Raw genomic sequence first — 139,832 nt, 5'->3', positions numbered from 1 at the left:
GTCAGCTCCAGGTTCTGCTGCTGTCAGACCGCAGGGCAGGAAGGGTGAGTGTGGGAGTGTTTGCTGGCTGACTCACGGCCCTGCCTGGTTATTCACCAGCCGAATTGCACCAGTGACTTTGCGTACATCAGCCTTGCCCTGTTCGTGTGAGCTGCTCCCCTGGCTGCCTGGATGACAAGGGTTTCTGATCATCAGTGTGACTATGCTGGCCTTAAGACAGGAGTGAAGCAGCTGGGATGTGTCTTATCTGACTAGTATTTACATCTGTGTGACTCTGAATTACCTTTTCCTCAATTTCTCCACATGTGAAAAGTTTAACTTGTGCTGTATGCACTCGTGTCCTGTTGTCTGTCATCTAAGATTTTATTCTTTTCTCTTCCTATGTCTGGGCAGTTAGGATGGGTGGAGGTGGAGCAGTGCTGACTGGACTGCAGGCTTCATTTTCTGCGGTGCTGTTGGCAGAGCAGCAAATGCTACAGGGGCAGGAAGGGTCGTGTCCCTTTCCCCGGGGAAAAGCAAGTGAAGCAGCTTGGCAAGCGCTTCATATGTTTTCATGGATCAGCTTAGCGGGGTGTAGAAGGTGGCGTGCCTGGCATTGCTTTTGGGGAACACTTAGAGCTGCCACACAGTAGTAGCCACAGCAGGAGAGCTGGGGTACTACACTGTCATCCCGATGCGGCAGCATTTTCATGTCCGTATTGAATTCTTGTGCCTGTAAGAAGGCCTTTTAAAGGAAATGTTTTGCTCAGCAAAGCTGATCAAGAACAAAATAACTCATGGTACAACGGTACCATGGTACCATAGCCCAAGACACCTGTTGTGAAGCATGTTGACCAGGAAGGGCCTTCAGTCCCTGCTGAGGATATGCAAAGATGTGGTTAACTCCTTGGAAAACTCATTTCCTGTCCTGAGTCGGAGACGGTGATGAGTTGGTGTGTGTTCACCTGGGCAGCTCATCTTGTGGCACAGACAAACCATGGTTCATAAGCTCCTCAGCAGCTCCCTGCCAGTCCTGTGCTCTCCCTCTTCCTCTACTCAGGAGCATTTACTTGTTTCGCTTGTTGTTCCAGGATTTTGTGCTCCTGCCCTCGCAAGAACCATCAGAACCAGCTGCACCTCAGAGAGGGAGCCAGAGTCACTGTGGGCTTGGAAAGGTCCTGGGTGCACAAAGAGCACAACAAACGGGAGATGGTGTCAGCTGCAGTGAGTGGGCAGATGTTCCAGGTAGACAGGGTTTCTTTGGAACCAATCTAGTGCTCTGCGATTAGAGTTATGCCCTTAGAAATAAAGTTTACTTGGGAGCTCATCAGTGGGGATCAGTGTGCCAGCAATGTTTGTCCTCTCCAGGTCTGCATTGCAATCTCAGCTTGTGTTCTCAGCACCTTCCCACTTTACCTGCCTGCCACCTGAGTGCTTGCTCAGGCTGGAACTATGGGAAATGGTAGTCAGTTCGGCAGAGTTTGGCTGGGAGAGGTGAACAGTGTGCCCCCCTGAGTTTCCTGTGCTCAGCATGTTTTCTCCCAGTAGTTTTGGAGCTGCTTTGCAGGCACCAGGTGCAAGGCTGGCCACAGGCAGGAGTTACAGAGAGAGCACAGCTCCTCTGAGCTAGAAACATGGCAACTGCTCATCAGCACTGTCGGTCCTTATCTGCAGGAAGTAAGGAATAACCCCCATAAATCCTGTCCCATAAATCAGACTCTACTGAGCTCTGCTCTCATGAGCCACGTCACAGGTCCTGGATGAGCAGCAGGGAAAGGTGCAGCTGAGTCACCAGCAGGGAGTCAGCACCTTGCTGCCTCAGGGGAACTGTTTGTACACACTAACATCAGCCTGCTCTGTCCTTGTCTTAGACACCCTGTACACACTTTTCCCTGTACACACTCCAGATGGCCTGGTAACATTAGTGCAAGGTGTGACACTGGATGTGCATGTTAGTAACATGTTTGAGTGAGAATGCTGAGTGGGGCTGGTGTTGTCTGAGGAATCAACAGGAACGTGGATCTGAGAGGTCCAAGTCCCCTAGAGATTGCTAGCCAGCATGGGCATGTGTTAGTAAGGCTGAGTGGTCACAGCCGTGGCACTGGTTCCTTGCAGCCAGGGCAGCAAACCCTGCGGATTAATACTCACTTTTCCAGTTTCACTTATACTGGAGTCTCCTGGTGCAGTCACTGGGGAAAAGGAGTGTGTGGGGGGAGGTGTGGAGTGTAATGCTACGTTCTGGCAGCACAGGGAAACTGAGTCTGCACAGCATCCCAAGTGTCTGGATACATCACCCAAGATAACCCTCACCTGTAACTGGAAGCCAGCGTAAAAATAATGGCAAGTTTCTCTGGGGCCTTGGCTTGGGTTCTTCCCCCTGTCCTGCCTTACAGAAATTTGTGCCATCTCTGCTGCTGTGTGGTGGGAGACAGTTCCCATCTTCGGGTGGAGATTTTAGGGGTGTGCAATAGAAAGGCTCAAATCTCTGTGCCTCATTTGTAAAGTTCCTAGGCATTCTGGAATAAGATGCATAACAAGAAACACCAAACAGAACGCTAAAAACACACACAAAAAAAAAAACCCAAGCAAAACAGGCAAAAAAAAAATCCCCAAACCAGTTTTTCAGCTGTTGTGCTGAGGGAATTTTCATTCAGCATCTTGTAGGAAGTGTTTCTTGTCTTGCAGAATGAAAGTCACTGAATGTAGCTCATCAAGGCAGAATGCTGTGATATAATTTAGAAGCTCATTAGAGATCATAATCACAGTGACAGATGTTGGTGGGAAGTAGGAACCATCATAAAGATAAATAGGGAGCTGTTTGTCATGAGGGTATTAGATCATACGGGGGCAACGTTTTCTGAGATATCTAAGGGGCCTGATTATCACTTGGAGGTTTCCAGCTAGGTTTTTTAGTGTATCAATCGCTTGGAAGATAAGACTGAGGCATTCAAATATTGAAGACTTTGCTTGTAAGAGCCATAAATTGACATTGTGTCTGCTAACCCATGTTGGAGCAGGACATGCCCTTCTCTGGGGTGAGCTATGCATACCACAGCATCTCTGAGTGTCAAATAGTGTGGGATGGGAGCTGTGCTGTGAGGTGGGAGAGCTGTGCCTGGGTAAGGAGCAATGCAAGCAGCTGGATTGTGCAGGTAGATGGAGCATGGGCTGGTGGCATGTGCTGCAGAGAAAAAGGTTTTTAAGGGCCACCAAAAGGTATTACTTGGCCTGTTACTGTGTTAAGTGTGAAATCATCACCGGATTTGGAGATGTGCGCTCTTCCTTTGTGCTACCCGCTTCCTCTGGGTTGCACCATGGAGATTGAGACGCAGATCCTGTGCACGATGAGTGACTTGGATGTGGATGCCAGCGTGAGAGGCTCGTGCGTGCATGGCTCCGTGGGGACGGAGCAGAAATCCTGGTCCGTCAGAAATCCTGGGTGGCAGGGATTGAGCTGGTTGAGCAGGGGTTGAGCTCCCATTGCTATTGCTCCTGTGTGATTTGGAAGTGCAGAGATGGCAAAGGGGCCGGTCGCCAGCCTTGGGAAGCGGGCAGAACTGCAGAGCCTCAGAAGTGGAAGTAGGTTAACAGAATCATCATTAGGCTGTGCTGGCATGTGGGCTCACTGGGGTGTGAAGTCACCTGATGGAAGCACTGCCCAATAACAGAAATTCCCTAGCAGAAAATGAGCTTTTGTTGCTGTAGTGCTGTTCTTCTGAGGTGTTCCATCTGCTTTACAAAGAGCGTCTGACTGAGCCCAGCAACGCTTCCATGAGAACAGCATCTCTAGTGACAGCTTGCAGCTGTCTAGCAGATGAGAGCACCCAGGTGTAATGGCAAACAGGGAGGGAATTACAACCATCCCATTTTGCTGAGGGAGGGATGCTCTTGCGAGACAAAAAGGGACCACCTAGTAGGTCTGTTTGACAGCTGAATGTCCTTAAGTAGGCGCTGAAAGTGTGGGTGTGGAGTGTGCTGTAAGTTCATACAAGCAAATATAAGAGAATAAATCCAAATAGTTGGATAAATTTTACCTTTGGAATGGTGGCTAAGCAATTGTAGACAGTTGCTCCAAATGATCTTTAAACTTTTGTGTTAAAAAGAGGAGAGCCCAGAAGGACCACCTTGCAGCTCAGCCTGGCGCAGCCGTTCCGGCTCTCGGTGGCCCTGGCAGGGCAGGAGGGGCTGCCATGTGCCACAGGGCACAGAACGCATTCAGAGCCCTGAGCTGGTGCTGTGGCACAGATGATCTCCATAAACTGTGATGACATTAATCTAATGTATGCATTCTCCTACGAATGTGAATACCAACAAATACAAATCCCATGCAAATCAGGCGCTCGCGCAGTATGTGCAAGTGGCTGAACATCTGAGGACTCAAATATTATATCAGAAGTTGTTCGCAGACGTGCCTGTTCCAAAATTTGCTGTTACACTGCCCTTCTGTGTTCCCATGGGAACTCTCAGGTAAGGGAGAGACACGCTCCAGCTAAAAGAAGTGTGTGAAGTAAAACCTGGCTTCCTTGCTGGATTCCTCCTCCTTCCCCGAGCCTGCAGCTCCTTCAGATGTCCGGCTGCATGGAAAGGCTCCCCCCAGCCTCTGTGGTTTCCCCTTGGGATGGGGGAAAGGTGGATGTTAAGTGTTCCTCAGAAAAGGAAGCGGTACCCTCTGCCAACTGGCAAAGAGCAAGTGCTGGCACTAACTGCGGGAGAGAGATTATTCACTCATTCTGCAGGAGAGCCTGTTGGGAATCCCTCTCCCAGTCCTTGCCTGGCTCTTCCAGCTGTGCCTGCTGCAGCCCAGGTGCTTGAAGGGGCATGGCGGTGTGTGTCCCAAAGGGGCTGGGAAGCTCCATGGGATGGTGTCTCTCGGGTGAGAAATCTTAGCATCTCTCAACTGAACGAAGAGGGAAGCAGAGGGCAGCTGAGAGCTTTGCAAGAGGCTGCAGGAAGGGAAGAGGGAGCGAATTAGCTGCCCCTGTGCCCTCAGCCAGCACCATGGGGAATTCAGTTTGCAACAGGAAAAGAAAGAGGTAGGAACAAGTGTGAAGTGTACAAGAACACCAAGTGTAAAACCCCATAATCCATGTTTTGGAGTTGTTTTTTTTTAGTTGCTGGGGAATGCTCAAGGGTTTCAAAATGGAGCTGGATCTTGTAAAACAAGAGTATGATGGATGCAGCAGGGTTCATAGAAACGTCCCAGGAAGAACAGGGGAAAAATAACCCAGCAGCTCATGTACAGGCAGTCAGAGAGGATGCGATCCATGTGGAGGGACTGGGGTGCAGAGACATGGACGTCAATGAAAACAAGTGATAGGAGAGGCAAAAGGATGTGTTGTTGTAAATATCAAACCCCTCAGGTTATTCTTTCCTCCTGAAACCACAGTTGCTTGTGCAATCAAGACAGGGGATTTAGGAGAGGGAGCAAGCCTGTGCAGGTGCTTATATCCCACATGAAGACTGTTCTCCCTTAAAAGTGGCCAGATTTTGTGGTGGCACAGGGAGACTGCAGATGGGAGCTGTGAATGGCCCTGGAGAGGGGCCTGTCCTGACAGTGGCAGTGGGTGCTTGCCTGACTCCAGAAAGGGGGTGCATCCAGAGCACAGGAGTACGGCTTAGAGGGGCTGTTGGGTTTTCTCTGCTTGTCTAGAGCTCACGGATATGACAAACAATGTACCACGAGACCCCTGCCAGCTTTCCCCTCACTATCCCCTCTGTGCCCTTGGCTGCTCAGAAGGTTCCAGGGGACTGCTGACTTCGGTGCTGAGAGAAAATAATCTGTTGTCTCTTAGGCAGTGGCAAATTGTGTGGGCTGAGATCACATTTACTCTTAGCCTAAGCCTGCAAGTATTCCATGCATAGCCCCCCTTAATGAAAAGCCTCAGCCGCTGCCAGCGGGTTAAGAGTTAGGGCCAGCAACCCCTGGCATGTCGATAAATCTTCGTCCTTAGCTCATCAAATCCCCAGCCTGCTCGTTCAAGAGGGATTCACAAGAGGTGATACAAGACTGACCTTTGCTCTGTCATAAATGCAGGTGCACGTGAACCAGCTCAATCAGCGGGCTCTTTTTTTGGCTCCCTTCGCTTGAGGTAGTTTATCTCACCCGGCGGCTGCAGGACCAGTGCAGCATCCTGGCAGTATGCTGTGACATGCTTGGCTTTCCCTCTCCCCACCTTTGTCAGCTCCTTCAGGTGGCTTTTCCCAAGCCTCCCCTTTTTGACCCTGTGGAACTGTTTTTCCCTCTCCCCATGACTCCCTATCTTTCAAAATACCTTGTAATTTTGACAATGTTGATTTTTACTGCGGTAAAGGAAAAACGTGGCTTTTTTTGACAGCCAGATTGCATGTTTGTTTGTTCTTTTATTTTTGGCTTCTTAGGAGCTTTTTGCCACTTCTCACTTTCTAATTGTCTCTTTTTCTAATCCAGGCACTTATGCTCAAAGCCAACATTTCTTATGGCAACTTTTTATCACCTGCTGGCTAGAACAGAATAGCAAAAAAAAATCAGATTCTGGCTGAAGGACCTACAAAAGTAGGAAAATATAAAGGCTTATTTTAAGGATAGAATAGAAAAAGCGTTTAGAGGTGAACGCCCTGGCTGCATGCAGAGACCTGGCTTAAGCTTTAGAACAGAGTACCTCTGTAACTGGAAAGGAGGAAAGCGGGATCCCGGTTTATGTTGCAGGGGAAAAAAACTACCAAAAAGGAATTTCTTGTGCACCCAGATGGTTTGCAGCTCAGGATAACGCACTGGGGACTGGCAGCAGACAGGAGGTAATGAGCAGGTCTGATGTGCAAGCGAAGTCAAGCAGAAGCAGCGGTGGGCACGGGACCCTGGTGGGGGAGGTTGTGCTTGCTGAAGTGGGATGATGCAGTGCAAGACTGGCAAAGAAAGGAGCAGCAGTCCTCGCTCTCTTGGGAAAAAGGCATCTGTGTGTCTTGAATAACGCTGTTCGTGTCTGGAGACGGCTGAATTTTTTCAGGACCCTGTAGGGTGACAGTATTTTGCTGAGACTATGTGCAGGGAGTCATGGGTTTGTTGTTTTTTTTAGCTACATAAGTTAAGCAATAGACTGGAAAAACCACGTGTTTCTTGGAGGCATTGGTATCTGTCCCCTCCTGCTGACGTTTGCCTGGTCCTCTGGTGTTGCCAGGGGCTGTGGTGTGCTGTGTGCCAGCTCGGGGGATGTACAGCAGCCCTGCTTCTGAGGCAGGAGCGAGCTGCAGAGTGACCTGTGAACAGACTTGATCCTGTGGATTCCTGTTTACCTGCTGGTGCTGGCTCTGGAAGGAGGGCTTGTGCCTTGGCTGGTGGGGTCTGAAGCCTTTAGTGATGCACAAGCGCTCCTTGTGAGCCCTGTGCACTGCCCCGACACCTCGGTGTCGGTGCTGCTAGCCCTTCTGGGAACAAGCCCCTGGCCACGGACCCTCCCCTTTGTCCGTGGCTGCTGGCCGAGCCCTGGCTCACCAGGACCGATCCCAGCCCAGGTCAGAGTTCGGCAGCCATCATCCGCCTTGGACCACATGTCTGAAGTCCTCAGTTTCCATCCCAGCTATTGTTTCCCAGGGCCTGTTCACAAAAGCTGTGTCCGCCTGCTTGCTTTGCAGTAGCCCGTGAGCGGGGCCAACCCACCTGTGTTCCCCGGGAGGTTATTCGTGGCTGAACAAGCTTGGCTCCACACAACTGATCTGCTTAAGTGCACTTCCCTTCCTTGCTTTCATTCCACTCGTCAGGCTGCAGAGATAACGTCTGTCTTTGTTCTGATGCGAGACCCTTGCGTAGGTACCCAATCTTCCCCATAGCGTATCCTTTAAAATAGATAAATTTGCCTTTTCTGAGTGGCAATTTAGATTGATTTTGATAGAGAGGATGGCGGAATCATATACAGAAGAAAAAAATCTTTTAAAATGAGAACGGAAGCAAATATAGTTTAGTAGTATACTCGTTACAGAATGAACAGCATATTGTATGTGCTGTGTTAGAGGTATGTTATGAATAACAAAAGCACTGGAGCATTTACATATTTGTTTTCAGAAATCCTGGCAGTTGGATTTCACCATTCTGCGCCTCTTTGCCAGAATCACTAAACAGTGGTACATATGGCTTCTGAAGTACCATATGTCGTGGAAAACGTTAGCTGATGCCTATACTGATGCGACACGCTATAGTCTTTATTTAGATTTTTTTGCAGTTTTGAACAAAGAATATTAGATCATGCAAAACATTGTGCAAGCAGTATGGAGTAGTACATACAGGAAAACATAATGCATTGTGCCCAGAGAAAAGCCAGCTAAGAAAAGGGAAAGAAAGGGTGGTGTCGGGAATTAGAATGTGCACGTGCCAAGAAATGCATCAAAGGGTGGGACATGGCTTTGTGCGGCCAAGGCAGGAGGTTTTCCAGTGCTTGAAGCAGAGTCAAGAGCCAGAGCTCCATGGATGTGCCGGTTTTGAATCAAGTCCTGTTTCTAAGAGATGCTTCCTTTTACAAAAAGTGGTACTCAGGCTTAAATCTAAGTACATGCTTGAAATCCTTGGAGAGCAAAGGAAACCACGTGCATGAGTGCTTTCCTACAGAGCCCTCCTTGTAGGAGCAGGGATAACTCTGCTCTCTCTCCCATATCATTGTCTGAAAATAATGACGATGAACACAATGAGTTTTATGAGAAGCATCTTGAAAACAAACCAAAATATAGTTTCCAACACGGCGACCGCAAAGCCCAACCTGGCATTAAAAAATGAATCCAGGATTTTGTTTTGACAAGTTTTTAAAGCACTTCCCCACCCCCCCACCCTGCCCGTCTCGCCTCATCTTCACTGCACTCACATCGCTGACGGTGGCAGCACCAAACACTGAGGGGAGCCTGGTGCTGGGGCTGTCGGGAGTAGCCGGAGGAGAAGGTGACCCTGAGGGGAAGGAGAGCAGGGAGGTGTTTCTTGCCTCCATGGCTCCCTGCTGGAGCAGTGCCCTGCTCTCCCCTTTCCCTTTTCTTCTGGCTGCTCTGTGTGCAGACCACTGCTCCGTGAACACTTAATAGGCTTAACTTTAAGCACCAGAGTAGATCCAATGGGATTACTCACATATTTAAACGAAGGTATAATGTTTGGAGAGGCGGGAGAAGCGTTGCATCTCTGTCTCTTGATTTGGCTCCTGCTCTTAAAGCCACCCAGTTCTAGTGTCTGAGGATGGGAGGTTATGGGATTCACACAGCCTCTGCCACAAGCGTGTTGGGGTGTGTGTGGTATAGTGTTGGGGAAGATGAAACAGGAAAGCCTTATAAATATGATTGCCTGACAAAAGATTTTGGGAATATGAAAACTACAGGCGACATCGAAATGAAAGCCACTTTTGAAATACCAAATCTTAGTTACTGAACAACTGGAAAACAATGGTATGGCCAACTGAAGGTAATCCCCTCTTGATTGAACAATACCCTCTGCTTGCAGGCAGGTCCAAGGGTCAGAGCAGACCCTACTAGCTCAGCAGAAGGGGTCCAAAGAGTAGTTTTTAGAAGTTAAGATGTAACACTCTATGGTAATAGAAGAACTCTTATAGGCTGTATGTAAATGCTATAGGATTTGTATCTTGTATTAGATTGGTCAGTGACAATTAGAATATTCAGTACAGAAGATGATTTATTGTATTGTAACCAGGACTTCACCTTTCCATTCCTCTCTTACTCTTCGCACACTCTTACGCTCTCTCTCTCTCTCTCTCTCTCCTTACTTACCCGCTTACTCTCTTGCTCTCTTGGGCCTGCTCAGAGCTGCCAGCTGCAGCCCTAAGCAGTGCCCCTATACCCACGCCCTTTGCAATAAACCACATGTTCCAAGATCTGACTATAGAGATCTCTCGTCACCGTCCGTCCCGACCGTCCGAACCCACACCCCAAGCTCCCACAGTATAGCGAATGTTAAACCACAAAAGGTAGGAATTTGGGGAAATCTCTTATAATGTGCAGACATTCCTTGGTTGAGGCCAACCAACTAACCAAAACAGAGACAAACCCAGCACAAAAACAGAAGGGTGAATAAGACTCAGTCCAGAATGCAGCCGGAGCAGAATGACTTCCTGGGGAGGTGGGAGCAGAAGGAAAGGGCTCACAGCTGAGCTGTGCCGCAGATGGCCAGGCAGGGGACGTCGGGGAAGCCGCTGCCTGTGGGAAGAGCACGTGTGGTGTCAGAGATGGGCTCCACCGTGGAACAGTTGTGCCGACCTGGGAGGGCTCTTGGTGTACGTGGGGGTTTAATAGCACAGGTAATTGCAGAGAGGCCAGCGCTGGGGGAGGAGCCTGTAATTCCCTGCCTGGCTGAAAGAAGCAGGGAAGGCAGTGCAAGCTGCCAGTGGTCTTTCATGGTGCAAGCAAAAGTAGTGGAACATTTAAGAAACTGAGGCTGTTTCACAGGAATTATCTGAGGCAAGAGCTGCGTGTGTGTGTGTGTGTAGGTAGCATCTCACACATTTTATGAACCACTACCTGAATGGATGTAAACAGAAATAGAAGTCAGAATGGAAGCTAAGGGAAAGCAGGGCTGAGGGGAGCTTTCACTGAGCACCTATTTGAGGTTGCCTCACAGGTTCCCTGGAAAGCACCTAGTGGCTCAAATTCAAGCTTCATTATGTGGTTGTAAATTTGTTAAATTCGTAAGAGGGGAAGATTAACATTCGTATGCCTATCTCTGACTGAGGTGTTTTAATTCCTTTGTCGGATCAAGTACCTTCCCAGAGCTTCCGGGCAGAGAAAAAGGGAGCCTCTCTTCCCAGAGAATGATGTTTGTAGCAGTGCCAAGCAGGTGCCCCTTCCTTCCACCTCTGATCTCCACATCTCTCATAGGGGAGGCCGGTGAGTGCCCAGCCTGCCCTGGGTGTGCAGCTGCCCCTCTGGGCTGTGAACCAAGCTGTCAGGGCCACCACTGAGCCCACTATGTCACAAGCAGGGTGGCTGTCCAGGCTGCAGCAGGTAGACCCCCACAGGGGAAGGACACCTGAGCCAGGCTGCCCACTGAGCGGGTCAGTGCATGGCCTGGGCCATTTTCCCGGCTGTCCTGGCATGGAGCTTCTTGCGTTGTTCTCTGTGTCCTCCATGAGCACAAGCAGGCCATTTGCTGCATTAGCCTCATTATGTTTCCTTTCCAAAAGGATCCACCAGTGTCTGCCCTGTGGTTTGGAAAGGGGTTAATGCTTTCCCCTCCCAAACCTCAGCTCACCAGCACATCTCCCTTGTGCTGCAATTATTAAATGACACTTCACAACTTCATCTCCTCTCCTGCTACATCTGCTTGCTGCTCCCATGTGCAACCCTGCTCACGTCCCAAACATCTAAATGCATTGTTTCCTCTGTTTCTCCTGCCAGCATGGAAAGGAGCCATCCCTGAAGCAGGATTGCCTTTGAGCTGGCAGCGACGAGTGATTGGCTTTGGGCAGCGCTGCTGAGACTCTGGCAGGCCGTTTAGCAGAGAACCTTGGCTAATGAATGTCATCCACACCTAGCAGATGTGCCACTGCCTGCCATGCCAGATTTTTGACATAATACAGGGATGCTGGACACGACAGTGCTTGGGAAAAGCCAGGGAGTGACTCGTGCCTTCAACGTGGCGTTCGGTCCCGCTTGTGCTCTGCAAGAGAAACGAAACCAGAGGGAGAGAGGGAGGGAAGTGCATCCGTGTCTCCCAGTCCTCGACCCCGGTTTTATCGGTGCAAAAATCGTATTTGTGTTGCTTTCACTCACGTGCCAGGGGATCTTGAAAGAAAAGCCCACCACCTTTTTTTTTTTTTTGGTCCCCTGTGCTTCCAGCCCCAGCTCCTGCTGGTCCCTCCAGCCTCCCGCCGGGTCCCAGGATGGGGAAACGAGCAGGGGGCTGAGTGCCCCCCGGGATCTGGGATGGCTGCGAGCAGGTGCCTGGCACCTGCATCTCGCCGCCGGCAGCATCCCGGGCTTCGTCTTTCCTCTCCTGCCCTCCATCGGAGGGAAGCAGCATTCGCCGGGCACAGCGGGGGGCCGGGGGGGACACCGACCCCCAGGCGCCCCGAGACCCTCCGAGCTTCGGGGACTCCCCCTCACCCCGCCCGGCGCGGGAGTGAGGACGGGGTTGCCTCCTAATCCGGGCGTAATCCCGGAGAGCGGCAGCAGAGCGGGCGGCCGCTAATCCCGGCCCGCCGCCGCTAATCCCGGCCCGTGTCCGTGGGTCTCTGCCCGTGTCCCCCGCGGGCTGGGGGCGATGTCCCCTCCCCAGAGCGTGCAGTGGGGTCCCGGGTGGAACCCCCGGCTCTCAGGGACGTAAATCTGTTCATGACCTAACTCGGTCATTAACCCGCTGTTTGCCCGGCGGGCGGCGGCGCAGCAAGGGGCGGGGGCCGCTCTCGGGTGGGCGCTGCCCGCCCGGTGCTCCTGCAGCCCCCCCAGGCTTCTGCACCTCCTCTTCGGTCCGACACTCTCCTTTTTGGGGTGACATCGTTGCCGGGTTTTTCTGTGCGCCCGGGAGCAGCTCGGCCGGGGGTGCAGCTCGGAGGGGTCCCCCCAAGCACCCTCCGGGGGCAGCCTGGAAGGCCGGGGCGGCTGCGGGACGTGTCCTACATTACGGGGAGCTCCGAGGGGGGAGCCTGGGGGTTGTTCCCTCCCAGCCGGCTGGAAGCCAAGTTCAGTGCGGCGTGGCCGAGCCGAGATGCAGCCGGGGAGAGTGCTTGGGGGGGTCGGTCCCGGGAATATCGTACCCCAATGAGTAATGCTCCGGCTCGCTGGCTGCGAGATTTCAGGCGCCGATGCACCGTGTAACGCAGGTCGCTTTGCCGCTCTCCCCGGTTTTTTTCCTCGGCCTCTTTATCTTTCAATTGCAAAGCAATTAAAGGTCTGCGAGCATCCCTCCCCGCGGGGCCCTCTGATGCCCGCTGTATTGCCCTTTAGATGCCTCTTCCTTTTTTTGTTTTACAATTGTTGTATCAATATAATGCTTCCTTTCTTCCTCTGTCTCTATAGATACAGATATACAAGGCAAACCAAAGGTTTCGGCTGCTATTCAGTGCCTCCTCATTTGTCCCGGAGCCGTAACAGTGGTGCCCTTTCTCTTCTGGCTGCTTTTCCCTGCTTCTGGAGCAGCAGTTATGGGAGAAGCAGATGGCTACTGATTGGGTGAGCTTTGTGGCTTTAATACTGAATACTTTATGGAAAAGGACTTTATCATGCTTGGTTGGTCAGAGGAACAACGGGATGAGATTTATGACTAGAGAAAATAAATCTTTTTAAGTTTCAAGCTCCTTCACACACCCCACGTCAAGTTGCTGTAGCAGAGCTGGAGCTGAAATGCTCAGCATCTTTATTTTTTCCCGCCCCCTGCCCCGTCTGTCTGTCCTTTCACTGCTCTCCCCACCCCCTCTGCGCCAGGCTTTAGCAAACCTTTGCTAACTTTAGGGACTGTCACTCACTGGAGAAGCCAAGGCCTTCAGAGCCCCCAGGCAGCACCAGGAAGGGAAAGGCCATCCCTGCGTGGGGATTATCCACCTGGCGGGAATATGCTGGGCAGTCAGCTCCTGCCAAGGCTTGGCCACACGTAGCTCAACGGCCACCCAGTGTCCGGTGGGGAGTTGTGAGTGACATCCTCATGGACACGACAGCAGGGAAGCCATGTGGCCACCAAAGAGATGTCCGGGCCACCGCTCTGAGCTCAGGTCTCCTGAGGAGATGGAGCCCAGCACTGCCTGACCCCATGCACCCCACACTGGGCAGCACTGGGCCGAGGGCTGTGGGACCGTCCCTCCAGGGCCTGTCCTCTGCGCTGTCCTTCAGCTGCAGCGTGGCTTCTGCCTGGCCTTACATGGAGGCATGGCCAGGGCCGTGCGGTGGGGTGGGCTCAGCCCCAGCATGGGACGCTGGTGGTGGCACACAGGGACAGAAAGGCCCGAGGGTGTACAGGAGGCAGAAGCAGATTTCAGTCCTGCAGGGGTTCCCCTTCTTCCATTTCTCTCCCTTTCCTGTCCTTCATAGCCAATCATGTCTTCTGTCAGTCTGTTAAACACTTAAAGGAAGGTGAAGCTAGGTGAAAGCTTTCCAGGTTTTAAACCTTGATGCTGCTGTCAGGCCAAGTAAGGAGGAGAAGCAGAAAGCCTGAGAAAAATAATTTTGGGATAGAAAGTCAGCAGTGATAGTGGGCTATGTATGAACCTTTTCACCAGCCACCTATATTGTGTTCAGTGGTCTAGGTTTTGGTCAGTAAAAAAATATATTTCTGCGACCCTTTGGTGAATATGCAAATTAATATTTCTAACTAGGCTCTGTGTTTGCTCGGAAGAAAGTAGAGGGGAAGTTTGGGCACCATCCGAGGTGAGGAAAGAGCCGAGGTGCCTATGGTGTGCTGAACCATGAGAAAGCAGGTGAGGAAGGTATGTCAGGCTCCGCTGGGGTTCCTGGGGAGCAGGAGCATTTGCTCCTTGGGGTGAACCACAGCTGAAGCTGGTGTCCGGCCTTTTTTAGGGATTAGCGGTTTTGTGGTGTGGCGGTGACCTGACCTGGGAGTCCAGCATTGGTGAGGTGAGGCTGAAGGGTCAGAGGGAATAGGAAGTGACAGGCACGCCCGGTGTGTTTGGGAGCTGAGCTGGAAACAGGACAGGACATTGCTGGTGTGCCTTGGCCCTGGCAAGGACCTGGAGCTAGGCAAACATTCATCTGGTTGTGGGTCTGAGGATTCCCAGTGGGATCCCCATGCTGCTCGGCAGAACTAGCAGTGGGAGAAACACCGTTCCTCCGTGCGCCGTGTCTGCAGTGTGCTGGTGATGTCTCTGGCACCCCCAGCACAGGGCTTCCCCAAGAAAGGCGCCATCCACGAGCCTGGTGACAAGCAGAAAGGACTGTTTGCCATTCAGCTGAGGCCCCGATTTATTTCCACTACAGAGCCTGTCTGTCTCCAGGGAAGGGAACCATTCTGGCTGCATTTCTCCAGGCACCAGGAAAGCTTGTGGCTCCGCGTTTCGTTTTCAGTGGATTTTCCATTCCACCTGGTGTGCACCTCCTGGGGACCACAGCTGACCCTGCCTCGGGCAGCAGCAGGCAGAGAGGGCAGCAAGGCAGTTTTGAGCATCCCTTCGTGCCCCTTCCCCACGGTGCCCTGGCACCGCAGGAGTGAGTGTGGCTGGGCTCGTGTGCTTCTGGGAACTCGTGTGTTCTCTCGGTGATTTTATTTTATGAGTGACTTTATTGCAGTCACCTGGGAGCTCACTCTCAGCTGTGTGTGCGTGTCCTCATAGGAGTAACCACACACCCGTAGGCCTGGCTCATGTCACAACTCAGGCAGTGTTTCCCAAAGGATGCAGGAGTGTCTCTGAGCGCAGGTTGAGCAGCCTTTCCTGGTCTCTCTGCTCTTCCCTTCCTGGGTGAAGCTCAGGGAGGAAAGAGAAGACTGACACCCCCGGGAGCAGGTTCTCCGTCCCTTGCAGCCATCCCCATGATAACGCAATGGTTATCACGGTGGTTAGTGATAACGATGTCCAAGCATCCGGGCATCCTCACTCTGCCAGCCCTTCGGCCCCTGCAGCCGCCTGAATCCAGGTCCCGGCCAGGGAGCAGCGGACCTTGGGCCACCCCTCCGGGGCTTGATGCCCGTGAGGGCTGGCCTGTCTGTGGGAATTTGGCTCGCCAGCCCAACCCCTTCTGAGCCCAGGTGCCGGGCTTGTCCGCTGCTCCTGGGGCGTTCCCTTGCCCGATAGTTGGTTGTGCCGTGCTGGTGCCGTCGAGAGGGGCTCGGCAGAGCAGGGGCTGTGCTTTTGGAGGGCGGGGAGTGGCGGGGGTTGCCGGCTGCGGGGTTCCCTGGGAAAACGGCCGGAGCTCCTCAGCCCGGGTTGTCCTTGGCTCTCCGCAGGAGGTTTTCTGGAAAAATAAGCGAATAGAAAATGCAGGTATCTACCGAGATAGGAGCGTGCGGCAGCCGGGAGGCGGCGGGGAGCGATCGCACGGCCCCGTAGGGTGACACCGCGCCCGCTGGCAGCGCGGCGGGAGCCGGATCGGGCCCACCGCACCTGCGCCGTGTCCCCCAAAAATCCCGGTGAGGCATTTCCAGGAGGCTGGGGGAGCGCCGCCGGCACGGGGCTCTGCGGGGCCCCGGGGTTTGCGGTGGGCGCTCCCGGCGGTGACACTCCCCCGGCAGAAACTTCGAAAGAAAGAGCCTGCGTCCATTCCAGTGTCCTTCTGCGGGTCGAAGGATGCTGTTCCCTGGGATCCCCTTTTAGAGTAGCATCAGAGGCTGGATAAAAGCTCAGAAATTCCGCCGCGGTCTTTTCCAGTCCCAGGGAATTTCGGTAGTTTAGATCATGCCGAAGCGATTTCGAGATCGTTTATGTGCCGTGGTGTCCCTTAAAATCCTCGCTAATAAAATTAGCGCGTAGGTTTGCTTTCCCCCCACTAATGACAGTCACTCGGACAATTTATATCGTACAGGGAAAGCTGCAGCACTGAAGGAAAAAAAGAAAAAAAAAAAAAAAAAAACCAACCAGGAATAGGAAAAAAACCCCACCACATTAGAAGCAGGAATTGACATCCAAATTTTTACAGACTCCCATATTTGTAATATTATGAGACTCTCCGTTTTAGGAGACACTGGGTTTTGTCGAATTAATAAGATAAATGTTGAAAGCATATTATATGCAGCCTTTAATCCTAATGCAAGGGAAATCGTAATTATGTGGAGAATAAGTGAATTTGAAAGCCAAACATCAGCCCACTCTCTGATTGCAAAGCCCGCTCCGTTCGCCCCTGGAAAACGCTTTGTCTCTCCTTTTGTTTAGTTTAAAGGGTTTCAAATTCTATTTTTAATTATTCTTTTTTTTAATCTGTTTTGTATCTGAAATGACGACGATCAGGGAGGGACCGATAAACACTTTTCCACGCGGTAAACCCCTTATTTCGGCACAGAAATGAGTGCCCGCGTGTCGGTGAATGCGGGAGCCCCGCGTGCACAGGGTGGAAGCCCGTGGCCGTTCCCCGCCCCGGAATGGCTGGGAATGGGCTGGGGGCTCCGGCCGGGGCTGCCCTCTGCCCCGCTCCTGCGGGAACCCGGCTCCGGCGGGGAGCGCGGGGCTGCCTGGTGCAGCTTCTCCTCACGCCGGGCCTCCGCCGGGCGCCGGCAGCGCAGGAGGGCCGCTCCGCGGAGCCGGGCGAGGGCATCCCCACTCGCCTCCGTCCCGTCGAGGAGGTTTTTTTCTGCGTGTCCGATTATCCCTACCTGGCAGGTGCGGGGACAGGGCGGGAAGGCGCCGCCGGGATCCCAGCGCCGGGCGGAGCGGCCGTCGGGCACCTCAGCTCCCCGCCCCGCACCCCCGCCGGGCCGAAGTCGCGGAGCCGCGGCCCCAAACACGCCCGCTGCCCCGGGAGAGGGTCGGTGGGGGGGCGCGCCCCGCATTTCCCACCCCATTGCCCGAAGGTGCCCGGTGGCGGCGGGTCCAGGTGAGGGGCGGGCGGGCCGCGAGCGGGCAGCCCTGAAGGGGTTAACGGGAGGGACGTGGGCTGTCACGCGTCATTGGGCAGATTATGTGCAGCAAACAAAAAGTGTGTGTCTGCGTGCCAGCCCCTCACTGCACCGGGTCCGTCTGCACCGCTCGCCTCCCGCTCCGCCGCCCGCACGGCCCGGTCCGGCATGGAGCGGCGCTGAGAGCCCGAGGCAGCCAGCCCGAAGCCGCCTTTGTGCCACTGTCGGGGCGAGGATTATCCCCACCGTCCCTGGTGAGTACCGGCGGAGGGGCCCCGCCACCCCCCGCCGCCCCGGAGCGGGAACAATGCCGGGGATGGCCGTGCTGCCGGCGGCCCTGCCCGGGCTGCGGAGACCGGCGGGGGAGCCTCCGGGAGCGGCCCCGGCGCCGCCCGGCCCGGACAAAGGGCGGCCGGGGGGAGGCAGCGCCGCGGGGCCGGGGGCGGCCCGGGGAGTCGGGGGGATGCGGCGCCGTGGGGAGCTGTACGGGGCCCGCCGCCGCCGGGGGGAAAGTTCGGCGGGGGTCGCTCGCTGCCGGTGGTTTCGTTTGCCGAAATCATTCCTTCGGGGAAGGGATGCGTCGGGCAGCGGCGGAACGGGGAGGGCGCCGGGGAGGCGGCCGGAGCGCCATCCCCCCGGTCTCTGTTCCCGGGGAGGGGCCGGGACCCCCGCCGCCGCTCCGGGGGTATGAAGTTCCCGGCGGTGCGGGGACCCGGTCGTACCCCGAAATCGGGGGGGAGCGGCGGCTCGGCGGAGCCGTGCCCGGTGCGAGCGGCGGCAGCCGTCAGCAGGCGCACCGGGAGGAGCACCGGTCTTTTCCCGAGCCAGCCCCAAATGACGGATTTCGATGGCAGATGGGGCGGGGGGAGGCAGCCGTGCGCTAATCTGGTCGGGAAGGGCGAGGGCACCGCAGCCGGGCGCGATGCTCCCTCCCCGGCCTCCGGCGCCGCCGGCCCCGCACCCTGCCCGCTGCCCGCGCCCCACCAGCTGCCCGCCGACCGCATCCCTCCCCTCGAAACGCGCGGCAGCCGGGGCTCACCCTGCTCCATAAATAAGCGTGTCGAGGTAAAAATAATTACCTCTGCTTGCTGCTTTTAATTAAAGTCTCGGAGGGAAAGTGCTGGATTATGATAATGAGCAGCCATACGTTCCCCTTGTCGCGCGGAGCGGGAGGTGAGCTGACACGCAATCGGCGACAATGACAAGCCACTGGAACCCACCCGCTCCCCCGGCATAGCCCGCAGCCCGGGCCGGCTCCGGGGGTTACCGGAGAGAGACCCGCCGCCGCTGGGTGCCCGGCGCCTGCTCGGGACAGCACTTGGCCGGTGGGATTCCCGGGTCCCTGCCCGGAGCTGGCTCCGCCGCGATCGCTAAAAAAATTGATCAGCGCGGCAGAGTCCCCGCACCTCGCCTCCGCTCGCAGCTCCTAGCCTGCTTTCAATTTTTTTCCACACCGGATAAACTGCTGGCCTGCCTTTTTTCTTTTATTTTCTTCTTCTTTTTTTTTTTTTTAATTTTAAATTTTTGGAGGTTTTTTGTTAATGTTTTATTTAGCAATTCAAGTCGATTTTATTTTGTTTTCCGGGGCATCCCGGTGTACCGCTGAGCGGGACCCGCTGCGGTAACGGCCCCTCTCTGCCCCTCTCTCCGCCCGCAGGGATGGAGGACGCCGGCGTCCAGCGGGGAATATGGGACGGGGATGCCAAGACGGTCCAGCAGTGCTTGACTGACATTTTTACCAGCGTTTACACCACCTGCGACATCCCAGAAAATGCCATTTTCGGCCCCTGCGTCCTGAGCCACACGTCCCTGTACGACAGCATCGCCTTTATCGCCCTCAAGTCCACCGACAAGCGCACCGTCCCCTACATATTCCGGGTAAGAGCCACTCGTCCCCGGGCCCAGCCGCTCGCCACGTCGGCCGGTGCCCGAGCGCGTCCCCGCCGCGGAGCGCAGCTCGGCCCGGGGAGCCCCCGCCGCCGGGAGGCTGTCCCCGAGGGCAGAGCCGCGCCGCCGCTGCCGCTCCTACTCTTGCCTGGGCCCGTGCTGTCGGTCGGTCGGTCTGTCGGTCCGGTGGATTAACGCGGGGTTTCAGGTGGACACGTCGGCGGCCAACGGCTCGTCGGAGGGGCTGATGTGGCTGCGGCTGGTGCAGTCGGCGCGGGAGCGGGAGGAGCAGAACCTGGAGGCCTACATCAAGAGCGGGCAGCTCTTTTATCGCTCCCTACGCCGCATCGCCAAGGACGAGGAGCTGCTGGTGTGGTACGGGAAGGAGCTCACCGAGCTGCTGCTGCTCGGCCCGGCCCGGGCCCCCGCCCGCACCAACGGTGGGTGCCGCGCGCGGCCGCCCGCGGTCCCGGGCGGGAGGAAGGAGGGGGATCCCCGCCGACGGGGGGAATCGGGAGGCGGCGGTCGGCTTCGGGATCCCCAGCTCCCGATCCCCAAACTCTCGGCGGATAGCCCCCATCGGCGGCCCCGGCTGACGGTGCTCTCTCTCTCGCTCTCTCTCTCTGTCGTGCCCGCCCGACGCAGGCTCGCCGCCGTTCGCCTGCCCTGAGTGCAGCCAGCGCTTCCAGTTCGAACTGCCCTTCGCCGCACACCTCCGGTTCCGCTGCCCCAAGAGGCTGCACGGCCCCGACACCGGCCCCGCCGCCGAGGCCGCCGGCGTCAAGGACGGCGCCGGCAAGGAGCAAGAGCCCGGCAAGTTCGGGAAGCCCGGCGGGCCGCCGCACCACCCCTTCCCCGGGCCCGACGGCGGCCCCGCCGCCAGCACCAAGCCCTCCACGGACTTCCACAACCTGGCGCGGGAGCTGGAGAACTCCCGCGGCGGGCGCGGCGGGTCCCCGGGGCGGCCGGCGCCCCCCGAGGCCGGCCCTGAGGCGGCGGCCGGGAAGGCGAAGCGGCGTTTCCCCGCGGAGGAAGAGCGCGGGCCCGGCGCGGCGCGGGGCCGCTTCCCGGCCGAGCGGCCGGGGCTGCCGGCGGCGCCCAAGGAGGAGCCGGGCTGCGCCCCGCAGCAGCAGTACCGCGCCGCCGGCTCCTACTGCGGGCTCGAGGAGGGCGGACGCCTCTTCGCGCCGCCCAGCCCGGAGACCGGCGAGTCCAAGCGCAGCGCCTTCGTGGAGGTGAAGAAGGCGGCCCGCGGCCCCGAGCCCGACGGCGGCTCCGAAGAGGGCCCAGAGCGCGGCTCCCCGGGCGCGGGCGGCGCGGAGCCGGGGCTGTGCCCCCGCGGCGGTGCGGGGGGCCCGCTGGCCGCCCGCCTGGACGGCGGCAGCCCGGCGCGGGGCAGCGCCTTCAGCACGGTGCCGCAGCTCGGGGCCGGCCCCGGGGGGCCCGGCGGCGGCGGAGCCGAGGAGCGAAAAAGCGCCTTCTCGCAGCCCGCCCGCTCCTTCCCGCACGTTCCGCCGCTGGTGCTGGGTCCCAAGCTGGGCGGGCTGGGCGAGCCCTGCCCTGACGGCGCCGCCGCCCCCGCCCGTCTGTACGCCGCCGAGGCGCTGGCCGCCAAGCTGCCGGGCGGCGGGGAGGCGGCGGGCGGCGGCGGCGGCGGCGGCGGGGGGCTGCCCAAGCAGAGCCCCTTCCTCTACACCACGGCCTTCTGGCCCAAGAGCTCGGCGGCGGCGGCGGTGGCGGCGGCGGCGGCGGGGCCGCTGCAGCTGCAGCTGCCGTCGGCGCTGACGCTGCTGCCGCCGTCGTTCACCTCGCTGTGCCTGCCGGCTCAAAACTGGTGCGCCAAGTGCAACGCGTCCTTCCGCATGACTTCGGACCTGGTCTACCACATGCGCTCCCACCACAAGAAGGAATACGCGCTGGAGCCCCTCGTCAAGCGCCGCCGCGAGGAGAAGCTCAAGTGCCCCATCTGCAACGAGTCCTTCCGCGAGCGCCATCACCTCTCCCGCCACATGACCTCCCACAACTAGCGCGGACAACCCTCCGGCCCCGGGAACCCGCCCGGGACCCCCGCCCGGGGGACCCCCGCCCCGCCCGCCGCTCCCACCCATCCCCTTCGATGCACGCGTTTCCACTGTCCGGGGAGGGGCGGGGAGGGCGGGGGAGAGGAGAAGGTGAAGAAGAAGGAAAAAGAGAAGGTAAAAGTTAAAAAAAAAAATAATAAAATAAAAAGAGAAAACAGAAAAGAGAAAAGAGAAAAGAGAAAAGAGAAGCACCGGGAAAAAGGAAAAAAAATCAAATGACTTTAAAAATACATTTTTTAAAATGTCATATATTGCAACATATTGATGCATTTGTCATACGTTTCTACTTAAATTATTAAGCACTTATGGTTTAGATGTAATAATAATTCTATGTCAGGGTAAATTTTTATTTTGGATATGAAGCTAAGGGCGAGGGGGGCGCGGCGGGGCCGGCGGGCGGCGGGCCGGGGTCCTGCATGCACCGGGCGCTCCCCCCGCCCGGCCCCGCCGCCCGCGCCCCTTCCCCCCGAGTGTCACTGGTGCCCGTGGAATGGAGTCTCGGTAGTTCCGTGTTACCTTCCCTTTCCCATTTGGGTTTGTTTTGGTTTTTTTTTTTCCTCGCCCCTCTGCAAAAAAAAGATTTATTAAACTTTATAGTTTATCCGGGTATGTTGGATGCTTTGACAATAAATGACTTTATTTTCTTCAAAGCACCTGGACGTTAATCGATGCGGGGGAATGGGCGGTGACGAGGGGGTGGCCCCCCGGCTGCGGGGTGTCAACGGGGCCCCCAGCCACACCGGGCCGCGGGGAAGGGCAGAGAACCCCGACCACGCCGCCTCTTCTCTCCACTCTCCTTCCCTGCTCGCCTGCCTTCCTTCGGCCCCTGTCCGTCCTTCCTCTGTGCATCTTTGCTTTTGTCCGGCATTTTATTCAGCCTTTATCTCTTTCTTTCATCCTGTCTTTCCCTTCCTTTCCTCTTCCCTTCGTGTTTTGGGTTGTCTTTAATTTCTTTCTTTTTGCTTCTCTTTTCCTTTTTGCATGTCTTTCTTTTTTCTTTCTGTTTTTCTGTATTTTCGTATTTTCCCACCTCACCTCTTCCAGGACCCTGTGTTGCCTCCCACCCTTGCCAGGGCTATTGGTGGTCCCCGGCTTGCAGGGTGGGCACAGCCACAGAGGTTGCCCGAAAGTTGCCCGGGGTGACAGGAGCCAGGGGAGCCCCCAGCCCGCGGTGTCTTAGGGTAGGGAGTGCTGAAGGGGCCGGGGGGAGGGGGGAGGGTCCCCTCTGTCCTGCTGCATTACCGGGATGATGGCATCGCAGCCGGGGACACACGGGAGGACCAGAAGAACGGGGATGGGATACTCCCGGGCATGGGTGCACAGCCCGGTCCGAAGGGCACCATCTGCAGCGGGTGCATTGTCAGACCCGCGTGCTTTGGGGGGCACGGGAGGGCACTGGGGGACGCAGCAGCTCGGGGATGTGCAGGAAACCCATTTCCACATACAGGCTGCCATCACCCTGGCACCGAGGCTGTGCGTGGCTCAGCAGGTCACTGGCAGGGAAAATATCCCAAAGCCGGAGCCGTGCAAGGCCGGAGCCCACGGCAGAGCGTGAGAGCCCCACAGTGCCATGTAAATGGGGTCCGGGTGCCACCGGCGTCTGCTGCCGTGGGGTTTGGGGGTTGCACGGAGTACCTGGACCTGCTGCAAAGCCTTTACAGTTCCTGGGGAAGTGCATGCAGCTCCAGGTAGGAGAGCCTAGGAAAGCCCTTGCCACGAACAGTCCAGCTTCCCGCTGATGCTGCTCACCCTCTCAGCGCACTGACCCCGGCACGGTACCAATAACCCCTAGCTACGCCGGGAGCCGAAGCGGTCCCGCGGCTGTCGTTCCCTCCTCAGGAATACGCATGGCTCCACCTGCTGCCGTTAATTGCGGGGGCGAGACACTGATTATCCCGTGAATTTTCCTTAAAAGCGGTGCCACCCCTGCCCGTCCCTTTTTTGGGGGTTCCCCGGGATGCTGCGCCGGGGCTCCGGGGGATGCGGGCGGGCTGCGGGGATGCCGGGGGCGGCAGAGGCGGGTGGGCACCGCCATCTAGTGGGGCCGCCGCGGGGCTAACGGGAATGCTCGGGGCCCCGGCGGGCTCCTTCCCCGGAGATCATGCTCCGGACTCCTCTCCCGCGACAGCTTCGTTTCCCCAGCAGCCCCGGGACGTCTTTGGGGCTGCCTCCCTCCTGCACCCAGGGAGGTTCATAGACGCGGTGTTAATTATTCTCTCCCTGACTCCCTGCGCTTATCCTGGATCCTGGTGCTGCTGGAGGGATGGTGCTTCCCCTGCACGAAGGAGCACTCGGGAACCCAGCACACACCTACAGGTTTCAGAATCTCTTCCATCTACTCCAAATATTTTATGGCCTTTCACCGCCCTGTAGTGTGCTGTGCCCCTGCCCTGCCCTGGCAGCATCCTGCAGCATCTTGCTTTCTATGTGTTCCTTGTGACCCTCTCAGAAGGCGCGGTGTTAAGCTCCAGGACTTTTCCAATTGGGTTTGGACAGCCTACAGTCAGCCCCCTTGAAAACACTGTTAGGCAGGGCACGTGTGGTGCAGCGGGTGCCTGCGTTGTTACTGCAACAAAAAGCTCACACCGTTTCTCTATGGAAGTACAAAAATCTACGGACTAGTGAGCAGGAAATTTAATCCAAGATTTTGCTTTGGTGAAATCGGATATCAAACTCCGAAGTGATAAATCAAACCCGAGCTAAAGCTTCTTGTACAAGCAGAACATGCCATAATAAAGGCAGGCAGTGCCCATGATCCTGTACAGTTGGGTGTTGTATGGAGGGGGTTCAAGAGTTCCCTTTGGGCCATTTGGGCTCGGAGCTTGGCCACAGCAGGTCCCTCACTCCCCAGAGCTCTCCTCAGGTCAGCCTGAGTACCATTGCCACACACTGCTCCTTTGTCAATGTTGCTGCTGCTGCATGGGAAACAGGAAGAGAATCTCCCTCTTTTTTTTCCTCCTTTTTTTTTTTTTGTTAAATGTCTTTCCCTGTCAGTGGTTGATGCTGTGCTGTGTCTCTGCACGGCGCAGAAGCTGGCTAGGCTGTGGCACCAGCTGGCTTTCCCTGGTGCAGGGTCTTCATCAGGGCATCACAGCCCAGAAAATTCAGCGCCGGGGCATGGCATAGGCATTTCTTTGGGACAGAACTGCCCCTGTAAGCCTGTGCCAGAGCCCACAGATGTATCTGCCTCCAAAACCCACCCACATCTTCAATGTGCTGCAGAGGAGCAGTAAGTGGGAGCTGGAAATAAGAACAAGCAGCCTTCAGATTTGGGGAGCCCCTTCCCTGCACCCTGCAGCACTTAAGGTAAGACTGCTCCATCTGACCTGTAGGCAGGCCACACTGCAAATAACAACAATAATAATAATTCCAGCAAATCCTGGTATTAATGTTGTTCCTGGGGACCAGAAGGCAGCTTTGAACCCACAGAGGTTTCTGTTTGAAAGCACAGTAGTCGGGCAGCCACGGGCAGCAGACCCTACCGCCTGTGCACCTTTGGGCTGGAGCTGGGAGCAGCTGCCTGCCTCAGGGCCTGATCCCAGCAGGTTTGGGAACGGATTAGCATCGGGCAGTTGGACACAGGCAACTGAACTCCCCATCAGCGTGGGCACAGGCTGTACAGAGCTGCTTTCACATGGACTCCTTTCCCTAGGTCTGGAGAGAGGTGTACAAACAAAGCTTTCACTATGCAACCTCTGAGCATCCTCACAGCTGGGATGCGGAGCACATCCCAAAATCTTTGTGTTGAGTTTTCTGCTGCGCATGAAGATGCCGAGCAGCGTGCTGGACAGATGGAGATCTGCTGCCCGGCCGCTGGCACTGTTTGCTGCCGTTGTTGCGAGGAGACTGAGCTCCTCTTTGTACGGTGTCTATCTCTAGATAACCTTTAATTGGTTAAAATTGGAAAATCAGCTCTTAGGATTTCATTGCAATACCCAGCTCTTGAAAATGCATTGTTCAGCTGTGGATGTCTAGGGAAGCCTGAACTAGTTCCCTCATTTTGAAAAATCATGTGAGCTGTACAGTATTTCTTCCCTACTTTCCCCGCTGCTAAAGTCTGCTTTGGAGTGGGGAAAGACCTGACCCAGTACAGAACGTGTTGATGGTGGGTTTAAAACAAATACACACAAAAAGCAAAACGCATGGGGGAAGTTTCTGTTAGATACAGTGCTGTCCTGCAGAATGCTGGAAAACGCCTGGCGTGCTCTGAGCTTTATTTGAAGAGATACTGCTTTTCACTTGTTAGAATTTGTATTATTTCCTTATCTAGGCTTGTGAGGTGGCTTCCGAGTGATCTTGGTGACATTCATGCCCACAGGGGCATGTTACCCCCTTGCACCTGTGCTCCCCACAGCACCTGGGTAATCATCTTAATTGAATTAACCTGTCTCAATGCCCGTCCTCCTGCTAACACATTTGGCTCTGCCGAGCTCCTCAAGCAGCCACACTTTTCACTGTTTCCCGGAGTGGGGATATCTCCAGAGGGACTTGCAGGGTGACCTGGGGACCAGGCACCTCTACTCAACTGCGGTGAGTCCCCTTTAGGCACATCCTCCTCGCAAAGGGTTTTTTTGCAGGCTCCGCTGGCCGGTCCCATGTCTCCTCACGCTTTGCCTTGCATATTTTTAAGTGGCAATTAAATAGCACCAGGCTGACGTTGGGAGGGGGGAGCACTCCTGCCGTGCAACTCACAGGCCTGGTGCTCTGCAGCAGATCAAACAGGCTTAGAAGAGTCCTTCTCATCTTCAAATGGGGAATTTTACACTTGAAACCCAGCTTATCCTCTGCATTTGCTGAGTTTTCTCTGTAACCAAGCCCTGAATAATTTAAATGACATAACATCAGCACTAGGTTTCCAAAGCTGCTAGTGTGTGTTTGTGAGTGTTGCTACTGCCAAAGGCAATTACACACAATTGCTCCGGGAAGTTCACTATTATATCTACTTATTTATTTTGATTTAAACCTTGCGTTCAGTTTGTTTTTATGTTGGGATTTTTTTGGAGTTGTGCTGCAGGAGTGCCTGGAGTACTTAAAATCGGCAGGTTGTGCTGGTGAACAGGTCCAAATGGAAAGCACCCAAAACCATACAGGTCATGCCCAAAGCACTGCTTGTGAGTTCTAAGAGTTTCATGGTGAAGATGAAAACACGCCACGTGCCACAGGGACTTGTGTGAGTTGTTTTTCCACAGTGAAGGTGGTTGGGCATTGCTCTGGTGGGGAAAAGGGAGTCCCCAAACAAAGAGGATGGTATCCTGCGGTTGTCCCACTTCACAACAGAGAAAAGAGGAGTACCGGGAATGATACTCTGCTGCCTCACTGTGCCCCCCAGAAAGGGTTGGGAACGTGCGCTGCAGTGGGGTTGCCTCCCAAAAGCACCTTTTGGGGACCAGCCTGGGCAAGCTCACCTGGCTGGTGTTGCCTCTTTGGTGGCCACATCCCACAGGAGTTTGGATTTTCTGGGAATTTGTCACTGGAGGGGAAAAACAGATGTGTGAGTGAGCAGAGGATGCCTGGCAGCCGGGGGGCACCAGAACCTCTGTTGGAAACTCCGAGGGTGGACAATGGGGTCTAAATTAGGGAGGCTGGACTTGCTGGTGAGCGCCTCACACAGAAGCCTTTTTAATGGTGGGTATCCCCGCCCAGAGCGTGCAGGTGCCTCCTTTCTGCTCCTGGGCTGCTGCTGTGCCCAGTCACCCCCACGATGGTAAGTGTAAACAGTTGACCTTAACTATCAGTGGCAGAAGTGGTTTGTGGTCTGCTGACCCAGACGGAGAACAGGGATTTTGCTGCCATGGTCCTGTACCAGTTGCAGCCTTTACACCAAGATGCCCAAGAGGAAATCCTCCTGGAGCAAGGTGGCCATGCCTTCCTCAGCTGTGCTGACACAGAAAGTCTTGTGCAAACAGCATTCGAGAGGTTAAGAAGTCCTGCAGATCCTCATCCTCCTCATGGATCCGGATTCGGAATTAGCATGTGTGTGTAATTCAAGAGGAGGTGGGTAAGTGGAAGTCCTGGATTTTGCCAGACTAACCACTACAGCTGGGAGAAGTAAACAAGATTTGAGTGCCCTGACCTTCCTTCAGGTATGTGCATCTATATATAGGGCTGTCTATGTATACATGGCTATATATAACACGTGTGCATATAGCTCTGTGGATATATATATGTGCTGGGAAATGGTTTGAAATTGCAGCAATGCTGTGAGATCATCTGCTCACACCAGGCTGTGCCAGGTGTCAACCAGGCTGGATACAGCTCCTTAAGTGCGTGTCCCTCTCTGTGCCCCCGACCTTCAGCTTCCTTGGCAGGCGAAGGTCACCCTCCGACGTGCCACCCGCTCTGCCTCCTTCCTGCCGAACCTGATCCCTGGGCGCGTGGCCTGGATGAGCCTGCCAGCCAGAAGCAACCCTGGGGATGGCTGAGGGGCTGTTCCTAGGTGGGGTTTAGGGGCAGACACCGGTTGGCAGGAGTACTGAGGGCACAGAGGGGTGGAGCTGGGGCTCCAGACAGGGCAGGGCGTGTTTGGCCCGCGTTGCCTTTTGCAGAGGTGAGGTTTTCCCAGTGGTTTTGAGGGCCGGGAATGGCCCTCGGAGCGGAGAAAAGCATAATCCATGCGGAGTTGTGCCAGGGCAATGGATGGGCTGTTGCTGCGCCGTCTCCTCTTGCGCCGCGGTGCTGTGTGGTTGTTGTCTTTGTAATCGGGAAGGAATACAACCACTGGTGCTGGGGGGCGACCTGGCCAGTGTGCGGGTCACCCTGACAGTGGCGGGAGGCTGGGGCCGTGTACCCCCTGCCAAGGAACCAAGGAGGGTGTTGTGAACCGACAAGAGCCACCACTTTCCTGCAGGCCGTGAGATGCTGTTGGGGGTTCGTGATGGGGGACCCCCCCCCGCCCCGTTATCCCAAGGGCTCCTCTGAGGGTCGAGCATGGCCCCGCGAGTGACGGAGAGCGGCTTTGCGTTTCGGGGGGTTGCCCCGAGCCCCCTGCCCGAGGCTGGACTGGGCGTGCAGCTGCTGTGTCACCCCCCGAACCCCAGGCGGGGGGCTGCAACCCGAGCCTGTCCCCAGAGTCCCGCAGCTCCGTGGCCTCGTCCCGGCGAGGAGGACAAGTTAATTCCCAGATAGATGCTCCCCGAGCCCCGCATCTGCCGCGGGCACGGGGGATGGGGGGGGGGGGGGGGGGGGGGAGCGGGGGGCGTGGGCCCGGGCACAGGTGCGGGGCCGCCGCCCGGTTATAAATAGCGGGGAGGGGCGGCCCGGCTCCCCCCCGTGCTCGATCCCCCCCTCCAGGGCTCGGAGCGGAGCGGGATGCGGCGCCCTCCCTCCCTCCTCCCGCCCGCCGGCAGCATGAGCCCGTCCTTCCTCCTCCTCCTACTCCTCCTCGCCCTGCCTGCCCGCGCCCGGCGAGAGCAGGTGCCCGGCGGGGCGCAGCGGGGCCGCAACGCCCCCGCGTCTTCCTCCTCCTCTTCCTCCTCCCCGGCGGCGGCGGGGCCGAGCCGCTTCCCGCGGAGCCGCCCGGATCGGCGGCGGGGCCGGCTGTACTGCCGGGTGGGCATCGGCTTCCACCTCCAGCTGCACCCCGACGGCCGCGTGGACGGCGCCCACGACGCGAGTCCGCTCAGTGAGTGGGGAACGGGAGGTCTGGGGGGCTGCCGTGCCCGGGCCGGGATAGTGGGGCTGAGCATCCCTATCCTTGCAGTCTTCCCGCTCCCGCGGGGGGTGACAGAGCCCCTCGCTCCTGTCGCCCTTGCCTGGGGTGAGCTGTAGCCCTGGCGGGCCCAGGAAGGGGAATTTGGGGTGCCGGGAGGGCTGTGTTCTGCGGGCTCCGTGAGAGCTGCCTGTCTTCCTATGGGAAGTACCACCTGGGGGTTCGCCCGGCCCGTGGAAGTGAGTCCGTGGGGAAGGTGTGGGAGCATGAGGTCTGCACTCCCACCACAGCCCCTTGCCAGGCACCGGGGGGAGAAGATGCTGCCCCTTTTCGGTCCTTTCCCTGTGGAACTTTTCCATCCCTCTCTCTGCATTCTCATTCTCCCAGCACAGTGATAGGATATATTCAGTTTAAAAATAGGACTGAGGCTGACGTTCCCCTGAGAGAAAGCTGTGCTAACTCATGGCTTATCCTCTGGTCGGAGTTGCCATGATATCCTGCTAGAGGGAATGAAATGGCAGGTGGGGATGAAAAATCGCTTCAAGAGTCCAAGGGCTCGGGCCCGAGGTGACCCTGGCAGCGTGCGTGGCTCAGCTGTTGGGAACGCTCACGGAGCAGCCGCCACATCTGCCCAGGACCGAAGAATTTGGGCCCTAGACTGTGCCGTGGCCCCACGAGGCAGAACAACCCCTGGGCAGAAGTGCTGGGAGCCCGGGAGCTCTGCTTGGGGCTCTATGGGCACGGCAGGCACATGGCCTGGAGAGGTTTAGAGGATGGATAGGAAAACGGGGCACCTACGCCATGGCTGTTTTGGGAGACATGAGTTTGGAAGGGCTGGCAGAGGTTTGGTGCTACAGCTGTCTTGCAGAGACCTGAATTATGTGCAATTCCTTCCTCCTTAACCTGAGTTTTCCCCCCCACCCCGGAAAGGCCACGGTGACACCAGCTCCGCACATCGGAGCAGAGCCAGCCCTGGCTGGGCACTTGTGCTGGTGGGGGGGGCGCTGTGCCGGAGTGCTGCGGTGAGGAGGCCCTCAGGAGGAAGAAGTTGGCTTTTGGCAGGGAAATCCCAAGTTTGGCTCCTGGGAAACAGGGCTTGACCTCGGGCAACCCCAATAAACAGGAGTATGTCTGCCACGGCTGCAGGGCCACGCTGCAAAAGGCAGGAGGGTTTGGGGTGCCCTTGAGGACAGACACGTGTTTGACAAGGTACTTGCCTTGCTGCAGTGGGGCCGCAGAGCCTCATGGCTTGTGGCCTGGGGCACATGGGGCGAGGGGCGTGGCAGCCCATCAGCCCACCAGGGTGCCCCCCAGGCCCTTGGTGCTGGGACTTGGGTGCCTCAGGGAGATGCACTTCCTCCTTAAAATAAACATGGGAAGTGGTGATCCGATACCCAGCCTTGGGGGATTTAACGTGGCTTCGTGTTTGCTCCTGGCATATTAATCCCATGGCCCTTTAGGGGCCAGGCGAGATGCTCTGCGGGCTCCTTCCTCTTGGGCCAGGGCACATGGTACTGCCCCCCAGCTTGCAGGGTTTGGGGGGATGCCTGGCCCTCTGCCCGAGTCTCCCCACACCACCTGGGGAGGTGATGTGTTGGTGCTGTTGCTGAGGGATGCTCGGAGGTTGCAGCTCTTGCGTCAGATGAGTTGCAGATCACACGTGCCCCTTCAGGGGCCGAAACCCCCATCGTGCTCAGAAAACTCCCATTTTTTTCCATGGCTGGGCTGTGCAGTGTCCCATTCCCCAAGTCCTGCTGAGAGGAGGGGGTCTGAGGGAGCAGCGTTGGTACCTCTAGTCCCAGCTAGGTTGTGTGACACTGACTTCCCGAGTTCAGTGTCTGCGGGACGAGGATGGGCGACTCTGATCCCAGCAGGCTGGTGTGGGTACAGGGGGCTTTTCCCACCCTTGGGAGGGATTTCCCCAGGAGTTAACTTGTTCTGCTACAGCCAAGCCAGGAATTGTGCCCCGAAATGGAACTTTAAAAAAAAAAAAAAAAAAAAAAAAAGTCCCAGCCACCACCCTCGATCTGTCCCAGAGTGGATGGAGGGTCCCTCTGTGGGGCAGAGGGATGGAGCAGGAGCTGGGTGGAGCCAGGCAGCTGAGGAGCAGGGACATGGGAGAGGAAATGCAAACCTGTCAGACTGAGTCATATTTATTTTTTCTTTGTCACACCGATGTGAAAAGAACTGTGATTTATTCTGGGATTTCTGTCATCCTAGGTATTTTGGAAATATTTGCTGTGTCTCAGGGGATTGTAGGAATACGAGGAGTTTTCAGCAACAAATTTTTAGCGATGTCAAAAAAAGGAAAACTCCATGCAAGTGTAAGTAAACCCCCCCTTATCAGTACGTGTTGTTTATTAAAGGCTTTGTGACACCTCCACAAGTCGGCACAGCAACAGCCCCAGGCAGGGCCCTGGCGTGACGACCCCCTCGGGCTGCCGGAATGACTCCGTGCTGGGCAGCACCGGCGCCATGCAGACAGATAGGGGACAGGTGGAGCTGGAGCTCCCCAAGCCCACCTTCCTACTTAGTGCATTTAACCGTGCAAAGTGGGCCTTTTTGTGTGCAGTTGGGTATTTGCATCAGCAGAGCCTGTTCTTTGAGCACGGCTGGGTTATTTTTAGCACCTTCTGCAGCAGATCGCGCAGAAGGGTTTAGCCAAATGTCTCCCGGCGAGCGGCACGCACGGCGCCGGCAGCGCTGGGGCTCGGGCCGGCTTTGCCCTTGGAGACAGAGAACCCTGGAGAGGGCTCGGGCAGGTGAGGTCCAGACTGTGCAGGTGTGCTGCAGCTAGAGTGGGAAAACCCTGGTAACTTTTCTCTGCAGGATGTTCTCCTGAAGGCTGAGGTTTCCTGCAGGTCTCATTATGCTTTTTCCAGCTTTCTGTGTTGAATGAATCCACACGTCGATTTCGCTGCTTGTTTCAACCTCAGGATGTTGCTTCCCTGTTCCTTGTTGCCAGTTCCAGAGATCATTCAAACGATCACTGTGAACTCCTGTGCTTACACGAAAAGCAGTGCCTTTGAAAGGCGTGTATACGTGCACCACCCCAAGAAGGGCATTTTTAAGGCAGCATCTCCTCTCTGAGGGTGGTTCTCAGAGAGCCCGGTCAGGGCTGACGGCTGGGAAAAGAGAAAAGCTGGTTGCCCACCCTGCAGTTCCGAGACAAACCTCCCAGTCCCAGAGCGGATGTCACGGATGTGCTTGCACAGCCAGACACCGCAGACCACTTCCAGCGAGATTTATGAACTCACCTCTCTGTCCCTTAAGTCCTTTTGGAGTGCTGCTCCTGAAACCTACTGATGCTTAAAGGGTGAGCACATGGTTCCTTCTTTGAAGAAATAAAGTAGGAGCATGAATGGTGTCTAGGGGAAAAAGGGAATGGTTTCATGGAGGAAAACCCTTGCCAGGTGAGGCAAGGGGCAGAGCAGGAGGAGAGGGAAAGGATGGAGAGGAGAGGGAAGCAGGCAGAGAGAGATTGCCGGACCCACCAGGGCCCTCCCTTCTGGCATACAATGGGCCTCTTATCTGAGCTGAAGCCTTGATTTATGCCCTGGCACAGGCAGAAATTAAATCAAGCCTCATTGGTGCATGGTTAATTGTTGACACACAAAGGGCAGGGCCAGAGAGGGACTTCAGTCAGGAGGGTCAGGGCAGGGGTGAGGACACACGATGCCCCGCTCGGGTGAAAGCCGCAAATTTGTAGAAACTTGACCCAAATGCCTAAAGACTGCTGAACTAAACAATGCCAATAATGCAAACCCAGCATCTGTTGTTCTTTCCTGTGCTGGCAGGATTGAAGTTATTTCATGGCCTAATGAGTTCTGAGCAGTACAAAGCACGTCCTGTGCCCGTCACTCAGGGCAGTGCTTTGATATGGGAGTCAGGCCGGGAACTTTGCGCCGAACCACAGACAAGCCATTCCTGCAGGAATTTGGGCTTCTTCGAAACTCACTGTCAGGCTCAGCTCCATCCCAGCTTGGTGTTTTACAGACTCTCGTCTCCTCTTTCTCTTCTTTTTTTTAATGCCAGCTTAATTAAATTACTGAGTGGTTCATTTTTAGAGGCACCAGCTTCAGAAAATGACAGTTATCGCGGCAATTATCAGTTGTGTGCACAGATGGCTTTTTCCTTGTTGATAAATCCTCGCTCTCCTGTTTGTCCATTTTTAGCATGGAGCGGGTGGGAGGGTTCTGTGCCTGTCCAGCATGGACCCCAGGGGACAGATTTGCCCAGGTAATTCTCCTTTTCCAGGAGTCGCCACAAAGCCGCATTCCTGGCTGGAGCAAGTCTCTGCTCAACTGGATTTTGAAATTTAATTGACTTCAGGACTGCTCTTGATGATTGTCTCTGGAGCTCTGCAGTGCAAATCCAATGCCAGACATGTGCTGTGGCTGCACTGCCGGCCCCACGCAGGAAAAATCAGCTTTTCCTGAATGGAGCGGTGCAGGGATGAGCCGAGAGGCCGGGATGTGGGGAAGTCTGACAGGATCATGGTGAAGCAGCTGTTGATCCACTTCCCAGGCTAGGGCGAGGGCTTCCCTCTGCACATGGGATGTCCTGCCCGAGCACTGCCATGCGCACTGGGGCTTTGGGGAGCACCAAGAGTCAGCAAAGCCTTGCTGGGGAAGGTGAAGGCCTGTGCATGGGGGAAACAGCAGGGAGGGTGTATGAAAGACAGGGAGAGCAAAAATGGGTCATGGAGCTGATGTCCCGTGGAAGCGGTGAGCTAAAGAAGACCTAATTCCAAGTGCTATGAGGCAAAATGTGCACAGCAGGTTGAGGGCTCTGTCACTTGTGCTATAAGGCTCCACTTCTTTGGTTAAATTAGGGCTTTCAGACACTTTCCTTGTAGTTACAAAGCCCTCCTGGGATTTGGGTCTTGTACTCTGTCTCTGCTCAGCATCTCCTCCATGTCAGTGGTTTGAATTAGGGTTACTGGTTTGGAGGTATCACTGTGGAACTGAGCTGGGGAAGCTTTTAGGGCACCTGGTAACTGTGCTCGCCATCAGGTTAAAGTATGGCAGAGGATTCTGGAGGGGCTGCTGGAAGCTGTAGCTGGGGATCCCAGGGCTGTGGGCACACAGGAGAAGTGCTAGGCTCTGCTGTTTTGTTTTGGAATGCTTTCTTTGGAGGGAAGGGAAGGGCACTGCTGGGGGAGCCCAAGCCTTTTTATTCCCAAGAAAGCCCAAAACTGGGTGGTAAGCAGCTACTGAAGTATCTGCATTGGGGGTTTTCCAAACTGTCAGGTGCCTGGCACCCTCAGAGTTGGTGCCCCGTGTTTCCATGCACTCCTTAGGGCCTGGTTTTGGGAGACAGACAAACCAGCAAGCATTGGGGGTGGGGGACCGATACCACCTGCCCTTTGCTAATGGTGTCCCCTCTGTCCCCGCAGGCCCGGTTCACGGTGGACTGCCATTTCCGGGAGCGCTTCCAGGAGAACAGCTACAACACCTACGCCTCGGCCGTGCACCGCAGCCCTCGCTCGGGGCGCCAGTGGTACGTGGCCCTCAACAAGCGGGGCAAAGCCAAGCGAGGCTGCAGCCCCCGTGCCCGGCCCCAGCACGTCTCCACGCACTTCCTGCCCCGCTTCTGGCAGCCACAGCCCCCCGAGCTCGCCTTCACCGTCGCTCTCCCTGAGAAGAAGCCCCCGCCGCCGAAGCCCAAGGTCGCCCCATCCCCGCCTCGGAAGAACCCCGGCCCTGTCAAGTACCGGCTGAAGTTCCGCTTCGGGTAGTGCCGTGGTGGGGATGGTGGCGCTGGAGAGACTGGGCACTGGGGAGCTTTTGGGGGTGACCCCACGGGAGGCCCGTGTCACCCTCTGCAGATGGACACAGGGAAGCTCCCAGGTGGCCGTGCCACCTCGAAAGGCTCGAGGACTTCTCTTCACCGCACAAGCTGGGCGGCGTCCCCAGAGGCGTGTGCTGGGATGGCGCAGCTCGGGCTTGCCAAAGAGAATTCCCATGGTGCCCTGAAAGCACTGGATGGACCTTGGGTTAGCGTTCTGTTGTTGGAAGAAGTAGAAAGGTACCTCTATAGCGAACATATTTTCTTACCTTATTTTCACTAGTGACTCCTTTGACAATCATTTTCATGCGAGAGAGATGTTCAGAGCCAAGTGGTTTTGTTTGTTTTTCTTGCATCTCCTTCTTGCTGCACTTTTTCCTCCGACCATACCTCAGGCACCGTGTATCCAGGTCTGTCCCTTCCCTTTCTCTTAGAAACCAGCTCTTCCCTTCCACAACAAAACAGTGAGACCAAGCCCTCCAAATTCAGTCGCCTTATCTGTGCTGCAAGGTGGTCTTCAAACTCTCTGTTGGCAATAATAGATGTGTGTGTGTATTTTGTAAGGATTGCAGGCTTGGGGAGGGTGGCTGTTTGCAGCCCACTCCTGGTGGTCTCTCCCCTTCTTCCCTGGACAGCTGGAGGAGCAAGTCTCTTCCTGTCCATCCAAGTATGGATTCGATGCCTGCTTTAAAATACCTCTGCCCTGGTGCCGGGGCGTTCCTGCTCCCTGGAGGAGTCCTTCCCCACCCCGGCTCCCTGGGGACAGGGATGCCTGTGGCCCCCAGGTGCCCACCAGTTTCATCCTACACTTTTTGCTGCTGATTTATTTTATCACTCTCAATACATTTGCAGAGGCAGGGAGCAAGGTTTTTATTTTACAGTGCGTGTGGTGATGTGGCAATAAATGCTGTTATAGCTGCTTGTCCCTTTGGGAGTGTTTCTCCCATCCAGGTTGCCTGACGGCCCTGATGTTGAATTGTTTTTCTGTCGTGGTGTGGTCTGTGAAGTAGTGGTGCACATGGAGTTTGTAATCGGTGTTTAGCAGCGTTGCTGTACATACAGGCACTGGTAGCATTGAACCTCACCGGTGAAGCCTTAATTAGGAGCCCAGATGGACTCAGGTTGGCAGAACCCCTCGGGACCTGAGCCCTACCAGCGTCCGGCAGCAATAATGACCTTCATCTCCTGATTGTGGTACAAATGGCTGTTTCCATTGGAATCGTGGTTCTTTGCCTTCGTCATCCTTCTGGCAGCCCCTGGCTGGACATGTATGCTCCATGTACAGGGATGGATGAGGATGCTGGAATAAAATAGTTGTGTTTCATTTTATAACCTGATTGTGTGATCTCTTGCCTTCTCTGTGCCTTCTTTTCTTCCCCTGAAGGAAAAAAATAAGTGCTGCAAACTTGGCTGCTCTGTGTGTTTCTGTCACGTTGGGGTTGGCTGGCGCAGTGCTGGTGATGGGGTGGAGCGCAGCGGAAGGGGTGCGTGTGCTCCCTTTGCCGCGCTCCCCAAACTGTGCCCCGGGATGTCCCCTGCGATGGCTCCTCTGCGGCAGCTGTTTGGACCTGGGTCACAGCGGGGTCAGGTGAACAGGTGTGTCCTGCGCACCCCGTCACTGCCAGCCGGACTGTCTGACTGGGCACGGACAAAATCCAGGTGCTGCCAGTGAGGCACAAGTAAATGTAATCAGTGAGTGCTCAGTTCATCTCAGTGAACTGATGGAATCAGAACCTTTGCAGGTGCTGCCCCAGCCCAGGCAGGTGTGTGGAGATCCCAGGCCAGGTAAGGGAGGAGTGAAAGTGCTGGTCTTGCTGCCACTGCATCCTCTCAGAGGAATAATTTTGGCTTTGGTTTAATTTTTTTTTACAGAAAACTCTTATGGGAAAAAAAAGCTGATGTTTTGTGATTGCAGTAACAATTAAAACACAGTCATGCTATTGCAACGAGAATGTCTGGGCCAGGGAGCGAGCAGCCCCAGCAGGGAGAGCAGGGTTGGGGAATCCAACAGACACTCCCTGTTCCCTTCAGACACCCTTCTTTAAGGGAATTTACTGGGTTTGCTTAGCAGGAGGGGACTAAAATCCTGAGAATACGGTAAATATTTCTTTTAAATCTAAAATTTTAATTAATTTTTTCCGGGGTGTTTTTTCTGTTTTCCTTTTCAACCACCTCAGAGGTACTGCTGCAGTGCTGGGGAGAACAACCTGAAAATCAAAGAAGCTAAGGCAGATTCCCAAATTTCTTTCCAGACAATTGCCACCTTCAGAGCAGGCACAAATCCACGTGAAGCTGAGGAAAGGGATGTGGGGAGCACAGCAGGGTGCAGCGAGCTGGCACTGTCCCCCAGCTCCCTGTTTTTGGAGACGTTCGTTGACATTCTGGAACGAAAAAAGCCTTCCCACCCTTTTTCACCGTACAGTCACTCCTGCCAGGGGCGCTTGTCTTGTTCCAGATCCCCCAAAAGGATTTGTGTGTGTCCTGCACTCCCGAATGCATCACTTGGAAGGAACATCCAGGAGAGAGAGAAAGAGGATTTTGGATGAAGCTGGTGAGCTCGGGCAGGTGAGAAAAGAAAAATGAACAAATGTAAGAGCTGAACGGTCCCGTACGGTGCCTCAGGGGTCTCCGGGAGAGCTGGGGTGGGGCTGTGACGAGGGCAGGGTGTGCGCAGCCCCACAAACCCCACCCCCGAAAGGAACCCCAAAGTTCCGCCCCCCCCCCCCGTCGCGCGCTCCCACAGCCCCCCCCGGGTGGGGAGGACAGGCCCGGCCGTACCCGCAAGTGAGCGTGGCTCCGGTGGGACGGCTCCGGGGGGCTGCCGCGGTGGGTTGGGGCTCGGCTCCCGGGCGTGGCCGGGCTCGCTGAGCAGTGCTCGGTGCCCGTTCCGTGCGGGGGCTCGTCGGTATCTCCCCCCTTCCTTGGGGGACGATCAGCCTGGCGGCTCCGCCTGTCCGCGGGAGGGAGGAGGCGCAGACCTTGAGACCCCCGAGCAGGCTGGAATCCGTCGGCGGCGGGTGGCCGCGGAGCAGTGGGGCGGGCACGGCCGTGCCGGGTGTTTCTGGGTCGGCACGAGAAGCGCCGCCGAGCCGGGGGTCACCCGGAACAACGAATCGGCTCTCCCGGCCAGCCTTTCCCGTGCGCAGCTCTGTCTTTTGGGGTGTTTGCCGCTGATGTGCGTGTCTTCGTCGTCGTCGTCCTCCCCGCCCCCTCCCCCCGCCGCCGAGGGTCAAATAGTTTGGCACAAACACCTGTCCGGAGGTGTGAGGTGAGCTGACAGTGGGGCTGGCTCGGGTGGGCAAAGGCAGCCTTTTGCTGGCCCTGGCCCGGTTTTCAACCGAAAATGCGAAGGAGATGCTGTCCAGTGCTTATGGAGTACGATTTTGGCGCTGAGTCGTTCCCAGGGATGCGCCTGCTTGAACAAGCTGCACCACAGCGACAGTCAAAGGGTCCGAGATGCCGGAATTCGGATCTTGGAAGTGACAGTGCACACTGCCGGGAGGAAACACTTTGAGGAGAGGGGATGCCCGCTGGTGTTCTGTCCCACACTCGGGGCGGGGGCGGTCGCTTACGGGTGTGTTCCCAGAGAGCAGCCACCTGTGCCCGGCTGGGAGGTGGGAGCGGCGGGTGGATTGCTTGGCGTGCGCCACTTGAAGGGAATCCCTTATCGCTCGTCCGCGGCTGCCGGTGCCTGGGCGTGTCCCCGGTGTCCGGGCGCTAACCCTGCCCGTGTGTCCCTTGTGGCGCAGCGTGGCCGTGGGGGGAGCTGGGCAGCCGCCGCTCCGGGCACGAGTTGCGGTGGGGGCCCCCCAGAGGTAAGAGGATCACCTGCGTCGTCCTTCCCAAGCTGCGGTCCCGAAATGTGTGTTCTCCAACGCTTCGGGCTCCGGGGGACTAACGGGGGTGCCACATGAGAAGGCAAAGCGCCTGTGCCACTGCGGATGTTGTTACGAGGGGTGTGATACTTTTTGTGGAACGTGTTACCGTGGATGCTGCTACAAGGTAATTGGCCCTTTAGCCGGGGTGTTTTAATGTGGTGTTGTTAGGATGTGTCCCCGCTCCTCTATGCGGGATGTTTAACTGGCGTTCCAAGAAGCCTTTGAGCTTTGTACTGATGCGCTCCCCAGAACTCTCCGGCAAGGGCAGTTCAGGCAGAGCCTATGCAATTTTTGGTTTTAGGCTTTTGTTTTGAGTTCTGCCTTCTCACACTTGTTGCAGCACGCACTTGCTGCAAAAACTGACTGTGCCTCGGGAATTCTGAGCTTTGCATTCATATTGTATCGTAACTGGTGTCTGGTTCCCTCTGATTTTTTGTTCTTGCCCCTTCTCCTCTCTGTTTCCCCGGTGCGTATGTCTTCAAACGCTTGCCTGTGTGTTTTTCTGGACTCTTGAAGAAACTAAATTAACAACTACCATAAACAGTAGTTTGGGGGGGACCTTGCTACGAGGAGTTAAAAAATATTTTTATAGCACTTATTTTGTCAGCATGGTTGGTGAACGGTAGAGCCACTGAACAGCTTTGTCGTCCTGTGGAGTTTTTCCCCTTTTGCGCCGTAGCGAGATTATTATGGAATCATTTAATAGCACGTGTCAAAAGTCTTTGGTAGCATTTGTGGGCCAGGAACACATGTGCTGCATAGTTCAGCTATTGCCATACCTCGTGTGCTATCCTATTTCAAGCTCCTAGTTCAGGCAAAACCTGACTTTTTCTCTTTTTAAATTTTCTTAAAATAATTATTTTTAATTTTTTTTTATTTGCAGAATTGACTCTTCATAGAATCATAGAATCCCAGAAAGGGTTGGAAAGGACCTTAAAGATCATCTCGTTCCATCCCCCCTGCCATGAGCAGGGACAACTCCCTCTAGACCAGGTTGCTCCAAGTCCTGTCTAATCTGGTCTTGAACATATCCAAAGAAAATAATGGGAGCCTTATAGGCCACAGCTGGGACACAGGAATCAAGTCGTTCATCCAGGAAGGAGTTCCTTGGGTCCAAACAGAGAGGAGTTAGCTGGTAAGTGACTTCTTTTGTCCTCTTTGGTAACCAAATTGTGTGTAATGGTTTTGGAAGTACCTGCAAGTGGCTGTTATTCATCACAACGGGGCTCCCACAGCCAGACCTCATTCGCCTGAGGAATTGTGTTCACCTTCGGTCTTGCACAACAGCAGCTTCCAGCTCCATTTCCCAGAAAGGACTAAAACAACCCAACAACCATAACAGAGAGTGCCTGGACTGCCTTTCTGCTCCCCCATGAGCCAGTGGCTGCTGAGTAGCTGCTGTTTGCTGTAGGCTTCCATAATTCCCGTGTTATTTGTGGGGTTGCTCTGTAGGAACCCATCAGCAAGGCAGAATTCAGTGGGCGAGTTAGGGCAGGAGCGAAGGTGAGCACAGAGGTGGGGATTGTTCTCAAGGTGCTTCTCTGGTTTTGTAGTTGTGGTTTAAGTCTAACAGGGTTTTCTCGGGAGCTATGCCTCCTTGTTTGTGCGCAGGAAGGCTCACCCTGAAGGATTTGCAAAACTAGCTGCAGAGTAGCCCTGAATTACACATCTTGCAAAGCTGCTTCAGACCAGAGGGTCACTATTTTCTCTCAGCTGGTGGTGTGGGTCCCTCTGCGTCCTTTTCTCTGCCTTCTGAATGTCTTGCTTAGTTACAAAGCAGTATCAGGTAAGGCACAGGCTGGGTAGCAGTGGGGCACTTCCTTTGCAAATGGTCAAAATGAGTACATGTAGCAGGAAATGCATTTGGGAGGGCCTGAGGCAGTGCTCTTATTTCACCTTTTGGACTCTTGGTGAAGCAGGGTGAAACTTTTCTGGTCTAAGCATCACATGAGAAGTCAAGAGAAGGTTGATGAGGAAAATAGATAGAAGTAAGAGTAATTTCTTCAAAATAATTTGTGCTTTCCACCTGCCAAAAAAAGGGAGGCATGATCAGACGCCTTGTTTGGGGCTTGTTTTGGGGTGAGAACAATGAAGTAAGGTAATAAACCCTGGTGAACAGCAGACTTTGAGAGACAGAAGCATAAGGTGCCACCTCTTCGTTGTGACAGTACGTGTGTTTCTTTGGCATCTGAAAGGAAGGGACTTGAAGCCAGGCTTCTGTTTTATTTTCTTTGACAGAGGTAAATTGGAAATAACATTTTATCTTTATTAGGACAAATCTGAGTGAGCTCATGGTTGTTTTTTCTTTCTGCTTCGGCTTCTGTTGTCCCTTCTGTGATAAGTCCTGCTCCCCTGCTGTGCACCTCGAACGGGTGTCTGTGGTACTGCCCTGGTCCCTGGCGGGGTTTCTGTAGCTGTGAGGGGGCACTTCCATCCCAACCCATGCCGTGACTCCATGCTGAGCAGCCTCTGCTCAGTGCAACCTGCACAGCAAGGGGCAGTAGGAGGAATGGGGAGGATGTTTAGGATTTAGGCAACCTGGATCTCTGTGCTTCAGGGTTCGGTGTATTACCTGGTGTAACCAGCTCTCTGGTTGCCCTCTACCCAGGATCCGCATCTGCGGTCGCCTCTGCTGAGCGGGATGAGAGGGGTGTGATGGGGGAAGAACCCCCCCAAAACAAAGCTGGAACTGGCCTTGATGAGGCTTTTCCCTGGATGAGATGCTGCTGTTTCCATGCAGAGCATGGGGCCAGTGTTAGAAGTGCCGCTGCCTGTCTTTGTGCAGGGGTATGGTGGCCGTATCCCGGAAACACAAGAGTAACATCCAGTCACAAGATGCTTGGGAATGAAGTGTTGGGTATTTGACCTCTGACAGGGGCCTATTTTGGGTGTAAAGTGCCCAATTTTTAAATGGCTTGGGGGTTTTGGTTGTTTTGTTGGTTTATTTTTTTTTTTTTTTACACCTAGGAGGAGTGTGAGGCTGATTAGTTAGGTTGGTGCCTGAGAAGGGGGGGACTCCTGGGTTTCAGCAGCGCTCCTGGGGCCGCTGCTTTGGTCAATACACCGGGGGACAGGAACTGAGTGATATTCCTGCTGTGCAGATGTGGGTGGGAGTGGGACAGCAAGTGGCAAAGCTGGGCTTTTTTCCTTAAATCCCAGAACACCTGGGTATAGCTTCCATCAGCCAGAGGAGGGAATGAACCCTGGTGCCAGCCTTCCTGGGAGCATTGGACTGGTACCATCTTCTGCATTATCTTTTGCATGATGTGATTCTCCCTTGATGAGAGAAGGCAGAAAATGAAGTAGGAGGTGGAGCTTGTTTTGTTTCTGTGATCTCCAGGCTTGAGGCAGCCGCAGAGCAATTTGGTTTGAAGTATTCCTACCAAAGAGAGTCGGCTTAAACCTCTCTCTGGTATTTTTTGGATCCTTCTGTGCCACTCCTGCTCTGATCCCTTACCAGGGAGGTGTGGGCTCAGAAACCTCTGTGCCTACTAGATGCAGTTTTTTTACATATAAATTTAGATTCTTAGGGAAGTGATCAGGTCTAACGAAAACACGTTCTGTTCACAAAACATACGGAAAGCAGGTGTTTTGGCACACTTGTTAATAGCAGGTCTTGCAATTTATTTCTTCTATTTTTTTCTTTAACCTGTTTTTAGGAGGAAAAATTAAACTGGAAAATTAGAAGTGAGGGAGAAAATGTTGCTTTTCTTTTTTTAAATGTAGAGTTGGATTTTGTTATGTCAAGTGATGCCACCAAAATATAATCAGAATAATTGAGCTTTAGAACTCTGCACTTCATTCTTTTAATGAGTGACTGGAGGTGCAAGAAACGCCAAATCCCAAAGCATTTCTACATCTGTAACATTAAGTGCAACGTCTTTAAAACCAAGTCCTCGGTGTGGGGTTACGTGTGTGCTTATGGTCCAAAGGCCTTTCTTGTGTCCCAAAAGCAGAAAGAAACCTGCCAGAAGCAGGCCTTCATTGCATATCTGGGATTTCAATCTGCCATTGGATTCTTCCCTCCAGTCTTCTCTCAGGCTCTTGTGCCGGAGGGGCTCTGACCCCAGGGCCATACAGGGTGTCTGTTGCTTCATTAGATGGGAATGAAATCTGCTGAGTCTGTCAGGAGAAAGCAAAAACATCCCCGAGGTTTGTTTGGCTGAAGATAGAACATGAAGGTGTCCCTACTAGTAGTGGGTGTGAGTGCTGATACTTTTGGGTTCTGTGGTGCCTCTGGTCCCTCAGAAGTCAGGGCAAGACTGGAGCAAGGAGGGAAGCTGCCCCAGCTGCAGCTGAGGAGAATATTGGACGTTTCAAACTGCTTAGTCCAGAGCTGGGAGAACAGCTTTTCTCCTTTCTGCCCATCACTGGGCAAAATTTTAAGATGAAGCTGCACTAAGCCCTTTATTTTGTGGTTTGGTTTTTCCCCCTGCCTTTTTAGTGTATTACTAAGTGGTACAGTGAGGAGCAAGTTGCTGGGTGACACGATTTCTGACTGGCACAGAAGTGGACGTGTGTGTGTGTGTGCGCACTTCCAGGCAAATCCAGGTGTGATGTGGAAAGCCTAAGTGAGGATTTCCAGCCCTGGCTACACAGGCCATGACACAGGCTTCTGAAAAAGCACAGCGGCTGCTGCGTAGGTATTTCTATCAAATTTGAAGGGGCACGTGTTTATGTCTGGGGGTCACTCAGTTCACTGCGCCTGCAAGTTGCCCCTGAAGTAGTGAATCTGAGCATTTTTTTATAATTCCAAGTGTTACATCTTTAAAATTCCAAATACAAAGTAAGGTATCTTCTTTAGAGGCTTAGATGTCTTTGGTTGGCTTTGTAGTGCAGGCAGTGGATTTGTTAGACTGGCAGAAGTGTTTTCTCACCTGGAGGTGCGTTGCAATAATCAACATAAGAATTAACCGGTCTTCATTTTTTACCCTTTTTTTCTTTATGGTTTGGGGAAAATATTTGGGATAAATGAATCAAATGTGTTTAAGTATTTCCTTTCTCAAGGGGTGGTTTGTCATTCTCTTATGAATCCTCAAGCAAATGAAACTGGAATCTGGGAAATGGATTTGCCTGTGGATTCCTGCAGTTCACGTTCTGCTAGATCAGGGTTCCTTTGGACAAGATAGCTATTAAGAAAGTGTAACCTCTAGTTAAGAGGAGCTAAATACTTACAAAAGAGAAATGGTTTCAAAAGAACTGGATAGTTTTTCTTTTTGGGTAATTTTGCCTAAGGTAGGGATGCTCCAATCACTGCACCTTCTTCCAGCTCCTTCCACCAAAGGTACTACATAAACACACATCCTGAAAGCGCTGAATTCGGGGTGCTGTGTGTGAAGGGAAAACCAAATCAGCTTTTCCCCCTCTGAAGTACCCCAAGGGCTGCAGTCCTGCGCAGAGCAGTTGTTCTGAGCTTGAAATATTTCCCTGCACCAAAGCCCAGGGAGAAGCACCGACCCCCACGGGGGATGAGACAGGGTTTTCTGCCTGGGCCCCTCCACACTGGCGAGTGGCAGGTGGCCAACGAGGCCTTGGCAGGGCTCTGTCGTGGTGAGCAAGTGGCTTTCACAAACGCACCCGTGGCAGCTGAACATCTGCCAAGGATACCTGCCCAAGTGTTCCCGTGGTTTGGCTGCACAGATCCTGACTCGGTTGGAGTGCAGATGTGCTCGAGGCCAGCAGGGCCCTCAGCATTCCGTGCCGAGAGGGCTGGATGGTGTGCTGGCACCCTTGTCATGTGAGAGCTGGCACCCAGCCGGGCCACATCCTTGCAAAGTTGTAGCCAGTGTTGCTCTGCTCCCTCGGCACTGCTAGACCTATCCGGAGGTTCCTACTGAGAGCCCCACCCTCTCCCAAATCGGGGTTTTCCTGCCCCAAAGCAGGGCCTCGTTTTGTTTTCTTTTTCCCCCTATCCAAATTGCCATCACACTGTGGAAGTAGTTAAAAAAGATGCCTAGGAGAAGCTGAGTCTCAGGTGTCCTTCATCGTTGTTGCCTGAGGACAAGGAGTGGGAATAAATGCATTTACTTTGCCTTGACAGCTGGATTACACGTTCTTTTCCTCTGCTAATTTGTTTCTGTAGCCTTTTCCCTTTTCATCTGCAATTCCCCGCAGTTTTGCTTTTGTTGCCACCAACAAACTGGTGTGCTCGTTTTCACCGTGCTTTTCTAGCTGTTAACTTCGGGCTTGCTCTTCTGAAGCACACTATGAATCCCGCAGTCTCTTCCTCGGTCATTTTTTTTCCTGGCCACTGTATTTTGGCAATGGTGTAAGGGAGTGGAAGGTGACAGGCTGTTTTCCCCGTGCACAAGGATGGAAGCACGTGCCCACCCTCAGGGCTCCTTCTTACCCCACTTCGAGTGGCATATGGCTAGAGAATTGCTGTCCAGATTGCTTGTTCTGATCACAGAGCTCTTTTATTTTGTGTTTGTGACCCAAGTTATGAAAGGAAAAGCCCTTGCAGGACAGTGACAGGGTGCATGGAGCTCAGGATCTGGGTTATTAAAGTCTCTCCTGATGTACTTTATTTTCTGTTAAGGCATTTCAAGCATGCTCAAATAGCCTTAAATTCAATCCGTGCACTTGGTCTGGATAGGAAAACAAAAAAGTGTTTCGCCATAATAGAATTTTATTGTAGAATACTTAAAGGCAGTGTGTAGTTTTCCTCTTGAACGTTTCCACGTTCTTTGATGTTACAGGTCTCTGTGCAGTGACACAAGGTTGGATCCCTGCCTATGCAGAGAAGCAGGACTGAAATTTCTCCTTTTTTTTTTTCCTGAGAACATCTTGCCACTGAGGTGCCTCCTCATTTGGTTTTCCCTGCACACTGATTGTTTTGATTTAAGCTTTATTTGGAGCTGTGAAGCATTTGGGGCTACACAGAATAACGTGATTCAGCAAGAGCTTTTAATCCACCCCAGTAGCTCTCTTGCAAGGGCTCGTGGACACATGTCCTGTTACTCTGTCAGTCACCTCAGAGAGATGCCAGCTGCTCTCAAGCTGGTTTGCTCCACCTAGGCACTGGAACCTGCTGTAGACTTCCCTCTCCCTTTTCAGGGTAAGGAGAAGTGGTGAGAGCAAGCAGACGTTGAATGAGGTTTGAGGCCGCTTGCCGCCTTTCGGTCAGATGTGCAACTCATGTCATGGGTGGGTTTTCGAGGAGCAACCATTCCGGAGCAGCAGGATGGTTTCCATAGACACCGAGCTGAGATCCTGTGCACAGAGCGCCAGGTCACAGCATTACACTTCAGGCCCCGCAAGTGCTCCCACAGAACTAATGAAGTGTTTCAGCCTCAGGTGACTGGTTCGGGTAAGCAGGTGTCTGACAAGTCTCAGTGCTGCCTGCTGAGCCCCCTGCTCTTCGAGAGAAGAGTCTGGCCTGAGAGGTAGCAGGCAGGTGACGTTGTTCAGCTGCCATGTCTGGCCTCAGCTGCCAGGGAAATGTACAGCTGTGCCGCTCGGAACAGCAGTGGGGCACGGCTGAAAGGCTGCTGCTGGGGAGGGCAGCAGTCTGGCACTGGGTCACATCCAGGGAGCAGCGCAGGTGCCACGGGCAGCATGTTGGAATACTTGAAATATCCTTAAAACTTCGTATTTGTTAGGTTTCCCCACTTGACTTGGAGTATCCTTTCACAACTTGTGACCTGTGTTAGGTTGGGGGGTCTTTTTTGTTTTGGCTTTGTTTTTCTAGATAAAATCAAGGCAGTGGGTTTAGCACATGAAAGATTAAAGAGGTTTTACCAGAAATTGGAGAGAGTTGTCTAATTTTTCTCTCTACAAGCTTGGGTTTTTCCTTCCTTTTTCAATATCTGCTGTGTTGGGTGTCACAAGGAAGGCTGGATTGCTCACAAAGCATTTCAGGAACTGGTGCTAAGTCTGCTTTTTCTGAAGGTGTATCAAACTGTGCTACCAAAAGGGCTATTTTCTTGTCTGAAAAGCTTTCCCTTGATGACCATCAATACGTGCACGTATTTTAATCATGTAGCCAGATGTACTAGGAATTTTACTTTCAAAGCAAACACCTGTAGTAGTTTTCTGCTTAGTTTGTGTCTGTGAGAAGTGGGATGTGGGCTGGAGAGGTGTTATGGGGAAGAAAGGATGGAGTAAATCTGCTCCATGACTGTGCAGTGAAGGACTGACTCCTGCCATGGGAGTATTTATGAACTGTATCAATATTTTACTGGAACTGGGGCTGTAGCAGTGGTGGGTGTGCTTGGGTTTGGCCTGGGCCTGTCAGGATGAGCCATAAGCAACCCAACCAAACCCCTGATCCCTCAAGGGATGTGTCAAAAACTTCCACAGAAAGCCAAGGCAGTAATGATTCCAGAGGAAAAATTGTAGGTGATTGCTTATGATCCGTGGGGAATTTCCTTTGGAGCTGTCAATCAGAGAGTGTATCGAAGCAGAGCACATCTTTTGGTTCTTCCTTCTCTGGGTTATTCCTTCTCTGGGTTTAACGAGTTTTGTGTGCTCTCATTAAGGAAGCAGCGTGTTTTCAGCTGGAAATTTGGGGTGGGGCTTGAACAGTCCATGTTGCTTTATACAAATGCTTTGGTTATGGGTCAGAGAGGGAGAAGGGAAATCACTTGTTATCATCTTGAATTTTTCCATCTAGGCACATGGGAGCAGCTCAAGGGTGCCACAGTTCTCTGAGAAATAACTATGTTTGAGAGGTTTAAGCCTTAATAACCACCCCATTTTGTCTTGATTGCAAAGATTCAGTCCTACAGTCCCAGAGAGATGAGGGGAAAAAAGAAACTTCTGCTATTCATGGAAAACCTTCTGTTATTCCTTGTGCAGTCTTTTAATTCTGTTGTATGACTTACTGTCCATTTTTTTCCTACCAAAACCTGTTCAAAATTTAGATTAAGGATTAGAATTTAGGATCACTACAAAATCTTGCAAAGCCTGAAGGACTAGGGGTGATGACTGCTCTCAGCAAAGGTTATTTATTAACATTATGTCAGCTTTCCCTCAGCTTTGAGCAGCAAACCTCTGTGACAATGTTTTAGGTCAGAATGAGGGCTGTGTTTAAGACTGACCCAGCTCGGGTCAATGTTTACGTGTAGGTGTGGGGTTTGGGCCCCAACACTGAGTAAAAACGGGATCAGGAAAAGTCATTGAAACAAAAAATGACAGTGAAGTTTGTAAAACTGGTGCTTTCATACCCCACTTAACAGTCTGTGGTTTGTGTTTGAGGTTGTCGTGTATTTGCACTGCAAGGGAATGAACATCCCCTTCCAAATTCTGTCCAACAGATCGCAAAGACCCTCACAACAATATTTATTCTTTACTTCCCTTCGTGGCAATTTATTCTCCAAATTACTATGAGCAATTCTTTAATTTTTCCTGGAGACAATCACATGGCAGAGACAGTTCGCAAAGGAGCACAGAGTTGTGTTAGGAGAAGAGAGTGATGAGAGCTACGCCTTCCTGTGCTCTTATCCCTACACCAGGGAAATATACACTATGCAAAGTCATATTTTCCAGTGCTTTCACTTAGAAAAGCTCTTCCTGGGAGACGGGGAGCGGATGTTTTTTTCTCAGGTGCTCAGACTGGACGGGGAGCACTGAAAAGATGAGGAATATTTTCATTTTTTTCCAGCAGTTTCCGAGAAAATCATTGGCGCGGGTACGAATGGTTGGAGGGGAACTACGAAGTAGTCTTCTAATTTTTGTTCTGGTATGGTATGTCGCTCCTTTTTGCCTTGAGTATTCCCCCGCTCCCCGCTCCGCTGGCCGTCCCGGGGCGGCGGCAGCGCCGTGTGGGAGCCTGGGGTGACGCTGCTGCCCCCTGCTGGCCGGGACGGGCCCTGCAGCAAGGAGGGGCGCGTGCGCGCTGACTCGGCAGGCTCGAGGGCGCCACCTGCGGGCTAAAGCGCGGCACTGCGGGGAGGGGCGGGGCGCATGCGCACTGATCACGAAGAAGCCGCACATCACGTGGCCATTGAGGGCGCCACGGCAACGGCAGCGAGCATGCGCAGTGGAGGGCAGCCTCCCAGCATCACGTGGCACTGCAGGGCGGGATAGCGCTGCGCTGGCGCGCATGCGCCGTGGCGGTTCTGCTCGGCGTGCTGCCGCCCTGTGGGGACCGTGCGGTGCTGCAGGGCCGGGGGCGGCGGGGGCGTGTCCGGAGCGGCGGCGCCGGTCGCGGGCGTGTGCGGCTGCGGGGCCCGGAGCGCCGCGGGCGGAGCAGCGCTGGGAGCACCAGACGCGGGTCCCGGCCGCGGTGAGACGATGGAGGAGCCGGGCGGTTGCTGTGGCTTTAGCCGGGTTGAAGGTAAGCGGGGCCAGGCGACCCGGCGGGGCCCGGGAAAAGCCCTGGGGAAGGGGACGGTGCCTGCCGGGGGCGGTTCCTGAGCGGGCGGCGGGGGCAGCGCTGGGGCGCGGGGCGAACGAAGGCTGTCCGGGCGCGGAGCCGGGGAGGAGCTGCGGGGCCGGGGCCGGGGCTTGCGGCCTGCACGGCGGGAGCCTTTCCTGGGAAACAAACGCTGGCGTTTGTCCCAGCCCGGCCCCGTGCCAAGGGGCAGCACAGCAGAGGGGGGAGCAGGAGGGGCAGTGTGGCGGCGCAGGGAAGATGGGGCTGGAGGCAGAGCTTGTGTGTTTCTTTTATTAATATGGACGTGCAAAGCGAGGTGGGATGGAAGCACTGCGGGTGCTCGGGCAGGTGAGACAGGACTCAGGGGAGGGAGTCGCTTTCCTGAGCTCCTAAAGTACCACTTGCATCTCTCAGGAGCAGTCGTGAGAAGTTTCCCGTTTGGAGCTGGGCTCCAAAGAGAAGGAACTTGAAATTGCTACTTCTGATAAAACTGTAAGTATGGGGACTGTGTGAAGCTCGCTGCTATAACCAACCGGTAACTTCCACTGACATTTTAACTATTAAAAATGGTGACTTTTATTTTCTCTGTGCACAAACCACTTGGCTTTCCAATGCAAGGTTCAGGGAGACTGTGAATTGCAGTCCAGAGCATCCTCAGGCTCCTGGTGCTTGGGGCTGCAGTGTTTGGTGTGTAGAAAACATCATAGTCTGTCTGACCAGATGTGGATGTGCATTTCCAAGATACTCAGACTGGGAAAAGTCCAAGATTGTAGTGGGAAGGGCTTTCTCCCATGTTTGGACAGCATCAAGGCAGGGAGATTTTTACAATAACTCTTGTCTTTGCTTTCCCAGCCCAGGGTTAAGTTGTTCCCTGAATGGGATGTGGAGTGAGAAGGTCTCTGTTGGGAGAGTGGGAGACAGGGACATGCTTGGTTGGTTTGTCCTGGGTGGGCAGAGAAATCTGGTATTTCCAGTATGGGATTGTGGATATTTAATCAATCCAGGGGTGCCAACATGGTGGTTCACGGCAAAGGGGAGCAGGGACTGACAGACACTGGCACTAGATGTTCGGTTGTTGCTGGAAATGAGCAGCTTGACCTCCCCTGAGGCTGTGCTGGGTGTGGAGTTGGGTCCTGTCCAGCCTCAGGTCTGTGCAGCAGGTGCAGACAGGGCAGGTTTGGGGCCTGCAGTATTCCTAGCCTCATAATTCTTTGTCACTGTTTGTCTCCTTGCAGAGGAAAAGTGTCCCTGCTTGGCTGTTTGTTCCTTGCAAGCAGCAGAGCCCAGCCCCGAGATTCCTCAGCGTTTGTGACCCGCAGTCACTGTCACCACGGCTCCCTTTGCCACTCCCCTGCTGAAGGGCAGGAGCTGCACAGAGCCAGGGGCATCCAGCTGCAGGATCCAGGAGGATGCAGCTCCTCTTTTCAAGGAGGTAAGAGGTGTGGGTGCAGGAGCTGGAGGGAGTGTTTCCCAGGCAGTAATTGAGGTAGCCTGTTTTGGGTGGAAATGGCGCTTTTTAATGCGTTTGTGTTCAAAGGCAGCAGCAGGACTGGTGCTGGGTCTCCCTGGGCAGGTGTAGCAATGCGTAGGAGTAACTTTGTCTGGGTGTTGTCTGAAGAATAACGTCTTAAAACTGTTCAAGTTTCTATCGGTCTACTGGAAATTTGATGTTCTTGTGTACATGGGAACTCTGGCCCTGCTTGTGGAGATGTCAACAAAAGGACTTAGGATGCTCTGCATACACAATGAAAATAAACATTACCATTGGATAAACTGCTGTTACATTGTAGATCTGCAGAAGTGCTGAGCCTCAAAGAGTGGTTTGAGGGTTTGTAAAAGCAGAACAGGGAATAGACAAGTGGGCTTCAATAGGCTGTGGACCATCCCCTGTTATTTACAGAACACGTAATCCAATAGTGAACCAAAGCCTGTGGCAATGATTCTAAACAAGAGTTGTGCCTTTTTTTCTTGAGGTCACTGGGAAGCGTGGGACAAGAACTGAACGCTAACTTCTTGTCAGCCTGGCAGAGAACCAGCAAATTCTGCTGGAAGAATATCCACGAGTACCTGTGAGATGATGACCTACAGTTTTAAAATGAATCTGAACAGTAAAACACATTATTTTGAAGGAAAACCTCGGGTGGAACACGTGAGAAAGATGATTGCATGAGAGATTTCTTGAAAGCTAGGAATGGTGTTGGGGTTTTTTATGTGAGCAAGGCATCTGAAAACACTCCATGGAAGGCTAGAGAGGTTAGTGAGGAGCTGAGGACACGCTTGGGATCGCTGCTGCCTCGCATGCTATTCCTGCACTTGCAGCCAGTTGTCCCAGGATGGTTTGGCTGAAGTTAAAATTGCCACTTTATCCTTTATCTTTATCAACAGTCTTCAGTTCAAAAGGAGCATTTTCCTGTATTCTTGGCTTTTTAAGAGCTTTACTTTTGCCCAAGAAAGAGCATCGTGGTCTTGTTGTTGTCTTGGTTCCTTTTTCAAGGAGAGGCTGGAGCCTGGATTTCTATCTCTTACGTGGCCTTGTTGCTAAAGAAAAGTGCTAAAGGTGACTGCAAAGGCACGTCCGGGTGCTCCGGAAGTCAGGAATGGTTGTGACTTTATGTCCTGGTTTTGGCTGGGACACTGAGCGGGTGTACCCTACTGGTTCTTCCTGATCTCCTTTGGCTCTCCTGCTTGAAATAAAAGTGTCGTTCCCCTCCGTCCCTTCCATAATTCCAGGGTCAGTATTGATTCTGTTATGGCTGGCTAATGAGCAGAGGGCTGGCAGAGGAAATGCTGCCTGGAGTGCGGTTGCACAGCATGTGTGAGCAAACTTTCACATGAGCTTCCAGCAGCTCCTGGTCTGCGAGGCACACAGAGGCTTATTTCAAAAGCTCTTTAATGGAGAAGGTTAAGTATTTTGGAGGCTTCTACCTAATTCAGTTAAAGCTTTTCTTATCACTGATGACAGATATAATGGCAGTAGTGCTCCCCCCCCAGCCCCCGTGCCAAGGGCTCAATCTCGCATCGAGGCTTCAACTTTGCTCTGAGCCCTCAGCCGCCTGCTCACCTCCCACTGCGCCTCTGAGGGCAGAGCTGATGCACTTCCCAAAAGTCTCTGGCAAGGGCAGTTCAAGCAGTGCTTATGCAGGTTTTAGCTTTAGGCTTTTGTTTTGAGCTTTGCCCCGACAATTCTGTGCTTTGCATTCAGACTCTATTGTATTTAATTTGTGTTTCCCCCTGCTTTTTTATTCTTGCCCTTTCCCCGCTGTTTCTCCACTCTGTGCATCTTCAGACTTTTAGCTGTGTGCTTCTCTGGCCTCTTGATGAAAAGAAATTGATAAATATGAGGACTAGAGACTTTTGGGGGGGGGGGGGGGGGTGAGGGGCTTGCTGTAAGGAGCCAAAATAAGAGTTACTTTGTCGATGTGGTTGGTGAGCAGGAGTGCCTGTGGACCGAGAGCACAGGTGCTGCCTAGTTCTGCTATTGCCACAACTCATGTACTCCCCTGTTTGAAGCTGCGAGTCCAGGCATAAACTGATTTAAAAAAAAAAAAAAAGTTATAGGAGTAACTGTTAATAGCCGCGTAGAATCCCAGCACGGGGCCTGGGGAGGGCCAGGGGCGTGGGCGGGGCGGGCCGGCGTCTCTGAAAGGAGGGGGCGGGATCGGGGTGGTGGCGACGGGACAGCGGCGGAAGGCGGGGCTGGCTGGGCCCGTGTCTGTCATAGGGGTGGGCGGGAGGGGCGGGGCCGGAGGAGTGACAGCGGTGCCGGGCGGGGCCGGAGGAGTGACAGCGGTCCGGGCGGGGCGGGGCCGGAGAAGTGACAGCGGTGCTGGGCGGGGCGGGGCCGGAGAAGTCACAGCGGTCCGGGCGGGGCGGGGCGGGGCCGGAGGAGTGACAGCGGTGCCGGGCGGGGCGGGGCCGGAGGAGTGACAGCGGTGCCGGGCGGGGCGGGGCCGGAGGAGTGACAGTGGCGCCGGGCGGGGCGGGGCCGGAGGAGTGACAGCGGTGCCGGGCGGGGCGGGGCCGGAGAAGTCACAGCGGTCCGGGCGGGGCGGGGCGGGGCTCGCCGGGCGGGCGCGCTCACGGGCAGCCCCGGGGGGCCCTTCCCGCGCACGGAGCGCGCCCCGGCCCCGCCCCGCCCCGCCCGCCGCTCCCGGCCGTGCCCGCCACGCGCTCCCCTGGGGGGCGGGGCCTGGCGCCGCTGTCCAATCAGCGCTGCGAGCGGCGCGCGGGAGCGGCCAATGGCGGGGCAGGGCGGCCGGCTTGAGCGGCGGCACCGGAAGGCGCGCGTCCCTTCCGGGTCGCGTGAGGGGCTGAGGGCCGCGCTGCGGCCGGTTTTGGGTGGAAATGGCGCTTTTTAATGCGTTTGTGTTCAAAGCCAGCCGCTGGACTGGCGCTGAGCGCGGGACGTGCGCGGGAGCAAGGTAAGCGCGGGGAAGCTGTGGCAGTAGTCGTGAGCTGTCGGTGGCTGGGCCTGGTGGCGGCTGGGTCTCCCTGGGCGGGTGTAGCAATGCGTAGGAGTAACTTTGTCCGGGTGTTGTCTGAAGAATAGCGTATTAAAGCTCTTCAAGTTTCTATCGGTCTACTGGAAACTTGATGTTCTTGCGTACATGGGAACTCTGGCCCTGCTTGTGGAGATGTAAAATAAGCCCTTAGAGTGCTGTGGATACATAGCAGAAAACGGACATTACTAGAAGTTATTTTTGGAGAGACTGCTGTTGTATTATAGATTTGCAGAAGTGCTGAGCCTCAAAGAGTGGTTTGAGGGTTTGTAAAAGCAGAACAGGGAGTAGACAAATCAGCTCTAATAGGCTGAGGAGTGTCTCCTTGTATTTATAGAACCCTTGACCCAACAGTGGACGCAAAACCTGTGTAAAACCATTCTCAGTAAGAGTTGTACCTTTTTTTCTTGAGGTCACTGGGAAGCGTGGGACAAGAACTGAACAATAACTGCTTGTGGGCCCTGGCAAGGAGAGGAGCAGCAAATTCTGCTGGAAGACTTTCTGTGAGTACCTGTGAGATGATAATCTTAACAGCTTCAAAATGAATCTGGACAGTAACACGTGTTATTTTGAAGGAAAACCTCGGGTGGAACATGTGAGAAAGATTATTGCATGAGAGATTTCTTGAAAGCTAGGAATACGTTGATGTTGGGGTTTTTTATGTGAGCAAAGCATCTGAAAACACTCCATGGAAGGCTAGAGAGGTTAGTGAGGAGCTGAGGACACGCTTGGGATCGCTGCTGCCTCGCATGCTATTCCTGCACTTGCAGCCAGTTGTCCCAGGATGGTTTGGCTGAAGTTAAAATTGCCACTTTGTCCTTTATCTTTATCAACAGTCTTCAGTTCAAAAGGAGCATTTTCCTGTATTCTTGGCTTTTTAAGAGCTTTACTTTTGCCCAAGAAAGAGCATCGTGGTCTTGTTGTTGTCTTGGTTCCTTTTTCAAGGAGAGGCTGGAGCCTGGATTTCTATCTCTTACGTGGTCTTGTTGTTGTCTTGGTTCCTTTTTCAAGGAGAGGCTGGAGCCTGGATTTCTATCTCTTACGTGGCCTTGTTGCTAAAGAAAAGTGCTAAAGGTGACTGCAAAGGCACGTCCGGGTGCTCCGGAAGTCAGGAATGGTTGTGACTTTATGTCCTGGTTTTGGCTGGGACACTGAGCGGGTGTACCCTACTGGTTCTTCCTTTGGCTCTCCTGCTTGAAATAAAAGTGTCGTTCCCCTCCGTCCCTTCCATAATTCCAGGGTCAGTATTGATTCTGTTATGGCTGGCTAATGAGCAGAGGGCTGGCAGAGGAAATGCTGCCTGGAGTGTGGTTGCACAGCATGTGTGAGCAAACTTTCACATGAGCTTCAAACGGGTCATGGTTTCTGCTGCCCGGTGACTGTCCTGGGAGCTGTTCTGCTTGAAATCTTTAGGGAGAAATCCAACACAAAAGGTTAAATCTGTGCCTGAACTGAGAGAGGCTGGGACTGTGCTGTGATGGTTTAGCCTTGAAAATGGAAGCACCCTTTGGCTTATTCCACATATTGAGCATAATGTTAGAGAACAGGTAAAATAGGCATTGGCAGTTGTAGCCCGTGACTCTCTCAGTTCTCTGTCTGGCCAGACTTTTCTGAGCTCCTGGGAAAGGAGCTGCAATTTCCTCTTTCTCCAGCCGGGGTCGCCTCTGCGTTAGGCAGAGCCATTCCCGCCGTGTGGGGAGCTCTTCGTGCGTGCGGGTGTTTCTGCGCGTACAGAAGGGCAGCACGATTCAATTTTTGTAGCCTAAAAAGGTCTTTTTCTAGAACTTGTACTAATTCAAAAGGTTTTTGTGGTAGTTTTTTCCCGTTTATTTCTCTTCTCTTCTCTACTGCTCTGAGGCATGCCTGTGATCTGTGGAGTTCCCTGCTCTTGGGCTGCGTGTCTTTTTAGTGCTGTCACGGAGATTGTCCAAACAGGCAGTGGGAACCAACCTGGCTGTGCTAAGCAGAGCTTGGACTTGGAAAGTTCTAGTAAGATTTTAGTGCTCTGCCTTGCAAGGTATGTGTGGGGTTCTAAGAATTGAAGGTTGATAAAGTATGAGCTAGGCCATAAATTAAAATCAAACGTAAAGTGCGAGTGCCCCATCGCAATCAAGATGGCCAGTCTCAGTTCCCAGGCTTCCTGCAGTGATGCTGTTTCTAGGCCCCCAAAGCAGCCTCCAGTTAAGTATCAAAAGTTTTTGGAACAGTGAGTGTTATTACAAGCATTTCAATACATACCTAGATATAATAAAGTGCATTGAGTGTGTGATTCCAGCCTCAACTCTGATTCTCCCGCAGTTTGCTGGTTTACAGGAGATCCCATAATGTTTTCTTACTACACTTCAATGTGGAAAGCAATTTCAGCTGGTTCAGAAGTTACTGTTGGCTGTTGTCAAACAGACACATAGAAGATGTTTTTTTTTCTTCCTCTGTTGTGTACCTACTGAGCCAACAGAGAGCGGGTATTCCCCGCAGAACTGTGGGGCGTTTGATCTGGACAGTGCCCTCTGTATCAGCAGCAGGGCTGCAGGCAGTTCCGTACAGCTTTGGAGCCTGGTGGCTGCAGAGGAGCCTGGGTGGCTGGAGCGGTGCCGGCATGGCGAGGTCCTGGCTGTGCTCTGTGAGCCACCTGCGTGGTTGCTGCACTTCTCTGGACAGTCGGGGCGTCTGGAACCTGCTTCTCCCTGGGAGATGGAGGCAGTGCGAGCTGTGGGCTTAACTGCTGCAGAGCTGGATGTCAGGGTTACTCCAGAAAGGTCAGAGGAAAGAAATCTAAAAGCTTTCTAGAAGCTGAGTAGGTGTAATCTTGACAAAGCTTTTTGTAATCCTTATATTGTTGTAACATTATCCACAGCCAGGCTCAGCCCCTTATTGGAAGGCTAGCAGCACTGTTTGTGCCTGTCACGGGGATGGGGATATTCCATCTAGCTCTGGTGAGCAGTGTCAGTGCTCTCACCTGCTGTTGCCTGTGGGAGCCCTGCTGCTATGGCTGGACCCTTAGCAATCATCCTCTGCCAGAAGATGAATTTTTGTGTCTTTTCTGGATGTACAGCCAGCCTATCCTTTTGTAAGAAGCTTAACCCCCAACAACACTAGCTGGGGTTGCTATTTCTTCCCCTTTTCTTATGGGCTTTTGCAGACCACCCATACAGCAGGCTGGTCTGGGAGGTTCATTCTCTAAAGTGAGCCTGTTGTGACAGAAGCATTGCATATACTTGCTTATTAACCAGTTCTGTTCCAAACTTGATCTGGAAAAGTGTATGTGAGAAATGATCTGTAGGAGGTTGAATTCACCTGAAAGCCACTACAAGTCTCATGACCAGAAGAACTCGGCAGGCAGACAGGTCCTGACTTCTTTACACAGGTGTATGTTTACCCTGTCTAGCCCTAACCTCTACTCTGGTATGCATTAAATATTACTTGTTTATTCAAGGTGATAAAGGGCCTGTGGATATTAGGACTGGTATTGACAAAAGCCTTAGGAAATTATGCAATACTCGGGAACTCCTTTTTTATGTTCCAAAACAAGTCTCTCAGTGACTGTGCTGATCTTTTGGGAGGGGCTTGGTGTGATGGGCCAGAGAGGAAGACTCCAGCCCCACTGATGTGTCTGAGGACCCTGTAAGCTTGGACGTGGCTTCCATGGTGATTGGAGCAAGTTGTAGCTGCATTTCTATGGGTAGTAGTGCAGCCATCACAAGTGTTTAGGCGCTTCAAATAATTAGGTGGCATCTGTTGGTGGAAATTAGGGAACTTAGTAAGCTGAGGATTCATCCTTTCTCTGGTATTCCACTGATTGGGGGTGGGGAGGGGAGGGGGGAGAGGTTTCCACTAATAAAACCAAACCATATAAAAATCCCCAAGTCCTGGTGTTAGTGTTCTCAGTTGTGTGAGAGCTACAACCAGATCATCAGATGAAATCCATGCCTGGGAGAGTGGAACTTGTTGATTTTTTTCTGCCCCTGAGTACTGGCTGTGAAGGCAGTTGGATGATCATTTTGGATTTCAAATGTGTGTTCCTGAAGCTGGGTAAGAGCACTGGTAGCACTCGTTCCCCTAAAGAGGGTGGCTCGGGAAAGCTTTCCAGAGGACCCATTTCACGTGTGGAAAATCACTGAAGCTGAGGATGGTGTTGCATCTTACCAACAGCGTCCTCCTGACATGATTTCTTTCCCGTTTACTGTTTCCCAATATCCCCAAAGGGTTCCCAGTCAAGAAAAAGAGGGTATTATAAAAATCCTTATTTCTTTTAAATGAAGCCGCCTTTGTCTGTTTAATAAATTGCTATGGAAATTGCGTGACTCATGCAGGGAATCATAACTAATTTCAAACACTTCTGCCCTTGCAATGCAAAATACCTATCAGATGCCATGTCACTGGACAGTGCAGTGTGAAAGAGACTGCCCTTCTTCCAGATGTCAGTTTGCAGTTTCATCTCTTGAAGGCTTAGTGTGCATTTCTTCCCAGTGGAATGGGGGATAGGTAGGTGTGGAAATTGTGTTACTTGTTGAGACTGCTTGTGGAGGTGACAAGCAGAACTTTTTATTTCCAGAAACCATATGTGAGATGCTCTGCTGCTCACGCGCGTCGTGCTGCATGTTTGAGAGGTGTGATGGAGCACAAAAGCACTTGGAATGCTCAGAAATGGGGCCACTGGATTTGGAGTCCTGAAATGAGCTGTGGGTGTCCCTTTATGGTGCACACTGATTTCTGTTATTTCACTTACAGGATCGTGAAGCGGAAAAGGGAAAAGCAGCAGGAACAGGATAAGGAAGCAAGCAGAGAATGTTATTTCAAATGGTAGGAGAGGCTAAAGCAGGTCTGAAGTTTCGTGTAGCTTTTGTGTTTATCAGCTGTTACTTACAAAGGATCAATTAATATAATTATTGCTTCCCTCCCTCTCCGAGGTCCATCTCTTTAAGTCATAGCTGTGGTAGCATAGACAGATTATTCCCATTAGGTAGTAGTGCATGAACTGTAGATGGTTTTAAACGCCTAAAAATGGCATGATTTCCTGTAGTGCACATTCCCCACAACCAGGCTGCTGACTGTGACTCCATGTAGAAAAGCATATGGACAAGAAAGAGCAATGTGGAGCGTCCTTTACTTCATTCTTTGCTGTAATTTATCGAAGTGAAGCACAGGTTAGGAGAGGTGAGTGTATTTCATGGAGCCCATGAATTGTATCATTTCAGTGACAGAACAGCTGTAAATAATGGCCAGTTACTTGTGCTGTAGGGGAAAATAAAAGCTAAATGTCTTTCCTATCCAGAGGAACTCTGGTTTTTAGTCTTAAAGACTGAAAACAGAGTCTTCAGACTGTGGTGGGACTCATACTCTTTTAAAGCTGGCTTTCTCGGTCTTTGACATTGCCCAGCTCACAAATTTCCTTCCCTATCCTGAATTTGCTTTCTGCAGTAGCCTTTTGCGAATTAAGTATTCAAAAACGATTGTCATGTTTAAGGTCAGAAAATATCAGTTAAAAAGCTCTTAATGCAGATCATGAATAGACAGGTCTCCCTTCAGGCTGAGTGTTTGTGTTGGGGGCTGTCATTCCATGGGCTGCTCGAACAAGGCAGAGAACACATCCCTGCTGGCTGTTCACCATGTCTGGGGGTATTGGGGTGCTTGGGAGGGAGGTGCTGTCATGCTCCTGCAGAAGGCAGCACCTGCTGGGACACCTTTAAGCTCAATGGAGCCACAGCCCCATCTGTGTGTGTGTGCTGCTGAGCTACAGTCCGGCTTGAGACAGCACCCTATCATGAAACTAAAGCTCTCCAGTCAGAGGAAGGCTCCTGGGCTCAGTTCTGACCTCAGTCCTCCTCTGCTGCTGTCAGCTGGATTTTCCCTCTGTGGAACCGGGAGCAGGACTGGAGCTGTAGTTGCCTCATGTTCTCAGCGGTAGCCTGTCGCAGGTGTAGCTGTGAGCCCAGTGACTGCTACAGGAGCTAAAACCACTTTCACACAAGATTCCACTGGGAAGCTGGTACTCTGGAGGTAGTTCTTTACTGCTGCTGGGCACCCATGAAGTGCCCCTTCCTGAATGCCTTTGTGAAGCACCTTGTCAATTGTCAAGAAGTGGCTGTCACTGCTAACAGGACTTAATGACATTTCAGATTCTGTGTTCACGTACAGCTGAATTTTGGCGCTGCAGAAGTTGGTTGAGAAACAGTTGTTTCAGTGGGGTTTGGGTTATGCTTGTGAGCATCAGGTGAATTAAAAAGAATTGGTTGATGTAGTTAATGCCGGTGGTGTGAGGGGGGTGCTGTTGCTGTGGGGCCTCTGGACATGGCCTTGGCAGTGTCCAGAAATGCCCTAGTGTGTTCTCTCCAGTTGGAGTTGGCCGAGGCAGACAAAAGTAGTTTTGATCACTTCCCTGAACTTGGGAAATAGAAGCCAAGTCTAAAAATCATAGAATGAAATCATGGAATAGGTGGGGCTGGAGGGTACCTTTATAAGTCATTAGTCCCACCCCCCTGCCATAAGCAAGGACACCTTTCTTGCAGTCTTTCTTAATTCTTCTTCTTTCCTGTGTACGATTACGAGAGAGAAATCCTAGTGTTTGAGGTGAGAGTTGTTCAAATGCAAACTTGGTTTGCAAGAATGATTAATTGCATCTCCTTGCAGCACTAAATGTGCTTCTGGACTTGGACCTGAACTATGTGCAGGTTTGGTTGATAAAAGAGAATTTGGTGGCCATAAAGTCCATCTTGTCTTTCCAAGAGAAGTCAGAGGGGTTACACTGGTTTTCTGGGGTAACTCAGTGGAATTGAGCTCAATTCCCGAGGACTTTAGAGTGCATGGAAGGTGGGGCCACATTTGGGGTATAAGAGGACATAAAGCAAACCCCAGAAAGTCTGGACCTTCAAAAGCATTAGAAAAATGAATTTTGACAGCCTAATAGGTGACACATTACATTAGGGACCACAAATGGAACTGAGGAAGCGACCTCAGATGTTGCAAGAAGAAATTGCGCCCTGTACGATTTCACTCGAGCGTGGCAGCTGCCGGGCGCTTGCTCTGCGGCAGAGGCCTTTCCCTCAGGGACAGTCCGGCAACCTCACACCAACAGGTGCACCTGTGCAGCTCCCGTTCTGGCAGCGCACTGAACAAAGGAAGTGCTTTACCAGGTGCAGTTCACACCTGTGCTGGCAGTCAAAAATGTGCTCAAGGTTTACATGGGAGCAGTGGGAGAGTGGCAGGTCAAGAGCTGGGCTCCAGCCAGGAGGCTCTGGGAACTGTGTGGGGTCGGCTCCCGATCTTCTCCGTCTGCCCCTGCCAGCCCATGGGGCACAGGTGTCTGGAGACTGCAGAGAGGCTGCTGTTGCCCACTGTGAGTCTGAAATGGGACAGTTGATACACAGGGCACAGGGACAGGGATGGACCGGGTCAAGCCCTTGCTGCTGGGATGATGCACAATGCACACAAAGTACTCGCCCCGTTTGGAAATGTTTGCTTTAACAAGCTGAGCTGCCAAGGTGGAGAGCAGAACACAGGGAACCTGGTTGGAATGCACAGCTGTCGATGGACATTTCCTAATCATCCTTTCAGGCAGTTCCTGGAAACTTGTGTTTGTGTGCTATTTTGTGAAAGAATAGGTAGCATCCATACCTAGAGGGTGAGTAATTGTCAGCTGCTATGTGATTATTGCATGTGGAAAGCAAACCAGGTGGGAGATGAAGCACTGGCACTCCTAAAAGATATCCAGTAGCTCTGAAGTAAACCAGAAGCCTGAGCTGATAATCACTGTGTCGCTTATCACGTAGGAATGCATTTGTTCCATTCCCCACAAATTAGTCCTCATGATGATGAACATTTTCACACTTGGTGATAGTTTCTTCTAATAAACAGTGTTATGTGTAGCTGACCAAAGCAGAGCAGCATTAATAAAGTGTTTGCAATACTCAATGCAGTTAAGCAGAGAAAAAAAAGCAGGAAAAAAAAAGGAAAAGGTATCTTTCAGAAATAGTAATTTCCTTCTGAAGTCGGCAGAGATGCTGCAGTGCAAACCTAGCAGAGACACGTGAGTAGGCACAGTGCTGTGAACTGGAGGTCTGTGCTGGTGTTGGGGGGGTCAGCACACCTGAAGGAGTGGCTGGAGGGTTTCTGCGTCAGTGTATAATAATTTTGTGGGGTTATTTTCAGCCCTTTCTTGTATTTTTATAATTTTTGAGCTCTCAGATGAGCTGATGTGCTCAAAGTACTGTGGTTGACTCTTTTTTCCCTGTGTGTGAAGTCTGCATAACACCCGTCTCAAAGTGTGTGTCCAAACACTTGGCTTTTATTGATGGCAAAAGGTTTCTAACCCGTTCCTTCTGCTTCACTTTGAGCAGAACAATGCTGTTGAATCAGTTTGCATTTTGGTTGGTGGGGAGATTTCTGATTCTTGCTAGAGGAACTTGGTGTAGCTTGTGCATGTCTTGGCTAAATTGTAATACTGTGGGTTATTGATCAGACTAATCACTAAAACAAGTGAAAAAGCAAATTTGAGATCGAAATGGTCTTTGTCACACTAGTCTGCTGCAGCTAAAATGGGGTAAAGCAAGGGAAGTTCTGGTTTCTGGAGAGATTTCTGTGTATGTCCAGCCTTTATGCTTTCACTGTTGGATTTAACCCCAAACCCCTCCCAGTTGTAGGTGCCGGTAGAAAGACCAAGCTGAATAGCAGGTTGGCTAAACTGACCTTTTCATGAGGATTTCAATTGTTTAGGAACCTTACCTGTCTCTTGTTCTTTCCTGCCTGCTTTTTCTCTGGTCTTTGACTCTTGTAAATATGTAAATATTTCTTTAACTGCTGAAGCCAGGAGCATCCATCGTGCCTGCTCTGCTGCTTTGCCAGCCTGCTTGTGCTAAGTCAGCACCCTGGAACGTTCCTGGCAAGCCAGCTCAGAGTTCCTGACTGGGTGTCCGATGCAGATGCAGCAATCCCAGCATTCAAAATAAGGACCAGTTCTCTTGAATCACTTAGTGGGAAGTTAAACACTGCTTGGAAGTGTGGCCTGGGTGAGTTGGGACCTCCTAGTCCTCACCTGCCTGATTTGCACCGTTTGCACAGAAAGGGCTTCCGTAAGTAGAGGAGAATGAGCGCGAGTGCCTCTGACGAATTTATCCAACTGTTGGATCCAATAATTTGGGGTTGTCTGCCCAAAGTCAGCTCAAGGAAATGCTCAGGCGATCTGTTACCTGCTCTGTGGGACTTGGTGGAGTATTGGACAGCTGTTGTCAGCAAGAGCTGATCAGGAGATGGCTCTGAAGTAGCTGAGAGGGGAATGTGGCAGAGGGGGATTTTTCCAAGAGCTATTCAGCATCCCCACCACCCTATGCAGAGCACACTGGCAGGGATGGGCACGTGCACTTCAAGCACACCATGCACCATTTCAGAGCGCTGTAGGGCAAATCACCTCTCCTAAAGCCTTTCCAGCATGGAGAAAGCTCTGTGTTCCATCAGCTATGAGGCCTTACCCCGTTTTGTTTTGCTGTCATATATCTTGTCTCAAGTGCCCAAGGCTGACCCACGGGATGCGTTTCCAGCGTTTGATTTCCAGCTGAGCTGAGGTGTCAGAATGACACAGGCTGAGTTTGCACTCAGGAGATGTTCTACAGCCCTTGCTTGCTCTCCCAGAAGAGCTGCCCCTAAAGAACGCTCCTCTCTTACAGTGACAGTTTGCAAACTTTAGTGTTATTCTAATGATTATAATAATAAACAATATGGGAAGGACTGCTTTGGATTTATGGCTGCACGTTGTGTTTTGGCAAAATAAAAGGAACTAGGTGCTGCTTTCTAACCAAGAGCTATTGCATAGGCCTTGCTGTTAGCAGCAGAAGTCAAGTACAATATAAGAATTAAGCTATTATAAAATAAACCTTATAACTCAGGGTAGGTTTGCTGAGACTGGTCTATGTAAAAGATGTTTTCTGGCCTCAGAATGACAGACTGCCTTCCATTGTCCAGAACCCAGCTGGAAAAACTATCCCTTCCTTTGATTTAACTCCCAGGGATGTTGTTTTTCTTTTCAGCGTTTTCCCTCAGAATCTATCCATTAAATGCAGAGCAGTGAAGTTTGCTTTTTATGGAAAATATCTATGAACAACGGAGAAGGGATGAAACCTTAGTACAGCAAAAGAGCACTGGACATTCTATAAATAGTAACATTCTCCAAAGTGTGCTGAGTGCCTTTGGTGTCACTAGAGGAAAGCTTTGCACATTGCAGTACAAAATTCAGAGAGAAGTATGTCTCATTGTGAGCACAGACTGATCTCTGCACGGCTGGCTGGCTGTGTGTGCTTACAGATGGCAGGTGAGGGAGCATCCCGCCGCTTTGTATGGAGGGGATGTGCCTTAGGGAAGTTACCCTGTTCTCTGGCTGCCCGTGGCCCTTATCTCCAGGAAAAATCTTGCTGTCCCTTTGAACAAGGCTGATCCAGAGCTTGATATCGTGAAGACTTGCTGCTATGTAGTGCTTAAACCTTATAAATGAGGAAGGGACTGGAGTGTAACAAGCGTTCTGCTACAGTTGCTGGTAGTTATTCAAATAGCAAGGGAAAGGACACATCCTAGTTGGACAGCATTCCATCCAGGGTGGGCTCCTGCCCTCCTGGTGGGGCTGGCATTGGGCATTGGAGCGAACCTGGTTCTTGGGCAGGACTGCGCAGCACGGGGGACTTGGGTAATGTGTCAGCTGGTGTTGTCGGGTTGCTGCAGTCGATCCAAGTTCAGTTCGTGGCATTTCTCCCTTGCCTTCTGTAGGCTTAAGTTGGGTCTTGAAAGAAATTCAACAATTGCATCTTTCCATGTCATTGGCTATTTGTTGCCGTCCCTTTATTTAAGGTGAGTGCTGTTGTCTTTGTTTGCTGTGGTGATGTCATTGACTGATACTCGGACTGATGGCTGTTCCTGAACGCTGATGCTGAGGACGTGAGAAATGAGCAATATCACAGGCTTTGGAGTTTAGTATGTCGGGAGATATAATCAGGCGTATTGATTCTTTCTTTCTTAATTTCCTTTCTCGCTAATTAAGAGCAAGTTTTTGGTTGTGGAATGGTTCTGCGTGTTCCTTAGAACAATCACTTATTCAGAACCTGAAAACTAAGCAAACTAAAGAGGGAAATAATTGCAACAGGGAACAAAGATTTTCTGTTGGGTGATACTAATACTTTACTTAGTGGATAGGAAATGACAACTGCTCATTAGCTGAGCTAGTCCCACCATGACTCAATTTCCCTTGAGCTAAGCTAGGAAGAAATGCACATCTGTAGAAGACAGATCAAGAAAACTGCAAGGCATGGGAGGATCCACGCGAAGCACACCTGGTGCTGCTCTGCCTGTGGTGGGTCGTGCTCCATGGGCTACAGTCACACGCAGTTCTGAGGTGGTTGCTGGCACTACCCCCGGGACTTGAGGAACCTACTTATGTAGGAATTCGCTCGCTGTCGTGGACTGTGTGTTGTGTTGGAGACATTACCGCTGTGGTTTTCCCCCCAAGAAAATCTGCCTGGAAGACCTGTCCCGATAGAAGTAACGCTACTCCAGCATGAGGAAGGCTTTCTAGAAATCATTTGTACCCTGAGCTAATTAAAATGAGAGATCTCCACTGCCAAACCACAACTGCTTTCTAGTGTCTGGCATCTTGCTTTAAACTGATGCAAATACATGTGTTCTACATCTGTTCTGGAGAGTTCAGCCCTGACATTCCTTCATCCCATGCAATATTTGTGAAGGAAAAAAAGAGGATTGGATGTGCTTCATACAGATAGGATATTTAGTCAGCTTGGAAGTGCCTCCACCATGGTTTCAGTGCTCAGGGACTGCTCCTGACGGCCTGGGTTCAATTGAAGTTGGTAGCTAGTTGTGACTGACTCTGCTCCCACTTCAGTTAATTATTCCAGGTCTGGCATGGAAAACAAGACGGAGGGGGAATGCATTTGCAAACATGAACAGCAGTGCCACTGCAGCCCCTTCTCCTTTCCTTTGGAATGCACTGCAGTTGGAATGGGCATAGGACTGTCAGTACTTCCATCAGGTACCTGCCCCTAAAGGCTTTTCCCTAGGCTCTGCTCCAGGGGGTTTCCATAACCCCTCTGTGCTCTTTGGTAAGTAGTCCTGCTTTGTTTAGCCACAGGAATGGCTGGACATTGTGAATATCTTAGGGACAGACTCCTGTGTTCGGTGATCAGTAGCAGTGAGATGGTGATTGCACACAAAGCAACTTCTGTTCTCTGTGGAATTGTAACAGTTGTAGGAGTTTGGGTTTTTTGTTTCACTGGCAGCATTTGAGATAAAAGTATTGTCTATCATATGATTCTGAACTAGCGTTGACAGAGTTGTCAAAATAAGATGGGATAAAATAAACTGAATTTTTCCTTTTACTGGACATATAAAATTAGATAGATCTGTTAATATTATTTGTTGAGTCATGGATTTTTCATCCCAGTACCTGATTCCCTTTCCTCTGGCTCTGAACACAGCTAAGACCCAGAAGCTAGAGATGTCAATGGTGGATATTGCCAGAATCAGAGAGTCTCAAGCTGTGCCCCTTCAATTAGATTTGCTTATTCCTTGGCCCTGTGTGCTGTGTTCCCTTTTTTTCTATCCAGTGTGCCTGTAAGTCCAGCATGCAGTGCAGGTGGAAGCAGAGCACTCCACAGGAACAGTGCAGGGTCAAACAACTAGTGCTGCTGTGGAGTAAGCACCCTGCAGGAGCCCTGCCCATGTGAGTCAGGGCCGAGCTCAGGGCTCCTGTGCTGCAGGAGATGTGTGTCCACTCACCTCTGTGGCTCGAGACCTCAGCAGCAGAACCCAGCAACAGCACCTGAGGTTCCGGGCAGATTGGCCTCTTCTGTTGCATGTCAGAGCTGGCTGCCACGCAGATCAAAACACAGGTCAGGAGTGTAAACCTCAGGGATCAAAATGTGGTCTTGGGAGCAAAGATATGCTTGTTCCATTTAGCAAATATTTCTGACATATCGTGCTTAGTGATCGGCTTTTCCCAGGAGGTTTTGTTTTGACATGTCTCAGGCGCAGACATTACTGTCACACCAAAATGGTACAGAGTGAATTTATAGCAGCCGCTGTCTGAGATGGGAACTAAATGGGGTAAGAATAGAAAAACAGGCAGTGAGATGACAAATTGTCTTCCACCTCAGATCCTAAATATCAGTGGGTTAAGTAAATCTCAGCAGAAAATGACAGCTTCCCTCTGCTTCACAGCAAGCATCCCAAATGGCCGTGGTTGGGAAGGAATAGGAGGAGGCAGGTGGTGTGCTCTGCCAGGACCCTGCTCTGCCCCAGCAGCGTCCTCTCTCCCTCCCCCCCCGCCCCCCCGCCGAGAGTGTGCAGCCTCAGACTTTGGTGGCGAGCACGTGGGCAAACGATGACCGTGTGCCTTTTTAGAAAAACGGATACTTTGGTCAAATATGAAGAGAAGGTCATGGGAAACATTTGCCACCCTTTATTTTTTAATTAAATAACCCCCAAACCCTAGCCCAGGCTTACCTGAGATCCCAAAGATGTATTTGTGATGCTATAAAGCCACAAAGTGGCTTTTAAGGAAAAGATTTTACAGTAACACTCTGATTGAATAAAGCAATTAAATGGTCTGGCTAAGTCCCAAGTGTCTGGAAAGTGTTTCTTGGTCAGTGAGTGCAGAAAAGAGTTTATACCTTGCAAGTGAACTGGCCTCTGTTCTGTGACCGATGCCTGGCTCTTGGTTTGAGGTTGGATGTCCCTCTGCCTGAGGACTGTGTTGTTAAGGGTGTGCTGTGAGTACTTAGATTTTGTGGTTTTTCTGTATGCTCAGACAGTTGCCAACCAGGTACACCTAGGTACTGGCAAAATACAAATACGAATGCCTCTGGTGCAGACCCAAAGCCCTCCAAAGAGCTCTAAGTCTGTGCAAAGTGTTTTAGGTCTGATGTGCTGCTGCCTTGTGTAGGTTCTGGTGGGCTGCAGCCCCGAGCACCTGGACACTTTGCCGGCTGTAGTACTGTATCATAGCACAGCTCCTGAACCACAGCTTTGTCATCTGTAAAAGCAAGAGGGAAATGGGATTTTAGAAGGATGCTCCTAATGTTGTCAAGCAAAGTCCTCCAAGAAGGAAAAACTGCCAGAATTGCCATTTGTTTCTGCTTTATTGAACTGCATGTTACGTATACTGTCCTGTCTTTTCTTCTTTGCACTCTTACCTGGACATGTGCTTCAACTTCGGGAATTGAAGTTCTGTGCTCTCCCAGTTGGGACATGCTTACCCTTCCAGTGTTCCCACTGTCTAATCTGAGGTGCTGAAGAAGAGTCCAAGTTGGGCTTTGTATGGGAGGGAGCATTTTTCTATTTTTTTCTGCTGCTGCCATAGCCCCGGTGGGGTAAGGACCAAAACGTGGCGAGATGCAGTTATTAGCCTGAGCGATGGATTTAGCATGAGCAAATCACCTTTCAGGCATGCCCACTGTTCTTCCTTCTGCTCTGGGATGCTTGTTACACAGTTTGCCCAGCACCAAATTGTAGAGCTGCTTTGCTGGTGTGATCAAGCAGCGGTGGTGCAGGAGCAGTCCATGCAGTAGCGATCCTGAGCTTCCCCAGGCTTTGGGTACCAAACCCTGACATGCTGTGAGCAGCGTCCCAGGTGTTGTCTGTGTCAGCTTCCGGCAACCACAGGGGATGGTCCACAGCGGGTCTCGCACCCAGCAGAGGCTGGAACCTGGTGCGTACGGGCACGGATCCCTTGGGCCTGCTCCAGGGGAGGGAGTGCTGCTGTGGAAGGAAGGTTGTAAATTGTTCAAAAGAGCAAGTGCTGTATGAGGAAATGGTACCAGTGTGTTGGACTGGATTGTGCATGCAGGACAGGAGACTTATATTTATTAGCTTAAAATAATACTGATTTTATAACATCTCCTAGCGGTCCTTCCTGAGGCTAGGCTAGACTCTGGAAATGCAGAGATGGAGACCAGGAGTGTCCTGAAGCATACGGAGGAAAATGAGCTATAAAGTTACCTGCCCAGAAATTTGCTGTAGGAAAAAGGGAAATTTTAGGGAAGAACTCTTGACCCTGTATGTTTTCGATGTGAATTGGAGCCTTTCTCCAGTGTGGGGTGTGCTAGTTTCCATCAAGGTGTGTACAGGTATGGTGGTGCCAGCCTGGCTTCACAAACCTCAGAGACCTCGGCAGGTGAACTAAAACACCAGGCAGAGTCAGAGGAGGGACAATGAAGGAAGTGGGGAGGGAAGGACTGTGCTAACACAATGTAAGTGCCTAATTCCACATTCTTGGGAGAGTTTTGCTGAAACGTCCACTTTTAAAGAAAATATTTGGGGATCATTATTACAGGAAATAAATTTCACGGTGTTTTTAAGTTGTATCTATAAAAAGCTAGAAAGGATACTGAGTAGACAGTCCTGGTCTGGTGAGCGGGCCCCACAGCTGTGTTGGCTTCACAAATGTTTTGCATGTGCTGTTCTTAAAGAGCAAAGGAGAACAAAAGGGGGAAAAAGCCCAACACAAAAACCTTCAGTCCTCTCATCTTCCAAACCATGAGAATTTTTCCTGGTTTTTTTGTGTAATAATTGTATTAATTATGGTTTGCATTTTTCCGCTAAGTGTTTGAAATAATTAACGAAGACTCAAACTCCGAGAAGCGGCTATTGGGAAAATCAGGCATAAAAAGAGCCCAACCATATTTGCGAAATGAAATTGCAATTATGTAAATTGCAGCTACTGGATGTGTAGGCATGGGAGCCCAGGAGAGCGGAACTGGCAAGGTCTCGGTTACGGTGGAGAAAAATTCTCATTTGTGCTGTGAGGCAAGGCCGTGCTCGGCAGTTTGCTTGCAAGCGTGAAATCGCGTCACGGACGTGTCTGCTTGCTACTTCTATTTTGGTGTGCAAATCAAGTGGCTGAGAGTTTCTATCTTTAATGATTTCCTCTTGTTTGCTCTAGCAAACAGCTGCACCACATTGTCTGACACCGGTTATTTACTGGCCAGTGCTCTGCAGAGACGAAAAGGAAGGCATTTAATCTAATCTCCTTGGATGTCTCAGTGTTTGCACTTGGAAGTTTTCTTTTCTGCAGTCTTTGGGCAAGTGCAGAACAAATTAATGTTGCAGTTTGACACAGACTGCCCTCTGAGCCTGATTACTGCCAGGAGCTCCTGAGGCACATCTTGAAAAGCTTTTTGCCGTAGGGTACAGGAAGTAGAAGAAAATAGATTGTTACTCAGAATTGCTTTTAAGCATCAATCTCAGCAGATCCGAGTAAAATCATCCATTGAGCTTCTTCAACTTGTTAACCAGGCATTTAGACCAGAACACGAGCCTCATGAACTACATGAAAACTAAGGTCATTTTTGGTAACTCAAGCCTGCATTGAGGCAGGAAGGGTGCTCAGATCTGACTGGAAGTGAATTCACAATGTGGCATGGGGGCCCAAGTCCAGCTTGTGTCCGCTGGAGGTGTGACCCAACCTACAGACAGGCATTCAGGTTCCTGAGAGTCACTGTGAGGAACTTCCTTCTCACCTGTCCAGTCACATTGTGCCTTGGCGTGGTCACTGCAAGGGCTTCAGACTGCGAGGAGCTGTCTCTGTGCAAGCAATGTACTGTCATAGCTCTCAGTCTTTAAGGAAGTCTACTGGGCAGTAACCCACGGCAGCCTCTCGAAAGGTTGGAGAAATGTATGCAAATGGACAGTTACTGACAAGACCAACTCAGGATGCCTTAATAGGCAGCTAAACGTATAACTTTATGCTGTGCTGTGTGCTTATATGTTATTGCCCCAACGGTTTCTGCTGTATCGAACAAAAAATAGGCAGATATATCCCCATGCTTTCTTTTTCCTTCTCATAAAACTGGTTTTCAGTCAGGATCTTTTTTCCTGTGGCTCAATGAGTTTTTGCCTGATACTTCAAGGCCTGCAGAAGGCTGGACCTGCACAGTGCCCAGAGGCAGCAGTGGAAGTCTCGGGACGCTGGTGATGGGTACATTACCTGAAGGAGTTCCTAAGCTCTTGAACCTGCTCACAGTTGTGAATGTTGTTTGAGTATGAGAGCTGTATGAAGTCAGTCGTTTTACCCTCAGCTGGTGCAAGTTCTGTGTCTCCACAGCACCGGTGTGCCAGGCTGGGGGTGAGCCATGGAGATGGTAGTGAAGCAGTTGTGTTGGCTCACCCGGTATACACGGGGAGTCAGAAATAGAAGCGAGGTCTCCTTAACACCGAGATGTATGCTTTAACAGTAAAAAAATTTCCTTTCCCCATCCAAATCCCCAAGTGCTGTTTTGGAAAAATATCTGGAGCAGCAACTTTTCATTTGTAATCCAGCTTGCATAGCAGACGCTGGAGGTTGGGTGCAACAAATCAAGATGGAAATGGCTGGTGCATACTTCTTGGTTCGGCCATATGCTGCAAGCGATGGTTTTGACAGATGCATTTTTCCCTAGAGATTGCATTTAGTTCATCAGCCTTAGGTTAAATGTGAAGGATCTGAGGTAAAATGCCAGGGCTCCGTCCATTAGCCACCAAGCCCATAGTGTTCGTGTTAAAACAGCGCAATGGGAAATGTGACCTGGTGCTTGGGAGTTGTACTGGTGCCAGTTGTGCTGCAGCACTGTGTTCTTTATGTCATAGCACACACATCTGATAAGGGAAGACATGATGGCGTTGGATAAGTTCTTGTGCACAAGGACTCTGCAGGTCATGTGGAGAGTGCTGGTTTTTTATTTAATAACCGAGGTATGCAGGTGCTAATTTGAACCAGATGTGTGTGAGGCCGAGGCCAAAGCCAAAGTTTGTTACTCCACAGTGAAATGATGGCCTTGCATTTCTGGGACTGGAAGGAGGTTTTGGATCAATCTTTATTTACTAAAATATTTAGGCAGTTATGAAGTCTAGCGCTTGAATCCTTTATTTCAGTTTTGCTTGAAGAGTTACCTACCTCTGTTTCCTCCCTCCATTCTAAGCCCCTTTGATACGGTCGCACTTGAGGAAACCTTTCTGGAGCGGCCAAATTGGTGCCGGAGCATCCGGAGGTTCTTGGCTGGCCCAGGTCTCACTCCCCTGCGAGTTTGCACTGCATCTCTCTGCGGAGGCAGGGGTCTGCCATGCACAGAGAGCCTGTGTGTGGGCTGAGATAGTCCTGGCTCTGGTGCCCTGGTCCCTCCAGTGGCACGGGCATCTCCATGGATGCTGGAGTGTGGTGGGTACAGGCACAGGTGTAAGCAGGCAGTGGGTGCAGAGGAGGGGCTGCCTCATTAGGGAATTTATTTTTATATATATATATATATATATATATGTATTTACATATACATAAAAAAATGTTTCCTCCTGCCTACCTTATTATCTTCTTCAGACAGCAGGAAATAAATTGACCATTTGCATGAGGTGCTGTATTTCAGTTTCAACACACAAGAGGCAGCGGGCTGCATCAGGCAGCTGCATGTTACCTTTTGTCTGCAAGGGTGGCCAGTCTGGGAACCCTAATGTGTTCCAGGTTTGTGGAGCTAGTGAGGAGAAGACCAACTGCCACACATTTGGGTTATGCCAAGCTCAGTGGTGAGTTTCCTGTATTTTGGTTGGATCTGTCAGTGCTGTAGGTTAAGATGATGATGTTGAATGAACCATTACCTCTGGTGTACGTGGCCAGCCCAGAACCTCGATGCTCTGAAATTGCTATGAGCCCTGGAACTGTGGTGGGGCTGTGCCAGAGGAGCAGGGGAGGCTGCAGGCTCCACGATGGGAGCGCTCCCTGTTGACCTGGGAGGCCTTACACAGGTTGGCATTTCTGTTTTCAGTTAGGTTCGTGGTTTGGTCTCTTTGGCCAGGCCTGTCCCTCGTGGTGCAGTGGGAGAATCGGAGTGTTCAACCTACAGATTGGTTATTGACAAGAATTCCAGAGTGAGGCTTCAACATGACTGTTCTGAACGGTGTTTTCTCTTGTGGAGACTGCTTGGACTGCTTAGATTTTTGGCTTAATAACAGGTTAAGAGGCTTTGCAAACTTGAGAGTTTGAACCTCGTTAAGAGGGTTTTTTTAAATCAATGTTAACCTCCCAAAATCAAGAGTGTTTTGCTTCTCAGGTTTCTGGTCATCTTTGCTTTGTCTCTGATTTAATAATATTTGTATGTTCCAGGGATGTGCTTTTGCTGCTGCTGCGTAGCATAATAGCAAGATCTGCTCTAATGCTTGCACAAAATTTTATTGACCCCTTTTCAGTGCTCATTGGGGAGTCTCTTATGGGGTCTGAAATGATTAAAAATAGCAATGTCGCTTTCCATTATGGGTCTGACTTTCCCAGTCACCAGAGTTACGACAGTTACTGTAGTTTGGAACTGAGCTGCTGGTAGCATGCTTAGCCAAATCATAGATGCGTGTATAGGAGTTGTTTAAAATAGTTGTGATTTTGCTGTATGGCAATCACTTTCGCCAGGAGAGAGCACAGAGTTGCTGTAACACAAGTGCCCTTTTTGTTGTCCTTCGGTGAAGAAGATCCATTGTATGGAAGCTGTCATTTCCACAGGCAAAAGGAAGTACTTTTCGTGAGGTGGAATCTTCAGTTTTATTTCTGTGCAGTGTGCTCAGCGTGATTATTGAAAGAACTAAAAGCTGAACAATGATGTGAGAGCTGGCAATGCAAGTGCTTTTAATTAAGTTATATAGCCCAATGCACTTAATGGAGATGCGTGTCCAGCTTGATGTGAGGTGTTTATTCAAACCATCAACGGGAGGTGTTTCAGCTTTGTGATTTACCCCTCCTCAGGTAGCCAGATGTGGAGAAAGCACCTTCTACCTTGGCCAGTACTGCCATGGAACTGTCATTATCCACTTTGTGAATCCTGCCAGCTCCATTGCTTTCTTGATCTCTGTATCATTTTCCTCCTAAACACTCTAGAGTTGAAAGAAATAAAGACTAAATGCTCATGTAGTGGGTCAGATGAGCTCTTACCAGCTTTGTTAAAATGTCTGTATCTTGGATTCATATCAAACAACTCCTGTCATCTTTTCCTAGCGTCTGTCTGGTTTACACAGCAAGATGTACACAGGTTCTTCTCTTTCAAAACCTGCTTTGTTGTGGGGTTTTTTAGCAGAGTTGATCTTGCTGCGTGCCTGTGCTGTGTACACACAGTTGCTGTCTGAACAGCGGTGTGATAATGAACTTTTTTCTCACACAGGTGACCATTCAGCCTAAATGAAAGAGAGAGTTACGTTTCAGTCTTGTTTCTTTTGGGTTTCTTTGACCACTCTAGAATTGAAGTTTGGGCCTGCCTTTCTTCTTTCCCAATGGAAAGCAGTGATTTTTGTTTTCAAGAGCCACCTTGTTTTATTAGAAGGAATTGACTGAAGTGGGTGAGAACACAAGTGTATTTTTAAACTTGGTGTATCAGTTCCCTGTTACTTCTGCTCTTTTGCTTTAATCTTTTGTATAGGGACATATTGAATTTGATGGCTGAACTCAGACTCCAGCGGGAATAGCATAGGTATAATTTTGCAAACTTTCCTTGTGCCTGAGGGACACCAGAGGAACCTTTGTTGTGGAAGGCTACGTGCTGCCAGCCTCATGCTGGTGGTACCCACTCATGTTAGCACTGGTGATCTAGACTGATAGTGGAGCAAGTAAAATTAGAAAACTTCCTGGTGAGAGAGAGACATGGAGTCCTTGGCGTTCCGCATAGCAGAGGGATCCTCTGCGCTTTTCTTCCAATGCCCTTACCTCTGACAGCCATCAAGAAAATGAGGCAGGGGAAGGCTTAAGTTTTCTTAAAAGCTTCCAGCTGCTAAGATCTGTTCCTAGGACCAAGAGCACTTGGCTTTGACAAAGGAGCACCCAGTTCATCAGTCATCTTTCATCAGACTTTCTTCAAGCTTGATCTCAGCACCAGGATCATGGTGTTCTGCTGTGTCCTGTGCCTCTGCAGTTTTCCTGCTCACCAGGATGGAGAGTTGTGCCTGAGTTCCAGGGTTATTCAGAAATGCAACAGAGCTGTTGCTGACAGGCAAAAGGCCTGAAAAGATTCATACAGACAAGCAGGAAAATGTCTTTTAGGAGTATTTTTACATAGCTTCTATAGCAGTTTTTCTTTTATGTTTTTTCTTCAGAATGGCAACTTGACTTGATCACAGTCAAGGCCTGAGTTCACCCTGAACTTACACGTCAATTCGCCATGTGCCTCTCCGCCCCTGAAACAGGCCAGGTGTAGCACAGCAGCTTACCTGCCTCCAGTGTGTCTCTGGTGGATTTAGAGAGAAACTGCCAAAGATGACTGAATGTAAGTTTCCATGGAAATTGTCTGGGATCGTCCAGTTTATATGTCCGATGTGAAACAGCCAGTGCTGAGTTGGGAAATCACAGGTCCTTTAGGTATTTTCTTCTGAAAACCCTGGGACAAGGATGTCACGGGCCGTGTGGATGAGGTTAGAGTAACCTGCTGACACTGTGAGCTGCGGCCACGTGGCCGTGCCAGGACGGCAGGAGAGATCGATTGCATACAGGTAGCCCCAGGTGTGCATGTATGGCAAAGCCTCTGGGCATGAAGCCCACGTTTGGACACGTTTTCTGGGGTTGGTCATTGTTGGTGCTGAGGTGTCTGCACTACTTAGTTGTTTGTGGTTAGGAAAGCGTTTCCATAAATTACAGAGTTCTAGCTTCCACCTCTGCTGGTGGTGTTTCATACTGAGCATAAATTCTCTCATCTTGAACAAAACCAGTAATTAATGCCACAAGCTCGGGTCACTGACTGTGCTGGGATGCCCCCTGCTCCCTAGGCTTCCATGGTGCAGCTACAGCACATAAATTGCCTTTTATTGCAGCCTTGTCCTGTTTATTTTTACATGAAAAGGTTAGGACAGCTGAAAGGATGCCTGGGGGAGCAAAAGCTTATCTCCACCGGGTCCCTGTGTTATTCCCCACGTCCCAGTTACACTCTGCAGCACCATAAAACTTTCCCAGTTTGAAAAGCTGCTCGAGTTCTGCACTCGGAGGCCCCAAACGACAATAATTTTGCTTCTGGCCATCACTGGATATTGCAAACACGGTGTGCTTACAGTGGGGCTCGGGAAGTCACACAGGGAACGCATTCTTTGGAATCCTCTTTGTTTTATCATTGCGGAACAACCCACAAAGATTTGTATTATTGCACCTGAATAAATAGTGCTCTGCACTTCCCCCATTGAGGTCAGTGCTGGTGCGGGGCCGTTCCTGGGCCCCTTCCTGCTGCTCCTGCTGCAGCACCGGAGCCTGGTGCCCGTGCCACCTGAGCAGGTGTCACAGAGGGCATGTTTGTGGATACTCATCTTGAAAGGCCAGCTGCTGGACACCAGCAGTTCTTTGTGCAGCAGTATTTTCCTAGCAGGCAGGAGCAGCATTCATCTGCATGTTTGCAGTTATAACCACCATCATAGTTTTAGCAGTCTTGCCAAATTCTCTAAATACTTTAATTTCATTGTAATGCGTAATAACAGGTGTACGGTGTAGTTGCCAGTTTCTGCTTGCTGGCTGGGTGAGTAAATTATTCTTTGCAAAATGAGAACGGTACTTAATTGATATTTGAAGATAGAAATGGCTAATAGCAAGTGCACAAGCTTCAGCTGTGAACAGTTAGAGCTGGGTTGCTGGCATTTCCATGTGGTCACTAGCTAGAGGAAAACACCTTCCTTGAAAGCCATTTTCAGCTGCATAGAATGATAAGAAATGTGTTACTTCAGAAGTACGTTTTCCATATAATTCCTAAGGTTGTGATTACAGGTCTCTCTCTTTTTTTTTTTTTTTTTTAAACTTCCCCGCGCCCCCCCCCCCCCCCCCCTCTTTTTGAGTCAGTATTGCTGTTTGGAACTGGAAAGCACTAGTGAAAAGCACTTCTTGTGCAGTTCCACCATGGCTGCTCTGCAAATACATTTTTTAATTTAGAAGTCGGAGCAGACACGAAAACCACATTTCCCTGGTCTTGGCTGTGGAGGCTTTTGGGGCTTACATGGTCTGACTACTGCTGAGCTGAAGTCTGATTTCGGAGCCAAACTTCTTTTTTCTACATTGTTCTCGTGCAGAGCAGACATTTGTACTAGGCAGGACATACTGCCAAAATATGGAATTGCACCTCCTGCACACAAATACTATGGAAGGAGTCTCAAAATGACTGGCTTCTGCCAGGTCAGATGCAAATATATGTAGAACTGGAAGCTGTTGCCCAGAAGCTTTGCTGATTTTTATATTCTTTGAGGGTGTGGTCCCCTTATCCTGTTATCTGCCCAGTTTAGAATTCTAGGTTCCATGTTTCGAGCATAAGGACATTGCTGCCTTATGCTCTGGAGCATCGTGAACATCAGCATTTCCTCAATCAGAAATGCAGTTTACGCACTTTCCAGCAATTCTTTCTCCAGAGGGAAAGTCTGGGGTTTCTCTCTTACATGCTTTGCAATATTGGTGTTTGGAGAAGGATTTGGGGTCTTAAATGTTCAGTTTCTGAGGGTTCTGTCAGGTTTCCTGAATAATCCCTTTTATACACAACATTTCAGAACGACTGTGCTGGGGGCTGCAGCCAGAGTTTGCCTCTAACCGGCCTTAGAAACAGGCTTGTGGAAGTAGCTGTGGTCAGCACTGCTATCTGCAGCAGGTGGGCAGCACCGAGATGAGCCATCTGGCTCTTCCAAGTCTAGAAGAACCTTTCTTTATCCCGGTGTCCAACCTGCACTTGTCCCAGGACAGGCATCACCTCCACTGCTGCAGGTGAGAACAGCCCGTTAGTGCCGCCAGAATAGCTGAAGAAACGCTTGTAGAAAATCATTGATCCATCTGGAGGTCAGGGCAGCCCGACAGAGGGGTTAATCGCTCCGAGAATCCTGCAGGCGTATCCAGGGACTTTGGACTTGGCTTTGGTATGTCTTTGACAAAACAAGGGACTTTACATTTAATAGCTAGGGATAAGGCTTTTGTTTATACAATGTAGTATTTCATCAAATACTACATTCTTTAAGTGAAAAAAGTAAAAACTGCAGGTTTGAAAGATGCTTATGCTGGATTCTTGGCTGAGGGGGAGTGAGGCAGCAGATTAATTTCCAGCAAGACAGCTGCCATCGGCTAGAAAATAAAGTGGTTTGGGCTGGTCCCATCACTCGCTTAGGAACCTGGAGAGGCCAGGAACTATTCCCGGGACAGGGCTGCTGTGCAGCCTGCTGAGGGAAGACCAGTGCCCCACTGTTCCACCCCTCTCTTGCAGCCCCTGGAATTCCCCATTTGGCAGCATATCAAGAGGGGAGAACCTGCTGTGTGATGGCTGACAAGTCTCTGTGCTTAGGGAAAGCTTCTCTTGGGTGGGAATCGAGGTGCCAATGGGATTTGTGTCTCAGTGTGCTCACCTGAAAATGCGGTTTCTGCTGCTGCCTGCTTTGGGCTTGATTTACTTTTGAGAGCTTTAAGTTGTGGCATTCATAGGCGCAGATGGAAGTTTAGAGTTTACCTTTTAGTACTGGAAAGTTTGCAATTTTGAAACCCTTTCTCTCAAAGAGCCACATAAACTGCTGCTGGGGGAAGCAGGTGGTACCAGACCAATCATTTTTGTTGTGGGAATGACAAGACTTAGTTGTTTAAGAAATTCACAAACTATGCTGTGTTTATACGTGGAGCATAGGGAGCTCATACCAGAAAAAGGAAAAGAGCACAACGAAATACACAGATCACGTTCCAATCTGCAGTCTCAAGTCAAATGAAACCTTTTTGGGGTAATTATCCTGAGGGAGCCTGCAGCCATGCAGCCTGCTGTGGTTTGAGCATCCGGCAGCTCCGCAGGCGTCAGGGTGGTGCAGGAGCTGTGGGGAGGGCACAGAGATAAGATGGGAACCTTGTGGAAAGGCTCAGCTTCAACTTTCCTGTCCGGCCACAGGTATTGCTTTTCACCTTGGGTGAATTGCTTAAAGCTGTTAATGGATCTTGAACACTGGATTACTTCCAAGCTTAGGAAATTCCCCTTTATGATTTCCCATAGGTGTCAGGGAGCAGCAGGAGTCAGGAGCACCTCTGCCAAGGCAGGGAGCCGGAGCTGAGGTGACAGCGTGGTGGGTGCCCGGAGCTGGCGGCACCAGCCAGGGTCAGCCACAACACTGTGGTGTGGACGGGGTGGGTCAGAGGTTCAGGTTGAAAGGTCAGTAGGTACAAGGCCCAGCACCATGCAAATACCCATAGCCTGGCCATGGCCAGAACTCCCAGGGCTGTTGGGCAGCGGGTGCTTGGAAGAGGGCCGGGATCTCCGGAGGGTGGCGAGGGACTGCAGGTGCCTCGATGCCGGGCTCTTGGCTCACCAAGGTGGCTGTGTGCTGGGGAGTTGCCGTTTTAATGGCTGTTTGCTTTTTACTAACATTGTTTTAGTCAGAAATCAGTATACAATTCTCTGGTTTTGGACTATCAGTGCGCAGTCTCCCAGGAGGTGAGCAGGTTTAACAGCATGAACGAAGTAACAAGGAAATCCAATTCCCCATTGCTGGGCCTCCCAGGAAGGGGTGCCCAAGAGGGAGCCTCCAAAAGAGGAACGCGCCGCCAGGGCTGTGCGGGCAGGAGGCAGATGCTGTGGCTGAGATGGGCCACTGGTACCTGCAGAGTGTGTCCGGGCGCTTGGCTGCTTAAGTCGGTGTTACGGAGCTGTGAAACTCGGCAGTCTGCCAGCCTTCCCGGAGGAGGCGATTCTTGTGGGCATAAATGTGGAATTCACCTTTTGATCAAGACCTGGGGTTCCATGCTCTGGTTTCTGTTGGCAGCCTGTGCTGGGGAGGCTGTGCCGGAGCTGGGCGCAGGCTGAGTGCCAGCACCGTTCCCATGCCCAGGACAAGGGCTCTCCTGAGACACGGGAGCTACAACCAGAGGGGGAAGCACTGGCCAGTTGTTGAGGTGGCCGTGGTCAGTGGCATGTTTACAGACGCCAGGCATCTCACAGGAGGGGCACTGTAAACAGTGCAGCCCACGGAGCTGTGGTTGAGGCACACAGGTACTTTCCAAAGGAGTTGCAGTTCCTGGTTGCTCTGGCTTTGTGCAGAAAGCCTGTCTGCAATCCCACAGGCTGTCTGAAGCCCCTGAGACACCCGCAGAGTGTGTCTGGTGTTGTCGTTCCCAGCCGGCAGCTGGGGGAATTTCTGGTTTGCACCTTCATTTTAATCTGAGTTCACTTAGAATAAAAGGCAGTGCTGCTAACAGAGCTGCTGCTGAGGATCTTTCTTGGCACAGGAGAGGCACTTTTCCCCTCTGAGATACCGAGCTTTCATTTGAACTCGTGTGGAAGCACCTGATACCACTAAAAGCCTTTTTTTGCGAGTTACAGTGTACTTTTACCTCTGCGCTGCCAGCAGACAGAAGGGCTGTGAACCCCTGACCATCGAGGGGGTGTCCTGAGCTGAGCCAGGGCAGAGAGGGAAGGAGAGGCCAGGTCTGAGCAGCAATTGACACGGCATGCTTTGAAAATTGGTTTCTACCATCAGTGCTAACAAGAGTGAAGGAGCGTTGAAATCCACTGAATGGGAGATGGTTGGTTTGCGGATTTTGTTTGAGGCATTTGCCAGTGCTGATTTAAAGGCGTGTCTAGGGAAAACTTGGCAAAATGGAGCACTTTTCAAAAGCGGCAAGGGCAGTTGAACAGCAATAGGGACAGTTGTGTCCGGTTCTCCCCCGGGAACCCAAGACCACATGCAGGCAGTGTCCGCTGTTGCCGCAATCTGACGTGTGTGTTGTGAACAGCAGCAGTTTCTTCAGGCTGAAGGTGCCCCCCAATCAATGTTGCTACAATGGCAGCCTGAAAAATTGCTTTGGCTTGAAAATTGCTGCACTTAAAGCAAATTATATGTCTTAAATTGCTCATCTTACTTTAGAATTACAGATTATTAAAAATAATCTCCCAATTTTCAAATATTTGCTTTGATTTAATGCTACTTTTTCTTCCTTTATCTCAAGATAAAGGCTTGTTATTCAGTATCTGCATCCTTAAAAGTCTGCACATCTGCTGTATGATTTCAGAAATGCTGTGACATGAGAGTTGCTAATTTGCTACTTGTGTCTGTGGGGTTATGCTCTGCTGTCACTGATGGCAACTATTCAGGGATCCATTTTGATCCTGTTAATGCCAATTGAAAACTGGGGGTCCATGTTTCAATTTTCTTTTTTTAACCAGAAATAGGGCTAGGAAATTTTTGAAAATTGCTTTTAATTGGCTGGGTGTGCTTCGGAAAGAACGTACCTGCGTTTTAGGGAAGCAGAACCTTCCCTTTAGCCCTTACAGACCCGAGTGTTTGGGCTGGGAAGATTCCAGCATTAATCTCCTGTGTATGAATAGGGGCTGTGGCTGCTCTGTAGGTGATTGCAGGTGTTGGTGGCTGTGGGGGAAGCATTCCCTGGGCATTACAAGTCCTCATACAGCCAGCACATGGTGTGAGCGTGCTGGAAATAGCCATGGTCTGCCCTGGCTCCTTTGGTGGTTCGCAGTGGGCATTACAAGGCACACGGCTTTCGGACTGGGCACCTGAACAGCTGCACCTGAAGTCCCGATCTAGGTCAGTCCCGAGGTACTCCCGGCCTCGCTTGGGGTGTGAGCTCCCAGCCCTCCTGTGCCTGCAGCCCGGCTGGCAGCGGTGCTGGGAGGGCTGCAGAGCCAGCACGCTGCGAGGCTTGGTGCCGGAGAGTCTCAGAGCCCTTCCCAACAGCCTTGGCCTCCGGGCGCACTGCTGCTTAACCCTGACACACAGGCACTGCTGTCCTGGCACGGCAAGGCACAGACAGCTCAGGGGGCGGCGCAGCCGCAAGGTCACGGAAAGATGGAAAAACAAGTGTGCTACCTGTTAAGCACCACTGTAACTGGGCAGGAGGGCTGCTCAGCGAGACAGTACCCCATATAGTATAATCTATTTATTATAAAATAAAAGTATCATCTTGAAAGTATAAATCTTTTTATTCAAGTATAGGCTTTTTATTGTACCTAAAAATTACACTGCCTGTTAGACCTTGTGGACATTTCTGATGGCCCGTGGATGCATACGGTATTTCCAGATGGTTGGAAGCAGCATGGTCTAGCAGAGGACATTGGGCTGAGAATCAGGAGATGAAAATTTTATTACTTTTTTGCTGAACTGCTCTCTGATCTTCGGCAAAGTCATTGAACAGGCTTATGCTACTGCTCCCCCTCCACCCTTTGCTTGTCTCATTGACAGAGTGAGCTCACTGGAATGAAAACCATCTTCCAGGATGTTTTTATACATCTTCCCCTGCTGCAGCTCTCTTTGAACCTCGAGCTGCTTCAACAATATGCCTCAAATGACATGGATGCTGCTTTCCATGGTGTGTTACCTGTGGGCTCCTTTGATTAGCACAGAGTCAGCCCAGGAAACACAACATTTGCTGATGTGGCTTCCTTTCATGCACCAAAGCGATCTGGTTCATGGGGTGAATAATTGTTAGCAGAAACTTTGAGTTTGTACATGTGGTGATGGGCTTGAAAGCCTCCGCAATTCCAATATACACCTCTCTTCCACTTTTTTGGCTAGGCTGTGTTTTGGTGGCAGTACACAGTGAGTTCTGCTGAGTTCCCAGAGCTCCAGGCCTGGGCTGCAGCTTTTCCATGTCCATGGTCTATAATGCCAGTAGACGGCGGCCTGTGTGGGTGGTGATGCTGCTGGGCGGTTGTTGGTGATTCTGCCTGCTATCTGCTGCTCGGGGCAAAGTGTCCTCCCAGGATGTGGTACCTGCTGCCCCAGGGTGTACTGCTCTGCAGGGAGAATGTGGTCAGACATAGCTGGACTGGGGTGTGCTGGGACAGGAGCAGATTTAAACAGGCGTGAAAAGGAGAAGCAGACACAAGTGGCAGTGTGCGTCTCCTTACACCTGGCAGTGCTCAGAGCAAACAGCTTTCCTACAGCAAAAGCGCCATTGTGGGGAACTCAGGATCTTTTTCTCTGTGTTACAGCTGTCATTTCTAAGCCTGACTCTCCTCAGAGCATCTCTCTACTTTCCAGAGAAAGAAATAGCACAGATTATGGCAAGTGAAGCTTCACGAATTGCAGGGAGTTGTTATTGCTGCCAGTTGGCATTCATTTTCAGATAGCAGCAGATAAAGACCCTGGTTAGAGAGATTTATCTTTTTGGTAGTGTTCTGTATGTAAAACGTAAGTTGGATTGTGTTTACGCTGGCAGTTACGAGTGCTACTAAAGAATTTTTCTCATCATTTCCTCTTTCATCTTGTGAAAAATTAAATAGACAAGTTTAACCTCCAAGAGAAAGTGTGTTTGTCCAAATTGCCATGGCTGAGTGTGGAGCTTTGCCAGGAAGCTGCCCAGGGCTGTGACTGCTGGGATCGGGGCACTTGTTTGGGACATGCAGCCTCAGGTGATGTGTCTGCCCAGGAGAGCGTGCTCGGTGTGTCCCCGCCTGGGATCCCGGCCCTCGAGTCGGGCGTCCAGTCAGCAAGTGCTGAATGTGGAGTAATGATGCAGATTAACTGCACTGACCCCAGGCAGAACACCTCCTTAGCTCACTGCACTGCTTTAGGGCCAGCTGGGACATTTGATTGCTTCTACAGAAGTTCTGTACCTTGAGCTTGCCTCAAATTCCAGTACTGTGCATACTGGCAGGGGGGAAGGTGATTGGAAATGTGATTATCAAGAATTTAGAAGAGTTTGACATCCCCAAAGATTTCATACTCTTTCAACGTTCCGTATTTGCAAGTACACAAAAGACCTTTCCAGTTGTTTGCTATTCTCTTTACATTTAATTTTGAAGAAGTATTTTTACCTACCACAAATAATTGGCATACATGAATTATACACCTAAAATCCTTTGCCCAAGGCCGAAGTGCAGGTTTATTGCATCGTGCCCCCTGTGTCACTGTGTATGTGGCAGTGCAGCAGGAGGAGATAGATGGGCAGAGGTTTTGAGGAGAGGGCTCCCTCCGTGTTAACCCATAGGTGAACTGCAGGGGGGAATTTCAGCAAGTGAATGTCACTCAAACTGCAGTTCATATTCTGGAGATGGACAAGTACTCTGCTTTGCATCTGGAATTAATTTTCCATGTGTAAAATTGCACCTGCAGAAGGGGAATCCAGCTCTCCTGACAGCTCTGCTGTGAGCTTGAAGAGTTTCACAGAATGAATGTCAAGTCTTTGAAAAGTAGTTGGGGCCCTGCTAGAAATTGCACTCATCCCAGACCTCTGAGGCTTTTTACCAGCCCTCTCCAGTGAGAGCTCTGGTGGGATAAGCTTTGTTTTGGGCTGTGATGCATTTTTTGGGGGGGTGGTTTCCTCTGCCCTCATTCTGGCTGACAACGTGTTTTCCTGTTGTGTAATTTATGGCTGAGGAAGCATGGCCCTAACTTTTGCTTGCTCTTCCCTCAGTTTTGTCCTGTTTGTTTGCTGATTTCTACATCTCGAAATGTCAGGTTTGCTTTGCCCCTTCCCCTCCCACCCCAGAAGGTTTCTGTGAATCACTGTTCACTTGGAAAAATGGAATGGTCAAGGAGCTTTTTTCACTTAGCACTTCGATGCAGGCTCAAATAACTTGAAAACAAGCAGTTTAAAATGATTTCCAGAAATGCACCTGGAATTCTCTGCTGCATTTTATTCAGTGCCAGGTGTTTAGGGGATGCCCTGTTTGAGGTGGTTCCTGCAGAGCTTGGCTCTGCACCGCCCGTCTCCCCAGCTCGCCCTGGCTAGGAGCAGCAAGCGTTTTCTTGATGTTCCAGTGTTAGTTGAGCCAGGTAACAAACAGCTCCAAAAGGAGGTGCTGCCAAAAGGAGGTTCTTGTTCCTCCAGAAGTTCCTCCTTCTCTGAAAGAGCTACTGGGCTTTGGTATTTTGGGTTTGTTACCCCAGGAGAACATTACTGGAGGGTTGCATTAAAGTTTGTGAAAGAAATTCTGAACTTCCCAAGAAAAGCAGGATTTGGAGACAGCATCTCTGTCTCTCTTCAATCCTGCTTGTCACTTGTTTCTTTCTAATTGGTTATTCATGAATACTCCCGTCTCCTCCCATGGTGAGAGCACTCAGGACCGGTGCAGCCACTGGTTCTGTAACTCAGCACTACAGCTGGACACGGATCAAACATCCCTGAAACGGAAAGCAGCCTGCCTTGTCCCAACCCCCTAATTCTCAGGCAAGAATAAGTGTCAGATTCTAAAGAATTACAGTGGCCAGCTAGCTCTTGGTGCATCATGTATGCACTGTTGGCTGAACCTGGCTGGAGGCTTTATCTTGGGCTACTGCCGTTGTGGCAGGGTGTGTTTGTCACTTCCCCGTGGGAATTGAGGTCAAAGGTTTTTCCTGCAGAACGATTGTTCTGCACTAACCATTGGTGACAGGCAGTACATGTTAGACTTCTCTATATAATTAACCAGTTACCATTTTCTGATTTCTTAAATCTAGAGACTCAGAACACAGAAGTGTTAGAAATTCCTTCCTGGCTTGACGGCCAGTCTCAGGACAACATCTGACGTTTTGTGCAAGGACGGCTGTGCTGCTGTCTCTGTTTCCAGTTCTAGGGAAAGCATCGTAGGTAAAACTGTGGGGTTCCTTCCCACTGGAGTGCAGAGGCCAAGTCAGATCTGATGTGTCAGTTCCTGAAGCACTCAAGGGGAAACTGACTTTTATAGCTCAGAGGGAGAAACTTGGGGGTTCCATCCTTAGTAAGTTTCCATGGCAAACATACTGAAGTAAATTGTAAATAGTGTTTATTTTTAATCCTCCAAAGGCATTCCGTGAAAAAATGGTTAGAAAAATGTTCCCCATCTTGGATCTGTAGCTGAACTGTGAGCAAAATTCCACTTCTCTTTATCCCAGTCATCCCTTCAGAATGGTTGACATTGTGCAGAGCCTAATTTGTTGCCTTATTTTTTGTCACTGATGATCAACGAAATAGGCCCAGTTTGATTTTTAGATTGCACAAGGCACGCACAGGGTTGGCAGTGAGGCAAAGTGTTTCATGAGTGCCCATTACAAAATAGTTACTGAGGGGCTCGGTGTGACAACAGCCCTGATAGCACACAGGGGGCATGGCTAACAGGGCGCTTGGCATCCTGCTGGCCCTTCGTGTCCTCAGCAAGGACGAGGGCTCAGAGATCACGCGGCAGTTTCTGAACCGTGTAAGGGCATCGAGCTGTGTAATCCCAGGCTGACGGATGCTCTGACAGAGCACGGCAGCATTTGGGTGGCATGGATGGGGCAGGGCCAATGGCAGCCCTGAGCACTGCAGCAGGGCGCAGGTCGGGTTCTCTCCACCCTACCACGACCTCCGGTGTGCTCTGCTGCGAGCCCGAGTAGATCCATGTCCTCTGGAGCAGCACGGAGCCCATGGCGCTGGCAGCACACGGAGCACCGTGTTCCTGCACGGCCTCCGTGCTGGCCGGGAGGGCTCCTGCCCCCGCGGCGGGCAGCGAGCCCGCGGGGGGAAGCACATTCCTGCACACAGCACACTGGGGAGCGAGCTCGGAGCAGGCGAAGCACGTGCTCCCAGGCGCCAGATGTGGAGATGGAGCACCTACTGTGCTTCAGCAGTCAATTACTCAAACCCATAATACTTTTGCTTCTGAAATTAACCACTTTATGAATTATACAAAAGGAAATGATCAGTGTTGACAGCTGATTCTTTTAAATGGAGTGTAACCAAAAACATCATTAAAATATGTCTGGACTTCACCATTCCACAGTGCTGACTCTCATCAAGTTTTGAACTGCTGTTAGCAATGGCATGTCTTGCCTAAGATTCTTAATTTTCCAGGTATTGCCCTGTCTTCAGGGGCAATCTGCATTTCTCCTCCTCAAAAGTCATTATGATTCCTGGGCACTGCACCAAAACTTGTAGATGTTTTGAAGGTGTCCTGATCAGCCGAGATTAGGATATGGGTTTTAAACTTTATTCTACAGGCAGGGCATCCTTGAAAGCTGACTCCATGAACTGGTTCAACAGCCCAGAACAAGGAAGCGTGAATGGTTGCCTGCTCATAAACAACTGGGTTTCAACACTGACTGTTAGAAGTACCCCACACAAATGAGTGTTAATCTCTTAAGAGAAATCTCTGCATTTCTGCTGACAACTGACCGCATTGGAGGTATTGCTCACTTCTGGTTTTTGTCATGTCTGGTTTTGGCGTTGTGGTGATGAGACCTTATTCCCTGTGGACGTGAAAAGAACTTTTTTTGTGCTTCAGTCAAGGTGGCCCAGCTCTGTTGGGTAACCTCTCTCTTTGTCTGTGTTTCCTTGGAAGCTCCTTGAGAGTACTGCAGGGGCCGAGGTACCTGCTTTTGAGCCTATGGTTAAGGCAATCCCTTGCCATGCTTTTCGTTTGTAAGATGTGCTGCACATGCTCCCCTTAGCTGTGGCTTTTTAGAGCATTCCCCCACCTTTCCTTTTCCTTCAAGATTGTGTGGGTGTTGTTGAAGTAAGTGTCGGCTTCATGTTCAGGAGTCTTTGGAAATGAACTTTTCATGATTTTTGTGAGGGTTCCTTCCCCTCTCCCCATCTCTAGATGTTTACTCTCAGCATTTAAGTTGGTGGGTTTTTTTTGTTTTTGTGGTGGTTTGTTTTTTTTGCTTTTCCATAAAGCCAGCTAATGATACAGAGCCTGCTTTGATTGAGAATACAGAAAAAGCAGTCCTGCTTTCAAAACCCGGTGAGCATAGGAAAGGCATATCAACCACAGCTGCAAGGTGGGAAGTGCCTGGAAACCTGGAAGCTTCACCCACCCCCGCATTAGTGGCAGGAGTGATCCAAGTGGCAGAGAGCAACTCCCTGGAAATGGGCCAGAATGGTTTTCTGGACTCAGCCGGGTACAGCTCCCAGTCCCGTGATGGCAGTGATGTGATCAGTGATGCTATGCGTGAGGAATGCCTTCCCTTGCCTGGAGCATCCTGCACCAGCTTTGCCGGGAAAGGTTCACTGCAGCCTGCACAACAGTTTTGCAGCTTCATAATTTCTCTCTCTCTTTATCTTAGTTTGCTCTGATTTTGACTTTACCATCTGCCAGCCTTTCCCCAGGACTGTTTGGTCTTTGAGGAGATGCACCTGTTTTTATATGTGTGGAAAAATACTTGAATTGCTTTCCTAATGGGAATCAGTGTTTTGTTTTCACCCTACATTTAATAAGTAAGCTCCAGTTACTGTTCAGTGCTCTTAAATAATATTTACTAGTTCTGGTTGTTAAAACCTGTGTCACACAGTGAGATGCAGTTCAGGCAGCTGATTAAATGAAGATGACTAATACAAATTTTTAAAAATGTAAACAAGAGAAAAGGAAGCGTAAACTGAATGTTCACTGGCACTTGGATATGTCCCAGCGCATAGACACGTGCGTATCTGACTTACACGACAGTGGCTTATGAGAAATGGCTTTTCAGACTCCAGTGATGCCAGCTGAGTAGCCTGTGTCCCGTTGTAAGGTCAAAGGCCTTTAGGCTCAGGGGTTTTTTTGGCTAGTTGTTGTTTTGGTTTGACTGGAAACATTCAGTACTGGCTTTTCCAGTTGCCAGCTCCTTTCCTGTGTTTGCATCATCCTTCTGTTCTTTCTGCGGAGCTGGGATAAAACCAACAGTCCTGGATCTGTAGTAAGGAAACAGCGGCAGGTCGTTATGCTGGAATTTTAGGTTCAAAAGACACAACTAAGAATAAGCTTTTGCATTTTCCATGTAGCATTTCTGTTTTGAGTTTTCTTTTTTCCTTTTTTTTTTTTAGTGCTGTCAACCATATTTTTGTACGTGAGGCAGGATCTTTCTGGGTTCTGTGTGTGCTGGTGCAATCGATAACATCTGTTTGATCTACCTTCATTACTACACTTTAAATCTTCCATTCAGAAGCATATTCCCATATTTATCGTAAAGAGTGTCCACACTGAGTTTCCTTCTTGTCCGCTCCTCATTCAAACCACCTTGATTCTTCAGGTCTGCCTGGCGTTGGCCTGTCAGAGTCCTGTGCATAGTGCACAGACACATGGGGCAGGAAGTTGGGAAGGAGGCTCCTCTGGTTGGAAAAGGGCCAGAAAAAGGCAGAAGACTTGAAGGAAAGGATTGGATTTCAGTGTTTTTCCTTATGAATCTTTGTCCTGCTTAGGAAAACTGCCATAGGCACTCGGAGGGCTTGTTCTTCGATGGAGACACCCTGGCTGCACCATTCCATCCACCCTTAAGAGGTGCAGGGCGGCTCCTGCCATTTATCCCAAATGGTCCTTCCCCCCAAATTCAGAGGGATGACGACTGCCAGGCATTCTGCTGGCAGTTCAGTGGTGTTGAGGCTGAGTTCACTGCAGCATTCAGAGCTGAACTGCTTGCACTTGGTCCCTGGGATGTTCTGTGGACATTCTAAAAGGATTTGCTATTGCAGTTGGGAGTGACTTTATCTTTGTAGCTCTGCTGTAATCCTTCATAAGAAAAGTCTTAATTTCTTTCATGCCATTTTTTTGCTGACTTGTCTTGACACTTTTTAAAGTTCAGATCCTCGTGGGGAAATACATTGAGTGTAAAGGTGTCAGAAGGGAAGGTGGGAAGGAGAGGTGTCAGTGGCAGGACAGGAAAAGCAAATTGCCTGTTTCTCCAGACCTCCAGCCTGCTTAGGTAAGGTCTACCGTGTCTGAGTATCCCTGTGTTTCCTGGGAAATATCAGCAGCCTCACACCCCTGGCTCACTAACATCATGGACAAGGAGGATTGTGACACACTCAGATTATAAAAAGCAGAGATAAAATCTGTGGGTCTGTCTTGGGTGAATAATTGGGACGCATTTGAAAGAGACTTTGAGACTCTTGAATTCTCCGTAGTTGATCAGGAGGGCAAAGAGATTATAATAATGATTGTTATTCAGTGTGTGTGCGACGGTATTTGGCATTTGCCTCTTTTTCCCCTTTTTCCCCATTTATCCCCTTGTGGCTGATGCAGGCATCCTCAGCGCCAGCACTTGTCAGGGCACAGCAAGGGCCGGTGGCTGGGCTGTGACAGGGAGATGCTGCGAAGCCTGCCTGGCTCTGGGGGGCTCCTCTCCCCGTCCTTGCCCCGACAACATCTGTGCCGAGCTGCTGCTGCAGCTGGAGTGCTGGGGTGGTCCCCACACAGCCAGTGCCAGCCTCCTGGCACCCGCAGCCTGGGCCTTGGCAGCCCGGGTGTGCTCTGGATCAGTCCGATGCTGTGCGTCACCGGGGACACAGGCTTGCCAGGGGGAAATAGGGCACAAGCCTTCCTGCTGGAAAGGTGGCAAAGCAGACACTTTTTAATCAAGTTTTTATTGTCTGTATAAGTTTGATATGATCAATTAGTGTAATAAATCCTGCAACAGTAAACAAGAAGGTGCTTGGAGGAAAGGGTTTACCGCCTTCTGTGTTGTATTGTAGCAACTGATTTGCTGCTGTAATGATAACTAAGAAGGTCTCTGTGTCCCACAAAGTTTATGGCTTGATATGAATGTTTGTTTTAGATATTGCATCTCAAAATCATTGAAAAGTGCTTCTGGGAGAGTTTCTTTTCCAGAGCTTTTTTTTTTTTTGAGTGGAGGTTGCCAAGGCTGTTCTTTTTAGGGAATTTGCTTTAACGGGAAGTTTTATCCTCATGAAATTCTAATGGTGGAAACAATTCCCAAAATGAGCATCCCGTTCCATATGGGGAAGGTGGCAAGAGGATGTAAGGAAGAGAGTTTGCTTCTCCACTAACCCTGGGATCTCATGCAGGGCTCAGCACAAAGCTTGGCTTCCTTGGCTCTCACGGATATATAATTAAATTCAAAGCGGAGAACTGCTCAGGAGACAGCAATGCCTGGTAAGGCTGTGGAAGAGAAGTGTCAGACCATGTGCTATGAGAACCTCAGGCATTTCTTGCCAGTGGATAAGGTGCAAGGACAGGGAATGGCCCGCAGCATCTGTTTTATGGCTGGCTGATCACTAGGTAGATGGCTTTTGATGATATAACAAAGACTATTTTGTATCAAAGAGCTGCTCGGTGAGGTGGTGAAATATTTACTTAGCTGCAAGCTGTGGACTTCCGTGTGAATTGTCGGGTCCTTCCTACCTGAGCGTGGGACTTGGCTGGAACGGTGCAGCAGGTGATAGCGTGCGATTCCGTAACAGGACAGTAAGCAGGTGGTTGTTTTTGTCACACAAAGGAAAGCCCTAACCTTGCTATTAATCTTCCCATAAGCCCCATTATTTTGAGTGAGGGTATTATTTTTGCTGCCTGGGTGACTAAAGGAGCACGGCTTGTCTCGGAGGCTGAGCTCTGTCAGTGCCTGGTGTGGCAGGTTTGCACAGGGATATGCTTTGAGAATGCGGGCAGACCTCTGCTATATTAAACACCTTTTCAAATATACATGCGCAGGATTGCCCTAGTTGGGATCAACTTCTGCACGACAAGGCTTTGAGGCTATGGTTTCTTTGAGAAAATAATCACTAGCACTCTGTTCCTACAAAGGACACACACCATTAACCAGCGACATTTCGTGGCATCCCAGAAAAACAGCTGATGTGCACTTGACCTAGTTTTGTTACATTCTGTGTCTGCTATTCCAGGTGTTCTGTGATATACTATGAATACCATTATCATTGTTGGTGCCTTGGTGATTGTACGGGTTTTAGAGGTCTGAGGTAGAAAGTTTGTGCTGTAAAATATTCAGAACATACTTGTTTTCTTAATGAAGGCTTTGGTACCAGGCGCTTCGCTTCCTGGCATAACCCCTTTAATGCCACTTTATCCCTTACTTACTCTTGCATTTCCTTACCGTACTATACAGGGAGGGTAAAAACAGAAAGACTTTGTGTTATTCTTGTACCTCCTTTATATTCAAAAGAAAATCTGTACTAACTTGTTATTTACCTCAGTCATATTTTGCCCAGTGTCTGTTTTCCCAGCTCTGAAAAGTTGTCTGGACTGCAGGAATATCCATCAGTGATCTCTCCAGTACGGCTGTGCCCTCTCAGATGCTGACAATGTACTAAACTGTAATGTGAAGCCAGGGAGTTCCAAAGAAAGGAAATTATTGAAAGTCATCACACAGTACTTACAAAAAGTAAAAGGAAAGATCAAAGCATTTGCTGACGATTCATTTCCAGCTGTATAAAGAGCACCCCTGCAGTGGCAGAATAACTTCTCTCCAGGAAGACAGCTTCTTGGACAGGGCGCCTGGAATGGAGTCTCAGGAGCAGCTTTTCATGCTGCTCTTGAAATGGACTTCAAGTTATGCTAGAAATTGGTTTCATGGGGCACGTTCCTTCTGATTTCACATTAAATGAAGTTTAAAATATTTTCTTTGCTTTATCTTTGTGGGTGGAAGGGGAGCCCTAGGGAAATTTCTCAAAATGTTTTATTTTGCATCATATTAATTGATCCTTTTGCGCAAGAAGTTGAACGTAGTGAAAAAATAGGAAAGCAGGAAAGAAAGGAGCTGGAGGCAGGGGGTGTGGGAGAGGAGAAGGCTCTAAAACTTCTTCGAAAGGCTTAGTACTGAACTTACTTCAGCCTTTCACTCTGCATGGCGATAAGTGAATTACTTCAAATGCCAATTGATCTGGGTGGGAAGTGGAAAGCCACTCTAATCCGATTAATCCCAGAGCATGGGATGCCTCGCTGGCAGTGTGAAAGCAGCCCCAGCACATGCTCAGCTGTTGCTCTTTCACAATGCGTGGTGCAGTTGTCACTCTCAGACTCCTGCCAGCAAAAACATCCGCTGGGTTCATTTTACCACCAAATATTTTTACACTTCTGCGCCAATAAACATAAACTACCCTGGCGGCAACTGCCGTGCCCCATCCTACCATTCCTTGCGTCGCACAAACGATGTGAGTTGAGCTACGCTGTTGTCCCGTTCATCCTTCCAGCAGCGTGATCCCTCCTGTCACGGAGGAGCTACCCTCTGGTGCTGATTCTAGCCCCTGCATGTAGGAATGAGCAGAATGGAAAAACTTCAAATGAGCCCTTATGGCTGTACCTTGTTGATAGTCTGTCCTGCCTGCTCCTAGGAGGAGCCTGGAAGGATTTTCCTCTAGCTGGCTGCCATTACAGACATGTCCACGTGTGTGCGGAGCTTGGGAGGTGGCAGAGGTGCAGGCGCTGCTTGTATTACAGTGCTTTTTCCCTGGCTTAAAATTCTGCCGTGTTCTGTGGCTAGGGAATGATGGCATGGCCAGAGCAGGGCCTTGGCCTGATGCTCTGGTGTCTCAGTGTAGGGAGGAACATGGTTCCATGTGAAGGTGGGGACCGGCAGCACGTTCTCCTTAGGAAGAACCTGTCTTTAACGCTTCATCTGAACTCTCTTTAAGAATATGCCAAGCATTTAAGTACTGAAAATATACTTGTTTTCCCCACTGCAGAGGCTTACATAGCTGAGCTCTCCAATATTTATGTTTGACGTCAATGGGAACATTGCCTGAACGTAGGATTAGAAGCACTGAGCTGTTCCCTGCTCCGTGTGTCAGGCAGCAGCGTGCGCACACCAGCCGGCCCCATGCCACGGCTGCGGCGCTGCTGTCACAGCAGCGTTTGGTGAGCCCTGCCAAACAATGAGCTCCCCCTGCGCCCCGGGACAGTGCCCCTGTCTAGGTACAGGCTGTGGCTGCTGCTGCGGGACGGGCACGTGACTGTCAGTGTAGGGTTCTGTGTAGGGTCGGTCTTACTGGTGTCTTACTCCTCTTATGTGTTTCTGCGGCACCCCATGGAGGGTCTGGGTTCTGGAGAACTATGTGATGTAAAAACACAGCTTTGCATGGCTGAGGGGAAGAGACAGTGCTCAAACCCAGCAGAGCCTTAGCACACTTGGCTGGATTGACTGCTTGGTAGGCTTAGGGTAGAAATGTCTGAGGGGCTGATGAGTGGAGAGGAGGTGAGTGGAAGGGGAAGGATGCTGAGGCCAAGGTGAGCGTCCACAGGTAATTATAGATAAACACCTGAACAGCGACTGACTTTTATTTCCAGTCATCTGGTGTTCAGGAGATTGCTGACCCACTTCAGCATTGGTGACTCCATCGCCGTAACTCTGGGGGGTACTGACAAGAGGATGTAAGCTTTAACCAAATAACATGTGACTGGAACTTGTGCATTCCTTGTGGATGCACCAGTCCAGCCGTTTGCTCGTTCTCTCTGCGTTTCCAGCTTGGAAAAGCGCTGAGCTCCGTCTCCGGTGGTCCGAGTCAGACGGGCTGGGTAAAAAGATTAGGATATTAATCTGGGCTGTATTCTCCGCTAGTAATCTGTAAAATGAGACATTAATAACCTATCTCTGCCTTAGCTGAGTTTTTACCAGGGTGATTTTGACAATAAAGACGCTAATGATTAAAAAATTCTTGGCTTCTCTGAATTGGGGGTAAACTAAGGTACCTCACTCATTTCCAGACAAGTGCAGAGAGTTCAAGGAGGATGGAATTCAGATGCAGGATTTTTCCTGTTGTTGTTTGACTAAATGATTGACAGATAAAAGCACAGGTGTCATTTTATGCAATTAGAAAATGTACTGGACCAAAGTGGAAATAAAAATGTGGTCTCAATGTCCAGTTCCCTCCTCTTGCCACAGGATAGCTGGGTTCCCCTGTTAGTATCTAAGGGCAGATTGCAGGTTCGTGTTGCTGTCACAGCCAGGTGATGAAGGTGACCTTCTCAGATGGAAATGTGAATGCGCTGCACCTAGGCCAGTGGATTTCTGTGTGTTTCTAGCAATTTCAGTTTAGCAGATGTTGGTTCAGACCTGTTTTTCTCCCTGGATGGGCTGAGCAGTGTTTGTCAGTTGTATCCATGAGATTCCAAAAACAGTTGCGTGTGAGTCTGCTCAGCACAGCCCTGTGCCACAGGGAGCAACTGTTCCCTCTCAGAGCAGAGGAAGTTGCTCTCGTGAGTGGAGGGGTGGCAGTGTACTTGGGGGTCAGAGTAATAAGGTCAGACTGAGCTACTCTGCAGCATTGGTTCATATAGAAGCAGAACCTTTTGCTTCTGTAGTTCATCACAGAGCACCTTCTGCTTTGGGCGGAAAAAAAATCTCCTTTCTGTTTAAATCTTACTGCTGTAATTGTAGCCAATCCACTGCTCTGACTAGGATGAATGTATTTCTCCAACAGAGATGTTCTAGACATTTGCATTCTGTTGACATCAATATTTGATTTTATGTTTTTAAAGCTCAATGTAATTTTGCTAAAGAATTACATAAATAAGAACACGTGTGTAACTGAGTTGCATCCCTCCCCACAACCTCTTGGAATCCAGTCCTTCACTTCTGGGTGGTCACTGTACTCACAGGGTGTTTTTATAGCGGGTATATAGTGGGAGCTGTCTGGTATAAATGAGAATACAACGGAATCCTGTTTACAATTAGGACGGTTGAACCAGCTTGCCTCAGTTGTCCATCTCTTCCTGTGGTCAGTGCAAGGAAATTGGTTTGTTGTTACAGGGACAGCTCGGGATGTGTTTCAAAACAGCAAGAAAAGCTTTACTTTGAGGAAGGGAAAACATTCATCCTGTGAGGGCTGAGGATGCTTTCTTTGAGCACGGATGGCCAATATGATGCATTAAATCCTTTAATACTGAAAGGAAATCCCTAAAAAGCTGCATTATGCCTTTTACTTCTTACCAGTCCCTGCCTGTCATAGCTGATTTCTGTCAAGATAGGCAGAATTGAAGTTTGTTTCAGGGTGAAACAGCAGGGCTGTTCCTCATCCTGTCAGCATTACTGTCCTAAAAGATGCTGCTGCCACATTCCTCTGTACTTGCTCTGCCTCTGGCATCCCAGTGGACGGAGAGATGCCACTGTACAGAATTCAATGTGAAGAAAACCGATGCGTTCAAAAATGAGAGAGGTTACTGGACAGCTCATTCTTGTAAAAATCACGACCATTTTATGAGAGAATCTGCAAGGACAGTGGCCCCAAACTCAGACACTGCTTTGGGTCAGTGCCATGCAAACGGCTCTGATAAAAACCCAACCTGCCTGAATATTGGTGCTTGAAGTTTGCCAAGCCACGTTACAAAATGGCATTTGCTGTTTGGGTTTGAAGTGGTGGAAGTGTTCATGAGTCCTTCCAGGTCCACTCTTGTTGGGCCCCTTGAGGGCTGTGGCATGAATCCCTCCTTGTCCCCAGTTTGCTTTAGGGGTTCTGAATCTCAGAGCTGGACCTGGCGAGATCAAGTTCATTTCTGGAGAGGCTTTGAGAGGCAGTTGATCCTGGCAGCGTGCTGGGATAGAGGAACGGCATACGTCTCAGTTTGAGAGATGGAGAAGGATTTGGTCTCATACCTGGTTTGTAGCATGCGATGTACCTAATGGCTTGGGGCCATCTTGTTTCAGGGCGTAATTTTAGTCTGTTCTTTTAATGTCTTCAAAGGTTAAAGCTTTAACTAATTGCAGATATTAACAGCTCTATTTTGTACTGCATGGTCGTAATCTCTACTGCTGCTGTAGACTTGAATGATACAATGTCTGTGGGCAAAGACTGGGCTGTGGCTGACACAGTGCTCCATCCTGAACGAGTTCAGGCTGGGGAAGCTGAGCAAGGAATGGGTTAGGATTAAACCTCCAGCCTAGACAGACAGTGTGCGTTACCGCTTTTGATGTGCGTTCACAATCCGAGCTCTCGCTTGGCACCAAGAGGGTATGAAAGGGCTCTGCCGAAGCACTTCTGTTCATCTGCTCTTAGCCAGAAGACTCATTTCTCTTGTGATCCTTAGCAGTTACTCATTCATCTCCTCTAGAGGAGGTGACTTTAATGTCCTGTGCAAGTGCAGTAAGTGCAGGCATTGTCAGTATTTAACTGCATGCCATGCAGTTAGGCATTTAGAAACAGAAATTACCGCCGAGCGGAGCCGCTCAGGTGTGTAACACCCAGCCTCTCTGAGAGTGTGTCCCAGTTCCCCGTGGCAGATGCTCCCACTGAGCAGCTGCGCTCTGAGCTGTACACAGGGCATCTCTGAGGTTGGCATGGGCACTAACCTGAACCTTTAGGCTCATGTAACCACTCCTGCCTTTCCTGCACTCACTTCCTGGGACCCTGCTGTAGTGCTTGGAAGAGCCCGAGTGTGAAGATGCGATTTCATGCTCGGTAATTGCGAATTCTCGAGTCATTTAAATCCTACACGTCTTTGAAAACAACAGCTGATCCTGCTGTGAGAGGGCTCTCCTAACCCCCGGGAGACCTGTGCCAGCTCCTCCAAATGCCTGTGCTGTTGGCTGCAACCACATTGGCCCTGTTGTTCTAAGTCACCCCCAAGTCGTGGAGCCAAAGGACTGGCTGCAATGGCTGTGTCCTGTGAGGTGGGGACACCAGTCTGAGCTTCAGGAAAGCCAGGCTTGGTCCAGGGAAAGGCATGGCCTCTAGGGTGTGTTTTCTCTCTGCCTGGAAACGAGGCCATAGTCAGTGCTCTGTTGCTCTGATCCGGCGTCCTGGCTGTGCAGGGCGTGCACGGTTTGCCCGGGGGATACGGCCCCAATGCTGTCGGCTGCTTTCAGGCAGCAGTGAGGAAATGCCTGTAGCTGCAGGAGTACGTGGTCATCTGTATGCCTCAATGCAGCTTGTGATGTCACAGCCTTGAGCTTCTACAAACTGAGACAGCGCACCAGAGATGTGCAAGGCTTCTGTAGGGATGCTGATATCGCTGCCTCAAATGAACATTCCTCATCTTTCTACTAAAGTATTTTATTACCCTACTTTTGTATGTTCACGTACCGGAGCAAGGCATAGAGGTTCCTGCATATCCTTGCTGTTGAGGACTTCTGCATTACTTTGGAAGCCACCTGACTGAAAACTGTATCAGAGTCCTAAATAGAAGTATTGAGGATATGGAATACTACTGACAGAAAGCAGTGACTAAGTATGTGATAAATCCAAGTAAAGATCAAGGGCACATCTACCTCACAGCATAGCCGTGGTAAATAGGACTGCATTTCCAGTGGGTGGTGTATTGGGCAATAAGGGAAGAGGGGTACTGGAGCTCTTGGCTTAGGAGGTGTTCACACTCACTCCCAGGAAGAAGGCACCGGACCAGAACAAGCTTTTGCTTGATGTGTTGCTGATTTTCTGTTTGGTCTAGTGAAAGGATAGGGATAGTTCAGAGGAGCTGAAGCATGAAAAGAAAAGATTTTTTTTTTTTTTAATGCCAAATGAAAAATAAGCTGAAGAAATGGGGGAGAAAATTATCTTGCTAAATATGAAGGAAACATAATTAGAGGGCAAGTTGTCAGCATAAAAATAAAACCCTAGAACCCTAGTTCTGATGTTTTAGGTAGGAGCAGGCTGAGGTTCAAAGTGGCTTCAAAGACTGCTTCAAGATGTTTGCGCACCTGTTTGGGAAAGACTCCTGTGTATATTTTCAGGGTTGCTCATTGTTTCAGACAACTTGTTGAAATAAATTAGGCAAGGAAAAAGTAAGCAGTGCTGGTCACTTAGTGCTGGCCTTTTTGAGTCATAGGTAGGGTTCATTGACTGCTGCTTTTTCTTTCCGTGTTTAGATTCTTGCCCAGTTAGGACAGCCGGGAGATGATATTCAGGAATCAAATTCTTTGCTATTGGCCATCACTGGTTTTGTTGGAATAATAAGATAGAGCATCCTGGGAGACAGAGGGGACTCGGCAACTTTTTATGGCTCTATTTTCCCCTCTCTTTGTCCAGGCAGCACTTGAATATAAGCAGCCTTCTGGTTTACCTACACAGAGCTGTCAGATATGTGCCTGTGTCTGTTTTTGGAGCCAGGCTCCTTGTTAACTGCTGCCTGTTTTGCATAGGTGGGTTGACACAGAGTGTCTGTAAAGGCAGTTAAGCCTTATTTATCGGCGTTTTGTGTCACACAAGCACCACAACCAGCGAGACCCTGACAGGAGCTGTGTCACGTTGTCTGTAATTGGTCATGGCCCTCGAGGTGGGGACTTGAATTCTCTAAGTCGATGAAGCCAAGGAAGCGTCAGAAGAGAACTGGAGGGTAAAAGCTTCCGAGCGTCTCCTATACGGTGCCCCACTGAAAGGGACTTGTGGATGCCGTGCTCGCTTTGGATGGAGTTTTCCAGTTTCTGCGTTCTTTGTGAACTGCATTTACTCTGAGGCTTTGGCTTTCAGAAATCTCAGAAATTTCAGAAGCTTTGAAAGGTAAATTAAATTACCACCAACTACGCTGCTTGGTTTCTTTTAAACCGAACACATTCTTCTCAAATTGAAATATAATTATGGACCCGATGTACTCTGAACATTTCATTTATTCAAACTGAAAATTATATTCTCTGCAAGCTGCTTTAAAGCCAAAATAAAAAACCCAACCTAATTATAGCAGCAGTGTGGAGGAGGTCTGCTAGGATATTGTATGATACATTTTGACAGCTGCTTTTTACTGGAAGGTTGTCAAGACCCTCACAGAAATGTTTTGAAGTGCTGAAAATGGGTGAACCCAGAATCTGTAGCTGTTGCCAGCAGAGTCAAGGACTGGTGCATTGCATTGGGCTGGGGCTAGAGCAGTGGGCAAAGGCATGTTCTCATCTTTGCTGGACTTCTCAGCTGCATTCAGGAGCCTTTGCTGAAGTTGTAAAGGGTAAAACTGAAGCTTTATTTGGCACATAGAAGTCGTTGCCAAAAATGTTCATTGGAGGAGAGGCATTTCAGATACTTTTAATTTTAAAGCTTTGGCGTGGCAGTTCACTGTTACAGTTGTGGTCCATAGATCAGTGGCAGATGAGGCGGTTAGAACAGTGACCAAATGCATCCTTAAGCCCTTCCTTTCTTCCATAGCTGTTGCCATGGTTATGTGCAGTCCTTAGACTTGCTGAATGCTGGCAGTTTTGGCCCCATGCTAACTGGGTCTCTGTACGTGCCAAGCGTGTGGAGGAGAGCCTGGTCCACTTCTCCCTCAGTCGTGCTGTTGGCAGCACGTTGTCCAGCACTGCCATGGTGTCTGGTAGCTGGTGCCCCTCGCTCCACTGGCCACACAGCTGGGAGCAGCCACGCTGCTGCCCCTGGCCAGGAGGGCCGTGCTGGCTGCAGACTGCAGGGCACAGGCTGCCAGCGGGGCTGGACACGGCCTCCCTCCAGCTCGGGCAGCAGCAGAGCAAAGGGGATGCCTGGGTCTCCTGCCTTGTCTTTTGGGTAGGGCATCGTGGCATGGTCGAGCGCCTCTGACTGCCGGTTCCCATATGTTCTCTGTGGCTGAGCAGTGGGAACACAGGGCTGTAGCAGGCGGCACATCAGCCACTCGATCAGACAGTGAGTCACACGTGCTCCAGGGAGCAGAGGACCCATCCTTACGGCAGAGGATGACCCGAGGAAGGGCGTGCAAGTGGCTGGCTGGTCAGAAAGGGAGAACCTTTCTGCTTTTGTGCTGCTGCACATTCAGTCCCCTCCCTGCTGCACGCGGGTCCCTGGCACCAGTGCCGGAGAGTCTTATCAGTGCATCTGGTGATAATCCTAGGAGTGGTATTGGACAAGTCAAAGGATAAGGAATATTCCAGAACTTTGTGTACATTTGGTGACTGGCACTTCGTTCACGGTGAGGACAGTATGTGGCTTTGGCTTCTCGGGGAATCACGGGGAAAATGGTGTTTGATGGCCCTGCTGGAGAGGCGTGGTTTTGACTCTTAAAAACCCCAAAGAACAGACAGAAAGGAAGGAAAAGGCCAAGAAAGAACTTGGGAGTTCTCTTCATCCTGTGGAGATGGCAGTTCATACTGGGCTTTTTGGAACATTGGCTTATTCAACATGTTTGAGGAAATACTGAAAAGAAAAAAACTTCCCTAAGTTTAAGTATGGGTTCAAGGCAAACTTGTCTATTGAGGTAGCCAAAAATCCCCTTTCTTTAGAGGGCTGCCAAAACAAAAGGTAGAGGCAGTGGAAGGAGTTGACTGCAGTTCAAAAGGAGGAAAAGATGTTCCTGACCATGGAACTGTGAATGGTGGATGTGATTTTCACTTTAATGACTTGCAGTCTTTCCCAGAGTGTTTTTGGTGCCAGATCTTACGTCTAATGGTGGCAAGCATCTGGATAAGGAAAATCGAAATGAATTACATCCTGTGGAGTAGCTGTCGTTGTTGAATAGAGAACTTTTCCTGGGAGATTTGATAACCCATGTTGTTCTTAAAAAGAAGCAGAAAATATTTTCTTAATGCCCCAATAGGCAAATTAATCAACAAGTTACACCATGTGTGATTCTGGCTCCGAGGCTGAATGCATTTAGGGATTCACTCATTCAACAAATGCTCATTTGCATCAACTGACATTGACTCAGGCTTTAGGGGAATCAGATTTGCTTTGATTTAGTTGAACTGTGAAGTACATTTGAGTTGTTGGTTTTTGTTTTTTTTTTTTTTTTTTCAAACTGTCTGCTGGTATGAATTCCAGAAGTGTTTACTGGAATTTCAACCGAGACACTACAGAACTATCCCAGGTGGCCTCTTACTTGTTGTTTTTATTAACATCATTTTTCTAAGACTATAATTACTTGGAAAATACTGCTAATTAGGATTACCACATGGTTTAGCAGGAACTGAGGAACCTGCTTCTCCTTTTACATAAGCAGTTTGGTCATGTCTGTCCTTGGTTTCATGGTTGGGAGTTGCGTTTGCAAGTGGGGCTCGGGGCGCGGAGTCCGTTTGTTAGCAATGAGCGTGAAGTCTTTGATGTGAGAATGCATCCCACCGCCCAGGGACATCGTCGTGAGGGTTTTTGGTGGTTGCTTGTTAATGTTTCTGGCTTCTGTGAAAGAAACGCCTTTTGTGAGGGGATCTGTAACTGACATTTCCAAGTGTTTTGTACAGAGAGTTTTTAGGGCTTCTTTGACATGTTTGCATGTACAACATCCAGCCAGTACTTGAAAGAAAGGGTTGTATTTAAAGCTTCACTTTGTATCCAAATAATGAACACATAAACACAAGCACAGAATGTGGCCTGCTTAGGTCACCTGTTTGGTTTCAGCTGGCTGAAATCAGCTTTCAGTAAGTTATGTGTTCCTACCCTGTCTGCATTGCATTTCTCTTATTAATACGTGATTTAGTTAAATGTCAGTGGTTTTAAATCATAGGCACTAGATTGCGAGGGTCTTGTTCAGTGTTGAAGGGCTGTTTACTGTAGTTCTGCTCTCCGGCACTCCAAGGAACTGTGACCTGCTGGGCGTTTTCCTCACAAAGATCCTTTGGAAGGTGTTGTAGTTCTCTTGCAAAGCTTCACCACAGCGTCTGCCAGAGCATTGGAGTGATTTGAGTTAGTGATTTAACTCAGTGATTTATAGATGTTGAGAAGATGTTGAACAACGATTTTTGAGGAGCACTGTAAACAAAGTATGTTTATATTAGCTATTCTTTGATGTGAAAATCTATTCAGAAGGTGCCAGGGCGCTATCTGAGAACAGCATCAAGACCATCCCGATACGTAATTTTGCAGCAGGCACTTCCTGCTGTTACTCCGTGGGGTTGCACCTGGTCTGTGGCACAGCTGGCAATGCCTGTCCAGGTACAGCCGTTAATGAGCTTTTCAACGAGCTAAGAAGGCTCTCACACCACAGCCAAGTGGGATCGGGTCAGCTGCTCCGAGCTGGCTCTGTTAACATCAGCCTTGGGCAAACTTCCTAACGGTCAGGAGTTGTGCCCAAGGAAATGGAACTTCTCCCTAACCAAGATGGTTTGGGGAAGTGCTCAAGATTTGATAGCAGTTACAATTTCAGATGAGACATAAGAGCGAAGTCACAATTACCCCTCAGGAGCAAACGGTGGAATGTACCTGAGGGGAAGGTGACCAGTGCAAAGTAACCTCTCTGGTTTCAGTTGTGTTTCTCTGGGCTATTGAATGCTTGGAAACATTTCTGAGTAACTTGGTTACTTTTTCAACTTCAGCTTAGGATACCTTTGCTCTGCTTGTCTTTTCAGATGCATGGCTTATATTTCCAGCTGCATTTCAGACAAACCGGTTGACTGAGGGGTTTTATTGATAAAAGCAAGCAGGGTGTTCTTGGGAATGCTGCTGACAGGGAGACTCGCGTGGAGTTACCAGTTGGATTTCATTAGAAATGCAGAGAGATACTTTTCACAAGAGGGTTTCTGGTCTACTTAAGGCTTTTTTGCCACACAAGGGGCAGGCTGCACAGGACAGTTTAGGGAGCTGTCAAATGCGTGGAGCTCATACAGGCTGAAGTTCTGTCATCTATGCAAACAGTACAGGGATGAGGCATGCTGATGGAGCGTAGTCAGGACAGGTCTGTAATCATGATATAGCTGCTGATCGCTGAGCCCCACACGAGGTCAGGTTTCCAAGCTGTCCTTTCCAGGGCTGAAGGTTATTGGCTGCTTTGCTTGAAACCCAAGAGTTTCATTAATCAGTGCTGTGGATGCCAGCGCAACATGATGTACCGCAGACCTCTCCACAAAACTCTGATTCCACATGGTGGTATCTCCTTTGGCATCTGCAGTGGGCTGTGAAAAGAGCCTGGAAATTCATCAACTTAAAGAAGTAAGAAAATGGGAGCAATGCTATGCAAGTGTCACTGTTGGGCCAGGATTCAATTTCCTGTACTCTAGATGAAGTAGATGACCAGGATATGCAAAGGAAAGCTACCAACAGCAAAAGGGAGGCAGTGCTCAGCAGAGGAGTGCGTGGCGAGTGGGGGAGTTACGGTAGAGAGGGCCAGAGCTGCGAACTCGCTCCGATGAGATCACAGGAGGGCAGCGGTGGCTGCTGCTGAGCGCACACATCCAGGGCCCCAGAGGAGTGCGGCCGTGCGCGGGCTGGCTGTTAACTGAGTCTGAGATACCAGCGCGTGTTTGACTGATCACAGAAGTGATCACAACAGAAGGCTGTGGTGTGACTGGGGAGACAGAGATGCTGGGCTCTGTTTTCGTACTTGAAAGCCTGTTTCCCGCCTAAGAAGTCTGTCCCTTCACAGCCAACAGGGGCAGGCTGGGCGCTTGGGGAAAGACTGCAAAGGACTGATACAGGGCAGCGTCTCCCTTTTCTCCTTTCCTTCGTTCTTCCCTCTCCAGTCATCTGTCTCCTCTGTGAAGAAACAACAGCAGTTCCATAAATGGAGTCTTGGGTAATGCCTTCTGTCCCAGTGTCACTGGGGTTTAATTAGTGCAAGGCTCCGCATGCTCCACAGCTTCTCGGTGCTGGCGAAGGAGCCAAGCAGCAGCACAGCAGCACTTTTCCTCTGTCTTTGATGTTGGAGTAGGGGTGACTTTGGAAGAGCCTCTGAGGAAATCTCTGAGATGAGAAGGAGAAGCCATCAGAACTGGGTCCTCTGGAGAGTACTTCCTCAGTCCCTTCCAGTGAGGACGTGGCTTTCCACGCCTGCAGTAAAACCTGTTGGCAGCACAGCACACGCTGCCAGTTTTGGTCGCAGCTTGCCTGGAGATGGATGTTCTGGGGAGGTCGAGTGCTGAAATTTGGCTGGGGGCAGGAAATAGTTGTGAAAGACACCAGAAAGTAAATAACTTTGACCAGGGTGAGACAGCTGTGACAGTGGTTCCTGGTGCACTTCAGCTCGGCCAGGATGAGCACGGTACGGTCTGGCGGTGCCAGCAACACAGCCTCTGCTGAGCTGCAGAGCGCAGGCAGAGCCAGTGGTGGTGCACTTGTTTCCTAGGAAAAACCTCTCCTCTCCCCTTCCCGGGGCAGCACAGCGTGATTCCATTTGGCTCTGCGTCGTTCCCCGCTTTCCCGTGCCAGCAGCAGGAAGGGTGGGAGGGTCAGCCACCAGGGCTGGGGAGGGAAGGAGCACCTCTATCCAAGCTGCAGCCGTGACAAAAGTCCCTCTACCCCTTCAGCACCCTTGGCAATGCCACTGATCATTTTTCTCTCCTTTTTTTCGTGTCAAGAGAACTGTTGAGGGAACAAAAGCCTTCAGCCTGTCAGCCCCATGAGCTGCACGTGTAAGTCATTAAAGATGTGGCTGTTGAGCATCTCCTTTGTGTGACAGATTTGGAACCAAATGCATGTGAGTCCACGGAACGGGCTTGATTCAGTCAACCAAAATTATAGGGTAGCTCTAGTTTTCCCTTTCTTAATTGATGGCAGAGTTTTAATGTGGTCGCAGTACAAAGTCACGTGATTTATAATCAGATGGATTAACCACTGACTTACGCCTTATAAATCCACACGCCTACCTTCCAGATGCAAGGCAGAGAGCAGCAAGACATCTTTAGGATGTACTGGTGAGGCTATTTTCTGATATAAAATATGCACCTGGCCCTAAATCCCACTGACATGGTATTTTAGGAGAAATCATCAAGTAAAGATGTGCTTGACAAGCCCCTATGTCTATTTATAGGCAGTTCTGTCAAATTCAGAGCAAACATGTCTCTTTTTTTTTCCCCTTCCAACTACGTTTGCTGCCAGATTCTTCTGGCTAGTTGTGGGCTGCTGGAGCTTCACATGAAGCCATCTGCACAGAGGCACCACCCTGTAATTACACGGAAAGGGATCTCCGACCTCAGATTGTGCTGGTAGATTTGTTCGCAGGGCGTTCCACGTGTGGCACTTGCACCCACCTGGGCCAGGGCGGCAGTTTGGTGAAACAAATCCACCTTGGGCTACTTTCACCATGTGAGAAATTGTTCCTGGAGTAATTAAAATCGTCCTTCCAAAACCCCCAAAGGTCCAACACACAAGGGCGTCATGTGCCATGCAGCGAAGGTCATCCACAGGCTTTAACTCCAGCAGGTTCAACTAAGAAGTCAGACTGCCATCTTCCAAAGTCAGAGATTTTTTCCTTGGCTTTTGGTTGGTTGGTTTATTTGCTTTCTACACGAGCTTTTGGGGTGTTTGGTCAGTGTAGGCTGCTTTTTCCAGTCTGTGTTCTGTGTTCCCTTTTTGTTAATTATCGGTACTGCAGTTATGCCCTCCGTGAGGGATTCTCACTTCTGATCCACTCCCAGTGCTTGATTGGACTGATGGGTGGATTTCTCTCCTGCCATGACAGAGGCTGAGGCATTTCAGTGGTGCTGAAAGTAATTGCAGTCTATTTTATAATTACAGGCTTTACAAAATTAAGAATCTTAGGAGCAGGAATGCTAAGAGAGAAAATGACTTCCCGAAAAGCTGCTTTGCTTGCAGGCGCCTTCCTTAAGGCAGAGTTGAATTGGGGCACTCTGCCCAAGGAAAATGGCAGGAAAAATATGCTGGATGCTCAGTGTGCTGATTCTGTGTGTGTTAAGTTTGGTATTTATTAATGAAAATCTGCAAGCAGCTTCTGCAACTTGCCAAGAGGCGTTAGTGAAAGCTCTCTGCCCTGAAGAGTTTGCAAACTTCCTTTCCAAGCCTACCCCTGCTCCGTATCCGTGCAGAGCCATGAACTCGTGCTCCCTCACCTATCCACCTCCCCTGAATTGGGCAACAAAACTGTAACTGGCCTGATCTGCAGCAGTGAGAACTTCTCCATGGTCTCTTCCAGCAGTACCAGCATTGTGTACACACAGGGAATACAGCTGAGGTTCATGCCCTGAGGCTGCCAAGCAGATCTTACCGATGTTTCAATAAACAGCATTTTTAAAAAGGAAAAAAAACCAGGGAAGTCTGGGAACGACTCATTCATTTCAGCGGTTGGAGGCATGACATTCATTACAGTCAAATCTGTTCAAATATCCTTGACGAATACCAGGAAAGAGTGTTCTGTAGAGAGGTGGGTTGTTTTTAAAAGGTCATTCCTTAAACAAAAAAAAAAACAAACCACCCCCCCCCCCCCCAAAAAAAACCCCCAGAAACAAACAAAAAAAAAACAACCACCCAGAAAGAAAAAAGGAAGAGACAGGCTATGAGGATTGTAATCCCTTCTGTCCTCTGGGAGAAGCAGCATGGCTGCAGGGAAGTGCTGTAGGTGCAGGACAGGAGCCGCAGTGTGGCTCGGGCTTGACCTAACCTCTGGGCAGGGAAAACTCTGTGGCATCGACAAGGTGTGGCCTTTGAGAAGTCTTACCTCCTGAGAGGGTCATGCACAGTTAGGCAGATGCACGTCAAATCCTGTTTTTAATTAGCATTTCCAAATCAACAGCTCAACTGACTTCTGTGCCTGGTGACAGGAGAAATGAGTATGCTGTTATACGATCAAAAGCATCTAAACATTCGTTTTGTTAAAAGCAAGACACTTTTGCTTTGATTTGATTTTGCTTCCTTTCCTGTCTTTCTCCTTTTAGCTAATTTTGGGTTTCTTTCCCCCTTTTGTGGAAATTTGAGAACTGTGGTGGAGATCTGAGCTGCTTTTCGTGTTTTGTGAGTGTGTATCTAAGGCCAGGGATTTTAGTTATGTTTTGACTGACCTGAGTAAAGCTGGTTTTTAAGTGTGTCTATAAACCTTAGGCCATCAGTCAGTGCCTGCTCTGTCTGGCATGGATTTTTGCCATGGTCCTTGACGTCTCATAACTTGAGGAGAGTTCAAGTGTGATCACATAGCAAATGTTTCTGGAGCTACTAGCAGCTGTCATCATACCTGGAGTTAGCTCTCCTGGGTTTTGTGTCAGAGTATGTTCTGCTGTGTGGTTTGATTCCTGCGTACTCTCCTAGGGTCCATCAGAACTGGCATCAGAAAAGGAGAAAGAGACATTGAGCAAACTACGCCTAATTATGCCTTATTGTGACTAAATTTGGGAAAGAGCTTGCTCTTCTACTTTTGGAGAAGAACATGGCTGTAGCTGCTAGCACCGGTTAGCCCCTCTGCACCTGCCAGGCACAGGCAGCTTTCCAGCTGCCCCGGAGGCCAGGGAGGGATATGGGGAGGGAGGCTTCGGAAAAGCAAACACTTGTGTCGGCAGGATTGCTGCCTTGAAGTTGTTATTGTGGAAGCGCAGGCGACCAGGGGGTGACGTGCTCCTTTCAGTCCCCACTGTTCCAGAGGAAGGCTCCTAAAATCTGAACAGGTCGTTGCTGTTTCAGGATGTTTGTTGGTTCCCACACAGCCAGGTAGCCTGGCCTCTGGTATCAGGGTGAGCTGCATCTATCTCCCTAGGGAGGACAGGCTTAGAGTCTCTCAATGGCAGTGACTTGGGGCGCTGTTGCTGAAGAGTGGGAACGTCAGGCAGAGCCCTGACCTTGTGTTTTGCCTCGATGGCTGGAGCTGAGATTGTCAAAACATCACGTTTGCCAAGGTGGTGGGACATTGTGGGGTGAGCACAGGTTGTGTCTGTTGAGAACAAAATAACGCTGAGGTTTTACAGATTTGCTGGCCAAGATGGACTCCACGTCTTGTGGGGCAGAGCCCTGGTCCAGGCAGGATGTGCTCCCATGCGGGGCCAGGCTGGGGACCCTCTGCTTGCCCAGCAGCTCAAGCAGGGGGATCTGCTCCTGTCACGTAACTTCCCCCCTCCTGTTTTTGACTCATTTTGAAAGCGAGAACAAAAAAAGCAAACACTCCCTGCAAGTTCAAAGTTATGCAAATCAATCCTTTACTATTTTGACAGTAATTTTTTTCCACTGGAAAAAACAGACTTGTGAAAAGCCAAGCCCTTGGAACTGGGCAGAGGCCGCGATCCTGCAGCGCGAGGTGAAATGGAAACGCCGTACACCTGCCTGCAGCTGCCTCCCTGCCACGCATGTTCTGTGTGGGCCACAGCTGCCAAGCCAAACAAGCAGCAGTGTTTCAGTAGCACCTGCGGAGGAGCGGGGCCGGCCCCTGTCAGCAGACCCCCAGCCCCAGGTTCCGCTGCGCAGGCTTTATTTTTCTTTCCCTGACCCATTTTTGCAGAACTGTCAGTGACAGCCTGGCTGGTCTCCCTGCGCAGGCGGGCTGGGGATGAATGTTGGCGGCCGGCACCCCTGGACACCTGCAGCACCTGCACAATGGGGGATTGTCCATCCCGCAGGAGCCGGCACACCGGGGAGCCTGTTCCGGGCTGGGGGTCCAGCCAGGTGCGCGTGGCCGGACAGGAGTCAAGCGGGGCAGGCCTCGGGCCCCAAAGAGTTTCTTGGCCAGTTAATAGAAAATACGTCTGATGTTTTCTTTCCGTCGGAGGAAGAACAAGGGTGACCAGGATGCAAATACAGGGGCCCTCGGTGCAGCATGGCCCTTGTCGTGGGGACAGGGTTGTCTCTCTAAATTGGCATGGTCTTTGGGTGGGCTTCAGCAGTCCCCAACCCTGACTTTGGGCATACCCTTACTATTCTATTTTCTTATTCCTTACTACTTCCAGATTGATAAATTGGGTGTTTTCTGGGGAATATACTTGGATGCCTGTCTGACAGGGACATTACAGGACAGTCAGCTGGAAAAAATCCCACCCTTAAGCAATATTTGTGGACTTCCGAAAGCTGACATTCTGGGGAAAAATGCTGCGTTTCTTTTCACATACTTTCCAGGCTAAAATCTTTTGCTGGTTTGTCTAATGGTTTACCTGTCTAATAACTGCTCCGCCTGTATACGTGTTAGCAGGATAAATAGCAGTGTATGTTTTCAGCGAATCAAGTAGCCAGGTAACAAATGGCCCCGCTCCCTTCTGAATGGCCGTTTCCTATGGCCCTGTGGGCCAGCGGCAAACCCGCGGCTGCAAACCCGTGCAAACTGGGAACTGACCATGCTCAGTCTGGGAGCTGAGTATGCTCAGCTACACCTGCAGTAACTTCTGCTCTCTGACCCGCATCCTGGAGCTCACAGGGAAGAGTTAATCCAAAAACTCAGTAGCTGCAATGGCCCTACATCCCCTAAATCCGTCATCCCGCCTCTTGGCTGGGCACCACAGAAAAATGGGACCTGGGACCTGGTAGAAGGATTTGGAGGAAGCACGTGGGCACACGTGAGTTTGTGTAGCAGGCATAAAGGGTCATCCCAAGCAGCCAGAAACCCTCAGTTCTATACTTTGCCTCCCGTGGGATGTCGGTGGTTAAGCTGGTGGCAGCCGTGCTCAGCTGTGACACGCAGCAAGGCGTTCAGGAGGTTTTGTGCGTTTGGGCGAGCGAACGCTTGCTGAGACGGCAGCTCCGCAGGGTGTTCTGGGCTGTTCTGCCCTTGGTTGTCTCTCTTTGTGTGCTGAGTTTTGCTTTGGTTTTGTGTTTCTCAGTCCACGAAAAGCCTTGTAGTTCCTCAATGGCTGTAAAGGAAAGCTTGCTTCCCAGAAAGGTCCCAGGAGGGATCTGCAGGTCCCTGTTTTTGATAGGTCTTGATTGCAAAGCAGCTCCCCTCTCCCAGTCCTGTATTTAAGTTCTCGTGGGATGGGGAGTCCTCCACTCGTTCCTTTTATTTTTTTCTTCTCCTTTTGTGTTGATCTCCTTGTCTTCTCCCCACCATGTGTTCCTGATATACAGACTACTGCCTTCATGCTTCTGCTTCTTTCCTCGTCATGTCTCTTCCCTGTACTCAGAATGTTGCCTGCAGCAGCTCCTCCTCACTGACCTGGAGAGCACATGACCCTCTGTCCCCCTGCTCCCCGTTACCTGGACCCAAAGGCTGGGGCTGCCTTCTCACTGCTGATGCCGACTTCTTGTCTTACTAAGTAGATTCTGCATTCTGTGTGCATCTGTTTTTAATAGGCTTCTTTATTTTAATCCTTACAGAATTAATCTAAACTTGCTCTCTCAGTGAGCTGTTCTCTGCCAGAAGATTGTTTTCAAACTGAGGCAACACCCTGTTTACATAGATAGGCAAATTCACTGTCCACAGAGCTGTTTGCAGTCAGAGCAGCTGTCGGACGCTTCGTCTAAGGGCAGCACACGGTTCACACGCACAGCAAACAGTTCTTCTTCTGAAGGGCAACCCTTTTTTTTAGTTATTTTTCTTTTTTGTATTTTTCTGTCCCTGAAGAGTTGAAAGCTAGAACATCTGCTTCTTGGCCAGCCATTCTTTCCCACAAATGTTGCTTCCCAAGTTCAAAAAGCTGGGTTGGGTTATTGTGTGTGGACACGTCTTGGTGCCCATGTTTCTGGAATCTGCCTAGGAGCACATCAGGGAGCACAGGGAGCTGGGAAGCCAGGCAGGCTCCGCTGGGGCCCTGTGTCTCGTGCCACGGGGTCACTGCTCAAGGGGCAGTGTATTTGTGCCATGCCTCGCCTGCGTGATCCAACCTAAACTGAGCAGGAGGTAAATGCCGAGCCATATATCTGTGCATGGTGCTGTTTTGGCTCCAGGGAGCCAAAAGAGCAGCTCAGTGCTTCATTCCTGCACGTGCAGTGGACGTGGTCAGAGCACCTGGGTTACAGATAAGAGGCGAGGTCCCGTCTGTGACTACTGGTACGCGCTGGTATTTCAGTTAGATGTAACCTGAGCTGCAGGTGGCAAAGGCGGCCAAACACGGCACAACAAAACTAAACTGCTCCTCATTAAAAATCTATTTCCACTGGAAATGTATTTTACACCCGTCCCTTTCAGCCCAGCTGCACTTGTTCTCCTGGACCCCCACCTGAGACATTGTCCCTGTGAAAAGAGCTGCCTCTGTGATTTAGTAATTGGCTCCTAAATATTGTCTGTCCCTGCTTTCCTGTCGTCTACCCTTGGTATGGTGTGCTGTTAAAGGAGATGTTCTGAGGTAGTTCCAGCAGACAGCAAGGCCAGTTTCTTTGTATTTGCCTATGTTTTCTGTCCCCAGCTGCACCGCACCTGAGCACTTGTGCACTGCAGTGATCTCAAAGCAAGTGGAATCACTGTGCTCTCCAGTTAGCTTGCCATCTCGTAGGTCCCAGCCCAGCAAAGTCTGTGGACACATTTAAAATTCAAAGGTATCTAGTGTGTAGGACATGCCCAAAGCTGCGTTGAGGAGGAGCTGAAAGAAAAGTCTGTATCAAAATGCTTTCTTTCCAAGTAGGAATGTTCTGCTCTAAGGATAGAGGCAAGGGAGGGCTTTGTGTAGAGCTTTAGGTTTTCCTAAGATAATTGACATCCATACCTTTTAATCTTGAAGAGGTCCCTGTGGGTTTTCCCACCCGCGGGGATGATCACTGGCGTTAGCCCTCCCGCTCACTTGGCTGGCCCAGAGCAAATGTCTGAGCTCTGGAGAGCTCACCTGCTGCATCACTTTCTGGACAAATGAAGACGGGCACCTGGTATGTGGGAATCAGCACAAGTCAGAGGTCTTTCCTTGGAGGCTGATCTGTATGAACAGCTTTTCTTTCATAAGCAGCATTGCTCAGCAGCAGAGTGACGCCACAGATCGGACTAACCGTGTCAGGGGCCACGCAGGGCAGGCACTGCCCATGCCGGGAGATGGACGGGGCATGGAGGAGCCGTGTGCTTGGCGGGTGTCTCCGTTGTTTCTTACTGATAGCGCAGAACTTGATTTTGTGGCTGTGCAAGTCGTGCTTGATTTTGAGGACCGCTGGGTGGAAAAACACACCTGGTGGCATGGTCTGGTAGGGCTGTGTGCTGCAAGGCAATAGAACTGTTCAAATAATCCGTGTGGTTAAGGAGATGGGTAAATGCCCGGATGAATTGGTTACTCACAGCGGTTGGCTGGTTTTCTTTAATACGATTTGCGTATGACAGGTTGATGTTAGGCTTTTCCAAGGATCACAGGCATACGCTCCTGAAGAAATGCCCTCCTGTTTAGCACAGCCAAGTGTAGCTCCTTGTAAGTGCTCTGCTTTTGTCTATAGGAAGTGGCAGCTGCAAATGGTTTCGGAATAATCAGAAGATTTGCATCCAACAGTATTTGTCTACTGTAAAACCGTAGTACTGGAGATGGAGGTGAGGAAGGCAGGGAAACGTAGGACCTGGTTCTGTTCCAAATGACAGTTTGCCAGTCTTGAACTTCGTCTGCTGCCTGAGCCTCTTCCCCATGGAGAGATTTATATTTATAGGAACTTACCATAAATAATTGAATGAAAATACATGGTACTGACTCCACTGAAACTCCAAGAACTTCCGCAGCCCTTGGTGAAACCTCACTTCTGCTTGCCTCTAGCGTCTGAGCAGGGAAGAGGGCAAGGAAACTCTGTGCTCCGTGGTGGTTGTCATAGCTCCCACCCAACCCAACGCTTCTCTTCTAGTCTCTTTTGCTCAAAATTACAGAAAGTATAAGTCACTTTATTCCGGTGGTAAATGGGTTCAGTCGTTAGGCCTAAAAGCTCTACATACACGTGGCTTTCCAACCCCATCACAAACAAAAGCTTTTTCACCTTTTGCTGTATAAATTCCTGAAAACTTAGGGGTGGACATGAAGCACAATCTTTGCACTTAGTAGAATTTGTTGTGTGAGAAACAAATCAGAAAAATAATGAGACATCGCGGAGATGATTTCCCTCTTCATGAGTTTTGTGGTATTTTTATTCTCTCTTTTGGTTACTTCTCTGTCAATAGCTTTATCATTTTGGGAGGAAAAAGTGCAAATTTGTACACATCTTCTCAGGGCAAAAAGGTGCAACACAAAGTTTGAAAGAACTAAAGAAAATTCAACTGCTTCATAGTTGAATAAGTGAGTGCTTCTGGGTGATTAGAAATGAATTGCAGGGGAGGAAAGAAGTGATGTTGGCAGATGAGAAGGATCAAAGACCTGTAGTTTTGAGGAGCAGACTTCCAAGATGTACCTGTAACGTGTGGCACTTCTGATATTCTGCTTGCTCTCGTAGAGGCTGTAAAGCAATGCTATGGTAGTCTGCACGTTTGCCTGAGCTTTGGGATGATTTTAGCTAACAATACCTGAACAGTTTCTAGAAGGTCCTCGCGAGGTAGCTTTCTGCTGGACGTTGCAGGTGGCACTGTAACATCTGCCGCTTCACTCGGCGCTCGGGTCGCGCTGCACGAGTCAGGGCGCTGGGTTAAAGCTGTGCCTCCCTCTCCTCTCAGATGCCTGGCGTACGGCCACGGTTGTGCGCGCCTGTGGCCGCAGTGTGCGGTGCCCTTGCTCCGTGCTGGGGACAGTCTTGTTTTTCCTCTGAGCTCGTACCTGGCTCTGCAGAGGCATAAACCAATTGTTCCAAACAGGGGGATGCTGAGGATAGGGAGGAGACTTGTGTTTCAAGACGGTCAGAAGTACTGCAGGAGGTTCTTCTGGCTCTTCTCATCAACAGCATTGAGGGTACAAAACTGCAAAATGAGTAACACATGTTTTGATGGAATTAAATGTGAAATTGGAAAAGGAAACGTGTCTCAAGTATAACAAAGGCTTGCCAGATAAACCATTACACTCTAGAAAGCTGCTGCTGTTAAAATAAAAGATGTTTTTTGAAAGAGTTCCATGTGGTATTGTTTCCATTTTCCCATGTTCAAAAAAGGAGTATCACTTGATTTCAGTTGAGTAAAAACAAACACGTGTGCAGCTAACAGATACTCTTATACCTCACCTGCGTAGCGACCTCTGCTTTCCGCCCTTAGGGTTTTTTCCTGTGGATTCCTGGATGCAACAACCCTTCTGTCTACTGGTTCTTTTTGGTTCTTGAGTGGGGTAGCGTGAGATAAAGAATTGTCTTCTGCCAACCTATCTCTGTTCAGCCGCCCTGCCCTAATCAGCATTGCTTCTGGGCACAGATTTTGCTCTGCTGTTTGTTTGTTTGTATTTAAATTATCAGATTTTTGCTCTGAAACTCGTTGGCTGGTAGGACTGAAACAGTACAAGGGTTGTCTTGCAAGAGAGAGGGCTGGTGAAGCGTGCTGTGTTCTCCGGTCAGGACATGGAGCAGAGGTGTACAGTAACCAGCTCCCAGCCCAATGCCTCTCTGAAAAAAGTCTGTTGTGAATATTAGGCTGAGTCAGTTTAGCTTTGGCTGCAGAGGTGCATTCCAAATAAAACAGTGCTCTCACTCTTCCTACCTTTGTCGGGTGGTCATTGCATGGACAGTAGCATTGCAGATGGCCAAGCAAACCGCCCTTGCTTAAAAATAGGTGTCCATGGGCATTAGAGTGTTGGAGGACGGTGTACATGGCAGACACAGCCTGGGACCTGTGCGAAAGGCTTTCCCAAGCGCATCCTCATGCGAGTCTCCTCTTCCCACGGGTTAGAAAGTAAGAACCATCAACAGCTATGTGCAGCGCCATGCACAGTCAGGCTCCTGGTGACGAGGTGGAGGGTATGCAGGAGTTAACATGCTTTCTTCAGTTTCCGAGAGGGGTTTCTGTAAATCAAATCACTGCCAAGCCTCTTCCATCAAACCCTCGTGTGTGTTACGGAGCCTGAAAGCAGGACGGGAGGGTTGGAGGGGCTAGAGTGACTGGTGAGGGGTCTGGGTGGTTTGTTCAGGGGGTCAGCCAGCAGGGAGAGACACAGAAATCTCTCAACACACATGAGGTGGGAAAGCAAAAATCTGGATTTTGTGCTTTTAAATCTCAGGGCTGAACAGACAGTTGTTGTTGATGACTGAAATAAGAACAGGCGTGGACGTAACATTGTGTCTGCTTTGCATAACTAGTCCTGTCTACATATTAGGATTTAATTAGTTACCCATAAAGAAGCCTTTTAAAATCCTTGTTGTCACATCCATCAAAGGGGAAATGTCCCCTTTGTATTCAGTAGGTAGGCTTAGTTCTGGTTGCTCTGAGTGGAAGAAGTCTCATTTCATGTATGTTTCAACCACTTTCATGGTTCCTTGGGTAAAAACTAGGGCACACTGCAAACTCGATGGACAGGTCAGCACACCGATCCCTTCTAGAGGGAGACTGTAGCTTCAGGCGACGTTCCATGTAGCCTCTTTCATAAAAAAAAACCAAAAACGGAGGAATGTGGGGGTAGAGCACCTCCCTTATCTGGGGCTTTATAGGTGGAATGTAGCACATGCAAAACTGCATTTGAACCTTCCCACTGAACATAAAGGAACATTCAGACAAAGTGCCAGGACGGCTTGTTTGCTTTATTTGTGTGTCGATGTGTGCACAGGAGTAACTGAGGTCCCTACAATACTGAGAAAGCTTTCGGACAGATGGAGGGACAGGTATGAAGAAGCCCAGGAAGAAAGGCTTGGCTAATACTGTACTGATTTAAGGATTCATGTTGGCAGAGAACTTACCGTGTCCCCTGAAAACCTTTTTACCGAGTGGGTAAAAAACATCCTGTTTCTTGGATCGAGTCTTAGATATGAAGCTTACCTGCTGGATCCAGGATTTGTAGTTGCATGCCAGGTTAAATACAGCTGGAGGATTAGACAAGTTGTAATTGCATGGGCTGACATCAAAACTGTCTTCAGCCATTTTTTAGTAATCTAAAAAGCATTTGCTCACAGGTGATTCTACAGTGTTGTTCTCTGTCTCTGTTTTCTAACCAGCTCCTTCACAACGTGTCCAGAATGCTGTTTGCTAATGGGATAATTGACTGTTTGTATAACTTTGTGCCTTCAGCCTTGAGTCCTTTATTGAGCTCCGGATCGAAGTCTTGTCCATGCAACTTTCTTCTCTGGATACTTATGCATTTAGGCAGGTATAAAAAAACCTGACTAGAGATGGCTTGTCTACTTCTCAAGCTGAAAGGCTGGGCAAGTATTTCTGTCAGGATGGGTTGTTCCTAAGAGCTGCCGTAGCAGTTTCAGTTGTTCCACAATGCTGCCTTCCTAAAGAACGAGTCTGTCTGGGAAACTGCCTCGCTCACAGCGGTGCGAAGCCCTTACTCTTGCTCATGCTTACTCTGAGTCACTTGGGAGACTGTAAATCTTGGGTTTTTCAGGAGAGGTTTGTATGGTGTGCAGAGATATCAAATTATCTTTTCAATGTGGAAAGGCATACTTGGCCGAAACACGTTTTTTTCCTTGGCTGTCTGAGGCTGTCAGAAGATATGAAACTTGGTTTTAAGTCTTTGAATCCAATTCTTGTTCACAATACAAAGTAAAAATACTGAACAATCAAGTTTATGTTATGTTCATACTTTAAATCCATAGGGTAATATCAGAGGCTCTTGTATTTGATCTACGTGGATCCTCTGAGTATTTTTGCCATTTTATTGCATCGCCCTATCGAGGGAGTATTATTTATATGAGATAATCCTCATTTGGTTCCAGTTTATTAAATGAAAGGAATGTGTTAGGCAGTCAGTTCTTAAGAGGTCTGGAATCTGGACTGTAATTGAATCCATTCCCTCTCAGCTAATTTATGTAATCTGATGAGAAACAAGTGTAGTACAATTTGCTCAAAGAAAATTGAGAATGTTCACTTTATCGAACCATACCAAAAAAAGTTCTCTGAACGAAGCAGCGCAGCGAAAGGCAGAGCTTGGGTTCCCCTGTCTGACCAGCCGTACTTGGGGCGTCTCTCCTCGCGAAGGAAGATGGAGGGAATGTCTTGTGCTGGAATCATACTCCTTCCGTTTTGTGTGAACCGCCTGGTTTACAGGTTTTCTGTGGCAGTGTGCTAGATATGCTATTTGTGATACTGCGAGCGTTTTGTCCTCACACTTAGCTTGTGGCTGCAGCGCTTTCATTTATTCTTACTGTGTGCACGTTGTTTTCTAAAACAGAGCCAGGTAAGGAGCCATTTTGCTGCAGCACCTGGCTCCTAGATTTTCCCCTGGACTAATGATGTGAAATCCCTCCTTTATCTCATCAACAGTGAAACTCGTTTACTTTGGGCACAGCACCCATCAGGCTGAGCATGGGCGGTCCGGTGGGCAGGGCTGCGCCCCATCTGGGATAGGAGTGCATCGGGACACGTGGGCGCTCGGGAGCGGCGTGTTGGGCATTGTTATCTCCAGAACCATCCCATCTGCTTCTGCCCTTCTCCTCTCACACTTCTGCTGTGGTCAGTTCACTGCAGGTGGGCGAGCACTTGGCAGGCAGTCACTGACTGGCACTGGAATTCCCTCCAGTCCCGTTGTATTCTTCGGTATATTCAGAGATACAATCTGGTAATCTGTAAGGACCTGTAGGCCAAGTCATGACCAGCAACCCGTTCCCAAGCATGGGGCATAAGGCAACTCTTCCCTTTCCTGCTCTACCCCCCAGATTTAAGAGCAGTTTAGAGAGGAGATCTGTCGCTGCCCCACACATCCAGGCCAGAGCAGAGAAGGAAGGAGGCGTGGGCAGTGGGAGTGCCTCTGGAGCGCAAAGGCAGCAGTAACCCCATGCAGGGGAGAGGGGTGGTAATGCCAGTGCCCAGCCCAAAGCCTCTGCAAAGAGTGGGATGCTTAGTTGTTGCCTGTCAGTCAGCTGGTGACAGCAGGTAGAGGTCGGAGCAGGTCACGTGCGACAGACAGCGCGTGCCTGGTGACAGCTGTCACTGTCATCTGCCAGCTTCCAGGGCACAGGATCTGCAGGGGGTTTAGACGGGAAAAGACTGTTGGTTATGGAGTTTTCTCTTTAGTTATCAGCAGAGGTTTCTTTGCAACTGTAACAGGAGTTTGTGCTTATGTTGGATGATCCACAGTTGGCCCTTCCTCCAGTGGCCCTGCTGGTGTGTTAGCTGCAGTTGGCTCTGGAAGGGAACCCCCCGGTAGCTCGCTCTTGGCTGTGTCCGTGGGTTGCATCCTTTCCACCAGTTTGGTGTTCCGCTCTCCAGCTGTCCGGCTGCTTCAAGGGAAGTCAGTAGTGTTGAATGTGTGCAAGTCATTGGCTCAGTGGTGCTCATCAGATGCTGTGGATATAGACTATGACTTAAGTCCGAACTTCACTTCTGGAAAAGGTCAAAACATCCTGAGTTTCCAAAATGTGAGCTCTCCAGTCCTGGAGAGGATTACCCAGAGTCCAGCCCCTAATTTGCAGGGATTACCATGTTGCTTGTAATATTGCAGTGTGAAAGAATTCAGGGTTGAGAAAAAAATGCCCGTCTTCAACATCCCAGTTTTTTATGGACTTTACTGTGGCTGATAAATTGCACGGGATCTCTTAGACAAGAGCTACAACAGCGTGAGGAGGTCAGCGCTTTGTTTTATAGCTCATAAAAAGTAGATGTGTTTTTTTCCTGTTGTTTGGCATCCTACTTAATGTCTATAAAACCACTTGGCCCTTTGGTTGCACCTGAGTTCTGGATCCGTTGACCAAGATACTGACGGTACCAGGCCAGTTGCTGTCGAGAGTTTGAGGAAATGGGTGGCCAAGGGGTGAAACTGGGGAGCTTGATGAGAACGAAGCCAGGGAAGGCTGCTGTTGCTCCAGACATGTGGCTGGAGCCATATGGGGAAAAATATCTTCTCAACATTTATCTGTGACTCAGAGTCTTTTCCTTGCATAATGGTGTTCCCCATATATGAGACTTGATGTCTGCACTCACGGATAGCGTGCCCTGATTTTTGAAGATTTTCAGTACCTGCACTATAGTTCCTTTCAGTATTTGTGGCTCTGTCAGTCATCCATTAAGTCTCCTGATTGTGCATGTTTGCTGTCTCTCATTCAGCATCCAGGATTTTTGTCATAGTCTTCACATCTTTTGGAGGTGAAGCGAGGCCACCATGCTGATGTGAGGAGTTGACATGTAGGAGTCCAGGGGATAATCCCTAGGAATGCAAGGTGACGGGGAACAAGTGTTGGATAGATGCATAAGTAGGAAGTAGAGTACATTCAGACTCAACATTTGCATGTGTGAGAAGTAAAATCCATTGCTGCCAACTCTGTAAATGTTTAATTTGGAGATATATGATTCCACATCTGGCTTGTCTTTAAGTACAGCAAACACTACTTGTCACTTTTAATTTCTCTCTTTTACAATTTCCACTTCAATCTAGTAAGAAAGATCAAATCTCTTCTGAGAAAAGTTGGTCTTTTTACAGCTTTGGAGAAAACTAACCATAGATATGTACAATAGGGAAATGGAAACTACAGATGACTAAAATCTTAGGGGAGAAAGAGTTGTGACTTAGGGAAAATGCTATCCTGCCCTCCCTGTATTGTCTCTAGAGAGAACAGAACAGAAGGGAAAAATGTCTCGGAAAGCAGAAATTGGCCAAGCGCTTGTCTGGAATGTGATTTGGGTTGAAGCTTCTGTGTGCAGTTTGGGAATCAGGAATGATTCACTGCTCCTTACGTGTGAAGACAGTGTCACGATGCACAGACAGATGCAGAAGGCAGTGAGACCTAAACATGGTAGCTCCTTCTCCTCTTGCTGATTTCCTGAAAATAAAGGCAGCGCATTTGCAGGACTTCCCGGTGGGTTCGCTCATTCCAAGGGAGCTCTACAGGCCATGGGGTCACATCCTGGGATTAGTTGCGCTGTCTATTTAAAATTTACATTAGCTGACTGAGTGTGTGGGGTGTGGAGGGAGAGGGGCTGTGGCACGGTGCAGCCCAGCACGGCACGTTGCCCACCAAGGGCAGCGACCGGCCAGCGCTGCACACTCGGGCACATCTGCTCTGGCTCTGCGTGCGCGTAGTGGTGACCGGTCTGGGCATTGCCTGTTAATCGTGGGCACAACAGGGGTGTTTTCAATGAGGCTGCAGCATCCCATAGTTCTGCGAGTACCGTCGGGACAGTCTGTGCTGTGGGTTTGCTGTCTGGGCGTACAGACGTCAGCCAGAGTCCTGCGTGCTGCTCCCGGGGCTGCTCCTGTGATTGCTGCCACACGCAGGTGTCTGAGGACCCACTTTCCCTCTGAGTTCCACCAGGAAATAGCTGTGGCTGAAGGTGGGATGTCGAGATTCTTTTAGTGGATGGTTGAATGGCAAAACTAGTACTTTCTTCAGCTGCCAGCTGTATCCTAGCAAAAACGATGGCAAACTTCTCGTGCCTGGCGCCGGTCAGTGCCGGTGTTACTCGCGGTGCCAGCTGCTGCAGGTACAGGTGGTGGTGTGGCAGAGAAGGTGAGGGTTTCTCTGGAGAGCCACCTCTTGCCGTAAAGCAGAGTTTGTGCCTAACGCTTGGCAGGGCGCAGCGCAGACCTCCGCAAGAGAGAGCCCGTGCCCACGCCTGCACTCCAGAGGCCAGAGGCTGTTTCTTGGTGATTAACTTGCAGGAAACAGAATTAATAGGAAGGGGCGGGGCGGGGGGGGGGGGGGGGAGAATCTGCTTTAACTCTTTGTAAAAGCTTCCCCTAAAGCTTCCAAAACTATTATTTGGAAAAGACCTGGTATCTTTAAAACTTCAAGGGACGGCGGAGCGGGAAGAGGCGGAGAACGGCCCCTGATGAGCTCAGGGTGGGTCTGCGATTACTGGCTTTTGTGGCTGCATTTTTCAAGCTCTGCTGTCTAAGCTATGTCAGTAATTAAAGATCCAGGGAAGGATGAATATGCAACTGCATTTCCCACATCCTTCATGAGGTCTGAGCAATCAGGGTCTTGGAATAAACATTTGGTTGAAAAATTCCGCCGTACCCCGAGCTGAATCTACTCATCTCCTGTGCTGCAGCAGAGGCCTGCAAGTAATTTGCATACAAAACAGTATTTCAGTAAAAAGTTCTTGTTCAATGTTGCCGTGTTTTCCCTTATTTTGGATTCTTGATCTTTTCTCCTGTGTGATGCCAGGAAATGTCTTGTGATTAATCATTTCACTGCTCATCCTTAGAATCTCATTAGTAAAAAGGAAGTATTTTTATAAATATTGTCCGTGTCTTACAGGACGTTCTTTTCTGGCTGCACTGGTCATGTCAAAGATGCTTCATCGACACCAGTTAGTGTAGTGGCAGTCACACTCGGTTCGCTTTCGCACAGTCTCGGAAGGACACCGCGCTTTATAAAAGCAGAGTACCCAGACTGTGATGCATCTCCAAGTCACCTTGGCACAGCACCTGAAAGCCTTAAGTCAGACTGATCATTGCTGACTCGGGCAATGAACGTCATTTGAGACAAAATGCGAACTGTGGTATCTGCAGTGAAGGAATGGTAGTCAGGAGTAATGCACAGGATTGCTGACTGCTCAGGAAACTCATCTGCTTCCTTGCCCACCTGTGCTTGCATGCGAGCTGCCCTCCTGGTGTTGCGTCCCTCCTGACATCTGAAGTCAAGGACTCCTGAGTGTTACCACAAATGGAAGCTCCCAAGTTAGGTCCTATAATCCTTCGCCAGTACTAACTGGAGGAAGCTCTGGCCTCTGCCCTAAGTGGAAATCTGTCCCCAGACCCTTCTGTGGTCTGGCTTGCATTCTAAAGGAAAGGTTGATTTTCTTAGACAGACAGGACAGTGCATAAAAAAGTAACTTAGTGACCTTATGCTCCGTTTCCCTGAAACGTCACTGGGCATAGTTCCCAGTATCTTGTCGCTGTTCAGCCCTGATCGGACGCGAGCGAAGTGGATGTGCAAAACACACGGTAATCAAGAGAGACTCGTTCCAAGGACTGATAGCCACATGAAAGCTTCCTGTGTATATTCTTAGGCCCTGTGGCTTTTTAGCAGAAACAAGTGCAAATTTTCAGCCCAAAACTACTTCTCGCTGTAAACGTAAGGTGCATGGAAGTGTCTCAATTTTTTTTCTGAAAGGAGATTCTGTTATTGTCACCGATTGTGACATTTACTGCAGGTACAGGGTTTGCACACTGCAGTAAGGGAACTGATTTTGGGTGCTGATGGGCAAGTGCATCCCTGGAAATCTAGATTTTGTACCGGTGGGGAGAGCTGTGGGTGTTTTTGCTGTGTGCATCAGTTAGAGTCTGCAAGCTGTATTAGCCTGTATATGTTTTCAATTCTTTTCTATTTCTTCAGCACCCCACCAAAATGATAATTTTGTTCTTTTTATATGGAGTCTGGATCTTTGGTCTTACAACAACATTGGGATCCGTTGTTGTGGTGGTTGTTTTGGATCATAGGGTGAAACCAGGAAGTAGCAGGAGATTGGTGCTGAGGAGCTTCATTCTGCTTGAGCCACCGGCACATTCACAGAAGAATGAATGTTATTTAGTACAAAATGTTTGGTCATTAGATGTTCTCCTTTCGCCCATCTGTGAAAGTGGCAGTTGGGGAAACTGTACCCTTAACTCCATTTCCCCATGTACAGAAATCAGATTACAGATGGCTAAAACCTTTGGGCAGTTCTCTGCGAGGCAAGCAAGGACAAGCAGTGCAGGCCAAGCCACAGTTCCCACCGCAAAGAAAACAAAAACACAGGTGCTGAACGGACTGCGGCCACGCAGATGAGCTGTGTGTACAGAACACGGCTTTGCACGGAAGGGGAACATCGTTCTCGTTGTTTGGCTGTTGTTCGCTCAAGGCGTGTTTTATTTCAGCTCGGCTCCAGGCAGAGTTGTTACAGGTCCTGCAGCAGAAGTTCTCTGTGATGAGAGAAACATGTGATCCTGAGGCCCGAGAGAAGAAATTCTGCTGGAAGGCCCCTCCAGGGGGAAGGCGGCTGCTGCTGCTGGCCACCTGAGCAAACACCCAGCCCGGCTGGCGAGCCTCGAAAGGCCAGCACAGGGGATACAGGGAATGGCTGCACACAAGGGGGTTTGCTCTGGGCTTCCCACCTTGGCCTCCCTTGTGAAAGGCTGTACTCTTGTGTACATCTCTGGAGCCATGAGCGGGAACATTCCAAGGAGCATGTGCCGCCTTGTTTCCAGTAACGGGAGAGGCAGCTCAGCACTTTGCAGTCCGTGGAGCATGGTTCCAAGCATTGCCGGATGACGTGCTGCTTGGCGTTCCCATTTGTACCTGGCGTACCTGGAGCGCGTGCATGTCAGGGATGCAGGGGAGTGATATGGACCAGGGTACGGTGTGGTCCTGCAGAGCAAACCAACCCCGGGGAGAAGAGACAAGGTCTGGATGCAGGACAGCGCACCTTAACCGTGGGTTCGGGGTCTGGTAAGAGTGGGGATGACCTTGTGGGGCTGGGGACACACCGCTGGGGCAAAGCTGGCGTCACTGACCCAAAGACTCGGTGTCAGGAGCCCTGCTGTAGCAGAGCACACAGAAGCCCATCTGAGACAGCCAAGCAGATGTGCAGAGGGCTGGTGCGAGGCAGCCGAGGCGGAGCTGCAGCGGGGAATTCTCCAGATGACAGCCAGGAGAGCTGGATGTGGGAGCCACAGCAGCGGAGATTGCTTTGCTAAGTGAACTCTGCAACGGCTGAGAGCCAGGCAAATAACAGCACAAGTATGGGGTTAGCCTTCACATGCTGAACAGATTTTGCTAATGTCACTTTGTTATGCAAATATGTAATTATTTCATTTCCCCCAGAAGGAGTATTTGTGGTTTCCTCTTCCCTGGGACTTCCGAGCGCTTGTGTGAAGGGAACAAATAACTGGAAAGTTACTGGGTTGTCCGCTCTGTGGCAAGCTCTGAAAAAGTGAAAACCTTGAAGTTTTTGGTGGAGGTTTTAAACAGCACTTTAGAAGGGCTGACGGAGGGTGATGAGGCTGGCCCTGACAGTGGCACAGGACTTGCTCACCATTTAAATAAACTTAATTTGTACTGAAGCCTGCTGTGTGCCGAGGGCTAAGGAATTAAAAGGCCAGGTTGCTTCACAGATTGGAGACTCTGTGGTGATCAGGATGGAGCTGCTCAGGCCCGATAGGGCCTGGAGTTGTGCTGGCTGTTGCTGGAGGAGAGGACATGTGTGGATAACTGCTTTGCAGCACTTCTGTGGAAGTGGCAGAAAAGGAATAGCAGAGAAGCGCTGTTCCCTTAGAGGTCAGGTGTGAGAGTTTGTCGGCTGTGGAGAGGAGCTCCCTACGTGCTTTGCTTTGCTTTGCTTTGCTTTGGTTGGTGCGCTCACAAGGCTCTGGCATTTAAAAATCTCATGGAATGGGGGATATTTTTCAACTTTGGAAGCTGCAGAACTCCATGTAATGAGTGTCCTGATATGTCACAGAGACAATCCATAAAGTGAGGGATTTTTGAAACCCATTGTGTGTGCCTGCGTAGCATGCTCAGAAAACTGCAGCGGCTGTTTGAAAAGGGGGATTCGGAGAAGGCTCCTAATGCCCTGAGAAATCACTTTTTCCTTTGTGTTTCACACCCAGTGTCCTCTTCCTCTCTCCTTGCTGGCTGTAACAGGATTGTATAGGGCTTACTTTCTATTTTAGACACTTAGCTGCAATCAAGTGGTGGGGCGAGGTTCTGGGAGCTGAGTTTGGATTTAATTTTGCGTAAACAGGGCTTTCCACTAACACTTAAACAATTTTAAATAAAAGCTCAGCCACAGGGTGCTTGAGCTTCCATGTTGAATTTAAAGTAGTTCTTGTCTAATCCCCCTTTGCTTGAGAATGGTGTTACAGATACACACTGTCTCTGAGGGTTTGTTTGATTTTTTTTAAACTCAGGTAATTCTCAATTTACAGTGGTCTGATCTCAAGAGTCAGGAAGCTGCTCAGAGGATGTGTTGGAGATAAGCAAAAGACCACATTCTTTCAGCAAATCACTTGGCACTGTAGGTATAGGACAGGATTCAGTTAAGCCAGTTTTATTTAAAGACTTGTGGTATATTGTTGCTTGGGGTTTTGGGGTTTTTTTATGTTGCTCCTTTCAACAGTAGGAAATAACATGACTGAAAATGAAATGGTAATTTCCACTTGCACAACGATTCTTCTTTGGGATTGACAGTTCTGCCATGGATGTAAGCCAGGGACCACTGAATTTTGTAGCTATCAGTTTAAATAATTTTGTTTTCTTTCTGCATGGATCCGCATTGGTTTTATTACTTGTGTCCAAAACAGCAACCACACCTTAATGTTTTAATTATGAACTTATTAATTATGTTCACTTGTATTGTTAGCTTTTATATTGCACTAATGTGTATTTCTTACCTAGAGAAGTGAGAAGTAGAAGTAATGGTACTACCAGCATCGATACTGACACTGTGTGTGCTTTCACATCTACGGATAGTATTTTGAGATGCATATGGCAGCTTCGGTGCCTCAGAACTGTTTGAAGATGAGTCACTGCCATGGGTTGCATCTGAGTCCTCAAATGTAGGAGCATATAAAAAATCACTACTCTGCTCTTGAGAATCTTCACTTTCCTCCCTACCTGGGTGGGCACTTGCCTCTTGTAGTTACAGATGGGCTTATTACAACTGCATAACAGTACTTGCCACCGATCCTAATTTCAGTGTAATTTGAGAGGCAATACACAATGTGTCGTAGCGTTTTATATAGGGCTGGATAATGATACACTTGCTGTAGCCCGTGGAAAATCCGAATGCCCTGTGCTGAAAATGTTGTGCTAAGCTCTGTGTACTGATCTGCAGGCCAATCTTACTATCTCCCTTCTTCAGTTTAGAAACCAAGCTGATCTTGGGAACCAGCACATTTATAAAGGTGACACTGCAGCGAGGCTCCTCTTCCACCTCCCGTGTGTTCCCTGCCCGACATACAGATGAGGTACCCTTTGTGTTGCAAAGCAGATTTTGTAAGTGATGGTGTCGTATATGCTGGGCTATTGTGTGATGCTGTGGCACTGGCTAGAGGGGCTGAGACGCTTCTGTCCTTTTGGTGCTGAAAGGCAGCAAATGCGCGAGGCACATGGAATTGTCTCAGCCGAGCAAGGAATACCTTGCTCGGTGCCCTGCTGTAGTGGAGGAGTCTTCACGTGCACGGTTTCTCTGGGTGCATGTCTCTTCCCAGGGGCTCCAGGCTGCTGAGGGCACCTGTGCCCCTCCCGGACGGGTTGGAGGAAGCCGAGGGTCACCGAGCATGGTTGGTATTCAGGAGAGGCAGGCAGAACCCCAGCACAAGCCGGTGAGCATCCCTTCCACCTGCCCGCGGTGGACTGTGCTCTGCTCCCAGCCAAGCCTTGAGACGTTCCAGGGGAGAAGGATGAGTGCGCTGCGACTCGTGGGGGTTTTTTTATTGTTGGTTTTTTTTTTTTTAATGCGATCACGTTATTGTATGGCCTTTGGGAGGGGCTGGGTGGAGGCGGGCAGGGGACCGTCCTCCGCCTCAATAGCCGTCCGCCCAGGGGGATGGAGTTTCCAGAGCATCCCCTCCCTCCATCCCGTCGCTGCACTCCCCTGGGGTGGCGGTTCCCCGCACTTCGCCCCCGCCGGAGCGAGGGCGGGCGGGGCGATCGCCGCGGTCCCACCCGTCTCTGCACGGCGCGGGGCTGCACCGGCCGCGGAGCGGGAGCGGCGAACGAGTACCGGCCGTGCCGGGAGTAGCTCCGCCGCCTCTCTCCACACAACTACCTGCACGGCTGGGAATAAAACCCCTCGCTCCCCGCCGGGAAGGGAGGGCGGTCCAGACCGTGGAGCTTTCCTCCGCCCCCAATTTTTTCCTTTTTTTTTTTTTTCCTTTTCCCCGTTTTTTCTTTCCTCCTCTTTTCCCTCTTCAGAAGGAGGACGCCCCGTGCGCGCTTTCCGCGCAGCCCCGGGCTCGCCTGGCCCGAGCGCGCCCGGCCGCGCCGAGGGGCCCCGGGGCGCCGCTGCCGGGACGGAGGGGCGGGATGGCGGCGTCGGCCCGCTGGGTGTTGTGCCTGTGCCTGGGATGGGGCTGCCTGTGCCTGGCTCTGGGGGATGCGCTGCGGCCGCGCCGGGTCGGGCTGCGGCGCCGAGCTGCGCCGGGGGCCGTGCGGGGCGGCCGCACCCGGGCGGCCGCAGGTGATGACGGCCCGGGGCAGCGGCGGCCCGGGCGGCCGCCGGCGGCGGACAGAGTGGCGGAGCACATGCTGCGGCTCTACGAGCAGTACCGCGGGAGCCGGGACCCGCCGACACCACCCGGGCCCTGGCTCCGCCGGGGCAACACGGTGCGCGGCTTCCGCCCGCTCCCGGCAGGTGAGTGCGCACCGCGGCCGAGGGAAGACAGGGCACGGCTCCCGGCGGGGAGCGCTCGGCCACGGGGCAGCCCCGTATCCCGGGCCGGGCCGTGTTGCCTGAGCCGCGGCGTCAGAGCATCGCTGGGGTAGTGCCCAGAGAGCTCGGTGGAGGGAAAAGATGAGAGAGTTAGAGACGCTTCACTTCCTGCGGGGACTGTCGTGTTTGACGTTATGTCCTGTACTTCAATTATTGCCTTACCGCTTCGGCTCTGCTGCTAGCATCTCTGCCATACGATGGCCGAGTACAATTCGAGGGAGGTGGAGTAATTAGCAGATCTTCTCCAGAGTCTCCCATTAGTGGTGTTTTTCACGTGTAGCTTTCTGTTGGGGATCCTTCAGGCTGTCTGCGGCATTCTCATGTTGACAAGTAGTGATAGTACTGACAGTGAGAGGTAGTGGCAGGTGAGTTCAGCTGAAGCATGACTTGGGTGTGGTAAATACTTCATCTTGCCATCTTTGGAAGGGACACTTACATCTCTCTGTGATTATGGACTGGCATGCACAGGTAGATGGGTGAAAATGTAAAAACATTTTCCATAACGGGGGGGACACATTTAACATGCCAGCATTCCAAAAGAGCCGTGTCCTAGCAGAAAGAGAAGTCACTGTCTTGGTGCTGCATCCCCTCCCTTCCCTCTTCTGGTTTTTGTGCATGTGAGCTCCACAAGGGCTAAATGGAACTGCCAGAACCCAAAGATGACCATCGCTGGGATGTCCTTCCCTTACCTACTGCATCCCAAAACCTTGCTGCGTGTGGGACAGCTGTCATGCTACACACAGCAGCCCCGTTTGGCAGACTCTTACTTTGCTTTACACTGGTGCACTGAGCCACTGGCTTTTTCTTAGACAAGCATCTATCAGTAAAACTGAGAGTTGTCTGTGAGTTTCAGTGACTTGCCTCAATTCCTTCCTGTCCCAGGAAGGAGAACTGGGTGGCAGGCCTCCTTGCTTCTTCAAAGGCAGCAATGTATTTTATAAGGCAGCTCTGCACAGAGATCAAATGCCACAAGGAATTGAGTGGCTTTGGTGTCTTAGGGTTCAACCCTGCAAATGTTTCTGTCCCCAGGAGAGGCTTTAGAGGAGTAAATACCCTGGGTTTGGAGGATTGAGAGCCAGGACTCCCCAGCTGCTGCTCTTACTGAGGAGCTCTCTTGACTTTCTAACATGACTTGTTTGCCGTATGAAGTCTCGTGTCCACGTCTGTCCCTGAATTAAGCCCACCAAAAGAGGGGAGGATATAATATTCACTACAGCCCGCCCCCCCCCCAAGAGGGGAGGTTGTTAATAATCCCGTGAGAGCAATATTTGCTCTGTTACGCATACCTGATTAAAGCCATTTATTGTTCTAAACCTAGAATGTTGGTTGAAATCCCATCTCTGTGGTCTTTTTGATTATATTTGTACTCTCACTTGATGTTGGGTGGCAGCAGTCCTATAAACACACTGCTTGCTAATCCCTTTCCTCCTCCTCCAGTACATTCACAGATCCAGTGCCAAAGCAATAAATTGGTTTTAAAACTTTTCTGACACTTTAATAAGTATTTATGCAAAAGAGTTAACCAGTTAACTGTTGTCTTTCTCTTGCCATTGGCAGCGGCAGCAGCAGCAGCTTATTTTGTGTGGTGATTGATGGCAGAGAAGTCTGTTTCCAGAAAGCCCTTATAGCAGATGTTCCTCAGGGTGGTGGGTGCAATGGAAAGGCTTTTTCTGACTTCCTCCTTGGGCCCAACTGCCTGACAAGCCCTGTAATGAAAATGGCACATCCAGCAGTATTCCCCTTTCAAGGTACTTTGTCTCTAGATCCTCTGCTTTGACTGTTGCACTCCTTGGCTCCAAATTTCAGTCTCCCATGGGCTTCCCCTTGTCCCTAATGGGACTGCATCAGTTACTTTAATACATGACCTTGCTGTTACTCCTTCACATTTTACCATTCCCTCTGCCAGCCCCTTCAGGACTCAGGTTTTTGTCTGCTAGGAGCTGAAGTTCCACAACAACCCTCCTGTGTCTCCTCCATCTACGGCGAGAGGTCTTGAAGCAAATCTTCAGTGGTTTCATTTGCAGCTTAACTTTGCAATTTAGTCTCACATTTTCAGGAGAGAAACTCTTCCTTCTCTGAATCACAGCTCTCAAATGTAGTTGTGAAACCTTTCTGTCCTTGCTTTTTCTCTGCAGCAGCTTCTGCTTCTTCTGTGGCACACGGGAAAGGCCTTTCCCAAATCTCCCAGGTAACCCAGTAGACAAATTTTTGAGACCCTGGAGTGTTGTGTGATGAGACCAAAAGCTCGTAGGATTTGTTGAAACTCATCCCTGTTTCTAGTCAAAGAACAGTGGTGTCGCATGTGGCAGCTGCCGCCTTGTAACCAACAGCCAGCAAAACCCAGCTAAGAAGTGATTAATCGGAACAAGCGTCCTCATACCTGTTAAAAGCAAGTTTCTCTTTCTGCGGCTCAGTTCTCCGAGGGGATGGGACCAGAGCCTCAGCCCCGTGTGGCACCTCTTTTAAGCCTCCATCCCACGCTGCCCTGAATTCTCTCATGCACCAGACTTCACAACTAGGCTGGATGGTTGCTTGTTTGGGCTGGGGGTTTTGGCCATTGATTTTGATGAATGCTCGTGCGATCATCTATTCAGGCAAATTTGGTTCCTGTTAATCTTGCTAAGTTGTCTGCGGGCATAAATTTTCAGTTTGAACCACTCAGAGAAAGGAACCTTTGATGCCTGTGACAAAACCGAAAAGAAACCCCAGGCCTGAAATCCATGAAGGGTGCAGTAAGGATGCACGCCTTTCACAGAGCGTTTAGTTACGTTTCAGCACCATTCTCTTTCATGGACTTAATTGCTCCAATTTGTTTCTGTGTATTTGAGGCAAGGGATGTTCAGCCTGTGATTTCTGTGGCAGCTCTTCTCACTGTGTTGCAGGATATTTCTGGGATGACGCTGGTAGTCCTTGTGTTGCTTTGGACAGGCCTTTTCAGTTCTTTACCTGTGGGTGCCACACATGTGAGTGCTTTTCCGTCCGTTGTGGCTTTAAAAGACACATAGGAAGAAGGTCGGGTGGTATGTGAGCCAGAAGGGAACGCTCGGGCAGTTCTGGCAAGGGATCTCTGAAGCTGTGGTCCTGTCCGTGCAGCAGGGACTGTTCTTTCCTCCTGAAAGAGACCTGACCTCCGGCTGGCAGAAATCTGCTTGCCTTTAGCACTGCCTTTGGAGGTGTGCTGGTCGCTGCCCAGGCTCAGGATCTGGAGGTCAGATACAGCACAAAAAAATAAAAGAGAGCGGAAAGATAAAAGCCTCAAATGCAGATTAGGTGTGCTTCTGAAAGCATTTTTAATCCTAGCATCACTTAAGGAACATGGCTGGCAGATGAGTCTTGACTTTAATTGGAAGGTCCTCCAAATGGTGTTATAGTAAAGCTATACAGTGAGAAATTACTTTAAACTCTTTTTTATTGACTGAAGTTCAAGTAATTTCAGGTATTACACCTGCCCCTAGGCCAATTCTTGTGGTTTTAGAACTATGTTCTCCTCCCTTTCAGAAGGCCTTTCTTTCCTTTGTTGTGGTGCGAAGTGCCCACGCAAACAGGGGAACGGAGCGCGCACGGGGAAAGCAGCGCCTCACCGGCTGCCATCAGCCTGCAGAAACCAGTCCGGGCCAAATGCTGGTCCCTCTGAGCAGCAGCAGTATCAGGGGTTCTTTGCAACAAGAACTTTAAACATATTCAGTCGGGAGACTTCTTTTTTTTTTTTCCTTCTGTGTGTGTCTTTCGTTTGGGGTTTTTTTGCTGCACCCCTATAAATACAATGCAGACAGCAGCATCCTGGTAGTTTTTAGGAACTTGAAAAACATTAACCTGTGATTTGGGCCGATAGGCAAGCCTCTGAGGCAAATGGGTAGGATCTGTGGGTTCGGCCTCTCAGGACCAGACCCAGAATTTGAATTTTCTGGCTTCTGTCATCGCGTGTCTCACAGCGGTGCCATGCATGTGAGTGACCTGTGTTCGCAGTTGCCTGCTGGTCCCTGTTTCTAGAACACATTGCTTCAGCATGAAGAGCTCTGGCATCCAAGGACAGGCTGTGCACAATTGGCTTTTTGGCCGAAGAGCAATGAATCATGGCTGTGAGGCTGTGAGGAAGAGTGAGATTGGTTCTTTTCCTGCCCAGATTTGTGTCCACTGTGGATGTACCCCCTTAGCTTGCTTGGCTTGTGCTAGCTTCGAGCTAGATGTTGTGTTTAGTTCTTGCACCTGCTGTGCTCTTCCTGCTTAAAAAATACAGAAAAGAGATCAAGTGGCCACTGTGCAGCACAATTACGATGTGCACTGTGTAGATTGGTGGGTTTAATATCATGAGACCCTCACGTAAGTTAGGTCCTGAGTATGCAGCACTGCTGTTTCTACAGAAGTTCTTGATTTGAGCGGCTGATAGCTTTGATCAGTGGTGAACTTGCTGCTATTTTATATCAGGTTGCTAGCTGCTGTGACCTTACCTGCTTTGCTAAAAGAATTAGTAAAACCAGTTTGGCCCCGGGTCCTATGCTCTTTGAAAATGGAGAACCGCATCCTATCTTTTCCTTTTGCACAGTACACAAATTGGTAACTAGGAAGCAGCAGCCAAGTGAAAGGGAAGGTGGGAGAAAAGAGAAAATCTGGTTTTCAAAGCTGTTTCTGATGAGGAACTTGTTCGTTTTTCCAGCTCCGAGTGAACTTTTGTAGCTGGGCCGTGAACCAATGGGAACAATGTTTGCACTGGAAACGCCGCTATGTTCTTAACTGGGCCCTGTCACAAGGGCACCTCTTTAATATCTCCTTTAAATGATGGCTAATGGTGACTGTATAACTAAATAGTCCTTGTTTTTGCATCCTTTTTCACCCGTGGGATAGATTTGGCAGTCCATAAAAATGTCCGGGCATCCTCTATAAAGGTAAACGCACCACATGTTAGCAGACTCGTTCCAGCTTATTGATGCCTGAAATCCCCCTCGTGACAGCAGTCTATTCGTGCCGGCGATATCTGTCTTCACAGACCTACTGCACTTCCTTACAAATACTTTCTTAATGCCAGTCACAGGCTGTGCTTGCAGCTGTGGGTTGGTGCAGGGAGGCGAGCTAGCACAGCACCTGCTGTGCCCCTAAGCTCCAGCAGGTACGAGTAGTGCCACGAGCCGGGTTTGAGCTGTCGGTAAATAGTCTGGCATCCCTGGTACCCCGAAGAGGGAGTGCCAATTCATGTGTAGAGTAAGGCATTTCTGCTTTAGGTCTGAAGAGACTGTACCCTTCTTCTCGCCCTGTCCCGGAGACCCCTGTTGTCATTTGCACACGAGACTAGGAAGGGGGGCTGTCCCAGCGCAGGCTTTCCCACAGTGCAGCTGGACTGTGGGTTTTATTCGGGTAAGGGGCGAGTGCACAGGTGACCACAGACTTGCCTGTGGGCCGAGGAGGCTGCTAAACCCGTTACCTGTCCATGTAACTCTATGTACCTTCCAAATGATTCTCGACATGAATACAAACAGTGCCATGTTCTACTTGACGAGTATCTTTCTGCCCAGCTCGTGGCTGCTGCTTCAGTGCTCAGTGCTGTAGGAGTGAGCAGTGCTAGTGGTCCAGTGGTGCTGTGTCTTACCTACTGCAATTCAAAAGAGCTCTGTCATGCAGAGCTTGGTCTTAAAAACTCCTCATCAGTCCGGCATTAACATCTGGTGGAGAGGAGCAGAGGTCGCTGTTAAAATCTGGCCTCCCGGTGTCTGGAAGGTAGTAGCGTGTAGCTCGGTTCCTCATATTTTTTCTTTCCTTTTATCTTCCTAAAACTTATCCTCTCGAATGATTTCCAGCAGAGTGTGTCCTAGGAGCCAAAAGACAAAGTTTCATTTCAATGAAATGAAATTTTCCTGAGCAAAAGGTGGGTTGGTAGATATTTTAAAGCTGCATCTTCCTTGGCATGTCTGTCACTTTTAAGGGTAATTTCTAGCCCAGGGAGCACTTACTTCAGTGCAATGCTGACACCTGGGAGTCAGGTATCGGTGTTGCACAAGGGATGTACTGGACCCAGTACTCCCAAACTTTGATGGAACCTCAGGTCACGCAGTTGGGTTTCTTGAGGCGGAATCTGGTCAATCCACCAATGTCTGTGCTAGCCACTAATAGCTGTTTCCGAGATGATTTTGCACATGAAAGATCTGAGAACTCAGAGCTGCTGAAGCTTGGAGGTGGTTGTGTAGGAAAACAGCACCATCTACCGTAAGTGCTTCGTCTGGGCATAGAGTTCCAGGCCAGAAGTGGCTGCTGCAGTTTAGCTTTTAACCGAAACGATAGACTCCTCCTGTGTCTGCCCCATGCTGTCTAGAATTTCTTCATAAACAAAAAGTAGCTTCTTTTGTCTTCCAAAACAATATGCTAATGTAGGACAGGCAGGCTTTTTTAAGTGGCATTCATAATAAAAATTAAGATCAAAACTTAACGTACAGCGATGACTTAATAACTTCTTGAACAGGTGCTCGTGAGACACCATGAATTCGTGCTCCTAAGACTGATCTACTCAGTGCTCTGCCAAATACATATTAACCTCATTACCTTAGTGGTTATAAACCAAGCAGAGATCAGGTCCTCGTGTATGCTTAGTACAAGTGTAATCAAGAGCTGGTTTTGGCTTGAGGAATAAAAAGCGGGATGGAATTCCAAGTAAGTCTAGTTCCCTAGGCATCTGTAGCAGCTAGAATTTGGATGGGTTTGGTACATGAGCTTTCAGTGCTTGGAAACTTAACTACGTGCTCTTGTGTCAGATTGGGCTGAATGTGTAAACAAAGGTGTCTTCCTTAAATGATTTGGCCTTTTCACTGTTTTGGCCCTGTTCCACCAAGGAAAACCTGTAGTTTTTTTCCACAGTTCCATGAAAGAGTGCATCTGATAACTTGGGGAGAAGGGTTCTCTCTTCCTAGTGGGACCAGTTCCTGCTTTTTTAATGTATTGACTGGAATATTATGACAAAAATGTTCAGAAGCTGCTTGGGTTGTTGGGGTAGGGATGGGGCAGCACAGGGAGAGTACGAGCTTTTGCCAGACTTACCTGAATGGCACTGGCCATTGGGATATTTGCAGGCTGGAGGCACAGAATATCACACAAAACATGAAATTATCAAAGTCTAAGAAAGATCAGTACGCTTGTGTCATGGTTTGACACTGGTAAAAACACTAGGTATCCACGAAAAATGTTCACTCACTCTTTTCTGCTATAGCTGAGCAGAGGAGGGGAAAAAAACCAAAGGGCTCATGAGTTAAGGACTGGGAGCAAATACTCTAAGGGCAAAACCAGGCTCAAATTTAAAGATATAAAGTAAATTTATTATTAACAGAGTCCGAGGAAGATAATGAGGAGTAAAATAAGCCTTGAAAACACCTTTTTCCCCCCCAGCCCCTCCCTCCTTCCCACCGACAGCGCAGGGAGACAGGGCGTGGGAGTGTTTGGTGAGTTTCTCACTCAGGATCTTTTTTTAGTTCGCTTAGGGAGAGGAGTGTCTCTTCTGTTGTGCCATGGGGTCCTTCCCACGGGAGATGGCTCTCCGTGAACTTCTCTGGTGGGGTTCTAATTTCACGGGTAGCAGTCTCGCCCGACCTGCTGTAACCTGAGTCCTTCCCACCGGCAAAACAGTCTTCCTAAAACTGACATAGTGTGGGTCATGTAGTCCATGGGGTGTAGTCTTTCAAGGATAAGCTGCTCTAGTTTGGAAGCAAGGGCCCTCTTTGTTTTTCTATTTCTGGAAGCAGGGGCCTTCTCTTTCTCTTCAGGTCTCCCCCTGGATTACAGCTTTTTATAGCATCCGCCCGCTCCGGCGTGAGCACCTTTTCCCACGGGCTGTGAGAGAATTGCTCCATCCCCCATGGACTTCATGGGTTACAGGAAGACAGTTTGTTTTATCATAGTCTTCACCATGGCTTGCAGAGAAATCTTGACTCCGACGTTTGGAACACCTCCTCCCCTTCTTTCTTTCCACTGACCTTGGTGCAGCCATGTGATCTTTTTCCACATGTCCTCACTTCCTCCTCTTTCTCCAACTAGGCGGGAAAAAACCTGCTGCTCTTAAGTGCCATTGCCAACAAATTCCACCAGTTCAAAGACTTCTGCGGGATTTTGCAGTTCTGAGAAGTTTATTTCGTCTAAGTTCTGCGTTGGGGAATTGCTCGCCATGTTTCTGCCGCCGGCCACGTGGCCTGGCCGCCACTGTGCGGGCGCTGCCGGCCGTCACGGCACCGGCGCCATTCGGTGCCTCTCTTCATGCGGGGCGCTGAAAAGGGGAAGCCGCCGCCGCTGCCCTTCTGCCCGCGGCGCGGCTGGCTAGAGGCGGCCAGACAGGCAAAATTCGCCGTGGGCTGTGCCGAGATGGTGCCGCTCGTGCGGCTGCGGCAGCCGCGTGGCCACATGGCCGCACCCGGCGCCGGGATGGTCCCAGCCGCAGCGCCTCGCCACCCCTGGGAAAAAGTGCACCTGTGCGGTTTTGATTTTTTCTTAAATCTGTAATGACCGAGGTGTTACCAACCTCTCTACTCGGGCCAGCAGCGTGTCCGTCTTGAGAGCCATCAATGATCGGCTCTGTCAGATATAGTGGAAGCTTCTAGCAGCTTCTCACGGACGCCACCTCTGTGGCCTTCCCCCCACCACCACCACAAAACCAGGCTGTGTTAAACCAACACAGCTTGCTTGGGCAAGGGACTTCTCTCATTGTTTGGAGGGTGGGAGAGGTGTGGCGGGTCATCCCTAGTCCGTGGCCATCTCTGTGCTTGTCATTGCTTGGAATAACCCTTTGGGGGAGAGGGTTTTGCCATGCCGTGGTGTCCAAAAAGCATTTAATTCTGCATGCCCTCATTTCCCTAATGCGTCGGGATGTTTCCAGCCCTTTGAGGGGCTGCAGACCATACCTTAACTCTACTGTACTTGAGTTTTCCATACAGCCTGGTTTTACAGCTTAACATTTGGATCTATATTTCTTGTGCTCTGAAGGATGGACGTAACTGCAGCCCAACCAGGGAATTTTAAAAGAAAAATTAAACCTTCCTCTCGAGCCTTCCTATTGCAGTTCTGGGGGTTAGAGTCTCCCATGTGTTTCCCAGACCAGCATCCCTGGGTTTGGGCACGGTACCCGCGGTTAGGTCCACCTCCTGAATTTCGCAGTTGTGGAAAGCGTGCCGTCTCCCATGTCACTCCTAATTGGCACAGGCACATCCCAGGCATAAGAAGGGCTGTCCTTGGATTGTTTATCCCTGCACAGACACAAGGCGGGGTGTGCGACCCTGCTACCCGTCAAATCTGGTTTCTGGATTGGCTTTCCTTGGGCTGCTGAGGATGCTCTAGTACCGTCTGCCTGCCTTCAGCTGTATTAGTAAATACCTTCTAACTGTGGCATGAAAATTGATGAAGTGTCCTAGATGGAATGAGTAAATGTACCTAGTGTAACTGATTCTTCTAGAGGGAAACTTCAGGCACAATTAGTATATGTATTAGTAGTACTAATTAGTATTAGTAGCCAAAAGGCTGTCAGAGCAGCCTGTGCGTCCTCTGGATGACGTTTTTAGATGCCGATATTCTTACCTAAGTATTTCTTTTTCTAGGGAGCCCCGAAGGGCAGGAGATGTATGTTTTTAACTTGACATCACTCACAGAGTCTGAAAACGTCTTGTCAGCTTCGGTGTATTATTATATCGGTGATCGGCCGCATGCGGAGTGGAACTGTTCCCAGTCCAGTGCCTGTTCTCATCACAGGCACGGGAAACCTGAAATTCAGATACGTCTTTCAGTTGGGACCTTTCCTTCAGTTGGGAACCCAACTCGGAGCCTGGGACATTTCCTCATCAATGTCTCTTCTGCTTACCAGGACATCCTTTCCTGGCAATGGAAGGATATCACTCGGCTCCTGCATGAAGCAAAGCAAAACAACGAACTGCTGATCAGTGTTAAAATGGATCTGAGCAGCCATCACCCCTGGGAAAGGGCATCTTCTTCCTATGAACCCTACATCTTGATTTACGCCAATGATTCTGCTATCTCAGAGCCAGAGAGTGTTGTCTCCACTTTGCAAGGACATCGTCATCCTCTGGCGAGCGTCTTTTCCAAGCCAGAAAGCCACATGAGGAGCAGTGTCAGGAATCGCCGGAGAAAACGCTCTGCAAACATCCTGTTGCCGTTGCAGAATAACGAGCTTCCGGGAGCCAAGTACCAGTACGGTGAGGACGAGAGATGGGAAGACAGAAAACCCTACAAGACCTTCCAGCCACAGTTAGCAGACAGGGCCAGGAGTAAGAAAAAGCAGAGGAAGAATCATCTCCAGAAGACCCAGACTCTCCAGTTCGATGAGCAAACACTGAAGAAGGCGAGGAGGAAGCAGTGGAACGAGCCGAGGTATTGCGCCCGGCGCTATCTCAAGGTGGATTTTGCAGACATCGGCTGGAGCGAGTGGATTATTTCCCCTAAGTCCTTCGACGCCTATTACTGCTCAGGAGAATGCCAATTCCCAATTCCAAAGGTATGGTCTTTATTGATTCATTTTCACTGTCTGTTACCATGAACTGGGCATTTTTTTTCCCACATCAGTCAAAGGCAGCCGGTGCCGGTATGCGTTTGGATCGAGGACCTACGTGGTACCTTTGCCCCGTGCAGCAGGTTAGAACAGCTAGTATAAAGATCAGCTTGCAGAGGTAATTAGAAAAACTTGCTATTAGTTTTTCATCTGGTATCCAAATTGCCATAAAACATTTCCTGAATAGTGCTTATGATGTGTGAACTTGTTATTAGCCTGTTTAACAAACAAAATACAAGCCAGATCTGGAAAATTGTTTCGTAGGCGGCACTTGTGCCCGAAAGGAGCCCAGAGCCCCACCACAGGCAGTGGGCACAACGCGCTCCAGGAAAGCCCTGTACCATGGGAGGCAAAGCTGCCCCAAGGGCAGAGAGCTCCGGGCAGTGGCGGGAGTGGTCGGGGCACCCGTCGAGTGTAAGAGTCGAGTGAGTTACTTGTGTGACTGACCAAGGGGATCCAACAGCAGTGGATCTAGGCCCACTGACTTTCAGAATATCCTCTGGTTTGCAAGAGTTAGTTTCACGCGAGTAGCAGGCGAGGCAGATGTGCTCCTAGCTCTGTGACCTAGATAGATGAACTCTGCTCCAAATGTCCAGTGACGTTCTTAGCGACATGTAGCCCCTGGAGGCTGCTGAAACCTGAGAGCAGGACGTGGGATTTGAGGCTGGCCTAAAATGAGGGGTTATGCACAAGTAACACCTGCAGGAAACATCAGTAAAGGCAGGGCTCTTGGACTCACTGCAGTGTTTCATTCCAGAGTTTTTATTCCTGCCACGGTGAAGCCAGAGCAGTTGGTTCCAGAATGTATCTGGCATTTCAGCTTAAGGAACCAAGGGAGTCGCCCTTTGAAAGTGATTCAGAGAGGAATTGTACCAAAGGGGATGGCGCTGAGACAAAGCAAGCTGAGGAAGGTGGGGTCCTCTCCTTGAAGGAGGAGATGACTTGCCTACCTCCAGCTGCAAAGGCAGGCTTTAAAGCTGAGGATCACAGGATCTGCCACTACTAAGACTGTGTTCGCAGAAGGGTACTCTGACCCTCAGACAAGAACAGACCAGTCTGTGCCTGTGGGTATATAATGTTCCCTTGCTGAGGGCAAGCTCCTAGAGTTAACAACCTGTTGGGTATCTAAGAACAGATGTGCTCCCCACGCTCCAGATTTTCAGGCCTTACCCGTGCCCCGGTTCTAGTTAGCTGGTTTGACTGCTGTCAAACCCACACGTGCTGGGAGTGTGACATGGCGCAGAGCTTGCGGGCTGGGCAGACGCCCTCCTGGTCGGGAATGAGAGCTCCTAACTGCCATTGTGTGCCCGTAACCCAGCTGTAATGACATTCCGCAGGGCAGCCAGGCTCCTGAGGGCCGTGCAGCTTGGCAGGTGTAGCCTGACCGCAGCTGGGCTCACTCACAGGCTGGGCGGTTTGGAGGCAGCTCGGCATTTTTATCTCCTGCTGCGCCCTCTCGGCCTCCCCTGCTTCAGCCCTTCTCTGAGCAAACTTCCGCCTGCTTTCCACGACCGCGGCTGGACGGAGCACAGGCAGCCCGCAGGCAGCAGCCTGACTCACCCCCCTCGTGCAGGGCATTATGCAAGGGGATTTGAGTTTCCTGAGGAGCACAGGACTTGGGTTTTTGCTCTGCTCACGGTTAAATTCTTGCTGGCTGAAGCAGAGTTCTGCCAAAGCTGGTTATTCTCCAGGGCGCACCTGAAGGACCAGCGCAGCGTGCTCAGCACGGGCTGGGGTCAGTGAGGAGGATGTTTGTTCTCTGTTGTATGCTACCCACGTCAAACAGGGATACTTCTTTTAGGACAGCACGTGTCCAGGCTGTTGCCACTGAAAGCTGAGACCATGCTTGAAATCCATTCGGTGCTGCTCAGCTTGAAGTCAGTTTGGTGCAATTCAGCATTTTGGGGCTATGGATTCCATGTCTGAAGGAGAAGATTTATGATGAGATGTTACGTGGCATATTTGGAGACTTGATTTTGTTTTCAGTACTATTGGCTACAGGAAATAGGATCTCAGTAGGTGTTCTACCTTTGACCTGCGATCAGCAGGCTCAGGACAACTGTTGAGCTCCCAATTATTTTTGGGGAGAACGCTGCCCAGCAGCTGAGTAAGGGAACATGGCTGTGCTACCACAGCTTTCACTTCTTTCTGGAGGCAGAAATGATACAGAAATCTGAATTTTACCATAATCTGTGTTTTTAAATCCCTGGCTGCTACCGTTGAGGAGTATAGGTACTCCTGAATTCAAAACAAATCAACAGAAATGTCTTTCTTGAGATCAGCTTAGATGGAAACTTACAACTTTGTGGACTAATGTGCCGCGCAAACGATAAGACAAGCTGGAATTTCAGTTATTCCTGTGCTTTTTGCAGGTCCGTATCTAACCCTTAAGCGTGACTTTTTTCCCAGAAACAAAACACGTCTCGTCG

General features: G+C 50.4%; 3 protein-coding genes, 2 long non-coding RNA genes and 1 other non-coding gene across 6 annotated transcripts in view; all 6 read left to right on the top strand.

Moving 5' to 3' along the window:
- The window catches only part of LOC109143221, a 20,155-nt gene extending 6,937 nt beyond the window's left edge, over window positions 1–13,218 (top strand). The window contains exon 3 of the long non-coding RNA XR_002043237.3: window positions 12,952–13,218. This is a non-coding gene — a long non-coding RNA (uncharacterized LOC109143221). The remainder of the gene's footprint in view (window positions 1–12,951) is intronic.
- A 4,283-nt stretch (window positions 13,219–17,501) lies between these two features.
- On the top strand, window positions 17,502–21,517 carry PRDM8 (PR/SET domain 8). The gene is made up of 4 exons (XM_039551616.1): window positions 17,502–17,679; window positions 19,083–19,303; window positions 19,521–19,752; window positions 19,958–21,517. Exons 2-4 carry the CDS (start codon window positions 19,085–19,087, stop codon window positions 21,337–21,339), a joined length of 1,833 nt encoding a protein of 610 aa, XP_039407550.1. The 5' UTR covers window positions 17,502–17,679; window positions 19,083–19,084; the 3' UTR covers window positions 21,340–21,517.
- Window positions 21,518–28,740: 7,223 nt separating this feature from the next.
- On the top strand, window positions 28,741–36,163 carry FGF5 (fibroblast growth factor 5). The gene is made up of 3 exons (XM_039551617.1): window positions 28,741–29,014; window positions 31,262–31,365; window positions 34,440–36,163. Exons 1-3 carry the CDS (start codon window positions 28,741–28,743, stop codon window positions 34,779–34,781), a joined length of 720 nt encoding a protein of 239 aa, XP_039407551.1. The 3' UTR covers window positions 34,782–36,163.
- Window positions 36,164–39,647: 3,484 nt separating this feature from the next.
- Window positions 39,648–49,520, top strand: LOC109143224. The gene is made up of 3 exons (XR_005601801.1): window positions 39,648–39,844; window positions 48,314–48,988; window positions 49,442–49,520. It is a non-coding gene; the product is annotated as an uncharacterized LOC109143224 (long non-coding RNA).
- An 851-nt stretch (window positions 49,521–50,371) lies between these two features.
- LOC104698256 lies at window positions 50,372–51,751 on the top strand. The gene is made up of 2 exons (XR_002043242.3): window positions 50,372–50,459; window positions 51,001–51,751. It is a non-coding gene; the product is annotated as an uncharacterized LOC104698256 (transcript).
- Window positions 51,752–85,505: 33,754 nt separating this feature from the next.
- Window positions 85,506–139,824, top strand: LOC120409635 (bone morphogenetic protein 3-like). Its single transcript, XM_039550855.1, is given in 6 exon segments — window positions 85,506–85,595; window positions 122,214–122,447; window positions 122,450–122,488; window positions 125,659–125,772; window positions 125,981–126,803; window positions 136,439–139,824. Coding segments are annotated over 6 exon segments (2,253 nt in total). The 3' UTR covers window positions 137,392–139,824.
- The last annotated feature ends 8 nt before the right edge of the window (window positions 139,825–139,832 follow it).

Source organism: Corvus cornix, chromosome 4, assembly GCF_000738735.6.
Source record: "Corvus cornix cornix isolate S_Up_H32 chromosome 4, ASM73873v5, whole genome shotgun sequence".
In the NCBI taxonomy this organism is placed as follows: domain Eukaryota; kingdom Metazoa; phylum Chordata; class Aves; order Passeriformes; family Corvidae; genus Corvus; species Corvus cornix.
The sequence above is the reverse complement of the archived record's forward strand: the minus strand, read 5'-3'. Positions and strand labels throughout refer to the sequence as shown.

What these genes read in the sequence shown, in the direction of transcription:
- FGF5 (XM_039551617.1), top strand. Translation starts at nt 28,741, where the DNA reads ATGAGCCCGTCCTTCCTCCTCCTCCTACTCCTCCTCGCCCTGCCTGCC. An exon ending in CCACGACGCGAGTCCGCTCA is followed by an intron (nt 29,015 to 31,261) that starts GTGAGTGGGGAA and finishes CTGTCATCCTAG; the next exon opens with GTATTTTGGAAATATTTGCT. An exon ending in AAGGAAAACTCCATGCAAGT is followed by an intron (nt 31,366 to 34,439) that starts GTAAGTAAACCC and finishes CTGTCCCCGCAG; the next exon opens with GCCCGGTTCACGGTGGACTG.
- PRDM8 (XM_039551616.1), top strand. Translation starts at nt 19,085, where the DNA reads ATGGAGGACGCCGGCGTCCAGCGGGGAATATGGGACGGGGATGCCAAG. An exon ending in CCGTCCCCTACATATTCCGG is followed by an intron (nt 19,304 to 19,520) that starts GTAAGAGCCACT and finishes GCGGGGTTTCAG; the next exon opens with GTGGACACGTCGGCGGCCAA. An exon ending in GGCCCCCGCCCGCACCAACG is followed by an intron (nt 19,753 to 19,957) that starts GTGGGTGCCGCG and finishes CGCCCGACGCAG; the next exon opens with GCTCGCCGCCGTTCGCCTGC.